The sequence below is a fragment of the Scophthalmus maximus genome, chromosome 18 (assembly GCF_022379125.1).
Source record: "Scophthalmus maximus strain ysfricsl-2021 chromosome 18, ASM2237912v1, whole genome shotgun sequence".
Lineage (NCBI taxonomy): Eukaryota > Metazoa > Chordata > Actinopteri > Pleuronectiformes > Scophthalmidae > Scophthalmus > Scophthalmus maximus.
In genome coordinates, this window is record NC_061532.1 from 14469569 (window position 1) to 14612303 (window position 142735).

General features: G+C 43.6%; 7 protein-coding genes and 1 long non-coding RNA gene across 13 annotated transcripts; 6 read left to right on the plus strand and 2 right to left on the minus strand.

Moving 5' to 3' along the window:
• The first annotated feature begins 817 nt into the window (after positions 1–817).
• On the plus strand, positions 818–5324 carry rsph3 (radial spoke head 3). Its single transcript, XM_035618365.1, has 8 exons — positions 818–1034; positions 1736–1817; positions 1926–2067; positions 2505–2650; positions 3050–3253; positions 3897–4059; positions 4227–4313; positions 4653–5324. Exons 1-8 carry the CDS (start codon positions 925–927, stop codon positions 4715–4717), a joined length of 999 nt encoding a protein of 332 aa, XP_035474258.1. The 5' UTR covers positions 818–924; the 3' UTR covers positions 4718–5324.
• A 1819-nt stretch (positions 5325–7143) lies between these two features.
• ezrb (ezrin b) lies at positions 7144–37858 on the plus strand. Of its 2 annotated transcripts, none has more exons than XM_035617674.2 (14): positions 7144–7252; positions 9244–9353; positions 15686–15769; positions 21676–21771; positions 24739–25013; positions 26069–26152; positions 26307–26453; positions 29975–30071; positions 30683–30846; positions 32444–32574; positions 33380–33540; positions 34905–34997; positions 35128–35367; positions 36227–37858. In XM_035617674.2, exons 1-14 carry the CDS (start codon positions 7189–7191, stop codon positions 36389–36391), a joined length of 1911 nt encoding a protein of 636 aa, XP_035473567.1. In that variant the 5' UTR covers positions 7144–7188; the 3' UTR covers positions 36392–37858. The 2 variants fall into 2 exon arrangements, with proteins under 2 accessions (XP_035473567.1, XP_035473568.1); XM_035617675.2 differs by lacking the exon at positions 7144–7252 and adding an exon at positions 8009–8042.
• Positions 37859–39858: 2000 nt separating this feature from the next.
• On the minus strand, positions 39859–46293 carry sytl3 (synaptotagmin-like 3). Its single transcript, XM_035618283.2, has 13 exons — positions 46075–46293; positions 45218–45433; positions 44006–44073; positions 43564–43615; positions 43405–43471; positions 43222–43294; positions 42742–42869; positions 42507–42629; positions 42132–42301; positions 41936–42032; positions 41661–41831; positions 40998–41079; positions 39859–40079 (listed from the first exon to the last, which is right to left on the minus strand). Exons 1-12 carry the CDS (start codon positions 46170–46172, stop codon positions 41041–41043), a joined length of 1302 nt encoding a protein of 433 aa, XP_035474176.1. The 5' UTR covers positions 46173–46293; the 3' UTR covers positions 39859–40079; positions 40998–41040.
• A 3023-nt stretch (positions 46294–49316) lies between these two features.
• Positions 49317–74618, minus strand: enpp1 (ectonucleotide pyrophosphatase/phosphodiesterase 1). 3 transcript variants are annotated; one of them, XM_047328553.1, is made up of 23 exons: positions 74214–74344; positions 70820–70892; positions 66566–66632; positions 65118–65215; positions 64953–65032; positions 63710–63829; positions 62911–63020; positions 62726–62791; positions 62567–62639; positions 61703–61811; positions 60837–60968; positions 60684–60715; positions 60415–60542; positions 59397–59466; positions 57849–57936; positions 57149–57330; positions 55614–55653; positions 55361–55521; positions 53737–53869; positions 53086–53160; positions 51835–51967; positions 50999–51143; positions 49317–50886 (listed from the first exon to the last, which is right to left on the minus strand). In XM_047328553.1, exons 1-23 carry the CDS (start codon positions 74334–74336, stop codon positions 50734–50736), a joined length of 2391 nt encoding a protein of 796 aa, XP_047184509.1. In that variant the 5' UTR covers positions 74337–74344; the 3' UTR covers positions 49317–50733. The 3 variants fall into 3 exon arrangements, with proteins under 3 accessions (XP_047184509.1, XP_047184508.1, XP_047184510.1); XM_047328552.1 differs by having other exon boundaries at positions 66566–66635; XM_047328554.1 differs by lacking the exons at positions 49317–50886; positions 50999–51143; positions 51835–51967; positions 53086–53160 and having other exon boundaries at positions 53824–53961; positions 66566–66635; positions 74214–74618.
• On the plus strand, positions 67665–74220 carry LOC118290160. Its single transcript, XR_004786349.2, has 3 exons — positions 67665–68082; positions 69042–71685; positions 72051–74220. It is a non-coding gene; the product is annotated as an uncharacterized LOC118290160 (long non-coding RNA).
• Positions 74619–83078: 8460 nt separating the features above from the next.
• kcnk3a (potassium channel, subfamily K, member 3a) lies at positions 83079–109851 on the plus strand. Its single transcript, XM_035618351.2, has 2 exons — positions 83079–83499; positions 107413–109851. Exons 1-2 carry the CDS (start codon positions 83217–83219, stop codon positions 108318–108320), a joined length of 1191 nt encoding a protein of 396 aa, XP_035474244.1. The 5' UTR covers positions 83079–83216; the 3' UTR covers positions 108321–109851.
• Positions 109852–120440: 10589 nt separating this feature from the next.
• Positions 120441–126719, plus strand: slc35f6 (solute carrier family 35 member F6). 2 transcript variants are annotated; one of them, XM_035618126.2, is made up of 6 exons: positions 120441–120774; positions 123230–123302; positions 123823–123994; positions 124383–124598; positions 124679–124789; positions 125111–126719. In XM_035618126.2, exons 1-6 carry the CDS (start codon positions 120698–120700, stop codon positions 125596–125598), a joined length of 1137 nt encoding a protein of 378 aa, XP_035474019.1. In that variant the 5' UTR covers positions 120441–120697; the 3' UTR covers positions 125599–126719. The 2 variants fall into 2 exon arrangements, with proteins under 2 accessions (XP_035474019.1, XP_035474020.1); XM_035618127.2 differs by lacking the exon at positions 120441–120774 and adding an exon at positions 120906–121381.
• An 8511-nt stretch (positions 126720–135230) lies between these two features.
• On the plus strand, positions 135231–139587 carry hlx1 (H2.0-like homeo box 1 (Drosophila)). 2 transcript variants are annotated; one of them, XM_035618347.2, is made up of 5 exons: positions 135233–136019; positions 136640–136822; positions 137009–137193; positions 138590–138928; positions 139011–139587. In XM_035618347.2, exons 1-5 carry the CDS (start codon positions 135539–135541, stop codon positions 139035–139037), a joined length of 1215 nt encoding a protein of 404 aa, XP_035474240.2. In that variant the 5' UTR covers positions 135233–135538; the 3' UTR covers positions 139038–139587. The 2 variants fall into 2 exon arrangements, with proteins under 2 accessions (XP_035474241.2, XP_035474240.2); XM_035618348.2 differs by lacking the exon at positions 136640–136822 and having other exon boundaries at positions 135231–136019.
• Positions 139588–142735: the final 3148 nt, after the last annotated feature.

Below are 142735 nucleotides of genomic sequence, written 5' to 3' on the forward strand. Positions count from 1 at the left end.
TGATTTTAGAAATTAGTCTAAGCCTTGTGAAACCCAGCGTGGGTTTCATTGAATTTGGTCCAAAATAGCTTTTGTTTTGTGGCAAAAATTGGCAAACAGCATCTTTCCTGGGCTTTTAAATTTTAGACAAAAGATTTTTTAGCTAGTGGGAGGGAGAGTGTGGCTTTCGTGAATAAAGTTTTCTATTCAGTGATTCCAGGTATACACTGTGTGGAGGAAGATGAGACAAGATGAGATGAGATGCGCAACTCACCAATCAAGTAATCAAGTATAGGAACATCAACAACAAAAACGAACACTCCACACATTGCTTGTTTTATTAATATTGAATGAAAAGATGTTTTGCTGAAAATAAGTCGTGAACAGTGCAGCAATTAAAAGGAATACGATGACAAAAGGATCGTCCTTGGTCCATGCCGCTTAAGCTACTTGCATTTGCTGTTACTTTTGGTGTATTTAGCAGACCTTTGGTTCCTTGACTTATAAAACATAAACATTCTATATAAATAACAGTGTTAACGAGGCATCAAATGATAATACAACAAGTGATCATGCCAAACTATCATCATGGAGTCTGAGCCTCTCACACACACAACATTAATAGGAAAATAAGTAATTTAATAATTGAATTTCCATCATGTGTTGAATTTGGCATGAACATATAGAGGATCTGCTTGTCACCACATGTATGAAAACAACAACAACAACAACAACAACAACAACTCCGCATCAAAGTGGAGTCACTTGTGAGCGCCTCTTTGATGTGTAGGTGACGTGTTTCCGGTCTGGTCGGAGCGCCACGCCCCCCTCCCCAGTAGGAGTCTGTCGCCGCCTCCTCCCGCCCGCACCGGTTGTCATCGCAACCGGACGTTAACGGTAACTCTCACAACAATCGGGGCGTCCGACCCGCACAGTTTGTGGTAGATGGCGTTTCACTCGCACATCCACAGGGATCCGAACGGAACCTACACGTTCTCCAGTCGGCCCCGACCCGTGGAGAACCGCTCCAAATACAGAGAGGCCCCGCCCGAACAGTACGTGCCGTCCGAACAAAACAAACACACACGTTGCTGTTATGGCTAGGCTAATAAAGAGCTAGCCAGCTGTAGAAACCTGGCTACATCACAGTATTAACGCTACTAAACACCGAGCTGCACTTGAACGCAACCCACCCGAGCCAGTGCAGTGTGTTCTACAAGCAGTGAGAATGAACAAAGCAGAACTTTAGATGTTGAAAATATCTTAAATAATCCTTCTTAAATGATCATATTATACAGACAATGGTATAAAGTAACCAAGTAGTATACTTGACTGCACTTTCAAAGTACTTGACTACATTTTAGAGGTAAATATTGCACCTTTTACTCCATTATATTTCTATATTTGACAGCTCTTAGTTAAACTAGCTGGAGTTTAAAGTAGTTGGTCAAAATTAGCTCCACCTCAACCAGCTACACTATTAATAATAAACAGAGTTGTAAGTAATAAAATAACAATGAAAGCACTCATCATAATCAGCACTTTGTTCCTTTAAGAACGTTTTGCTGACAATACTGATAATAGGTGAACATCCTCAGTCCTCAATCAGAAAACCCCATATCTCTATATAATATATCAAATACTGTCTCATTTAACTGTCGACAGCATTTCACCTTTGGGGATTAACAAGTGTCGGCTTCATCTGCTAATGAGCTGATTACATCTTATTTAATTTAATTCTTTTTTAACAACGCAGGACACAGGGCAACTATGGAAACATTATGTACGACCGCCGCGTTGTCCGAGGGAACACTTACGCTCAACAATTCATACCGACCGTGAGTATGAAACATCCATTCATGCTTTGCGTCTCGCTGACCAGTTTGCCCGCCTTTTTTTGGGCCACTTCTTCTTGCAAACTTTGTTCTTTCGCGCGCCGTCGACAGGCCGCCCAGCCGGACGCTGCTGAGATGGAAATGCAGCAGGAGATCCGGAGGAGAGCCATTGCTCGAAAACGGGCCAGAGAGCAGAGCGGACCAAAGACCCCTGAAGCCCTGCAGGGCAGACAACACATTGATGTACAAACAGGTACAAAATATTTCTCCTGACAACTTCAAGGCTGGGCTGCACGGTGGTGTAGTGGTTAGCACTTTCGCCTCACAGCAAGAAGGTCCTGGGTTCGAGTCCCGGTTCAAACCAACCAAACCTTTCTGTGTGGAGTGTGCACCCCACGTGTATGCATGGGGGTTCTCTCCGGGTTCTCCGGCTTCCTCCCACAGTCAAAAGACATGCAGAATGGGGTCAGGTTCATTGGAGACTCTAAATTGCCCGTAGGTGTGAATGTGAGAGTGAATGGTTGTCCGTCTCTGTATGTGGCCCTGTGATAGGCTAATTTGCCCAATGTCAGCTGGGATTGGCTCCGACCCTTAAATGGATAACTGGTAGACGATGGATGAACTTCAAAGCTTTTACCTAGTCTACAGTTTTGGAAACCAAAAGAAACAAACACTCTCCTTTATTTTCAGAACTTTATCTTGAAGAACTAAGTGAAGCCATAGTGGGTACAGATGTTGACTGCCAGACTGATGCTTTCCTGGACAGACCTGCAAGCCCGCTCTTCATACCTGCCAAATCTGGCACCGATGTTGAAACACAGATAGAGGACGGAGAGGTAGGTCATTCAAATTGGGGCTGTGGCTGCACTTAAGAGATTTAACAGTTCCAAAGAAAACATTCAACCTTGTACAATGTCTTCCGCTACTAACCGAAATTTCATTGCTACATCATCTGGGTTTTCGAAGCTCGGAAAACATCAAATTTACAGTAAACAGGAACCCAGTGTCACAAACTTGTGGTGAAGAGATGTCACTGGTTGAATTAAGGAGACGTCAGAAAATGTTTTGTTTATTATTATTCCGCTTGTGAGTCTCCCAGCTTTATGCAAATGAAATACTAAATTACTGGATATAGCTTGATCCTAATGTAACGTAAAATCTCTGCATGCTTGGTCAAATGAAACCTAATGTTTTACGCATGGCAACTCCACTTACTGCCCCATGTCCTCCTGCAGTTGTTTAACTTTGACAGCGAGGTGCAGCCGGTGCTGGAGGTCCTGGTGGGTAAGACGATAGAGCAGTCTCTGCTCGAGGTGCTGGAGGAGGAGGAGCTGGCCTGTCTCAGGGCCCAGCAGAGGGCCTACCAGGAGCTCCGGAATATCGAGCTGGCAGAAGTGCAGCGGCTTCAGGAGCAGGAGAGACGCCACAGCGAGGAGAGAGTATGTAAAAATCATAGAAACAAAGCCTTGGGTGCCCTGGTAGCACGCCTCAGAGCACGTACCACACAACGTGTCCAAAGCGGACTGGGTCCAAATCTGCTTCAAGCTCTTGCAAAAAGATAAAATCTCATTGTAAATTTAGATTTAAATAAGTGTGTGTGTGTGTGCATATATATATATATATATATATATATATATATATATGCATATATATATAGGCTGTTCTGGAGTCAGAATGTTGAAATAAAACGATTAGTCGATAGGTTTGTTTGCTTATGTTGCCAGGGAGACAACGGTGTCAATCATCAAGTTTGATCAAACTGTAACCTCACATTCCTGATGAAGAAGATAAGTTTCTTTTTTTAGAGCATTTAACTTTTAGAAATTTGTAACTTTGCCTTCCTTTCTGAATTTTAAAAATTCTGAAAACAGATATACTTAGTTAAACCAAACGTTCTGTCATAAAATGTCATTGTTTTTGTGCACGAGAGACAGTTTTTTCTCTCCGAAAAGAAGGAATCATTAACAGAACAGCAAATATAACAGCTTCAATAAAGGTCAAATGCGTACTATTGTGTCATATCAGATAAAAAAAAGATGCTGAAAAGATACCTGCAAATTTCTTTCTCCCCTCCGATCTCAGGTACATAGAATTGCTCAGCAGAAGGAGGTGCTGGAGAAAGAAAGAGAGGCTGCGGAGAAGATTGCTGCCCGTGCATACACCCAGCAGTACTTGGCTGACCTTGTACCCGCAGTCTTCAAGTCATTGTATAGCCACGGCTACTTTAATGATCCTGTTGAGAAAGGTCGGCCGCCCTCGCCACATTGCTTTCCTGCACCATTGTGTATACTCAGCTACACTCGCTCTCACACATGTGGGGTCTATTTCCCTGTTATTAATCCTCTGATATGTCTCGCAAAAAATACGAGCACATTCATACTCTTTCGTCATATTTGTGAATCTGTTTTCCAGATATCGAGACAAATTTCTTCCCATGGCTGATGGCTGAGGTCAACAACACGTTGGAGAGGAGATACACAGCAAGACAGCTCCTGGACAGTAAGGGGAATATAGTATAATATGTTTGAGCTAAGGGCACAAATGATCTCATTTTCTCACTGGAGCGGTACACAGATCTTGTGGCGTTCCGCTTTAAGATGTCACACCGGAACGAGAGATGTGTCTATATAACGATCCTCTTCATGTTCGAGAGGCTGATGTTATCAGACGACTGTAAATGGTATTCTGAACAAGTCCTCCTCCAGGAGTCCTCGGGTCATAGATACTGTTGGATCGCCCTCTGGTGGTTATTTGTAAAACACTGCAAAGGTCACTGCAGTGTTGTTCACAGAGCAGACGTTGACCGAATGCATCTTCATCCGATCTTGTCCGTTTCAGATATCATCCACGATGTCGCCAAGGAGAGACTGGAGGGCTTCAAGGAGGCCAAATCTGACGAGTAGCGCCCAGAGAGTGATAAAAGCACAATTCTCAGAGATGGAGTCAATGTCACCACAATGAATGTATTATGAAAAATAAATTTCTGCAGACAAAACTGTGGTTTGAGATCAAGCAACACCACTAACTCGATTGTTATTTAACAATGTTAAAATCAAAATGTAGCACTTTAAATCAACTTGATTATCCCCCATTAGCTGCAGTTAATGGATGAGACATTATGACAGATTTTTTCTGAGGTTTTCAGTCAGAAATTGTGGCCTACATTGGCGTTTGGTGATTTTTTCAAATCATTCAGTAGATATTTTATGGCTTTCGTCAAAACCACTATGGCCCAGAAATAATATGAAATGTGTCCATGTTTGTTATCCTGAGCCGCCCCAAGTTATACAACTCTTATCGTTTTCCTTTTTGTTTTGACAACCAGTCAAAACAGTGTTTATTTCTCTCAGGCATGCAATTTGTCTTTAGAAATTTAGCTCTCGCCAAATAAAATATGACCAAAAACATGGTTTTATCTCAAAAACTGTATCAGTCACATAGCAGGTGTACAGCAGGGTTTTTTTTTCTTTTTTTCTGTTGAGGAACTCTGTAAATAAATATTTAAAGGACCATTCACAGCACCTTCCTTTGTGACTTTTATCTATTTGCATCTGGCATTGCTCTGCAAACAGTTTCGTTCAGGTGCCCTAACAGGTAAATGATTCGTGAATGTTTTGCATTGCTCAAGACTCCTTCTTTCGCTTTTCTTATCAAAAGACCGAGCCCGGAAAAAAAAGAAGTAATTTCTATTTTTTATCTTTTTTAAACTTTTTGTATCATCTTCATTTTCTAAGCATTGTTAGGAAATCTTTGTAGAAAGAAATTACTAAAAATAAAACTTGAAAAAACAACAACATACTTTTATTTTCATGTAACTCAAAACGTATGTAGTGGAGGAAGTGACTGTGATGATGATGATGATGATGAAGGACACGCTTGTGTAGAACAAAGTGTCTTGTATCACTGTTCAGTTTCGCGTTATGGTGAGAAGTTGGTCTGACCTCGGATATATACGGCTCTATTTTAATCCCGTCACCTCATTGGTCAGCTCACCTATGACGCCTCCCCTCTTCCTCGGTTCAGTGCGGGGCGGATGACGCTTCACTTCCCCGATGAAATATTGTGCAAAAAAAAAAAAGAGGAAGAAAAAAAAAAGTTTGTGCTGTGACGCAACTGCCACCTGAGGCTTTACACAGCAGACAGATTGGGGGATTATATGTATTTATTCATACTTATGGATGGTATTAGCTGTTATTGCTCAGATAATTCACATGGATTTACTTTCCCCTGCGAAAGTGGCTTATACACAAACCCCCCCCCCTTTGAGCAAATAATATTTTCCCGGTACATTATGATCAAGTGGAGGATGTGCACATTGTACCGTATTGTGTTACTGTGCAAACTTTACACGCAAACGGTCATGTGAGATCACGGTTTGTCATTTTACTGTCTGTGAAATTGACTGAATTGCGAATCAAACAATGAAATCTTTAGACGAACGAGACAGTATCAAAATGAAGAGGGACAAATATAATATTGAGAAATAAATAAATGAATAATATGAGTTTATTCATGACACTCTGGGTTGAGATGTTTAAAATAATGATAATAATAATACTTCATTTATACAGCACCTATCTAAACACAGTTGCAAAGTGATTTATGGAATAAAACAGCACAGGACTCAACAAGACAAAACTAAAATTAGCAATATAAGATGAAAGAAAATGACAAAAACAAATGACAAAATCAACATGTCTAAACCATCGGACACATTATCAGGTAGTTCGTGGTCCCAGTGATTAGTCTTGACCTTTACTGGCTTGAAATATTGATATAATTCACAATTTATCCCTCATGAGTTTTATAAATCTCCTAATGGTGAATTCACTCTTTAAATGTTCTACTGTCGCTGGGGAAATCAACATTCCTACATTTTCATGTAAAAAAATAAAATAAAAATAACCCTAACCCTTTGCCCAGACATGTTTATGAAACTGTCTTTGGCCTTGTGGGTGCAGTCTAGACTTTCCACAGCTAATCGATTAGTATTCGACTACTAAATGAATCGCCATCTATTTTTGATAATCAAGTCATCGGTTCAGGTAGATTTTACACATCTTTTTCTCCTCTACGACAGTAAACCAAATAGATTTGGTGTGTATGTGTGTGAGCAAAGCAAAAATCTTCTTGAGGAGTTTTGGGGGAAACACATCGACATTTTTTTCCACCATGTTATGGACAGAACAGCTAATCGATCAATCGAGAAAAAAAATCATCGACAGATTAATCGATAATGAAAATAATCGTCCCTCCCGGTGCAGGTCCGCGGACCCGGGGTTGTGAACCCTACCGCCGCAGGAACATCTCGGATGGATGAGCGCCATGTTGACGGGAGAGGAGGAGGAGGAGGAGGAGGAGGACGAATCTGCGCATGCGCCTGCGAGCTCTCGGACCGCGGTTCTCTGTCGGCGACTCCCAACCACTCATCGGCACCGGTAAGACCCGAGCTGTCGGCGGACCGGCTGCGTGTCGCACCGACTGAAGAACAAAGGAAAACACCCCCCCCCCCCAAAAAAAATATCAATATATCTATATAAAAAGACTTATCGCACTTTTTTCCCTTCCCTTTCTGCCTCCGCGCTGCTCAAAGGAGACAAATCTCTCAACAGGTGTCAGTGGGATTACTGAGGAGGAGGCGGAGGACCTGACCTGTTTTATTCATACGGACCGAGTTCGAACCCCCCCCCCCCCCCCTTTTTTTTTAAAAAGCAACTTTTAAAAACGATTTGTTTCACTCTGAACTCTCCGTCCTCTGCTGTTTGCTCGTCGTCCCTGTAAAGTGGATTTTCTCGTTCGCTCGGCTCGAGTCGTTTCCCCGCCGCTTGTGGGTGTGAACCTTTTTTTTTTTTTTCATAGTAACATAGACGTAACCTCATCGACAAAATATTCACCGACGGATTGCGCTGTTAAAAGCCTCCACTGTTCGACAGTCGCACTTGACTCGTGGTGTTGTTGAATTTGAATGTTTATGTGTTTGTTTAAATCCGCTTTGTCAAGCGACGCGGACAAATGTGGGCGGACGCGGCTTCCGTAAATGTGACTGGAGGTGTGTGTGTTTGTGTGCGGGTTTGTCGTAGCAAAATGAACGCTTCAAAATAAAAGAGTCAAAAAGGAGAAGAAGAAAAGAAAAGAGCAGGGTGGGGACTATGTCCGTTTAGCACAGCCACTGGGTGAGGCATGTCGAGGACCATTTTTAACCTGCCTGGATGAGTCAAGATCGCCAAGGTGGAGTGGAAATCTAGCATTTGCGGTGTCAGGTTTCACAATAAAACTGTTCACGTCAAGTGTCACACAACCAAAGGGGTTAGTCTGCACAGATACATCATTAGTGTCAAAGTTGAACTAGTTATTAATTGGTCCCAGTGTTGTGCTATGTTTTTTTTTTTAGTCGTGGTTATGAGTACAAGAACCTTAGTACCCTATAACAAACTATGACATTATAATTGATTTAAGTTTGAGTATGAGAAGCAAAAACATTCAACAACCCGTGCATCTTATGGTTCTACTAGGATTTTATGTTATCCTCTGTTTTGTATAATTGTAAAGTATCTTTTAATTTTTGACTATTGGTCACAGCAAAGCAAATTGAGAACATGACCTTGGGAGAATTGTGGCACTGACTGTTTTGACAGTCACCATTTGTTTTCCCTACAATCTCATTGATTTATTAAAAATAAAACAATGAGTTTGGATTCTGAAAGTAACTGCTATAAATAAATAAATTAAGCAAAACTATCCAAACTTCTCCGGTTCCAGTTGCTTTTCTCTGTTTTATATGATTGTTAAATTTATGTTTTTGGGGTATACCTCTAGGCGACTCCCAACGTGCAGCTGACAAATCTGTAGATATTGTATTAGGTGATGTCAACATGGTCCAGACCCTAAAAGTGACGTGTCCAACATCAACTCGTGGAATCAAAGTGTTAGGAAGATTCGAGGCTGTTTTTGAAGCAAAGGGACGCCCTAGCCAGAATTAACCTGCTTTCAGACATGAACGTCCTGAAAATCGGGTCTGGACATTTAACAAGTTTGCCTTTCACATGTGACGAATGCAGCAGGAACATTTCTGGAACATTGTAACTATGGGTAGATCATTGCGGGAGGCAGCGTTTTTGTTTTCAACGTGCCCACTCTCTTACCGTGAATCTTCCAGAGATTTTCCTGCTGTATTCTAAACGGGCTCACTTGGGACATTTTCGTTTTCCTAATAAAGTCCATGAAAAAAAAAAAAAAAGACAACAAAGTATACTTGATAAAAAGCTCTTATTTTGAAGTCCAGTGCGCTGTTCCGGCTGCAGTGCTGCGAGCTTGTCGGTTGCTCGCGGTGATTCATCCCCCTGCAGGAGTGCCGAGCTGCTCTCCGCCGCTTTAAGTAACGCGCAAAGTGTGTGGAACTCGTTTCTCCTCTTTCTCTCTCCGATTCCAGAAAGACGCAGTGAGAAGCAGACGACGCACGGAGCACAGGTCTCTTCTCTGGAGAGAGAAAAAACACAAGCAGAAGAGAGCCAGGAAACGGACGGAAAAATGCCCAAAGCGGTAAGAAAAGCTCTTTGCTGTTTGATTCATTGATTCAATTTGTTTCACTTGTGTCACTGCTTATTCTGTGAAGCTTGAACACACCACGACCGAGGCACGTCCGTGGAGGATGTGTATTAATAATCCATTTCACCACAATCAAGTTAGGGACACTTTGGTTTGTTGGTGAACTGAATGGTAACTTCACTGTAACTCTCATTATGTCAGAATCTTTTCACTCAGTTATGACACTTAAGTTAAGTGTCATAACTGTGTCAGTCTTTTAAAAAACATTTAAAATGGACTTTAGTGGTGATATTTTATTGGCTATTAAATACTGTGATTTATTTGTTGCTTATTTGGAGAAGGATAAAACAAGTCCATTGATGACAGTGGCAGATTGCAACTGTTCAAACGGATGCTTCTCAGTTTCTTGACTTTCAAGTCGAGTGATCACTGTGAATCACTGTGAAACACCTTTAACCTTTTCCAGTTGATTCCTTTTTTTTTTGTCTTTCAAACTTTTTCTAAATGAATGGGCCAGAAACCAAAGATGGGCCATAGAAAAAAAGCAAAAAAAACTTACAGAGAAACGATTTATATAGTGTGTAATTATGTCATAGAAACTTCCAGTGTCAGAAGGCGCTCGCTGTTAAAGGGGGAATGCCACTCAAATCACATGCTCGCATCATATCCTGGGGGTGTGTCATATGTATGAGCAGCATATAGAGTCATGATGTCATTGGTGATTAATGATGTCGGCGGACACATAGTCACAGGATCCGCGATCGTTCAAACTGTCCTCTGTTGTTGTTCACTTGTGCGACGTCGCCCTCAAGGTGGGGGCTGGGAGAGCTCCTGTTTACAGATGCAGGAGTTTGTTTGTTGTTTTGTTTCTCGGTGTTTGGACGTTCATTTTCAAGGCTGCAATTTGGGATTGCTCTCCTCTTAATGTTGGGTTTCTTTAGTAAACGTGGAGACTTGTTATAGGATAATAAGAAGCAGTGATTTTCATCATCACAAAAGACAAAAAAGACCATGTTATTTTGAGTAAGTTGTCCTCCATACTTCAGCAGCTCTTGACTCATGATGCCCCACCCAGGCTGTTACATATGGTTCAGTTGCACATGGCACTCGTCCCTCCCCTCCCCTCCCGCCCTCCCCTCCCTCGTCTCAGTTTGGAAATTTCTGGTAGGCGTATGTATATTTTACAGTATGAAGGAAAATGTGAGGGAAATGAGTAAAACACATTTCCATTTTTTTTTCAGCACTGAGTGAGTTTATCCCCCCCCCATCCTCTGTTCTTTATTTAAAAAGTCAAATAGAAAACAAAACAGATGTGGCTGAATCATACAAAAAAAACAAACATCCCATTTTCATTTCAAAAACAGCGTCAGAAGTTGCTATCACAGGATCCTTATCGGATCGAGTCGTGTTGCTGTTGAGCAGAGCGGCGTGTTGTGATGACAATGACTGGAGCCCCGGTCAGCGTCATATAACGTGTGTTGTCGGTTTGTTTAGAGTCGCCTCGGGGTTGTCATGAGCGCCGCTGTGGAAATGACATCATGACCGTCTGATAGCAGCTGCCCAGTAGCCCACTAAACGGCTTTTATTTGTTTCTTTGAGACGACAATATCTCCACTGTTTTCTGTTCCATGATATCAGGAGCTTGAGAACCTTTGAAGCTTTGATTTTGTATTCGTCAGTGTCTTGCCCGGCTTTCATGATACAGTGTGAAAGATAATGAAGTGAACTTTTGATTCAGTTTGCACCAGAAAGCTTCCTACTCTCAAATAAACGCCGCACAGGCCAAGTCTCACTTTTGTGTGGATGAGATGTGTGGATGAGGGTTTATGGTTCGACTTCACATAAATGAGAAGTGGAAGTGGAGGGCAGGGGACGATGGGCTGTCAGGAAGTGATGATTATGTTCATAAATAATGAATTCCACAATGATGTCATCAGGTTGCTTATTTTCTCTGACTAAGAATTCTAAACCCCACGATAATCAAATAGACAATCAAAACTACAAATTCTCACATTTGAGAAGCTAAAACCAGTTCAATTATTGGACTTTTTTTTGTAAAATGGTTCTTAACAATTGATAGAACATCAAATAAGTTTCCTGTTGAATCATAATTTGAATAATTATTGCAGCTCTGGTTTTATTCCACACTGATTTGTATACTGTTGTACCACGTTTAAGCCTTATGAACAAATGGAATGGAGATATTCAACACATACATGTGAATTCAAGTTTTACCTTCTAAAACCAAATCATGATGATGTTAATTTTTCCACCACTGACCTAAAAAATAAAAAAAAATAATGCCAAAGACTCAAACAAAGGGAAACAAGACCACTATAGTCATAGAAACCCTAAAAATGTGTAGAATATGAAAGAAGCAAAAACTCAATTATCATTAAAACAGTTGAAGAATCTTGAAGTTAAGTTTTGAAGACACAAAAAAAAGTATGAATACATTATCTCCAGAGGAGTTCATTTTTGGGTTGTGAGATACGTAACATGTACATCAAAATGTTCAGGGTTTTAATCCAGCATCCTCTTCCTCTCTTCTCTCCTGACCGATTCCCTTATTGTTGAATGGCAACCCTTATCTAACGCACTGCAAAAAAAATGCCTAAAAACATCTTAACAGGTTGCCTTACATTAGACTTTTTAACGTGGAGTCATAGACAGGTATTTGTAAAGCAACCCTTCAAAAATCAAATAGGGTAAAAGTGCGAACCCGCCTAAGATTTGATTGTGACATGCACTCTTGAGTATTACAGCTCAGATACTTTGGCGCGAGACCAAACATTCCGTCGTGGTTTCGTTTGGAAAAGAGAAACTTGCTTTTATGACAGGCGACGAGCGAGATGCCCATGTGGCAGGAGGCCGGGGGCTCCTGCTGCCACCGCCGCCGCCGCCGCCGCCACTGCTGCCATGACTCAGGTTTCACTTATCTGAATGACACATTGTCAGAAGGAAGCGATAGTGCTCCTTGGCTCTCCCAGGAATCCTGTTTCCCCGCGGCTGCGGCCCAAACCACACAAGGCGCGGTCACGATCAACATGGATGGGTGTTTTCCTTTTCATGTCCAGCTCTATTGTTGGTGTTTGTTTGTTTAAATAATTGATCGGTCAGTCATGTTTGGAACGCCCCCGGTCCTGATTGATGACCGCCCCCCACCACCACCAAATGGTTTTCAAGTCAATTACATGTGTTTAGCAGAATCTGTGGAAAAACCACTCACAACAGGCAGCGTGTCACTTTCTAAAGGCTCAACCAAAGACACAGCGAGTCCTTTATCTCCATCCTTGTAGTGTCACCGCTCTACACTCAGTCATTTATGGCTATATTGCTCTCGGACCATTTTCAGTGGCGTCTCCACGGCAACTCCCTTTTTTTCCCTCAAGGCTCCTCGAAGGCCACGCAAACTATGCCGCGGGTTAAATATTGAACGGAGTTCACCGGAGAATGCAGTACGGCCTATTCACAGTTTAACCACCGAGGTGACGGCCGCCTCGTTTCTTTCACTTGACCCCCCGAGCAGCTCTTTAACCTCAACGCTGAAAAGGCTGACGGAAAAATATGCGGTCTATGATCGTCATCGTGTATGTTTGGCATTCTTGGCCCAAATGGCGCGACGGATTCATTTGCAGAGCAGAACACCCCTTTTTCTGTTAATAAATCAATGAGTCGTCTCGACTCTATAGCTATAGATTTTTAAATCTCTGTCGGCGTTCTCGGGGTTATCTCGTCTAAAAATGTAAAAATATTTGAGTTTTGTTCTGTCTGTCCGACAAAGAAGTAACCTTTGACTTTGGGATATTAATGTGTTCTATTTTTTCGGGACATGAAAACACAAAACCATCAATCACCTCCCAAAAAATGGTCCCCATAAACTTCTTTGTATGGAGTACAGTGGACTCGTACCTGCGCCTGGTTGGCTTGGCTTTAGTAATCTTTGGACAAATCTCTGCTAGCTGTTGTCCCTTGTCTCCAGACTTTATGCTAAGCTAACTGGCTGTAGCTCCATAGGCATCATACAGACAGAAGAGCTTCTAATCTAATTCCTTAGCAAGAAAGCAAATAAGCTTATGTACAGGTTGAATATGGAACTACTCATTTGAGTGTTGCGTTTTATTTAAAAGTTCAATAAAAAGTATCCCGGAGTGTTTCACTATTAAAGAACCGAAAAGTCCGATTTCGGACCAAGTGTGCGAAAACTGTCTTTATGTGTCATTACAGCCGGTCAGATCTGCGACCCGGCGCTCCTGCAGTTGAAATGACTGGGTTGCTTTCTGCAGTATGGTGACTTGTGAAGCGGGGATTCTTTTTTTATTTGGTTCATACGCACGCCTGCACTTTCCTCTTGACAGTTGCACATTGTGGAACCCTGGGTCTTTGCCCAGTATATTTTTAGCAAACGTGTCATGTTTTCTTTACCTCTGTGAATGGCCTCAGTTTATTGTGAGTAACCGTTGGAGGACTTTGCGTTCGAGATCAGATATCACTCACTCAGTGGTTTCTGCTCCACACATTCACATGTTCCATTCTCTGCCTGTTAGGGTGTGTTTCTTCCCCCCCCCCCCGCCTTTCTTTCTAGGTGCTCCATCTGTAGACTGCTGTAAATACAGGCTGTGAAGTTGAGAAGAGGCAACCCAGACCGTCAGGGCCGCTACTGTCAATTCACAAAATCTCTGTCAAACAAGACACGTCTCAAAATGAGAGTTTGTGATCACGCCTGCTGGGAGGTTTTTGGTAATCTGGCTCCTCGGGGATGTAGACGATGATAGCGAGGCGCTGCTGGGGCGCTGCAGCTGAAAGGGGAGCTTTGTTTTGCTGTGTAAGTGAATTCAGCGTCCCACCCCTCCTTCCCCTGCTTTCTAGCTGCCACTAGAAGCTGGTAGAAGTCGCTCTGGTGGTAGGTCGAATCCAAAAGTTTTAAATTGTTTGCACATGTGGCATTGTGGCAGAAGCGCAAACCTCTCCAAGGGGTACATTTATTTTCATTTTGTTGGGAAAAGCCAAAGATTTAATGCCACAGATCCTGGGTTTTAATCCCCCCAGTGACTCAAGTCTCCTAGGATTACTTGGTGGCAGCAGACACATGGATGAAAACATGGGACCTCCTTGAACATCCACTGTCTAGACTCACTGCAATATCCTGGACAGCGCAGTGGTGAGGCGCTTCTCGTCCAATGCTGTGATAGGATTTACCTTCTCTGCGGGATTTTTAGTCTCGTCAGTTAGTTGTGCAGCCTGTGTAGCTTCATGACAAGTCAATGGAGCTCTGACTCTCCAGACTGGTCCCCGTTGCAGGCCAGACATCCCCCTTTTGGAGTGGGCGTCAATGAAATGGTTTTTATTTTTTTTTCCACCGCTGAGGCTCGGCACTGCTCACAATGGGCTGGAGTTGAAAGATGTCAACTGGAGGGTTGTGTCAGCCCGGCTCTCTCTCTCGTCACCGTGTCCACCGACCTCTTTGTATCGTTTTCACTGGGCAGTAATAAGTTCAGTCAATTCTCTGAGAGTCTTTTGTCTTTTCATAACCCCGACCCAACCCCCGCGCAAATACCAGAGACATTTGACATTATGTGCACAGAAACGATATTCAGTGTGTCCGTTACCTCAAAGCAGTTATTGTAAATATTTGTGAATTGTCGCGAGGCCTTTTGTGTGACATTCAGATGCCATTTGCCGATTACTCACCAAACCTACAATGCAGAATATTGTTTGTCCCTGTTATGGGACACGCGCTTTGACGTCAGATCTCATTATTCTGTGGAGTGCACCAGTCACGGTTTTGTATTGGTTTTGAAGTTGTACAATTAGTCACCGGGGTGGATCCCTGTAGTTAGTGGACATTAAATCCTCTGCCCAATACAGTAAGGCGGGTTTCAGTCGGGTTTCAGTCACCTCTTTTTGTCAATCATTAAACACAGAACTATAAGATGGGCCTTTTTCTTCTTCTGTGAATGGGAGTGAATGACTGAAGGAGCCGCCTTATTCATCCTCCTCCGTTCAGCTCATCCGGCCAGAGTAACGTGTATGGTGCCTCTAAGCAACCTGTGAAAATAGTGTCAGACACGCCGCGTTGTTTTTTATTTACAGGGAAATTTGTGTCCAAGCACCGAAGAGTTCGAGTTCCCTTCAGTCAGCCTGTCTGTCTCTGAGAAAGCAGAGATAAAACACAGAGGCCTGTGTATTTGCTCTGCAAATACGAGACACACACACACACACACATACACCACAGCAGTGCCCTGCAGTACCACGAATCGGTGGTCCCTGTTGCTCTGGCCCAGCTTTTGAACTCCTGTTTTGTCTTTCTCCTGTTTTTTCCACAGGTCAATGTTCGCGTCACCACCATGGACGCTGAGCTGGAGTTTGCCATCCAGCCCAGCACCACCGGCAAACAGCTGTTTGACCAGGTAACAGTTGATATCAGTTCTCTATACGGGCGTGATGCAGACGTATAGAGAAATATGTATGCTGCTGACGTATAAAAATGATACGAATAGAGAGAAGTTCAGCTGATCAATGGTCTTGATGCATCGAAAGTGATTGGCCTCATTATCGACCCTCCAAAGCTCTTTCCACCCGTTAACTTATCTCCTGCAGATGAGATTACAGCAGCTTTCGGCTTCAAGAGTCCTTATCAGCCTCTGTTGCTGTGTCTCAAATCAGATACTTCACTTAGAGCACATACAGTGTTTTTTATACCTCATGAGATCATAAAAGCTCTTCAACACAGTGACAACGACAGACACACTTACACATATATAGGATCTAATTCTGTCGGAAACCCCGATGTAGTACACTGTAGAGAGTACACTCACTGGCAAAGTGCGGCGTGTCAAATTGTTGTGCACGATTGCAGTATTGAAATGCGATTGTCACCTGCCAAGATATTTACTACTTTGTTCACTCGACTCGAAGGTTTAACTTCCTTGTGAACGCCCTCACGTTTCATGCATTAGAAAATACACAGAAAGTTACACTTGCACATCGGCATCGGGGGCGTGTCCTTCCACCCTGGCCGCCATTTTCATAAGTCTGAATCTATGGTGATGATGGTTCCTTTCCTTACTGATACATAAACCCAGATGGCGACTGTTGAGGGTGAGAAGTGTCCTCAACTGTTTTGACTTCACCAATCTGGATGCTCAAATTCAAAATCCAAATCCAATGCAAATCCACAAACAGACGCCTCGGCGAGATTAAGACATTTTTAATTGTTTCTTGTGGTGAATAATATCAGCTCAACATAACTGAAGGGTACAAACTGAACCCGAGGACATATACAAATGAATGACAAGCTGATGATTGATGGCATTATCAATTAAGCCCAGAATGACGGCTGTGAGGAAGTTACAGAGTGAGGTGTGGCCACAATAAAGGAATTTTCCTCTCGTGGTTGTTCCTCTCTAGTAGCGTAGGAAACGTTTAGCCGTGTACTCAACTTGAGCTTACTTAGAATAATGTGTTGTCACGTTTATTGTTTATAGCAAAACAGTTATTTTGGAGCACGCGTGTTTTAATTTAGTAAGTTAGCGCTGCTATCACTCGACGTCAGATCGACTGTTCTTCACTCTTTCATCGGGTGCGTGTAGAATTTTTCAGTAGGTTCATTAATGTTTGCCTATTACAGCGGATGCAGTTATGTAATGTGTAGAAGTACGCTGCATGGTGTTTTATCATCAACCCTTACTTTTCCCCACTACTGGTCATTTGCAATATAGTAATAAGCAAGGACTTTTATTTAAATTTGCGCTGTTGTGCAATGCTGTTGTGAAGCTCGGCACCAAAACTCCTAATGTACTTGACATGTCATTAGCGTGAGCTCTCTCGAGGCGGCAAGACAGCAACTGAGGGAGGAAAGGCATTGTTTTTGCCACTTCCTGAATAACTCGTTTGTCAATTGCAAGTGTAGCAGACTTGTGTGCATTGTGGCTGCATGTCAGGGGATTCACTCTTCGTATGAGTGTTGCTGTAGAGAACAATTTGGCCCCAAAAAAGATTTGAATACAATCAGCATAATATCCCCAAAATAACCCTAAGTGGAATACCAGTCATATTTAGGTATTGTTATTTTTGTGTGATATCGTCACTGCTCCATGTCTTTTTGGAGGTTTCACGAGGTCAGCAGTTGTGACGAATAGCAGCGAGGGCGGCCGTTCTAAAGATCTTAACTTGTGGTTTTGTTAGAGGAAGGGAGCGCTATTCACCTTTGACATCTCTCTATTTCATAGGTGTTGCAGAATTCTCTGGCCTACTTGTCAGAATGGCGCTCAGTGAGGTGTGCTGCATATTATCACTCACTCCCTGCGATAGTGTCAGATGGTTTGCTGCTCTATTTTAGTGCAAAGATGCAATTTACTAATCTGAGCGTGGGAAACTGTCCACGATGCTTCGCAACTTAGTGTGAAGTCCGAGCAGCCGGCTACAGATTAACTCATCCGACTGGAGTGGCGAGGGAGCATAGAAGTCTGTCAGCAGCCTGATTTAGTTTGAAGCGTGTTGTCTCGACAGGAATCGGCTGCAAAGACTCATAGTCACGGTGTGTTAGACAGGTTTCATGGAAACGCTGACTAACAGCAGTGAACTCACCCTCAGAGCGAGTGTGAGCTCTGGTGTGGCCCGTGTGGTCAGCGCTGATCATAGCCTTAGTCCCTGTCATGCCACTCTTAAACAGAAACGCCTGCCACTCCCCTACACACCCTCACAAGGTTTCAGCCCTATATGACGCTGCTGCTGCTGCTGCTGCTCATTTAATTTTGCCTTGAGCTGCAATTAGAACAATCACAATTATCGAGGTTTACAATACTGGCTCCTCATATCTGCCTTCAGTGCGCTTGCCTTGTTCATAGCCTGTTAACACGTCTCTCTTTGTAATGTGGCTTTGACAAGTTTTCCCTTTTGGCGTTCGTTAAAAGCTGGAGGACGATTGATGTTAGGCAGCCGAAAAGAAATGGCAACATTTTAAAAACGCTCAGCTATGTCTTGAACTGTAGCCAAGTCCAAATAATCTGTCTGTCAGGTGCCAGCAGCAAAATTTGAAACTAGTTCTCAAAAGACGCCCAACCCACAGTTGTGTTCAAATCAATCTGCAGAGACGGCCGTTAGAGGGATCATCCTGAAGAATGAGTTTTCGTTGCTATTCGCAGCAGTTCAGCAGAACTATTCTTGGGTATTAAAACATACAATACTGGCTTTGTAACACTCCCTACACTGTTCACTTCAGTCACAATGAATATGTGGTCTGACAGTTATAGACCAGTTTCCTTTGGGCCAGTACCCCCCACCAACACCAGCGCTCCCCACCTCAAAACGCACTCCTTCATCTTTGTGCCGGTCGGTCCCTATTTGGGGCCCATCAGGGTGAACCCCTCCCTTCCCCTGCCAAGCCGCTGGAGGACCTGCGTTATTCAGCCCATGAGGACGCAGTGAGTAATGTCGTTTCAGGCCAGTGGCATTCCTCTGGCTCACCACAGGGCCCCGAGATCCCCCCGAAGACGAGGAGCTTTCACTCTCTGACAGACGTCTGTAAGATGAGGCAGCGGTCTTCAGTCATGCAGTCTGCTGACTGACTTTTGCTCCTTCAACCAGGGAAACACCGGATCTGTAACGGTTTAGCCTCTTCAACCTGACTGCAAATGTTTCACAGAGTTTACAGTTTTTTAATCATTGCCAGAATCGAGTAGACTCGTGCCTCTGCTCACAACAGCTCATAAAAAGTTGCTCTCTCACAAGACGTTTGGCCTCCAGATTTGATGAATTGATTTATTTATTGTCGCAACAATATCTTGTAATCAACCGCCCCTGGTTTAGGGGGTATCCACAGGTCTGGAGAAGTCTTAAAAGAATTGAAGTCTTTAGAAGGTATGTCTTGATAAATTAACTTTGGCCATATCGTCCCTACTGGTTTGCCATCAAACTTAATTCCTTTGGCTGATGTGACCATGGAACAGGTTAAATTACATTCTATGTAGTGTTAAAAATGTTGTACAAAGACTTAAATTTAAGTTGTTGAACCTGGCAAAACCTGGAGTTCTGCTTTCAGTAATCTTACTTAGAATATGTGAGGCGTTAATAGCTCTTGACGTACATTGGAGCAAACCAGGGACTCATTAAAGTGGAGGCAGCCTGCCAAACCAGCCCGCTGCGTTGTCAGTTTACTGAACCGGTGTTCCAAGATTCTGATTTAATCCTCCTCTAATGAACTGTATTATTTTCCAGAATTCTTTGTCAGCAGGCATTTAGAACATGTACATCATGTTATCAGAGGTAGTTTATCTATTTGTTAAGTAGGGTTAGGGTTAGTGCAATGGTTGTTGAAGGTCGGTAAGCTTTCCTAAGGAAGCGGTTTCTGGCAGTGCCAAAGTCAGACCAAGCCTCTCCACAGAAGCTTATCCCCCTGAGAAAAAACTATTTAGGTATCATTCTGTGCGGTGACTCACTCTGTTTCGCCTGCCTCTTGCCCTGCGCACCCCAAAGCAAAACCTCCATGAAAGGGCCAATTGTTTTCTAGAGGCCTTATGAGTTTTCGTTACCGGTGCAGATGCAGCAGGCCGAAGTGTTCTCTCATTTCAGGCCAGATTCTAATGCTTGTTGTTGTTGTTGCTGCTCTGAATACAATCCATCATGAGAGCCATTCATCTGTACTCCCACAGGTCAGCCTGCCCTACATTTTGTGTCGGCCACCAAGGGAGGAGGAGGAGGAGGGGAGGGGGGGGGTTGGATTTTAATTTTAACCTTGGCAGGAGCTTATCTTTGTGAGTGGGCCTCTCTGGAGTGCCAGCCTGCTGACTCAAAGCGCCTCCCTCACCTGGTGACTGGGTGGGGAATTTGGCAGGGATGCATTCAAATAGGGTCCAGCACAGAAGTTGTCGAACCTAAGGGCACACGCACACACATGTATACTCACACAAAAAAGCATGAATTCTTACACTGGTGCCGCCGTTGGAAAATTGCCCTGGCTCTCTGAAGGCCATAAAGAGCCTCTGGTTGTTGAGGTTTTTTTGCTCAGAAGCCAGTGGAAAACGGCAGTTCCTCCAGCAGCAGAAGTGATCATTCCAGATCTATAACTGGAATTTCACTTTTTGCCTCAGCGACACGGTCAAACTGGTTTTAAAAAGATCTAGAATTTGCTCATCTGAAGACATACCTCTTAAGGTTTGCCCTGAAGTGATTCCAGTGTGGTTGAAATTAAAGCCGTTTGGATAATCTCCGTTTTAGACGTTAGTAATAAAGAAGGACCTTTGGCTGTTGCAGATTTGCCAGAAAGAAACTGACCTTGTAAGCTGGACCAGACCCCCCCTCCCTTGCTCCAGTCTTCTCCGGCTTTTCCCTGAAGTCACAGACAGGATACTAGTCATTCAGCATTCAGTAGGACCAGTTCGGTTAAGACTTGTTTACAACAGAAATGTTTTTGTTGTTGTTTTAGCAACATGTTACTGTACTTTCCGAATAGCAAATGGAATTGCTCAGAATGAAATGTGATGGGTTAAATTTGTTGGCTTCCTCAATGGAGCCTATTTAGAGTCAAAGCCTTAAGTCTCAACACTAATGCAAAAGGAACTTACCAAGTCCCAGCTTCTCAGTTGTGAGGATTTACTGCTTTCTCTTTTCCAATATGATAGAAAACCAAATGTAATTGGGCTTTTGGGTTTTGGTCAGACACATCAAGCAATCTGAAGAACCCACGTGCTTTATGGACGAAACAATTAACTGATTAATCTAGAAAGGATTAGGGTTAGATTCATCAATAATGAAAATAATTGTTAGTAGCAGCTGTAGTGCAAATCTCAAGAATACAAGGATCAGTTGAGCCCCAGTGACTGTGGTAACCACCAGTGGGACCACAGAGTCGATTACCTTTTTTCTGAATTGCCACAGGCATCAAACATAAAGCATTTTGTAAGTGTGCTGTGTTTATCTCGGCGGTGGGTGACTGCAGTTCAAACCATTACCTTGCCAAGTCCATGCTCGGCCTGGGAATGAGTAATACGATGAGAGTTGCACACCACATTAACCCAAGTACCTGAGTATGTCACCTAAAGGTCAGATTCTTCAGGCCTTGCCAGCAAAGTCTTCAAAGGAACTTTATCCACAAGTCCTGCTGGAAGAAAACCATCAGTGATTCTTTCTCATTTATTGGAAAATTACCTCATTATTTTTTATATTTTGACATCATCGTTTTCTGATAGGTTTTGGCTCTTGATCATACAAAACAAGACATTAAAGACACCAACCGGGGCTTTAGGGTACAGTAGGGCGTCAATCTTTTCGTTGCAGCCCCAGACTAACCCAAAAACGTGCCTTTTTTTCTGTGCAGGTGGTGAAAACCGTCGGCTTACGCGAGGTCTGGTACTTCGGACTTCAGTACATGGATGCCAAAGGTTACTACACTTGGCTGAAACTTGACAAAAAGGTAAGATCCATTTGAAATAATAGATGTTTTGTTTGATTTTTGTCACGTAATAATCTTTCGATCCCATTTAACAGTTACTCAACAGTATACATTTGTTTTCAAAGTTAGGGATTTTTCCTTTTTTGATGGAATGGCAATATTGACACCTACTACTTACAAACCTTCATGGTCATTTCTTGTTTTTGTATTTGAAGTGGGGCTATATGAGGCACTTTATAACCTGCAGCAGATTTAGGTAGGAACACTTCCAGTTTGCAGAAGCAGAGCAATGAATTGCTGTGGAAGCAAAAACATGTTTTAGCCACCTACACAAACAATATCGGTTCAAGTGAATGCTATATTTTTGGCAAAGGTTCGTGTAAGGTAGGTAAGTGTAGAAATATGGAAGTTCAGTGGTTGAGAAAAAGGTGTGTCAGAGAAAAGAGCTGTCGGATGGCAAGAAATAAATTGTGAAATGTTTCGAAATATAGCGTACACTACAACTGATATTGTGTGTGCCAGGCCTCCTGCCTGCTTCTCAAAAGTGGGAGCTCGTCAACCCAAATCTACCGCAGGTTACAAACTGACTTTAGATAAGTTCCTCACACGACCCCAATTCAAATAATCCAAACTGTCCCTCTAAGTATGTTCCCAACTTCCCAGCTTTTGCATCACTGCTCCCTGTGGACTACTATGAAGTAATAGAGAAAGAATGCATTCTTTTGAGGGGGCGATGCAATCAGAGCTCCTGTGTTTGCCTTTTGGTCAATCAGTTGCCACCATATTGCAGTGTGTGTATATATATATATATATATATATATATATATATATACTTTTGTTTCCACATGGTGTATTGCAGTTCCACTTGACATGGCAGCTAATTTTGAATCCCTGCTCTGGTTCCTCTCTGTGCTGGGGGTTAGAGCACAGCGTCATATAATCAGCTGGAGATGGATTATGTGACAAGAGTGTGACCTCTTTTTGAACCATAACTGCCTCTGTCCTCTCGTGTTTTCCCTGAGTAAACAGGTTTTACCTGGACTTCATTAACTGCTGGTCCTGACTGAATCATTCATAAACAGATCCAAACAGTGACATAAAATAGCGTACAGTCTCTTCTGCGCTGATAATCTGCCTTTTAGACGTTAGTAATAAAGAAGGAGCTTTGGCTGTTGCAGATTTGCCAGAAAGAAACTGACCTTGTAAGCTAGACCAGACCCCCCCCTCCCTTGCTCCAGTCTTCTCCGGCTTTTCCCTGAAGTCACAGACAGGATACTAGTCATTCAGCATTCAGTAGGACCAGTTCGGTTAAGACTTGTTTACAACAGAAATGTTTTTGTTGTTGTTTTAGCAACATGTTACTGTACTTTCTGAACTGTACCAGCAATTGCTCAGAATGAAATGTGATGGGTTAAATTTGTTGGCTTCCTCAATGGAGCCTATTTAGATTCAAAGCTTTAAGTCTCAACACTAATGCAAAAGGAACTTACCAAGTCCCAGCCTCTCAGTTGTGAGGATTTACTGCTTTTCTCTCTTTTCCAATATGATAGAAAACCAAATGTATGTTGGCTTTTGGGTTTTGGTCAGACATATCAAGCAATCTGAAGAACCCACGTGCTTTATGGACGAAACATAAACTGATCAATCAAGAAAGGATTAGGGTTGAGGTGTGGAGACGGCCCCTTCTTCCATTCCCATCTTAGGGTACATTAACAGCCACTGGCAAAACGCACCTGAATCTCTGACCTACCAACTGTCAGTGGTAGGAATGCATTGTGGGTAATATAGGTGCAAGGTTTTGACATGGAAGCGGAATGTGGGGATTTACAAAGATTATATCTTTGGTTTTGCTGCACTGATTTTGATCTGGTTCTTTTTTTTACTGTTATGTTACTGTTTGACAAGCACTAAATCCGTGGAGTGCTTGTAATATATATACATACAGACGTTATGTGTATATGTGTATATATATAAACACCTGACAGTACTGGCTCTAATATTGCAGCATTGACCACCAATGATTGAGGCTGACATTTCCTGATGAATGTCCTTCTGATTGAAGGAAATGTAGTTAACCATGTCAAACCACATCTAGAGTCTAAATCTATGTAGAGAAACTTCCAAATTGTAATTTATGATGATAAACGAGTGTCTATCGCACACAGAGAGAAAAGCTCATGCTTGCCTCAGTCAGCAGCAGTGAACTGTACCCGGTGTGCTGACACTGCGCGGCAGCTCATCGGCACAAAGCTCAAACTGGAATATTCCCATGTTGTGTACGGAGCCATTCTCTCCATCAAGACCGCTCGGTTCCTGTTTTGAAATGACAGGAAGAGAGGCTCATTGTGTAAACTCATACAGTAGCTGCGAGTTATTGGAGTGTATTTCCACAGAATGAAAACGGTAGATCCCTTTTTGTAAATGACAGGGTGCCCTTTAAACTGCGGAGGCAGTAATACTTATATACTGACGGTGATTCTTCATTAGCCACTAATACAATGAACCGGTTCACATAGAGGACATGATGATACTCAATTAACGTCATTGTGACTCTCAGCTGGACTTTGGCTCTCAAACAAAGGAATAGTGTGAGAGCAGTTTTAGGAAATACACTTGTTGCATACATTTCCAAGAGTTAGATGAGAAGAGCGAGGCGACTGCCCCATGTCCCATCACTTGTGGAGCTTTGGAGCCAACACCTGGTTAGCTCAGCTGAGCATATATAGACTGGAAACGAGGGCAAACGGCTAGCCTGTCGCTGTCCGATGGGAACTCTTGCCAAACAGCCGTCTGATACTTCAAGAAGTCGTTGTTGCGTCTGGCCAAGAAATAGTTCAATGCTTGATACAGAAACTTGTTTTTGTACTGATTAAACAAACGAGACGTAATGTGTTATAATGCCAGGCTAGCCTTTTTCTCCTCACTTCATCCATTTAATGTCTATCTTTTCCTTCGATCATCTCAATTGTGCTTTCATTTCATCTCCAGGTGTCGTCCCAGGACGTGAAGAAGGAGAACCCGCTCCAGTTTAAGTTCCGGGCCAAGTTCTTCCCCGAGGACGTGTCGGAGGAGCTGATCCAGGACATCACGCAGAAGCTGTTCTTCCTGCAGGTGAAGGAGGGAATCCTGAGCGACGAGGTCTACTGCCCGCCAGAGACTGCCGTGCTGCTGGCCTCCTACTCTGTCCAGGCCAAGTTCGGAGACTACAACAAAGAAGTCCACCGGCCTGGATACCTGCTGTCGGAACGCCTGCTGCCACACAGGTTCAGGAACATGAATCAAACATTGCCCTTGTCACATCTAGATCAAAAGGCAAAGTGCCATGTAGCAATATACCTATCAGCCTGAAGCCACTGGGTTTGGCAGAAGATCATTTTGTTTTGTTGCGGTTGAATAAGTAAAATCTTACCGTCATCCCCACCCTGCAGAAAAACAAAATAGGGAATGACATTTGTGTCTGCCATGTATTTAGAGGATGTCCCTTTGTATTAAGTTGCTTATATAGTTTTTAAGGCATTCATACATATATTGAAATCTAGAGCATCGTGAGTGGGCCATGGTAAGATTTGAAAGAATTTGTACATAATATCTGAGTTTTGTCGAGGACTGGTATCCACTCCGTTCATCCCCAGTAGAGGAAGGGCTTTTCCCCACGGTGATGCTTTGAGTTTGTTGCGGAGAGTCTCGACCTGTATCTTTGGAGTGGAAAGGATTGTACCTGTAGGAACATGCACTTTAATGAGTTAATGTGTCTGAATTTATCAAAATGTGGACGGGACTGCTCCCATTTGGACTGTTGACAGTCCCGAGGGCGTCACCACCTCCAGCCTGACTGTTGATTGGCACTGCACAAATTGAAATCCTAAAGATGTAAGCTGATGTACTTAAGGCGACACGTAATTGCTTGTGGTTATTTGTTTAGATTGGCTGTCAGCGTTAAATCACTGTACATCAGCCAGGACAACCTTTGTACACCACTATGTGAGCTGTCGCTGACGAGATTAAGACATCTTAGTTTCGCTGTCTTGTTGGCATTATTGTCATTGTCTTGAGCACATTCCTGTGCATGTAGATTCAACAGGCACAAAAAACATGTTAATCTTAACACAATATTACAGTGCTCTGGTAGGTTTCCAGTGTCACACCCCTATTATACTCTTCCTTCCACTGTGGTGCACGAGAAGTAGCCAAAACACAAAACTAGTGCAGACAAGGAAAACACTGCAAACACACCAAAGCCAAAGATATCAGATTTGCAGATTGTTTTCTTTGTCATGGTCTAGCTGATCTTAGTTGTTTTTTTCTCTTCTCTGTGTAGAGTCATGGAGCAGCACAAGTTATCCAGAGAACAGTGGGAGGAGAGGATCCAGGTTTGGCACGAGGAGCACCGTGGGATGTTGAAGTAAGTGTGTGTGTTTTTTATCTTGTGTCACTCATTACGTTAGCCCGCTGTACAGTCACATTATCAAATATATCATGATAGTCTTTAATCCCGCAGTACGTGTAGGAGTTGAGTAGATTCACCGTGCCACTTGTCTCCTTTTGTGTCCGTGCAGGGAGGACGCGATGCTCGAGTACCTGAAGATCGCCCAGGACCTGGAAATGTACGGAGTCAACTACTTTGACATTAAGAATAAGAAGGGAACAGAGCTGTGGCTGGGGGTGGATGCCCTAGGACTCAACATTTACGAGAAGGAAGACAAGTAAGTGACACAGAACTGAACTGGCTGGGCCACGTCCCTGTCTGCACTCAATCACTGTTCCTGTGTCGCAGCCGATGGTCTGACAGGAAAAACAGTGAAGGACAAATGGATATAATCTTTCAGATCTCTGAAGACAGAATCAAATATTCAGACTCAGTAGTTTGCTTAAATCATTCAAACTAAAATCTATCTTGAGGTTTTTAAGTTTTTGCAAGTTAATTAATCGTGTAATATGGTTTATTATTTTTGGCACTGCTACATATTATTGTCATTATTTCTTAGGGCGTATTTTGTTCACACCTCTGCTTATATTATTGTGACAAACACAACTGCGAACAGTGCTGAATTTGAATAAACTACCTCATAAAGCACAATGCTATATGCTTGCATGCCATTCATACTAGAGATTGTTTACATAAAGTCCGTGCCATACATTTGAAAACATTCATTTAATTTTTTTTCGTGGTTTGTTTGCTTTGTTGGTTTCAGTTCCCCTTTTTTCTAATTTTAAGCCATTTCTACGAAACCAAGAAGCACTTGCTGAGGTCCACGTCTGTAGCTACTACTGTTTATTTAACAGAAGTTGTCAGAAAGAAACAAATATTCTTTTTTGTATTTGTTATCTTTTTTTTTATTTGTTTGGCCTTGCGGTCAAATCAAAACCTACTTTTTGAGACCAGGCCGGGTGTTTACGAGCATCCAGCCCAGTCTGGCTCTGTGTGATTGTGTACAGGACAACACAGTTTGGGAGGTAATCACCCTCTTTATATGGTGAAATGAGTTCTGACGTCTCCCGTGGCCGGTGGCCGGGTCTGTGGGGGGTTACTGGAGTGAAGTACACTGTGTCAAAGGAACATTAGCCCTTCAGTCAGTGACCCTGTGCCCTGGGTGCGTTCTGTCGTTCACAACCAGATTGCAACTCTTCCCACGTTCAAGTGGCTGCACTGTTTCTGCTTTCATGCCAACTTCTACTGAAAGCAGTTTGCTCCACTTTGTCTGCAGTAGTGGAAGAAATGAATGCGGCCAGTCGGTGGCCTGGGTAATGACGAGTCGGGGGTTTAGCGAATCAGTTGAGGCCTCTAATTTAACCTATACAGGAAGATTATATGTCCTACATAGGTTGTAAATCTAAATTATTTAATTACCCTAAGCGCTATTGTGTTAGAGTCAACGTAATCTATCGTGTGGCCTAACTCCACTGTGGCGTTAAACCCCCGAGACGAGTGAGAAACACACAAGGTTCCTCTGTCCCGGAGTGACTCTGTCTCTTTATGTGCTCCCTGGGATCAGCAAAGACGTGCCTCTCCTCCACGGTGCCCTCTGCAGTAACCATGACTACGCCAACTGGTTTTTCAAGCTGCGCAGCACTTAAGAATGCGAGGCTAACCTACAACACTGCCTCTCCAATGAGGGCAGCCGGCCCACAATGCAGCAGTGCAGCCGAGGCTTCACCAAGGCACAGTCTGCTGCTGGCTTTAACTCCTTACGCTCCTTATGCTGCTCCACTAAACCCGACGCCGTTCGTTCTATAGGACAGAGTTTCATAGAGAGAGTTTGCAAGAGACACATGCAAAATGCAGCATTTCCCACACCAGATTAACTTGTTCAAATGTTGAATACATGAAATGTATCTATTAAAATGGTGTATTTGCAAACTATATTTAGTTTGCAAATAGAAAAACTAACTAAATAGTTAGTTTTTCTATTTTACGCTGACTTGGTGAAACGATTAGTTGACTAATATTTTGGTAGAGTAAAAAAAAATAAAGAATAATTGCACAAGTAATTGAAATGATCATTAGTTTCAGGTCCAAAGTCATACATTGTCTGCTGGATTTGCTGCTTTTCTCGTTTAAAAAATAAATAAATATTGTAAAATGACTCATTTACAGTTGTTAGACTGTTAATCAACAATTGACAAAACAAGCAATTTGTCATATTGCCTCCTTGGAAATTTAAAACAACCTCCAATATTTTAGACATTTTGTAGAAGAAAATAATCAGCAGCTGAATCAATAATGGAAACAACTGTTTATTTTCAACCAAACAAAATGACAAGCAAATAGTTCATATTTTCAGGTACTGTGTTCACTGCAACAGTACCTGAATCTGAAACATACTTATTCTGCTTGGAGGTACAGTAAGAGCAATTTCTTTTTTTAATAACAGTAATTTTTATTGAACATGAATTTGAAACGCAGCTAAATAAACCACAAGACTCTTGACGGAAATATTCTTTGAATGAGATAGCATCCACATTGCTGCCTCAATTCCACAGGCGTGTGTCAGGATCGGTAATTGAGTGCAATTCCAGTTGGGCTTGTGCAGTTTCACAGTCGAGTTTCGCTGCAGATTACGACACTATCGGCTCGTCTGTGTTTGCAGTGCTAGTTTGCGTTGAGTTGAATGGGATTGGCATCCGCTCAGTTCGTGTGGCACAATAGAGCAGTGAGCCACACCCCAGATTCATCCATCGGACTTGGAATGGAGGATTTACAGAAAATCCATGTTCACCGTCGGTCTGACAGAAGTTTATTCTCTGCTGGTTGTGAATAGATAAAAGAATGTCTTGTGTGTAATTGTTTGGGGCTTGATTATGTCTACATAAAACATAAACTATCTTTATTACTACAATACTATAATCTAATGTGTATTTCTCGATAAATCCTTTTATAACATGCTAAAAAACAGTAAAATATATGCAATCAAAACATTTTTTGGGGCCCACAGTGATGTTTTCAGTGTAATTATTTTGTTTGATTAACAAACAAAGTAATAATAATAATAATGTATTGTTGTGTTCAACAAAGAAAAGCCGTAAAATCCCCTAAGTTTAGAAGTGAAACCAGATACTCTAATAATAGGTAAGAATATTAAGAACAAAGTTTATTTGGTATTGAACCTTTTCGATATACGATGCAGCTGGAAGTGTTTAACATCAAAGTGTATTAAAACAAAAAAAAATAAAAGCCAGCAAGCTGCATTTAAATAGAATAGAACAGGGAAGCATAATGGGGATAGCCTTTTAAATGAGAAAAAAAAAGATAGCGATATTAAATAGGTGAGCCCTCAGATATTTCGAAAGACTGACTTTATGATGTGTGTCTAAGTTTGGCTCTTCCTCATTCAAACCTGTCATGTTTTATGATCTCAGGCAGCGGAGGGAGAGTTCTGCTTAACACTTAGACTCATAAACCAGCAAAAAAAATCAAAATGAGATACAAAGCCGGGGTAAACATGCTAAAATGGGTGTAATACATTCTTTTACTTGCTTTCATCAGCTGCATTTCGTTCAAGCTGAAGTCTGCTCACTTATTGTTTTGGGTAATCTAATAAAAAGAGAATTTAATAGTTGAGTCATAAGAAAGAGCAAGATATGACCCAACTCATGCAATATTTCTCAAGCGAAAAAGTACTGGCACTATCACTGTGTTCACCAAGGTTTAAACATGAAACATGAATGTTTTGTAGATTATTGTGTCACAGATTAACGTTCATGTTCATGTGTTCACTTTCCTCAGATTGACCCCAAAGATTGGCTTCCCCTGGAGCGAGATCAGAAACATTTCCTTCAATGACAAGAAATTCATCATCAAGCCCATTGACAAAAAATCTCCGGTGAGTAAGAACTCAACGGGCATCAGATATTTACTTTGGCTGACATTTCTAAATCTGAAAACACCGCCCCGTCTTTTACAGTTTAGCAGTTCTTGTTCCTCTTTAGGTAGAATTACGCTTTTCAGAGCCGACCAAGTTGCAGTGAGTGTGTATTTTAAAGCTCTCTGCTTCCTCCTTAATGTGGGAATCGTGTTTCTTTGTCGTCGAGACAAGAACCGTTAAACATCTCCTGAGTCTGATCTGTCTTACAGAATAGCGAGGGCTAGTTTCCAGGTAGTTCTGTAAGTGATAGACCCCAAACACACGCACGCACGCACGCACGCACGCACACACGCACGCACACACACCCACACTAAAGTAAGTGGTATATACGTTATCTGGTTTCCTCTGGCAGCTTTACCTCTCAGGATAAGTGGAACAGTCTTGTGTTTTTTGCTGTAATCTGTACTGTATTAAAAATGATCCCCGCACCTGCCTAGAGTCACCACTTGAGTCTTTGTCCTTTATCTGCGAAGCACAATAGACCGGGCGCAGAGGGTGTACCGAGCCCGGTGTTCACCTTTATCGCTGTCCGTCTCACTCTCCTTCGTTTCTTCTCCAAATTTTTGCAGGACTTTGTGTTTTATGCCCCGAGACTGCGCATAAACAAGCGCATCCTGCAGCTGTGCATGGGCAACCACGAGCTGTACATGCGCCGCCGCAAGCCAGACACGATCGAGGTGCAGCAGATGAAGGCGCAGGCCCGGGAGGAGAAGCAACAGAAGCAGATGGAGAGGTACGCACAGTATCTGGAGAGAACACAAAATATGTCATGAAAAAAATATGATTTGAGTCACTTGCTGTTTTATCTTCCTCAAATTTGATAGGTTTTTGATGAGAGCCATGGCGATAAGTTTTGTGATTTTACCTAATTTAACTTTATTTCAGTCAAAATATGCATATAAATACACTTATAATGCCACAAAGTAACGAGTAAATTTCAAAATCAATAATATATCGGTATTGGAAAATGTATTAATATTGTGATGTGATTTTAACCATGTTGTCCAGCAGTGATTTAAGTATGATTTGGTGTACAGTTAATATAGGTCTCGACATGGGCAGCATATTTTTATTTCTGTAAATACACAGCTTTTTTGATGCAATGGTCCGATCCATTTAATAGAGTAAGTCCAGCAGAGCACTTGGTGAATACTTTGACCTCGTTCTTTTGACTGAAACAACGAGATTGTCAACTGCAGCAGCTCGACATGTAAAGTGAAACTACCGTTCATTGGCTAATAATGCTGCATTCCTGTTTTTCAAGTGTGTGAAATATACTTCCTGAATTGCCCGAACTGAAAGTGAATAGGTGTGAACCCTGGTCTCAGCCACAGCTGTCGGCCCCCACTGTCTGTCCCACACAGCTGTTCAAACACGGTGATGTAATGGCGAGCAGACGACACAGTAAATACCAGGGGGAGAGCCATTAGATCTCCAGGCCCCAGCGACAGAGTTCGGGATCACACACACAGGAGCTCTCAGTGGTTCAGTGTCTTTGAAAGAGACCGGAGCCGGTGTCCAGACACAGAAAGTCCCTCGTCCGAGTATAATTAAACTCTCGGGGAGATTTCAAGTTGTTGCTGCAGCACAAAGTGTTAAAATGAAACTGTGGAAAAACTGAAGCACAAACTTTTAGTCCAATACATGCAATGGATATAGTAATAATAAAAGGAATAATAAGGAGGTTTGTGAGGCAATGGGGCAAAGTGCTGTAAATAAAAAAGGGTCTAAGACGAGAGAAAAACAAAAGTGAAAATCATTGATGATTTTAAGCCTTGATTCAGAAGAACTCGGAGCAGGTCGGAGCAACAGAGGAGATATGGGAGATGTGTATTTTGCCGTGTGCATACTGTACAGTGTAGCGAAACAACCTGAGCAACGAATAATGACAAAACAAATCAACATTCAAACCCTCTCCACTTATCTCTATCCAAAGTAAATAGGAAGTGAGGATTTAAACACATGGGCATCATATTTTTATTGTAGTGTTCTTTATTTTTTTTTTGCAAGATTCCATCCAAGGGAGAATATTAGCGCTTTGATGGTTTTCTGATTGATGCAATATTCGACCCAATCAACAAAAAAATGGTTCAATTCAGCAAGTTGAGAAATCATTGACTAATCATTTACGCAAAGCGTCTTGATTGGCAGATGCAAAGTCAGTGGTACAGTGGTAACAGAGCAGCTCGAGCGTGTGCTGAATCTCACCGTGTGTGTGTGTGTGTGTGTGTGTGTGTGTGTGTGTGTGTGTGGAATCACTGACCATTGTCCGTCGGCGGTAACTGTACATCACCTCTTTGTGGGCTCACTCCGCGGTGTCTTATCTGCAGGGCCCAGCTGGAGAACGAGAAGAAGAAGCGGGAGGCCATCGAGAGAGAGAAGGAGCAGATGGAGCAAGAGAAGCAGGCTCTGGTGATGAGGCTCTACCAGTTTGAGGAGAAGACCAAGAAGGCGGAGAAAGGTGAGGCGGGGGGAAGGGGGACGCCGCACAAAAGGGACCATCGGAGGCTCATCCATCACTTTGACCTGAGATTAGAAAGTGTGTGTGTGTGTAAATGATTAGAACGTGTGTCATCATGTGGGAAGATGAATGCTATGGTCAGGACAGGTTGTGTATCCAGGCAGCTTGTTTTGTAAACAGTCTGGAGTTTAAATGTGAGATTAAATAATCCCACAACTGTTAATTTACTTCAGCACTGATGTAATCTTTGAAAAAGATGTAAAAGTTCTGATCAGTATTTTCAGTCATTTTCTTTTCTTATTTCGATTGCTTCAGTATTTTCTAGATTTCATAAGAGCGTTAAACATGAATGCTACTGTTAGCAATTATCACACAGTTTGTCGTTATTAATCAATCTATTGTAATTCAAAGTAAATATGCTAAATATGCATAAAACAGACGAGTCTGATAATACAAAAAAAGGAGGCAAGCATGTGGATTCCCAGAAAGTTAGACCGTTTATTAATTATATATGAATACAGTGGTTCAGTTGCATAAAGAAAATACGAACAAACCTAGATTTTGCTTCGGTATATTGTCTATAAAGACTAAGCAAGGATCTAGAACCAGTGCTAGATATACTATTATCTGAAATATGGTTCATTGTTGGTCAGATAAAACAATAATTTTTTGAAGACTTTGGGACAATTTTCCAAAATGTTTCCAACATTTTACATGATTAATTGAGATCATCGTTAGGATACCGGTGAATAAACATTAATCAGCTTAGTATCTGTCTCATGTATGTCTGCTTTCTGTGTCGTAGATCTGCAGGACCAGGTCCAGAGAGCCGGCATGCTGGAGCAGGAGCGGAGGAGAGCCGAGGAGGAGGCGGCTCGCCTGGAGACCGAGCGCCAGGCCGCCCTCCTGGCTAAAGAGGAGCTCGCCCGCCAGGCCGAGGACCAGAAGAAGAGTCAGGAGCAGCTGGTCAGTGGCTTTATCAACACACATCAATGCACACACTTCAACCAGTCACTTTGACTACTTCAATCTCCAGCTGGAGCTATAGGATAAAAAAACTTGCAGATTCATCTACAAAATGTAGGTGTCTCCGCACTCTGCAGGGTGGTGTGTTCAGCTGTGCCGGGCCACTGTAGCTCCAAAACCAGTTAGTGGCATCTAGCTGGACCCCCCCCCCCCCCTCCCCTCCATTACTTCAGTCTAACACCCCCCCTCCTCTTCACCCCGAGCTGCTCGGGTGTGGACCACCCACAGCAGTGTGTGCTTTCACTTTTAACAGTCGTGACAGTAAAGCCGGTTCCTTTGACACATTCAGACGCTGCCAGTCGAACACCAGCACCAGTTTTTTTGTTTTTTTTTTGTTGGACGGACACCTGCTGCGACGCCTTTTATACTTAAACCCCACTAAGAAGCTTGTGCAGTGGATTAACGTCCACTGATTGTGATAAAAATAAAATAGAATAAAAAAGATCAGGGAGTCAGTTTTATCAGCATGTTTTAAATGTTGGAAAGCACAGACAGTAACTGATTAACAATGGTGTCCCTGTATTTTCACTGGGAGACCAGTTCTGCAGCTGAACGCCAGAAAAGCATATTCCCATCGTTGTGCTTCGTCTGAGCGTATTAAAAGTCAATAATGCTTTTTAAAGCTAAGATCACCGTACTATAGAATCAACAATTATTTTAAGCAATCATTTTAAGCATTTGAAAATGATATTCACTGGAAACTTTTGACAGTGATAGTTTTGATCAGCCAAGAAATGTCTATAAACCTATTAGCTTTTTAGTCACAATCCTGAATGACAGAAATGTATTTTAAGATTGCAGTTAAAAAAAAAAAAAAACTACATCAACCACATGAAGCTTGCTGTTTTAAACATGGGTTTATGAATAATTTGAATACTTGTGCATCCATTTTAGCAACACCTGTAGATTTCAGCTCCTCATACTTCCTTTTTTTTTTAACATGATGACGTGTTTTCCTTATTTATAAGTTATTTTGCTGGGGGAATAAATTAATAAACTCTTGTCAGGATAAGAATAATCTTTAATGGCGAAACGTATTTATGAATGTAAGTAAATTCACTTTGGCTTTCTAGTATCTCTGTGATTACATGTAAGATGTGTTATCAGTTCAGGGTTTTTGTGAGGCATCTGAAAATGCATATCTGCCATAAACAGCTCATGCCAATAGAATATCTGTTCTTGTCTTGACACAGTAAAAACGCATTTTATTTTCTCTGTCATTATGAAGATGACGTCTTTATCCACGTGTGTGTATTAAAACTGAACTCTTTGATAAGCGTGTTCCCCTCGTTGTTCTGCATCAGGCCGCGGAGCTGGCAGAGCACACAGCCAAGATCACCATGCTGGAGGAGGCCAAGAGACGCAAGGAGGAGGAGGCCGACACATGGCAGCTCAAGGTGAGAGCTTGAACTGGGAACTTTGACCTAAATCGGTTCAGATTCTTTCTCTGCTCTCACAAGTTTCTGTCTGGAGGGGAGCTAGTGTCATTGTGGCCCAGAACATGTCTGACTTCCTCTGTCTCCCCAGGCCATGGAGGCCCAGGACGACCTGATCAAGACCAAAGAGGAGCTGCACATGGTGATGACGGTGCCGCCGCCGCCGCCCCCTCCTCCCGTGTACGACCACCTGGACGACAACAGCGACAGCGAGGAGAACGCCAGCATGAACAGCGCCGACCTGCAGATGGAAGGCATCAACGACCACCGCATGGAGGAGGATCGCCTGACCGAGGCGGAGAAGAACGAGCGCGTCCAGACGCAGCTGAAGGTGAGATATCCGAGAGAGAAAGACGGAGACAGTGTCTGTCCACCATTTTATTCATATTCTCACCATATTGTGAAAATAAAGTGTCCACGGCACTACTTTCTACTCATAATCCTACATTTTGTAAATGCAAATCTTGCATTGATTTGTGAAGATGCAAATTTATTTATGATCCACAAGTGTCCACAATCTCATTTCATTCCTGTCTTTGAGATGCTCCGATTGTGATACCTGGACTATCAGCCGATACCGAGTACCGATCCGATACCAGTGCAATTTTTAAAAAGAATCACAACTTATAAAACCTATTTTAACAACTGTATTCTGCCCTGTATGGAAGTGATGATCGCTATCGTTGTTGTTCGGCCTGTTTGAGGTTTAAACCCTTTGAGGAAAACAGATTTTTTTCAGAGGAATGAATGTCATAGAACTTGTTTTATTATCTAGTTTGACAGTCATAACTAAAAAAAAGAAGGGTTGAGGTGTATTTATACTGTCACTCACTTTTTCACAGTGAGAGTATAAATACTCTACATGACGCCCATTTTCCTTTTGGGACTTTCCAGCGTGAAATGTTAGTAGCTATCGCTACACTACCGGAAATCACTCTGCCACTCTACGAAAAGTATTTGTAGAAAGGTAGAAGAAGGGATTTCCGGGAAAAGAAAAATGTGGTTTTAGTGTAACTGTATCAGATCGGTACATTGGATTTGCGTACGCGCCGATGCCCGGCTGAGTTTTCGGAGGCGTTTTCATTACTGCTATCGGAATCTGCGAGAATGTTACAAGCAGTACTAGTATTGTTCTTGTTTTTTTTTCCGTCCCCTTATTCCATGCCACCTCTCTCCTCCTCTGCCCCCAGGCCCTGACCTCAGAGCTGGCTCAGGCACGTGACGAATCCAAGAACACCCAGAACGACCTGCTCCACAGCGAGAACGTGCGAGCCGGCCGAGACAAGTACAAAACCCTGCGACAGATCAGGTCGGGCAACACCAAGCAGAGGATCGACGAGTTCGAGGCCTTATAAGAAGCCCCCCACCCCCGGGCGCGTACCCTTTCTGAATGGTCACTACATCTTTTGCTCCTGGGTTGACACGTACATCGACACACACACGCTCATACGACTCACACACACATACACAGACACACACACACACACACACGCACACACACACGCGCACACACACACACACACACACACACACACACACACGACTCAACTGGAGCAGAAGCATCACTTGCAGAGAGAGATGAACTCCTGTTGTAACTTTGTCGGGCTTTGCGAATCCTTTGAAGACAACTTAGTGCCAAAAACCTCCTCTCTCCTTAGTGTCTCGTATCTTATTTGTGTATTTTGATTGTGTCGTTTGATCCGTTCAGACCAAATCATCATTGTTTTTAAGCAGACCTGTGTTGAAGTAGCGGGAAATAGCCAAATTTTATTATTATTAATAGTATTATTATTATTATTATTATCATTATTATTATTTCATAACGTGCACATAGGATATATGTAATCAAAGCCTGGCTTCTTCATTTTGTTGATGTCTGTCATCTGTTGTGTAGGAAGAAAAGGACAGTTTCATCCACCGCGACCACTCAGAAAGGGGAAAACAGTATAAGCAGAAAAAAAATTGTTTGTTTTTGTTTTCCATTATATTTGAACACTTCCATTTATGTTTAATATTGCTATACAGTAGTTTAAATCATGCCTAGTTTGATATTTATACTGTATATGGGACATTAAAAAGGGTATTTCATCTTGGTTTGTATATTTTTGCTATCTACTAATGATAAAGGAAACATTTAATGTGTTTCAAAGGTTTTATATATTGACCCAAAATAATAGCAGTCTTACGCTCCATATGTTTTTGTTTTTTCTTTAGATCACTAAATTAAAGAGATTTAATTGTAAATTATTATTTTTTACTGTAGGAAATATCAAGCTGCATGCCATGAAATCAGTCGAGGAGATCGCTGTGTGTCTCTCTAGGTACTTTTTGATTAAGTGATTAAGGGACACTTTTCATATAATATATTTTATTCCTGTCTGTTCTGTGTCGCGCCGCACATTTATTTTAACCCTCCAAAGTGGCCTTTCTCTCTGGCTGCCCCTCCTCGTCAGGGTCCGGTCCCAGACAGTTGGGCTTCACTTTCTTAGCCCAAGGTGCACACACTCACAAAAGAAATATAGATGTAACTTACACAAACTCCTTTCTTTTGTGTGTGTGTTAGACCTCAGACCGCTGAGGATTCAATGAGGGGTCGGGGTGAACGTTACAAAAAGATCTTTCATTCCGCAGCTTGGTCACAGAGGACGGACCCCGACAGTATGACACCGACATCTCCCGCTCTCTTCTCTCTGGACACAGAAGCACCGACTTACACTGTAATGCAAACACACGGCTCTGCTGGTTCTTTGTATACGAGCAGGATTTTATAATGAGGTGTTCAGCACATTGGCAATAAAATAAAATAAAAATCGATGATTCCACATCAGCGTGTATTTATTTTTGTACGATATAAAGTGTGTGGACAGTTTTTTGGTTTTTTTAATGGTTTGGGTTTGTCTTCTTTGTTCTAGTAATGTTTCTATGTTTCTCATAGCTGCATTAGATTAATTTTAGGATCACCGATGGGAAACCATGCTAATACATTATGTCATAATCTGCATCACTCTGCTTTGATACCTGTGGGCACCATGGATGTATTATATTTATATTATAATGTAATATGTGATAAATGATGTATTATAGGTTCTTATATTACATCCATGGTTACCAGAGAATTCCGGGTCAGTGACATCACCTCTCCTTCAAGAGGAACAGTCTTCTTCTTCTTTCATTTTCTTCGTGCAGGCGCTGTGAGAAACCAGAGACTGAACTCGTCTTTCACACGCTGCTCGGACAAGGAGACAAGAAAGGCTTCATTGTAAAGAAGGAAACGCTGAGGAGTCATTCATTCACTGAAATAAGTCAAACCACTTCCTGTGACTCATGGTTGTGGCGCCAAATTTTATTTGTCAAGAAATACTCTGTCTTTCCTGGTAATTCAGGAAAAGACACTCTGTGACCGTTTGACACATTTACAACTGATCAACAGTATATTCACGTTAAATAATTTTGATAACATCAGTCGTGAGAAGATGTACTGTAGAAGGACATTAAAGTATTTAATAAAATATTTCTCAACAGGTGTATGAACAGTTCAGAAGAGAAAGCCGTCCCTCCAACTGAAGTTTCCATGGTGACCCTGATGTGATGAAAATATAATTTTCCCCTTTTAGAGGTTATGACAAACCTTTTACATGAGTCATAAAGACAAAACAAACAAACACAAATGTTCTTCTATAGGGACCTGAGATTTTAATCATCCTTTTTTTTGTCTTAGTCAAATTATTATTTTCAGGGTTTTTTTCCCCAGTGTTTTGTTATATATTTAATTCCCACTGCCCAAATATTTAATTTCTGTCTTTTGTCTTTTGTTATAGTTTCACTCTGGCAACATGAATTATTAAATACCGGAAGCTAAAACGCTAACTTCATTATTGAATGGTGTTTGGCTGGCTGTCAATCTACGTTGGTTAACATTTTTCTCAGTGTTTTGCTACAACTGCCCCAAGAGGCCGGAAATTATTCATTGCAATTTAAAGAATATTTCTCAAGGGTCCACTTACTCGATTTCTTGCAGAGCTTTCAGCAGCATGTCACTCTATGATTGGATCAAATATTGCTCAGCTGTCATTGAGAGTCGGGGAGTGATTGTGAGTGAATCCTTTATCAATAAATATGAGTTGACAAAACAAATCATAACGAGAAATACAATAAATTAGATAAATACATTACATTTCATGTTCCTTGAAAACAGAAATTCGAACTTTCTTATTTTATATTGTAATAATTCATCCAGCTTTTACAAAATGCTCCACAGGACAAGTTGTTGATACATTGATAATCGCTTCTTTCAAAAAAAATTATATCTGCTTACAAATAAATTATAGTGTGTTGTAAACATTCATTATCTGTATTCACTGCTTTTAAGAGAGAAATTGATGGGGCTAGCAGAGGATTAGCTGAGGCAGGAGGGTCGGTCGGGGGCATGAGGGGCGGTCGGCGGTAGGAGGGGCGGTCGGGGGGCAGGAGGGGCGGTCGGGGGCAGGAGGGTCGGTCGGGGGGCAGGAGGGTGCAGGAGGGTCGGTCGGGGGGCAGGAGGGGCGGTCGGGGGCAGGAGGGGCAGTCGGGGGGCAGGAGGGTCGGTCGGGGACAGGAGGGTCGGTCGGGGGGCAGGAGGGGCAGTCGGGGGGCAGGAGGGGCGGTCGGGGGCAGGAGGGGCGGTCGGGGGGCAGGAGGGGCGGTCGGGGGCAGGAGGGGCGGTCGGGGGGCAGGAGGGTCGGTCGGGGGCAGGAGGGTCGGTCGGGGGGCAGGAGGGTGCAGGAGGGTCGGTCGGGGGGCAGGAGGGTCGGTCGGGGGGCAGGAGGGTCGGTCGGTGGCAGGAGGGTCGGTCGGGGGCAGGAGGGACGGTCGGGGGGCAGGAGGGGCGGTCGGGGGCAGGAGGGGCGGTCGGGGGGCAGGAGGGGCTTTGGTCCCACAGGTTCAGAGAGAGAGAGCGACGCCCGGGAGACTCTTTCCAGCAGCAGGAGGTGAGACGCCTGGTCTCACCTTCAAGAAATGGGCGTTGACCGGTCGAGCCCTCGGCCTTGTCCCACAGTCAGACACCTAAAACACACGCACACACACACACACACACTGAGCTATATAAACACACCCTCAAGCCTATTAAACACTTACACTCTTTAATGCATTCCCAGACACACACCAGAACACACACGACACACCTCGCAGGCCTGCAGAGACACACACACACACACACACACACACACACACACACACACAAAGAGACACGCAAAGACGCACACAATGGGGTGTGTTGACACTCTGACACAGGCAGGTTCTGACTCTGTGTTTGCACTATTGGGAAGGGGTTTGATAAGGACAGTGGGTTGATCAATGCCATGTGCCACAGCGTCCAGCTCCACGAGGAGCAACACAACATGACACGCCATGGAGGAAGTGTCCGTGAGAGATGTTCTGCTGACCTCTAGTGCCGCAAACTAGAGCAGACGCTGCTCAAACATGGTCTCTTTTTATTCCTTCGAAACAAATGTCCTACAAAAGCATAATTTATACCGTGGATTTTTTTTTTCTTGAAATATATGTATCTTTTTATCAGCGTTGATGAAACGTGTTGAGGAGTCGAGCGCAGACTCTTAAATTGTTAGTTATCACCTGTAGCAGCATCACCCATACGTACATAAATATTGAATAGACAATAAAGAGCAGCTTGTCGCTTAGCTGCTTCATATTTTTGGGGGAATTATGGTTCAAAATTGATAAAAGATAAATGAATAAAAAGTTAACTATAATATGTGTGTAGAGTTTGCAAGATTTGGTGCAAACTCAGGGATGACCGACAACATTTCCAATTGGCGAAAACGAAGATAAGATCTTAGAAGGACTTAAGATTAAAATTGAATTAAATTGACTTGAATTGAAATAAATTGAATTACAGTAATGCAATCTGGTGAACACAGACGTGTCCCTCTCTTTGCCTTTTCTTTGCGGTCGCTCACTCACCCTGGTTGTTGGAGCTGAACTTGAGTCTGACCAGCAGTTCCCCTCAGTCCTGCTCCGCTGCTCCTCCGTCTGGACCCTCAGCCTGAGCAACACAGAAGTTGAAAAAAAGAAAAGAGGAAGACGATGAACTCACGGGCAGTTTATGAACAAAGCAAAACAAAAAAAAGAAACAATCCCTCGGACAACTTCAGTATTAATGTTTGAAATGATCGAGACGCGCCATGTTTAAATAATCAAAATTATTAATGTGGATGGATAATTATAAACACATATTATAGTCAGCAAATGTAAAATCAAATATATTTGCAAGATAAAGCTCAATATTAATTCCTGAAAGTTTTATTGGAGGGGGATGTTTTTACTGATAACAATATTTTCTTTAGAACAAAACTGTAATACCCTCCCTCCAATATCCAATGACCCTGGTCATGAATCAAATTAATGAACAAATTCCCATTTTGACTTATGATAATGTGGGAGGAAAAGTGGGAGGTCACGAGGACATTAATAACAGGGAACAGAAATGTCTCTACAGAAGTTCATTGAAATCGATCTGATTCTATTGTCTCTATAGCATTAGGGTTCTATATGAGAGCATTTATTCCTCAGTGTGAAGTAAAAACTTGTTATCTGCATCATAACGCAGCGCAGCGCTGGTTTTACCTTTGGACACAGCGGGTACCAGTTGAAGCACTGGGAGGCTTTGTCCTCACATCTCCAGCCGTCCAGTGGGATAAGGATCTCACCGAGGAACACCTTCCTTCTCAGGGTTCCTGAATGCCACACGGAGGCGTGCAGTCTCTTCCCAAACAGCAGGTGGCGCTCTATTTGATACTATCAAAAAAACCAGACAGAGAAATACACATATATGTAAATATATTTCGTAGAAGTCAACACCAAACTGATCAGAGTACTTCTTTCTTTTCTTTTTTTTTCACCTTCAAAACCTCATTATAAACCGGATCAGTCGTGTTCTTCTTCACTGTCGTCTTCATTTTGCCGCTTTTTTCCGGCAGCACGTAGAATTTGACGTATCTACGCGCGGGGGACAGCACAGACAGGACGCAGACGTTTTTATAATATAGGGTGTCACACAGAATGCAGTGCGTGCAGTGCTCTACTTCTCGTCCTCACGGGTGACATCTCCTCCGTCTGGCGTCTCCGTGTGAGAGATTTCTGCAGGCGCCGACCGTGATCTCCAGGCAGGAGGCGTCGCCGCTGTAGGCCAGGGCCAGCTCCAGCTCTCCCGCCACGCCGATGCTCTCGAAGCGGCCGCCGTCGGTGCAGATGCTGCTGTTGCTGCCCTGAGGGGGGGGGGGGGCGAGCAGCACGGGCGGCGTTTAAAAAAAAGGGAAGAAAGACACAACAGGAAGGACTTCAATCCGATCAGAGGGATCGTATGCATGCGCTCGAGGGCTGAAATGATCACAATCTACAATTTGTTACTTCAACCACAGGATGTGGTCTGCGCGCGGGGGGGGGGGGGGTTTTCACGTCGCTTCTACTCACTCTCTTTCCTCCGGAGTACTCAGAACTGAAGGAAGTTTCCTCCTCGGCCCCGGTGGAGGAGCCTTCGTGGTCGCTGTCTTTGCTCCTCTTGAACAGGTTTGGAAGACTCGGGACTTTAAAGAGCTGCAGGGGGAGAGCGTGGACCCTGCTGTCATTGTGCGTACCCATACCACTCAACCCACACTTTCGCAGCCGCGCGCTTTTTGTGCTGCGCGGCGCGTTGCGGCGCACTCACGCGGGACGATTTGTTGATGTCGGTGTCGGACAGGCTCTTCTGGCTGCTGAAGGTGACGCACGACCCTTTGCGGCCGCCGTCGACGTACAGCAGGCCGCCCTGCACATCGCTCTGAGAAGTGGAAATCTCTGCAGTGGGGAAATGGGGAAGCGGGTGAGTGTTCACAACACGCCACTCCCTGGCTAAAAAAAACATTGAAACGTGTCGACAAGTCGCGTTATCACAGTGTGCTTTTCCGCCCTCAGTGCATCTCGTAACGAGCCGCGTCGATGCTTGGGGTTTCATGAGGTCACGTGCGCGTTCTTTCGGTCGCACCATGATTTTTCAGGCCTCGCTTCCTTTGTGGTTATCATGCGCATGTATCCGGCGCATTCTCACGAAAATTTGCACTCGGACGCTTCGCGGCACGCCGTGCCGTTGCACAAGAGGCTCCGGATGAACGCCGAGGCACTTTTAACTGATGCGCGGACGAAGACTCACTTCTCATGTGACTGGTGAACGAGACCATCAGATCTTCCACGGATTTGGTGAAAGGTATGGAGTTTTTCAAACTCTGCAGATTGAGACAAAACAACAACAACTGGTTGAGCACTCACTTCAGACATTTCATACTTTTAACAGGGGAAAGAGAGATTAAGTGCTGGAAACGTGTCAGTGTTTTACCCCAGATCTGCTCAGGAACTGTTGATCCAAATGTGGTGGAGGAGTTGGAGGCACGACTGATATATGACTATGAAATGAACAAAAACATACAAGCATTTAACTAAAGTAACCAAAAGCAGCTCCTCACACTTGTAGTGAACATGTAAGGATGCCTCATACCTCAGCACGTTGTAGGTCTTTAAAAGCGTCTCCCCGACTGTTTCATATTTGTCTGTAAAGAACATAACAACAAAAAGATATGAATGACATGTGACACTACGTGTCTGACAATTTATATCAATTCATAAGACAGTGGTGAGATCAAATATGACTTATTGACTTGACCCCATGACCTACTGACATGTTATCGGTGAAAGACCTCCACACGTATGATTAAATATTACCACTCTGTCTCTTATGAAAATACTTTACAACACTGTAAAATAGTACAACTAAATAATTCAGCAACTCAAACAAACATTACTTGGACCATCCATATATTTAGCATTCGGTTTTTCTTAACTGGATGATATAAAGGGAGAATTAATAAGAAATAACAATCAAAATAAAATAAAAAAACACAATTGTGAATACATGCAGTTTTAGTATTGTGAAAACACACTTTCGGTGACTGGAAATTTCTTGAATTTTTCCTCCAAGAACCACTCTCCAGACCGGATCTTCACGTCCCTGTGAAGAAGACAAACACTGTGATGAGTGCAGCACATATACAGTGATCACAATATTATAGCAAACTGTACTCACACTGCAAACTACATTATTTCTTGTCATTCTGGAGTCGGCATATTGGCAAAAAATGATGTTTTCAAAGAGAGTACAGTTGCCGCAGCTTTCAGCCACATCACAGAAAGTCCATCAGCCGAGCAAACCGTGACATGATCACGTCATTGCTCGAGATCACAACGTCCTTTTTGTGTGTTGTTTTTTTTTAAACTTGAATTTTTATCTATATCTTCTTCTATATCTTAAGTCTTATTTTGAGAGAAGTGACATGTTGCAATAGACTTGTGAGAACTGATGGGGGAACGGAAGCTGTCACTTTGTGAAGTCGACACGCTGAACTCTTCAGTTGCTTACCTCCCACATGCAGCTACAGAAATACGTTGATTTTCATTCGGAGTCGTGTTTCTTGCCGCGCGATGAATGGGAATCCGGTAATTAGCTCCGTTTTGGTCTCCACCAACCTGACTTTCTCGAACCGAGCCTGTCTGCCGTTCGGAGCAGAGCCGCTGCGGCAGGCTTGAGGTGTTTTTTTCCACTGAAAGACATCTGCTGTGACTACGAGATCCCTCAGAGTGGGGATGCACTTATGACTATTTAATGTATTTGATTATTCCGTTGATTAACTTGCTCGGCCTCTAAAATGTCAGGAAATCGTGGTCGTCACAGTTTTGTCCAAAGGCAAAGGTCGATGTCCTCGAATGTTCTGTTTTGTCTGACCAACGGGCCGTGACACATCCATATTCAGTGTTGTATGGAAACCACGAAATATCCACATTTTGTAAAGCTGAACACCAAATCCCTGTGAAGCAGAGCTTCTCCGGGTGACGATCCTATTCTTCTTTCACAATGTTGTCAAACTGTCATTCAATAACCTGTGATTATTGAACTGTTTCGAAGCCGCGTCAGTTGAAAGTTAAAAGTTAAAGTTTAGAGGGGACAACACGAGGACTCATTTTCACGCCCAATCGTCAAATCAAAACTCAGAACTCAGAGTCATTCGAGTATCACGGCCATGACTGGCAGTGACCTGGTCTGACTCTCCGCCGACACCCGCGCGTCATGCGGCACGGGCCCCCCTGGCTGACTGTACCTGTAGGCGTGGCAGACCGTGCACTTCCAGTCCGCCGCGCCGACGCCCACGCGGCACTTGCTGCAGATGCGGTGGCTGCAGCCGCGGCACACGTCGCCCGAGTTCCAGAACTTCCCCAGCGGCCTCTGGCAGCGGGCGCAGGTCCGCTCGCCGTACTGCCGGGCACAGCTCTTGGCGCCTCGCCTCCGGAGCTCCTGGAGCTCACACTTCATCCTCCTGCCATTGAGGGAACAGACGACTTTAAAGAGGAAACTGCAACTCTGCCGGCGCTTCGGGCGCTTTATTTGAAAAGGGGAATCACGTTGGAAGTCTTGGGTGTTATAGGTGCCAAGAATGACACGGCCCTCATTGGAGATGAGCTGGGAATACAGATGGGAGCCGGGGGGGGGGGGGGGGGGGGGAACAGCTCGCCTGCCTCTGTCCAAGAGCTAACAAAAACCCGGCACTTCTAAATCTCACTAGTTCAAACATTTGATCTTGTTTTCGCACAAGGACGCTGACTCAGGAGCAACTGCACTTGGTTGTAGCTTCTCGAAGACGCTTCAGTGAAACGTCTTCGAGAAACTGAAAGTCCAACTGCTCCTGGTTCAACACCCTCGTGGATACAACCATGACCTGTATGAATGAGAACCTCCACAGACCTCATGTCTCGTTTGACATAGGCACCGGACCGACACCGAGTTTGGCGACGGGAAAAACAGTGTTTCGTTCTTTGCGACATCATTGCTTTCCACTGTTCGCCCGCTTGCATCGCTCAGAGACAGCAGCTCAGCCTCCCCTCGGCGTCATTTGCGGGGAATTTCCCCGACGCAAACGTGTCACAGAATAACAACTGCAAGTGGCCCAAAGTGACTCACCTGATCCGGTCCTCCTCCATGAGACGCAGCTGCTTGTCTCTCTGAAGAACCTCCAGGACCCTCTCTCTCTCCAGAGACTGAAGAAAATCTAAATCCATCGTTGAGCAGCAGCCTCCCCTTCTGTCCTCCGCTCTGCTGCACTCTCTCCTTTTTGTTCCCCGCTGTCTCCTCCTCCCCTCTAACACCCTCCCCTTTCCTGGACCCTTGGCTTCAGACAGGCCTCCCCGTCAGTCTTCCGGAGCTGTAAGAGTCAAAGAGAGAAAAGGTTATTCTGCGTGCTGCCACGCAGCAACAACCCCCCCCCCCCCCCCCCCCCCCTTCTGCTGATTGTGATGCCCCGATGGGGGGTCTCCGTCCACGTCAGAGCAGGAAGTAGACCTCCCTGATACAGGGGGCTGAAGTGTTTCCACTTGGATGATGAAGCCTCGCCTCCACCAGGTGAGCTGCCCTCTTTTACGAATCCCTTTTTCTCCCCAAGGCAAGTGAGCGGCGACAGATCTGCAGATCACTTAGTCAACCAGAGAGACTGTGTGTCCGCTGGAGCACAGGATCTGATGACATCCCAAACATTTCAGGCTCTGTCCCCACAACTTTTGCCCTCACACTACCCCCGTGTCCTCATCTTCGCCCCCCCCCCCCCAGACAAACCACCACTGGCGGGAGAGGAGCAGTGATGCTTCACTGAAGGCCGCGCGGCAAAACAAACCAAATGCCAACCCTTGCATTATTGATGGCCGCCGTGCGTCTGTGTTCTACTTTCTTTCTTTTTTTTTTTCCTTTTGCAGGTCAACTGACTTGCTACGTTTATTTATTTATGAACAAATCTCCCTGCAGCGGCAGAAAGTTGTGACCCCGAGAGGCTCGCGGAGGAACAGGTCCGTTTCATGAAATGCATTATCTTGAAGGAAAAGTTCAAAAAAAAAAAATAATAATTCCGGGGAAATTAGCTTCCAATCTTCTTTCTTGCCACGAGTGGGATGTCTGCGTGGTAAATACAGTCCAGACACATGGACGGAACAGCAAAATCTGGCTCCGTCCAAAAGTACAGCCCAGCAAGATTAGCCGGACAACAGGAAAGCTTGCTGGTCAACGCGGTGGATCTTCGGGGGTCAAAGTGTCGAGACAGGATGAAAACAATCTCCACGTCGTGTCACATATATCCGCACTATTTTGTTGTTGTTGTTGGGAAATTCAGTCCCGTCTTTCGCTTGGAAAACGTCTTTTGTGCCAAACTCCCATGTCTGCTCAATGTGCAGACATGGGCGCGGCGTCAATCAATCTTCTCATCTCAGTCTCTGCCAGAAAGCGAGATATATATTTATATATATATATATATATTTCCCCAAAATGTCTGACTCTTCCTCTGACCTCCTCGGTCATCGCACAAGTGGGTCATGTTTCTAAATAGTGCAAATTTGTATCAATCATTTTCCTCTTCAATGAAGCGGGGGTGGGTTCAGAGAGGAGAACGGGCCTGTTGAATAGCTGAATACCAGCCTGTGCTGGTAGATAAGAACCTGTCCTTGTTACTATCCAGAGCTGCCGGAGGGGCCGGGGAAAACAATCAGCGTCGGCCGTGATTAGGCCTCACGGCTCACAGAGGGACACGCGCCGCCGCTATCTGCCCTCCGCTGACGTGGCCCCATGCCTGAAGGGATTCGCCCGGGTTGTAAATATCAAATGAGGCGAGGAAGGTTGTGATGTAGGGGGCCGTATTTGTACCCGTGCCCGTCTGGATCCGTCATTTGGGGGCCGATCGGGCCTCAAGTTGACAGTTTGATTGTCACCTTCCTCAGTGCAAGTCACAGTCATTACACACTCGCCTGTTCTATGGAAAGGGCCTCAATGATTCACGCCGTCCGTGGTTATAGCGGCGACGTGTGAGTTGACATCCGAGAAGTCGCGGGCGGGAGCCCACATCAGCCCACCACAGCAGTGACAGTAAAGGACACCTGACTGGTGATCACACCGGGACCCCAATAAGGCGTCTGCATGTCGTGGGAAAGACCAAAAACGGTCACAGGGGTCTCGTGTCATGTTCCCCCCTCTCGGAGCAGGGCTTCCTGGAAGACCCGTGTGGGCCACTGCATACCTCGCGTCCGCTCTGGCCGCACGTCAGCGCCTACAGCCAGACTGATCACCACAAGCAGATTCCAAATATAAGACCTATAGCTGCGACTGACACGGCCACGAACACACACACGCACACGCACACACACACACACACAGCCACTGTGGGTCTGTCATTTTTCCCAAAATGCTTTGCTGGTGTTTATCTGGTGTTGCTCTTCGCAACACATGCGGCCTGCACAAGTAAACCTGCCGCAAAGGTAAACAATGAGTCGATGAGTGCGTGACGCTCGAAACAAATGAACAATCACTTGCTTCTTCACGAATACGCTGGTCGACGTGTGACACCTCATGCATCCAGCACATCACCAGTAAGGCTGTAAATGAGAATTGCAAAGAGAAAGAAGGCAATTTCCACTCATACAGTGTATTCATTTAAAAAACGACCTCCTTTAGATTTTCCCCTTGAGCTGTGATTACAAAACTTTGACTCAACACCGTCCCTTTTTTTTTTTGTTGCTTCATCTCAACGGACACGTCCAGAAAATTGTGACCATCGAGACGTTTTTTTTACAGCAGCAACAAAAACAAAGCAAGCTCAGGTATGAGGCATGAGAACTAGGTCGCTGCAAAGTTAAAAAAAAAAAGAAAAGAGAGAGATGCTGAGCAAAGAGCTGCAAGATCTTACCTTCAGGCTCACTGCACCGGCAGTTGGGTCAGCCAGAGGAAGTGGCAGGTTTTATGGGCTGAAGCAAACACAGATACACACACACACACACACACACACACACACACACCCCTTGGTTTCCTTACTTGTTATGTTTTCACACACACACACACACACACACACACACACACACACACACACACACACACACACACACACACACACACACACACACACACACACACACACACACACACACACACACACACACACACACACACACACACACACACACACACACACACACACACACACACACACACACCTTGGTTTCCTTCCTTGTTATGTTCTCTCTCACACACACACACACACTGTTGCAATCTGGTGGAGGCCAACAGTGCAACTGCCGGTTTGTCATGTCTCATATTGTGCGTTATGTTCATTGTTGTGTGGCAGAAAGTGTTTCGGGTGTGAGAGCTGTAAACAAAGGATTCAAGCCAACGGGTCAGTATAGAAGGGTCTTTATGTGAAATTGTGTTTGTCCAAGGCTACTTTTTCCTGACAATATTGAAAAAAAGAAAAAGACATGATCAAGGAAATCTATTGAATTTCCATTTCCCACAAATGATTTGCCAACGTCGACTTCCAAACAGATACAGTGAAGTAGAAAAATCAAACACGGGACAAAAAGTGTGTTGATGCCAAAAAAGATGATACCCACAAACACGTTTGCACACAGTCATGGACAGATTTCTGAACACAGGCCCAGGAGACACAGACGACCTCCCCCATCTCCAGAAGTACTTTAGTGCAGCTGCAGGTTTTGCAACCAACGGCACAGAGTTCTGCTGCGCCTGCACAACGTCGCCGAAAGTGATGGAAACATGTCTAAAGATACACAAAGCAACTGTAAAGAGGCGACCAATGAAGAGATGCAGGTGAAAATGCAGCATGACGACAAAAGAATCGCAAAGGGATTCGAATAACCACAGAGGGGAAAATGAGAAGAGACAGACGAGAGACCAAATCACTACAAACAGCCGCGAAAGCAAAAAAAACAAAAACTGACAATAACATTGTGTGAAATGACCACACACACAAAAAAATAATAACGCACAACAGCCGACAAAAAAAACAAAACAAAAAATGCCTACAAACAATCCCAAACTTATGAAGGCAGATGTTTGTACCCAAGGGCAATTTATCTTGTAATCCATCCATAAATATAGTACACACACACACACAACTGAACAATTATCTCTTCATGAAAATGTCATTGACCAAACCACAAATTTACAAACAAAAAACCGACATTGATGCAGTATAAAGAAAACACAAAAGTAACAACCAGGGAAATACAGTGATAACACCCGGACGTTTTACTCCAGCTGCTGACGCCAGTTCTCCAGATGTGTGGCAGGACTCCCTCGACAACCAGCAGACACGAGCGTTTCCAGATCCGTCCTGGTGTTTCCCCTCTTCCCGATGAAAAGCGTATGAAAAAACGTCTTCCATCGACGAATGCTTCTGTTTCCCTTTTGCCTTAGTCCCACCTGAGGAAGTGCAGCAGCTGCGATGGCGTCTTTGGTTCAAAGCTTTGGAGCCTCATTTTCCCCCCAAAAATACCCTTTTCTCCATCTAATCATCTTTAAGAACATAATCAGAAACAAACACATGGCTTTCACACGTTGACTACTTGTAAATTTTGATTTGGAATCACACATTTAAAAAATATATGTATATATATATATATAAAAAAATGGATGGATGGAACTCTTTAGGAACTCTTTAGGAAGTGAGGCACCTGTTAAACCCACCGAGTGTGGGTGAAACTGTGTGTCCACGTGGACAGAGGCCTGTTGCGCAGACCAATATGTCTTCCCTCGGAAATTAAAACACCGATTTGATAACGTCTTGGATTTTTAAGCCGTCTGTAGAAACGTCTTGAGCTGTAGCGTCTCTTCCACCGATAACCTGTCGTGGTAGAAGCTCAGTCCGGTCAAGAGCTCAATGTCCCTGACCCGAGCCGTGTGAAAGTGTAGCCAGTCCTCCGCCCACGTCATGTCCGACCCGTTCTGCAGAGAAAGGGAAAATGAAGAGATCTATAAATGGGCGATCTATTTTTAAATAAATTATCATTTTCTTTCCACCGTGGGAGTACGCTGACGTCGCGGTGGTGTTACTCACGGCACAGCTCTCTGTGTGGTCAGGTCTGTGGGGCAGGACGAAGGACTTGGCCTGCAGCGGGCCCCGACAGTTAACAGGGCTGAAGGTCGCGTTGCCACAGCTCGTCAGCATCACGAAGAAATGTGTCGGGACGGGAGCCTGCTTCCTGGAAGGACGAGAGATCGCAGGGATTCACCAACTGCCGCCGCCTTAGCTTCTCGCTTTAACTGCTGATTTGTGGGTTTGAGCAGCTAGAAAAAGTATTTTTCTATTACATGAATTGTTTCTTGAGCAGCAATCAAACACGGGAGTCCGACCCACTTCAAACACCAGAGAAGAATTCAGAAAAATTTAATAATTATATGGAGATCTCTCAAGCGAAATAAGCAAAATTTTTGCAACTTTTGCAGAAATTTGTGGGTTCATGTAGGAACTCAGTGTTAAAAAACGTAAGAAATTGATTCAATAATTAGTGTTAGTGTGGGGTGTGTGAATGTAGCACAAATACAAATACAGTATCACGGCCCAGATTATCTTTATTTCTCATAATAGTGAAACGTTTTGGGAACTTCTGAAGAAAATCTTGAAAAATTAAGGCCTTAAAAAAATATATCGTACTGTATATCTTGACAAAGCCTCAGATTTAAGTCTTTACATCTGCAGTTTTAAACATTTGTGTGAGACTGAAAACAGAAATGAGTTTCATTATCCACCACAATATGAACAAAATTGAACTAAGCAGTTTTAAATTATTATTATTATCATAATGGAACGCAACTAAAAATGAATCTTTTATCAACTATTTAAAAAGAAAGAAGAAGCTAAAAGACCAGATATTCTTTCTTCTGCAGTCTCACCCTGAGGTCGCTTTGAACGTGTCGACGTTTCCGTCAAAGTCTTGGTCAAATATCGGCCCGCTCACGACGTTGACTCCGTTCAGCCGTTGCGAATACTGCGGAAGCAGGACTTCATGGAAGTGGGTCCAAACGTCTGTGGTCAGAAAGAATACACACCGAAAAAACTACGTTCAGTTCGCCAAACAACTCACCACAACCGATGATGATGTGGTCTGCGTCCCACAGGGAGCAGCCGGGGATTTAAATTTGGACATAAAAGAAAAGAAAAAACACATTTCCTCCAGAGAGGGTCACACACAGTGTACAGATAGTGATGTGCCACTAGGGGGCAGCAATCAGCCAGATGATCATTTGAAGTTTCCAACACACACCACAGTGTTCGGAGGTTTTTTTCTTTTACCTCACACAAGTGAGAAAGAGTTTCCAGATGTGTGGCACCAGCAGGAACGTGACCAGAGCTGTGCGGACACTTCTCGACAAAATTCGCCAAGCACAACGGACAAGTTTCGACGAAGGCGCGTCTCCTTTGTGCGGCCCACAGCATTGTGAAATCATGTTGACCCCACGCATACCTTCGCATATGACACAGGTGATTTTGTAAGGCCACGGAGTTACTGAGAATACAGATACAGACACAATCTTCGTGGGATGTACAGCGGGATTAAGCAACGCAGCTGTATGAGACAAAAGGACACAAAAGGAGGGAGTGGACCAACATTGAGCCCGGGCAGACCCACGAATGAAACCTTCGGTAAAAGGTACGAGTTCATCTACTGTGGGGGCGAATCAACTCGGTCACATTAAAGAAGTAATCCCCTCTTCGGCTGACTCTTATTGCTTAGAGAAAACTGTGGCTTCTGCAGGAGGAAGAACTCCAGAAAAGATCCTCCGACTAAACCTTAAATTGTACTCTACGGAAAAACGCTTGACCAAATGAAAGTACAGTAGTCCCATACAGTATAATCACAGCGGTTAGATCTTTTGGACTCCTGCTATGTATATTTAGGAAGAAACTTAGAAAGTTTTTTTCCCATAAAAAATCAGCTTTGAATATACTGAGCAATAAACACGGCTCACGAGAGCAGGCCAACCACAATACCTGCTCTCGGAAAAGCTCATTTCACTACACAGAGCGCGTCCAGTTTCACTGGCTAATTAAATTGTTCAGCTGGAGAAGGCCTGTCATTCCGTTGGCCTCGTGCATGATACACCGTGATTCCCAAACCAGCGGCAGATAAGTGTCTGACTCACCTTTAAATGCAGGGAACATTGGTGCCATGTTGCTGGTGATCAGAGAGTCGGCCACAGGTCCGTCGGCGCTCAGACCTACGTGGACGAGAGGCGGGGTGAAAGAGAAGGTGTGTGCCACTTGGCTGATGATAAAAGCAAATGGCATGTTGTAAAAATGTCTGGCCGTTTACTGTGAAAATAAGGAATAAGGAAGAGACCTAGTACAAATGAAGGCCAATTAGGGCTGCACCTGCTGTTTATTTTCATGATACAATCAAGCTGCTCATCATTTTCTTGGATTAATCAATTATTTCGTATTCGTTTGTCTAAAAATGTTACAGGCGTTATAGTGATTGACTAACTGTTTAATCGACAGAGCCACGTGCAAAGGATAGAATGTCTAATTTTTGGTGAGGCCAACTTTATCACACAGCTGCAGGGGAGCTTTTACTTCCCTCTTTCAGTCTGCCACTTCCTTTATGTGGAGGTACTGTACCTGACAGCGGAATTTCGTTATAAAGACAGTGAATCCGCAGCGTGTCACTGTCTGACGCTGCCTTAGAATAGAACGGCTGCGTTTTTACATGAGAATGTGGCTCTGAGACACGTCAACTTGAATTACACACACACACACACACACACACACACACACACACACACACACACACTCACTTGGGGGATGCAGCAGGCCTAAGGACAGATTTGTGAAGTTATAGCGGTGACACAGCTGGCTGGCGGCCGGTGGGACGCGCACGTCAGCACGAACGCACGCCTCCAACTCCGGGCTCAGGGGTCGGACTGCGGTCTGAGAGAGAGGATCGGTCAGGGGCAGACAGTGTTGCAGCGGGACCTCGGGCCAGCGCTCGTGGTGTTGTGTAAGGCTTGATTTTGCTTGGCCTGTGTATGTGGGTCAACAAGGGCACTGCACTGTTTCTGTTTGCAGAAGGCCTCAAACAATAATAACCTCATCTCACTCCCCCTCATGGGAGAAAATGTGAAAAAATAATGTGCCAGGATCATGTAACAAGGTACCAATTATAGGGTAAATATTTTTATATATATATATATATAAAATACAGTTTCCAATAGAGAGGAAAAAGGGGGAAACTTCTTTAAACAAACCTAATAACAAAACAAATCCAGCCCTGGAACGGTATCACTAGTTCACATTACTAGATAATTATGGTCTTAAAAAACAATCTACCGTGTTGTTGTTTATTCAATATTTTCTGATTTTGGAAGATTTTAACGAGCAGATTTCAACCTAAGCCCTTAAACACTCACAGACGCAGCAGGACAGAATGATGTGGATGTCTGCAGACAGCAAAGATTACAGGCTCGCATTCTGGAAAAGTGACTTTAGAAGTTGAGCGTTGGGTGAAATTTTATGGAAGAAACCAAAGCGACAGCGATGAAAGTATCAGCGCTGCCCTGCTGGTAAGTTTTCATTGGAGCCGTAGCTTTTTTTTTATACTAGAACTTTATTAAGATTAAAATCATTAAGGTTTTTAATTTCCCAAAAGCTAAGACTGAAGTGGATGCTGATGTGAAGAAGAAGAAGCTGAATGAGAAAATGCATTTCGGTTACTTTTGGAAAAGCAGCTGGCCTGGATGTGAAGCCATAACTTGATATAATAGATAAAAATACAATGTTACCATATTTTCTATGCAAATGTTAAACATCCTGGATGTACGAGAATAGAAAGGCAAGCTCGTTCTGAGGGGCATATGAGCAGCGAGGCCTCGCGCTTTTCATGGACCAAATCGATTTTGCAGTAGGCAAACTGCCGTGAAGCGAGCTTCACGTGGAGCCGTTCAATTTGACGAGCTGTGAAATTGGAAGTTTTCTGTGGGCGAACAAGTGGGTTGAGTGTAAAAATCATATCTAACCACGTGTAACCACGTGATTCTTTTCAGGGGCCAAATGAACACAGTACAATGCATATTCAGCCTGTGCTGTATTTGAACTGCGCTCGAATGGGAAAACAAATCTACATCCTCCCTCGCTCCATCATTCAGACAGCGGACTTTAAACAAGTGTGAAACTCTCCTCAGGATCTATCACTCCCCGCCTGAGCTCATGATTTACACTAAAGTTCGACCTCGTGATGAGACGAGACAAGAGCCGCCCGAGCCAATACGAGCAGGAGGAGGAGGAGTAACAGCTGCTCAGAGCTCAAAACAACCTCATCCCATCTGCAGCCAAAACCCAAACCACTGAAGAAATACAACACCACGCCGAACAGGCGAATGATTGAGGAAAAGAAAAAAGACGGCTCACGAGCGGCGGACTCACCGCGGGCCGGACGGTGTACGACACCCAGAGGGGCATGAGGCGGTCTCTGCTGTAGCCCGTGAGGTAGTCGGAGTTGTACAGCAGACAGAAGGTGGCGTCCGGCTGGACGACCCGAGGGGTCCCGAAAGGGTGGTGGAGGCGACGCAGGGCGACTTTGGCGCCTAAAAGTCAAAATTGCATAGGGTGAGGGTTAACATACAATAAAACAAAAGACAAGATTATAAATGCAAAGTAAAAATAAAATGATGCTCACTGGAATTAGTTGTTGTGAGATGCCTGTTCAAATCGGTCTCCTGAAAAGGCGCGCACACACACACACACACACGCACACACACACACACACACACACACACACACACACACACACACACACACACACACACACACACACACACACACACACACACACACACACACACACACACACACACACACACACACACACACACCCTTCTTGTTAATGCAGTTTCTTGGGCAAAATCCTTATTGTGTTGACTTTTGGAAAGAAGAAGTGAATATAAACTCCTGCGAACAACAGAACATCCAAAATGAGCCTCTCTTTATATGTTGATGTACATGTTCTCTTCTTATTTCCGATATCACAGCCTTTTCTGTTATTCCTTCAAGGAATTTCACCCACTCTTCCACTTCAAGTTCTGAGATATTTTCAGGCTGCTGGGCGCACACAGCGCGACCCACCCTCAGATTTCCCCACGATGTTCAAGTCGGCCGACTGTGCGGGATGCAAAAGCTTGAGCGTGCGCGTGTTTCCTTCGAGGTGGTTCACGGTGGATGTTTGAGGCTCTGCTTGTCGTCTCGCAGACGCCAGACTCTTCTCAGATACACCATCTTAACCATCTGCAGGACATGTCCTGATATTTAATCAAATCCATTTCTTCCCTTCCATCTGTGCGAATTTTTTCCACGCCACCTGCTGCCAGACAACCGGAAAGCGGAATGTTTCCCAGCTCCGTGCTCAACAGTTGGCAAGGTGAATGCTTCTTTTCCTCAACAACAAAAAAAAGAAAAAAAAGAAAAAGCGACAGAGGCCAAAGAGCTCTACTTGTCCGTCCACAGCGCTTGTTTCCTAAATGACTCTGGCTCACCCAGACGTTGCTTTTGCCACGAGGTAAGGTTTCCTCCTGGTGACCTTCCCTGCTCATTCAGCCTCAATACAGACCTTTCTATCAACAGCCATTTGGACATGAAATAGTAGGTAAACACAGGTGTGACTCCTCACATTGCTGGAGGCTTATTAATGTGATCGCGAACACCAGTATCTACCGACTATTCCGTGACTGAGCCCATGGATGTTGAGTGTCACCGTAAGGGCTGAAGTAACATGTTGGTGTTCGGAGGGAATATCTAGATTAGCGACGGGCACGATGACGTTCCTTAAACAGCACTAAACACAAAAGAAGTTTTCCAGGAATTCGTTCATAAAGAAACTTATTGGGCAAGTTCAGGGCTTCGGCCAGATGCTGGCGCCAGAGGAAGTGTTTATGAATCACACTCAAGTTCTAACAGATTTCATGTCAATCCGTTCAAAAGTAGTTACTCCGCTTCGCGTCGGGCCGAACAGCGGCCCTTAACCGCGGTATAAAGAGCGTATACCGCGGCCTGTCGTGAGCTATTGCTTAAGTCATCTTAATGTATCGATCAAAGTACCACATTTTAATGGTGCGCCACACAACGGGGGTCGGGATTTTTCCGTCTGCGCCGAGGCGCTGGACCGACGTCCCTGGACCGGCGGCGCGCGCATGACCTCGGCGACTTGTCGTCACGTACCGGCGTCTTGGTCCGGGGTGTACAGACGCACTGGTCGTCAGCGGGCACAGGGGCCCGGGCCTCGCAGGGGGAGTCGTGGGAGAGCTGCGCCGGGTGAACCGGGAGGTGGAACGGATGCCGCAGCAGGTGGTTCAGGCTGCCGTGGGTCCCGTTGTTCGGAGCCGGTCGGATGCCGAGGAGATCTGGAGGGATACATTCGAGACATTGGGAGAGACCGTAACGCAGCCTGGCAATGCGTTTGTTGTAAACGGGGAACATTTGACAACCTTTTATTGTATATTTCTGTCAGTTAGAACAATATTTTCTGCACAGATACAGGGATGCAGCGACAGCTTTACAGCGTAGTCAGTCGAGGCGTCTCTCAAGTTTCAAACTATTCAAGAAGAGGAGGAGAAGGAACTGGCTCGACCGGCTGCCTTTATATCAAGTCTCTTAAAATCCCTCAGGGTCTCTTTAGTCCATTGAATTTACTTATAACAAGCACTCATTCATTTCCTCCTCATGTTTTTTTTTTCATTAAACCATTAGCAACAGTCCAAGGTACACACACACACACACACGTTTCAGCCTAGGGCACGGCTTGCTCAGTGTGTGTGCATGTGTGCGTATGTATATGTGCATTCACGTGCCTTAGTGTGGATTGTTTTGTTCAGAAATATTGTGCGGCAAACTTCTGGTGAGCTGTAACAAAGCAACTCACCACACATGACGTTATACAGTTCGATGTTTTCAAAAGGTGGCACGACAGCGTTGGTTTTAAATCCGGGACCGTAGCCAATGAAGATCGCCTGTACAAAAAATAAAACGCAGATTAATACACGGACGTACATTCATTTGTTTGGAGAGAACCTTTAATCCTTCATTTTAATATTCACAAATGCGGAAACGGGATAGATGTCCTTTCTATGACTAACCAACAGTCACTTCAACACCATGATTAGACCAAGTGTAAATATTTGCAATGAGCTAAAGTTGTAGAATGACCTCACCTGACCTCGTGAGTTAGTGATTTAATTTAATTTCCAGGACAGACGGACAGATGTTGGTATGTGGGCATTGGAGATATTTACAGGTGAGTAAACTATGAGTCTATTCCAAGCACACGTGCCCCTTTTCCCTCTGACTTTTCTTGACTCAGTCTATAATTATAGTGTGAAACACAAACACGCAGGTTCACAAAGAGAAACGTGCGTTCAAATATATAACTACTAAATAACTGAACCCAATCTAAAACTTCACAAGTGTAAATACTGGGCTTGGAAAAGAGTTTTAAGATCTACGCGGTATTTTTGTTTCTCATGTGCATGTAAGATGTATTTGCTCATGTGGTTTCATGTGTAGAAATTAAACAGAGATGTATTGCACTTGGACTCGATCATTAATTCCTAAATCTAGTGGCTGACTGGTCAATCAAATTATCTTGACATGGATTAGAGTCCTGTAAGATGTTTGAAAGATAATATGCACATAAGTTAATATCTTGTTCCCACAAGATAATCATCTTGCACACAAGATAAAAGAGTGTCAACTTTCAAGTACACTTTGCTTGCCCCAAAAATTGGGAATAACTCCTTTACAAACTTAAGCATCTAATGCGTCTGTTGTTTTAAGTTTCATTCCGAACATGTTTTTTCAAGAAAACGTAACAGGATGTCTGTTCTTTAATATGAGAGGACTGAAAGCTGTAAGATTCTCGCTCTCTGTTCAGTTCCGCAGCAGCCACACAGCTCAGCCAATCAGCGGATAAAAGGAGGTGGTTAAGATGAAAAACGTCAACTCCTCCAGTTGCTTACGAAAAAACTACTAGAACTCCTACTGAGAAGTTCTACTCAGCCTGAGCCTGGAAGGGAAAACTGTAATTATTGACTTGAGTAGTAGTTAATAAATCATTTAACAAGGTATCATAGATCAGTTACAGGCCCTCAACAGTACAATAAGTCCCTCAACTGGACTGTTTGACCGTGTATGGAAGAAGGCGTCGGGGTGGCACAATGTATGTACAAGCAGCTCATTCACATTTATTCTTTTCATAGCGGTTCGAGACCACCATGACGCTTTATTAACGACTGCAGACCTAACGACTTATCAGTGAGCGGATGGCTGTTGATCTCTGTCAGACTATAAATACACGCACTCAACGGGTCAGTGAGTTATCACACTTCTCGTTATTTTGCACCCAAACAGGATATCGTCGAAAAACATTTTTTATCGTGGCAGACAAAACACACACTTCCGTCCTTCCTCTGACCTGCATGTTGGTGAAGAGATTATCAGAGCCGTGGAATCCGCCGGTGCAGTACTTGACTTCCTTGTGGTTACTGAGGCGATAGAATGTTTCATCAAAAATAAACACAGAGACATAATGATGTAGGGGGAAAGTCAATGAAATGCCACCATGATATTTATTGACTCGATACCATTGTGAATACCGAATAATGTTAATGTCAAATTGCACTGTAAAATGATAAGTCATTTTGCAGCAGCTACATTCTGTTGTTTATTGTTTCTGTTAAACTGACGGATTCAGCCTTTTTCCACTGGGAATGTTTCTGTGTGGCTGCAGATTTTTTTAATTGTTTAGATCAGATATATGTGACGATTTCTATAATTCACAACTGCTGAATACTTACTGTTTAGCTGTATCGTAATGTAAATGTGATGTATATCAGGACAATCAAGCATTTTCAAGAAGATTGAAAGTTAAGCTAATTGCATTCTAGCTGTTGCTTTGAATAGCAAATAAATGTTTAAATTCCTTACAAAATATAATACAAAATAATTTTTTGTTTACTAAAAAGACTATATGACACCTACAGCAATTATGTCTGCCGAGTTCATTTTGAACTTTGTTTGTGGCATCAGCTCTCAGCTCACTGACGCTCACTTTTTGATTCTATTGGCTGACTTTTAAGTTAACATATTTAAATTAGAGAATAAATAGAGGACTTTTTAAAGACTACATGTTTTGTCTGGTGGCTCTAAAAACTCAAAAATGCACTGTGGAAAGAGATTTGGATCATTTTCAAACTGTGGTATGACAAATGAGACAATGGCGTGACCGCCACAGTCTAGGAAATGAATGGATAACACTGCAGCAGGCAGGCCGACCTCGGCTTGACACCGGAGATACCTCATAAATAATAATCCTACCAAGTTGGGTGAAAATCCTTTCATGCCTCAAGTTATTTTGTACACGCACGGACGGGTGGAAACAATGCCCCGCTCCCAGCACGTAGGGAAACCAGTATGTAAGTGTGGACACTTACAGTGCCGCCTGCCAGCCCTGCTTCATGTACAGATGTCCTCTCTCTATGCGCTTGTTGTTGGCGAAGTGCATCCTTTTTGGGAGGTTTTCTTTGAGGTACGGCCTCATCGGCTGGTCAGGGGCCCTGCACTTCAGACCAGACACAGAGGAGGAGAATCAACACGCTGCCGGCGCGAACAATGGGTTTGTGTGGCGTGAAGCTAAGCAGGCGGATCATTTTTCATCCTCCCTATCGATACAAGAGTCACACGTTTGGAATACTTCGCATACCGACAGGTTCTTCACCAGGCCGTCGTAGTCGACTGAGGAGAGAGAGAACACGGGGACAAGGTCGGTCACAAGTGGTTACAAACAAACTGTCGCCGAGTGATGCTGCGGGGCGAAGGAAAGGAGGGAGGTTGGCCATTATTTACAGGAACTCACAGGAAAAGTAATCCTCCGGAAGGCGGGCGGGTCTGATACGAGCAGCCGGGCCTTGGATGACATTAAAGCCGTCAGTGTTTTCCTGGTAGGTCGACACCAACGCTGCCTTTTCACAGGAGGCCTCCTCCATGCCTGTTTGAAAAGGAAAACATTCGGTTGTCCCTCAAATTTGTCATAAATGGTGACGACTTGTAATATGTATTTTTCCAGAACGTGGCCGTGGTAGCGTGGAAAATTTAGATGGCTGTTTTTGTCCGACGCTGAGGTTTTTTTTCTTTTCTACCGTCCAAAAATAGATGCGAGGCATTTGTACATTTATATTGAGTATGACATTTGTCAGCATGACGTGAACCCTGATTAAGCGTTTTTTTCATATTGTTGATGACTAGCTGCAGACTAATAACTACCACAGTTCACCAAAAGGAATATATCTTCTCGTGGAAATTATGTCTCTGAGGAGGACAAATGCCGGTTTACTTCCCCGCATTGATCCTTATTATAGCAAATTACAAGCCCACACATATGGTCACCAGATGTCCACTGTAACCTCTCCTCACAAAATATCCTCCTAACACACTACTGACAACAGTTTTTCCCCCCCCGTTTACTTCCAGGTACCAGACTCATTTTTCACCAGATTGCTCTCTGGCATGGTCCTGAAGTTTCCCCCCCCCGCAACAGGTGCAGTGACTCACCTCAGTCAAACATTTGAAGATGACACTAAACCTCCAAAGTCGCCCTCCGTGGCACACGGGCTCCGGAACGACGACGTCACAGTCTCGCTACCGTGAAACCGCAGATTTGGGAAGGATGCGCCGAGTTTGTTTGTCAGAATATGAACAGACTTTACCGAGAGCTAGTCTCACCGTGGTCAGACACGATCATCAAGTTGACACAGTGGTGCAGGTTTTTCTCTGTCAGGCCGTCCATCAGCATGCCCATGATCCTGTCCACCTCCTCCAAGGCCTGAATGACCTGAAGAAACAGCCGTTAACGCGTAAACAGAGTCAATGTTTCAATGTAGCAACAGAACAATGGTCAGAAATACCCTTTGTCTCTCATACAAGAACTTCTTGTTTCAGCAAATTAGTCATTTGGAAATACTATGAACTGCAATGGCTTCAGCCCTGCTCAAAAATAATGAAGTTATTAAATGAGGTTTGAAGATGCTACATGAAAAAAACAACAACTAATCCTCATTACATTAGGAGGATTTTCAGTTAGTTTCTTTGAACGGTTGCATTGGAATTTAGAGCTGGAACATTAAGTCCATGAGCTCATCAGCTGATCAGCAGAAAGTAAATTGGGAACCGTTTTGATAACTGATTAATCATTTAACGAGTCGATAATTTAAAAACATTTTTAGCTGCAGCCCTATAGACATAAATCACTGAGCGCCGTGAGCAGAATAAAATAATAATAAAAATAATCTCAACTCAATCATCTTAACTAGATTTTTCCAGGTTTTTTGAGATGCCGTCTCACAGGTCATCGACGCTGGATGGATTTTTTTGACACGTAACCATCTGTTATGACATGACCAAAGGTTCCTTTATGTGTTAACAAAGCAAACTGCCGAAAAAAGCTGGTAAGAAGATCTTCCGCTGAGATTATTTTGACAAACATCCACGTCAAAGGTCAGGAACTTGCTCATTCATTTTTTTCCGTCTCGACTGTTGTTCTTTTTGCTAATGAGCGATCGGCTCGCAGTTGCGGGTTTAATGACTAACCTCTTTGCTTCCTGGCCCATAACGATGTCCTGACGCGTCAGGTTCCTCCAGGTACAAAGTGTAGAAGTCGGGTCTAAAATCAAACAGGCATTTTAAACGGTTAAGTGTCGTGTTCAGTGCTTTTTGATGGTGTAATGGTAATAAAAATCTGAGTAATACCTTTCTCCCTGAGGTAAACTGAGCCACTCGAACAGCTTCGACACTCTTCTCTCAAACGAAATGCTCCTGTGCCACAAAAAGGCCCATCACGTGAATTGAGAGCACGTCAATGCACCACTGTATTACGCCATCGCATTACTCGTCGTTGCATCTGAACGTGTCTAAGATAGCGGCGTCGTTCTCACTTGTCGTAGAGGTTGTAGAAATCTGGGAAGCTGCCATTTATGGCAACATCTGAGCCCGGCCAGAAAAAGGTTCCGGTTTTCAGCTTTTGACGCATGGCCGTGATCCAGACCTGAGGAGAGGGGAGGAAACAAAGGGAGAAGTAATGAGGAGATGAAATTAAATGAGAGAAAAGTCTCATGATTAATTCAGTCGGACTGAACTCTTGCAGACTAATAGCGCATTTGTCGCAGGGAAAGAGTCCATTAGGATGAAAGTGTAGTCCCTCGCGGCCCGGTCGAGTCTAATGGAAATCCAACTGCATATCTTTACGCTAAATCAATACCTAGTCGACAGATCAGACGTGATTTATTCATGCAGCAGGTTTATACAAATATTTTTGGCTGACGCACTTAAGTCGCATCGGATCAAGAATGCATTTCTGCAGAATAAATCACTCAACGGGGGTCGTCTATTTCTCCTTCCTCCGGGGAAGCAATGCAGCCCGCTGCACGGTGGATTTTCCCGGCGTTGAGAGAGTTGTCACACAGTTGAGGAATGAGATTTAAGAGGCCTCCCATTCAAATTGGAAAACCCCAAAGTGTCTAAACAAGCACAACTCGCAGCCCTCACAAGCCGTCATTTCGCACGGCCAGAATCCGTAATTATATCAAGAAGGTCATTGTGGGGAAGAGATGATTCTAAGTTGTGGACCTCGATCCCTGTCAAAAAAACAACAACAACAAACAAACGTATCTCGTGCCGTTCATGGACAATTCGTGGACTGGTCGCAACACAAAACCTCCTGACAGATTCGCTCACTGGCTCTCCTTGGTACCACTTGGGGCTGAACTTCTCCTGAGATTTCAGGCTGAAGAAGGCGTTCCGGGTCACGTCGTACATCTTGTTGTCCACGATCCCGTGAGACTCGGGATAAAGACCCTGCAGGAACCAGAGGTAAACACAAACACACAGTCAGATTGAGCCGCTTCGATACAGTGACTACCTCTCCTCTCCAAACGTCCTTAAACTAAATACTACTGGGAACCACTGCAGTTTATTTTAATTGAAGGGGCTGTTCTCAACCAACAGAGGTGAACTCCACTTTGTTGTTTCCCAGAGCCCCTTTAGTTTTTGCTGTGGTTCATTTCACAAGCACATGTAAGCGATTAAGCCTCAACAGCCACTTTCTGTACTGTCACGGAGAGAAACTGGCTTTACAATCACATGGAAACTACTAACAACAATGTACAGTTGCTCACGTTTAGTAGAAGTTTGAGGCATTTTTTAGAAAACACTGTACTTATTACTCCAAGGTATATGTTATTTACAGCTTTAGTTACTAGTTACATTTTGGTTAGATTTGAAGAAAACATGAGATACCATTAGAATAAAAATTGTTTCACAGAACTTTCATTTCTTCTTCTTTGTTAAATCATCTAATGTCCCCTTAACATTATTTTCAGATCCTTTCGGAGGGAGTCTGAGCCCGAGGTTGGAGAAGTGGAATGGCCTAATTTCCAATGTCGAGTCGTTGGCAGCTCCACAAGGGAGTCGATCTTCGGATGGCTCCATTTAAAGGACCGTCCAAACTGGTCAACGATGTCACTATTTCTTCAAAGTCAGAATAGAAGTAAAATATTTGTAAGGCAGTACCCCTCTCATCTTCCACTTATGGTCTCATCACCACTCTTGTGACCCTTTGAAGCCACCCAAACGCCCAAGACAGGAACTGTGCTTAACTGTATAATAATACTTAAAAGTTAAACACCCCACTTCATCCGGCTACAACAGTTAACTGTCTGTGTATGTGGAGATTCTCATTCATCCAGGTCATAATTAATATCCTCAAGAGTGTTGAATCAGGAGCATCTGGACTTGGTCGTAGTTTCCTTCTTTCAAGAAAGATAAACTGATTGTACATAGTCTTTTTTAAATCATTCTTGTGGTACCAGTGCGACGAGTTGTCCTCCCACCACTGACGAAACAAGTCAAGCAGTCTAGCCATTTGTTTCCGATTTCCTATCCGACCTCTGGCTCTGTAAATGGACCGGAAATAACTTACGGTCACAATGCTGTAGTGGTTCGGAAAGGTCTTTGTGGGGTAAACGGGCCTCAAGTACGGCGTTGTTGTGCCAGCATTTCCTGCAACACAGTAACGCTCAGTCACACCAGGATGCCAGGGAAACCTTGGAAGAGCCGAGGAGTCAACACGGGGAGCGTGACTTACGCAGCCGGCCGATGATGGGAAGGTGGCTGCCGTGATCGTTCAGATACCCCGATCGGAAACCGTCCAAGGACACCAGGATGAGGGGGGGCCTGGCGAAACTGGGCGGGAAAGGCAGAGAGGGAGAGTGACGGGGGGGACACTGCTGTGGATTTGTGAATGGACAATCACACAGCGGGAGACACGACTATCTCCGGCACCAGCAGCGTAGAGGTGGTTTGGTACAGTAGGTCTGTTTGTCAGGGAATACAAAGCAGCTCTTTGACGGAGGCTCACAAGAGGAGAAAATGAAGTCGAAAAGCAGAGACCACACAGTCACACAAAGAGGAAGAGAGGCACAGAAGTGTGCGACCGCTGATGATGAATCACAGTGACTCAGAAACTTACGCTGCTATCAGCAGATTTCTTTGTCCCATGAAGGGAAATATAACTATTGGAAGTATTAGTCATTTTGGTTTCCCACCCTTTTTCCAGGTAACGCAATATTAAATTGTCAAATAACACCCAGCCATATAGCTAAATCACACAATGACGTATGTTAGGATTAATTTGGAGTCATCTTTCTGGCCAATATTGACACTCTTTAACATAACGTTACATTCATTTTGCTGACATTTTAATCCAACGCGACTTACAAAAATATAATAATTTAAAAAAAAGGTGTTTTAGAGGTTTTGCTTGTAGCGGCCAAATCAACAAATCAAAAATCAAAGTGTGGTTTACCAGCATTAACAATATAAACAAACCCAAGGGGAATGAGTGACAGTGATTTACAAATGCAGACAAACCGAAAATAGCTTCATTTTGGAGTCACAGGTTTTCTTTTCCACAGTCTGATGAGTGTGTCTGGGGTTCCTCCCTCACCAAAGCAGAAACACACACACACACACACACACACACAACACACACACACACACACAACACACACACACACACACACACACACACACACACACACACACACACACACACACACACACACACACACACACACACACACACACACACACACACACACACACACACACACACACACACACACACGTGACCACACTCACCAACACACGCATGATTACTCAGAGTCATTAGCCCAGTTTCCATAGAGACGGATACTTGTTTCCACTAAAACACCATTGTAAAAAAAAAAAAAGAAGAAGAAGAAAGAGACATGTGTTTGGGTTATTTATGCACTTAACGTAACTGTTTTCATTTGTTTGTGTCACAGTCTATTTTCCACTGAGAACGGCCAACTGGCAACAGTGTCTCAACTGAGGATAACTTTGTGGGCGAGGACTAACAGATGGATAGTTTCATCTTAGAGAATTAAAAACATGCTGAATGATTTCACACAAAGACAGAGGACAAGACCTGGTGTGATCCACACATGGTCAGCTGAGATGGGAGCTATTTTGTTTGTCGCGTTAGAACATTAAACAAGAGTGTTGTATTACCCAGGTGGACAATGTAGCTGCGGAGTTTCCTCAGAGAACGCCTGCAGCCAGAACGCTCCGTCTGCGTCTGCTGGAAGAGGAGAGAGTTGTCAGAGGGAATTTAGTGTGAATTAATGTTTCTCAGCAATAATAGGTCTAATATGTCAATACCAATGCCAACAAACACCAAATAACGTGAGAAACATCAAGGAACCAGGCTTTGTTTTGGAAGATAAAGGGTAGAAAAGGTGCTAGGCACCTTTTAAAGTTGCTTTTATTGATATGTCGTAGTGTGTAAATGTGAAAATAATGTGACAACAATATAAGGATGTTTGCTCAATAACAAAATACTGTCACAGGGCTCTGCGTCACTTTTTTTTTTTAAGGTGCGTCCAGACCAAATGCGAAGCAAATTATCTCTTGCAAAATCAGATAACACATAGACAAGGGACCAACACAGAGATAAAAGAAACTGAAATATTGGAAGAACATTCATCAGGTGTCCAGAGACAAAACTCCAAATGAATGATAATAATGTTGCCCTGTAACCTGCATGTGTAAAGCTGGCAACTTTATCATTTCAATTGAAAAAAGCCAGAGGCCAAAACAGTAGTGTGAGTACTCGGTTTCCATTCTTAAATATGTCTTTATAACATTGAATATTCATGAATAAATAACTAAAGAACAATAAATGTTCAGTTAATTCTCAAGAACGAATTCATAATAACCATATTCATTTTGGAATGCTGATTTTAATTGTCCCTGATTTGTATGTTTTTTTTGAAAGCACTTTGTGAAGCTACCTCAAAAAGGTGCTATATAAATAAAATAATAATAATACTTATTATTATTATTATTATAATGTATCATCAGGATTGTGTTGGTTGTAGCCAGACAATGTTTGAGAGAGAGAGAGAGAGAGAGAGAGAGAGAGAGAGAGAGAGAGAGAGAGAACGCGCTGGCACCACAATCTCTCTCCCTCTGTTTGAAGTCAACTTAAATGGGATTGTTGGATTATTTGACTGGCACGAAGCAGGATGTGGAAGTCCAAAAATCCGCAATATTCATGAGATGACTAAAGACAGAAAGATGATGGGAGTTTCCGGCGTTGCCATGAGCACAAGTCTTTCAGCCACGTAAACAGAAAATACTCAACCGTCAGTTGTTTTACATCTGAACACGTGTGCCGGACAACGCGTGTTCACAGTGTATTCGTTGGCGCACCGTCGCGGTGCGGACGTTACGGTTCGGTGCAGGCACGAAGATCGACGACGGTAATGCGGAACCAAAGATTTACGCGCGCGAATTCTTTCCGGACGCCTTAAACTGTAAGCCACCTTAAACTGTGAGCTGATTGGCCCAGTCGGTCACACGTGACAGGGCCTACGGGAGCCGCAGGATCCGCCTCCGACATTTTAAATCAGCGGCGCGGGAAAACGATTGATTCCCAGTGAGCTACAAACAGCAACGGAGAGCGAGTGGTGGATCGGACGAGGACCACGGTGCGTCGGCGGTGTTCGGCAGTTATCAGTTATCAGGTACGTGAGTGGAAACACAACTGTTGGCAGAAGTTTACCTGGCTGCACCTGCTAGCTCGCTCAGGTGTTTTGAGCTATGGTTGCATGTCTCCCTGTTTTGCTTTGTCTTTTTTGGGGGTTGGGCTTCAGTGCTGAATGTTTAAATATAGCCTTGAGTTTTATTTATTTTTATTATTCTATTCATCTTGTTCTTTTATAACATAACATAACATACAAGATTTTTTTTTCAGTTTTGCAGCCCATTATGACTTATTTGTTTACATTATATTCATTTATATTATTTATTTAAAGTCTGACCAATGGAGAGTGTACTGTATGTTCACTGTTGACATTTTATGACTCGATACAATACTTTTTTTGTTGCTATTTTTCACTATTGCACCGAACTTGTACCGAATCGTGATGTACAAACCGTGGTGTGTACGGAACTTTATACCCTAGTTCACATACAATAGAAACCATCTGGACTTTGTTCTCATGGAAACAAAACAGGGAATGCATGTACTTTAAGCGGGGAGACATCATTCCCATTAATAGATAAGAGACGAGGAAGCGAACCACGCAAATGTTTAAACTTAAAGAAATTGGTAAACACAGGGTAAATGCAACAAGCTGTACATGCAACAATGACATACTACACTTTATGGTGAATGTCTTAGCAAACAGTTGCCTATTCACACATCGAGCAGACATGGAGTAACATTAAAATAATCTTGATTGTGTTTCTGATTACTTTCTGAAAAATGTGGGTCCAGTATTTACTTTACTTTGAGCTCTGTTTTTGTCTCCACCAACTCGTGAGGGACATATCTATATAATATTGTTTAGCAGCCTAATCCCAAGTTATCTTTGCAACAGTCAGTGGCAGAAACATTAAAGTACTGTAAAAGTGCAAAGTTGACAAATAATCTGAAATAAATAGAACATATCCTCTCCGGACCTTTTGGACTTTCCCACAGACGAGGTGACTCCCAACAGGGACGCTTTGAGCCTCCTCTTTCACCTTTCAAGCAACTGCTGTCCCAACACATCTGTCAAGTCCCGCTGCTGACTGAGCACACAACAGAGGGGGAGTCTTAGCATGTGGCTGAGAAAGCCCCTCCTCACCGCCTCTCGAGGCCAGCAGTGTGGTTTGGACCCGAACACGGGGATGCTCTGTCTCAGGAGACAAGTTGCTGCGGTCTGTAATCCCCAGGAAAACCCTCTCTCAGCATTCTACACGACCTCGCTGTCAGCCTCTAGGAAGAGCTCGCGCCTCCGGGTTATTTTTATTTCTTTTAATCTGTCTCCAACGGCCGTAACCGAGAAAGGCAGCATTATGAAAGACGTGGAAGTTCCAACAAAGCTGCATAGATCGTGTGAGTAACTCAAAATTGATTCTTCCCATATGGGTGTCGTGTAAGCAAGCGAGGAACTTCTATAAGTTAAAGGGGGGAATTGCCGCAGCCGAGAGAGAGAGAGAGAGAGAGCACCCCACCCAAACTGGAGACAGCTGCCCACAGTCACCACGGCTGCCCGAGAGGAGGCGTGTTCTGGCACCGCGGTTCGCAACAAAGAACATACTGATGCCACTGCCCACATCCAACCAGAGGGAATCTATAGCGGCAGAAAACATGCCAACCCCGGGGTGAACATTCCTGTCTAACTAATGTGTGTGTGCTGAATGATGACGTGTTTTGCAACGGTGGTTGACAAAAGTCTGGGAGAAACATGTCTGGTGAGCAAATCATATACTGTCACAAAGTTAACATTTTGACTCACTTCTTACTATAGTGGCTGGTTGGTGACGTGTCCCTGCTCTCAATTCTCTTCACTTAAAGAGATTGGGAAGGAGCTGCAGTGGGACATATACACTGGCGGCATATAGATGTTCTGGCGGCCTATAAACAGCAGGTTTGTGGCCTCAGAGTTGACAGATGTGGGCTCGTCTGTCCCTTGACCCACTGAAAATGTAAAGTATGCATTTTCACCAGCCTTTACTGAATATGTAGCTCTTTAAAATGTAACGCGAGTGGGGTTATTTCTGTCCGTCTCCCGCCGCCGGAGCCAAAGGATCTTTACTCTCTTGTCAACAGCATGTTGAGGAGGGAAAACCACGCCCTCGCAGAAAACCATAAATCAAAACGGGGTATTGCCTAAAAGTGTGTGTGTGTACGGGGAGAACTGGGGTTTCCCTCTTCTAGCACTGTATTTTCCAACTTAAAAGTGTCTGTTTGTATGTTTTTATGTGTTTATCTTTCAAGATAGCGTGAGGACATTCGTTCAGTAGAAAAATACAATGAAATTGTACAGTATGTGTAATATCCCTTAACCCATTCATTCTAGTATTGGCAGATTGGCAGCAGTGGGCAACAAAATCAGAAATGATCAAATACTATTATGAGTTGTCTGCACATATAAAATAGTATCCTGGTACCCTGAGTAGTATTTTCACCACTCGTGGTGCTATGGAGCACTGCATTGGAGATTGGGTCACCACAAGTATCTTGAGCACGTCAAAGAGGACACAAGTGTGAGCTGATGACATGATACACGATACTTGTCTCCCTAACCCAGAGAGTAGTTGGAACAGTTTGTTTACAAAATTCTCTGCACGGCACCTTTTTAATGAATAAGTTCATATCAGAGCGGTGACAGGAAACAAAGGCAGATGACATGTAACCAAAGGGCCTCCAGTCGGGCCTGAGCGGATTACATCAAGACAAAAGAAGAAGAAGAAGAAGAAGAAGAAGCTCACCTGTCTCATCACCGCGGCTCCTCAGAGAGAGCGCCAAGGCCAGGATGGCCCCCAGTAGGCACACCAGCAGAACCTAAAGTCCAGAGAACACGTGTCAGGATATCATTTTTTTTTCATTACTAAAAGGTAAATTTCAAATACAAACATGACTAACATGTTTACTGTGGATCGTTAAAGGTTAAAGCAACAAGAGGTAAGAAACTCCGCCAGCTACAAGAGTCAATTTATGATTGTCATAAATCATCACATTCAAATCAGGTGCTACTGCTGCGAAACGCCGATAGCATTTTTACTACATGATTACACTGCGGCGAAAATGTCTTTTTTTTAATTTGAAAGATATTTTACTGGCACTCCAGACGCGCTCCAGTGTCGGCTAGACGCCTTTCTGGCCATAATATAAACACAGTGCAATAGACTTTTGGCTCTTCCAGCGAAGCCATGTAACAGGAAAGACCTGCTTCGATACATCAGAATGTTTGTACAAACAGACTTTGACTCGGGGGGTCGGGGGAAATGTCTGCAGCCCCATTTGTGGACATTTGCGTCCTCACAAACGGCACCTCTGGGGAAAGTTCAGGAAGGTGTTCTGTCTGAAAGCAGCAGTGAAGGTCAGAAAGTCCTTCTGTTCATCCAGTGTTTAGGCAGTCATGATATTTTAATCTTAATTCAAAATGGCTTCAAGTTATTTATTCCTTGAACGCAACTCTAGTAATCTCTGCCTTCCCTCATACACCATCTTGGCAGTGGTCCAGATGTCGACCCCGGTCCTCGGTAATGGAAAAGTTAAACGAGGACAGAGCTTCCTCTTCATCTGCTGCTCGTACTGGATCTGCTCAGAGACGCCTGCCGACTGGGGGCAAACGGTTTGTAATGAGAGGGGCGCTAGAGCCTGGGGGGTTGTTAAGCAGTCCTATCATTGCCGCTTATTTTGAAGCCCCCACTGAGCCCACACTAGACCCGCAGTGGTTATGATGGTTGTTTAATTATCATGGCGTTGGAGAGCTGGTTCGAAAACCTTGATTTAAAGTGCGCTGCCATTTTTAAACCTGTTGTGCTGTCAGCGGAAACGTATGTTCTTTGTCGTCTGACACCTTAAATTGTCATCAAACATTGATTCTTTATCAAACCATATTGTGGGCTAGGGTTCTTGGGACCATTTGCTGTTGGGAAATAACTGTGTGAAGTGCAAATGCATTCATAACTGAAAGCATTACTTATTTTTCTCCAGCTATAGGTGAAGGCAGGGCAGAACGAGAGAGAGAGAGAGAGAGAGAGACCTGGCTTCTTCGACGTGGTATTCGTGGGCTGTGAAAGCAAACAGCCCGTCTGGTGGAAACCTACTCGTCTGACACCGAAGACACACTCCACGACTATGGTCTGCACAGTAAAGATCGGAACAGAAGTCTGTACCAACTGTCCGGTACAAACTGGACTTTAAATCTCTGAAGCCTGAAGAACTAATGATTAAACCTCATGTTGGGAGTTTAAAAAAACAACAACAAAAAAACCAGCCCCCTGCTTTATATCTTCACTCCTACGGTGTCTGCAGGTCCTTGAGTAACACTGCGGTGTGAGAACTACTGGCAGACGTATGGAGGCTGAAATGACGGGAGAGAACAGATTGTTGACTAGACTTTGCCTCATGCGTGTCTAATCAGTGCCAGGCAGACAGACAGACAGACGTTAGTTCCTGTGGGTTTCTGGCTGGACTCTGTTCATAAACTCTCTCTCTGTGTGTGTGTGTGTGTGTGTGTGTGTGTGTGTGTGTGTGTGTGTGTGTGTGTGTGTGTGTGTGTGTGTGTGTGTGTGTGTGTGTGTGTGTGTGTGTGTGTGTGTGTGTGTGTGTGTGTGTGTGTGTGTGTGTGTGTGTGTGTGTGTGTGTGTGTGTGTGTGTGTGTGTGTGTGTGTGTGTGTGTGTGTGTGTCATAGTGAGGACGCAGGTGAAGGAGGCAGATCCCCGACCAATCTGAACTTGTCACTCACGATTGGGGCCAAATACGTCAATTAGTTTTACTGTAACATGCCTCGGAACTTTTCTTTTTGTCCTTCCTTATTTCGCCAATGACCACAGCTGCATATTGAAAACATATAATCACTTTTTGTGTGTGTGCGTGCGTGCAATTCTTCCAATTATGGTTTCAGTCTTTATATGTAAATCCCCCAAAATGTGTCCCAGATTTAGCCTGCATGCAGAATATGTGTGGTTAGTCTTGGTTCCCTTTAGGAACTGCGAACAATAAAAGTGTCTTGTCAGCTGAGGCTTTCCGGGGGGGGGGGGGGGTTATATATATTTATATGAAGACAACTGGCATTCAAATGTCCAAACAGATTCTCCTCCAGGTCATAATGTGAACCCCCCCCTCAACTCCACACTACAACAGTGACATACATACAGCATGTGTCATTGGAACCGTTCCTTGAAAAACAAAATGAGTTGATTTGTCAAATGTTATTATAATAATAAGCATTTAATTGCTGTCAATTAATGTAATTTTTCCGACAAAAACATCAAATATTTAATGGTCCAGGTTCTAAAATGTGACAATTTCTCACTTTCGCACAAAAAAAACAACCATATGTGAAGATTGTGCTCCTGGATAATGTGATCAGGATTGTGTCAGTCACATTCAATCCTCCGCCACCTGAGGAGACACTTCTGACCTCTGTGTCTTTGCACTGGAGTGAAAACATGTAGTTTCCACTTCCACACCGTCAGTCTGGTCTGTGTGGGTGTAAAGAGAGTCGCACTGTACACTGGCACGTCATCAGTATGTTCCCATTTGAATAATCTGATCACACTCCAGATTACTTCATGAATCATGTAGTCTCGTGGAGGTGAAGACGCCGTCATCGAAACCTTTAAAAAAGGTCTCGGAAGATCCCAGGACTCGGTGAAATTCAGTTTTCAGTCACACTTGTGAGAGAAAAGCAGCAAAAATTCTCACTGGAGGAGCTGGAACAAACTCCAAGTTTTCATTTTTTCCTCCCCACATATTTAGCTTGAGGAGCAACTTGGTCTACTGGTCGGATGTAAAGAATATTTGCAGATTGTCTTCCTGTTGTTTGACTAATCAATCGAACGCTCTAACGGCCACTGTATACACTTGAGATTGAAGAGTTAAAGGTCCTGCAGGAACATTATAGATGCTAAAGATGCAGGAGATGGAAGGTGATTTTTTTTTTTTTTAAGTCTATAAACTAACAGGCAGATAATTCCACAGGATTATTTCATCATATATGATTATGTGGTTAAAAGTGCAGCAAGATCCCTTTTAGTTCCAGATGAACATGTGGATGAAAAGGCACATATGAATGTAACAGTAAAGAACACAGAGTGGCCTGTGAAGACTCTTCTGCCGGGACAGGGACAGGTGAAGTGAAGTCAACGTACCACAATGATGATTTTACTCCTCTTGCTCCGTCCGGCGTCTCTCCTCTGACTCTCCAGCTCCGACGTCCCGAACGCAGACGGACCCTGTTCATCCGACCAATCCTCTCCCTTGGTTACTTCCATGCTGCCTTGTGCAGGGGGGGGGAGATAAAAGAAATGAAGAAAGAAAAAGATAGAAAAAAACTCCTGCCAGTGTTTTTCCTCTCCGGCAGGATAAAGGAGTGAGGAGACCAGGAGCGTCTCCGCTGAGGGACACGGTGTGAGTGGGACACCGAGTGAAGCACCGCCTCGTTTCTTGACGTGCACCGAGTTTTTTTGCAAAGTGACGAGGCTGCTCCAAGAAACCGGAGCTGAGCTCTGCAGAAGTTTGGCCCGTTTTTGTTTTACAAGGTACAATACCATCATGTGCGTGTTTTACAAGGTACAATACACAAAACTCCCCCCGGATCTTTGCCCCGCTGCCTTAGAAGTGTTTTTAAAATCCCCATCTGTAACAAGTCAAGCGCGAACAGCTGTTGAGGAACTTCTATAATTCCACCGTGTGCCTGAGCGCTGCCGCCCCCGTGTGGCGCGAAGGCAGCGGTGCAGCGAGGTAGCGCGTCAGCAGCTGTTACTCGACCATCCACGGGGTGGCGATGTTGCGATGCGTTCAGATTTTGAAGTCACAAAAAAGAAGATGTATTCATATGATATGATATAATATTGCTCCTCGTCCCTGACGAGCTTAAATAAGCTCTGTGAGGTCCAGGTCTCCTTCAGAGTCGGTGTGGTCCCCGCAGTGCGACAATGGAGATCACATGTGGCTGGGACGCCTGACCTTTGACCTCTGCCTTGCGCAAATAAACAGCCCGGGGTTAACAGTTCTCACTGCTAATTCAGCGCTGTCTCCAGCAGTGTGTGTGTGTGTGTGTGTGTGTCCTGCTCAGTGACTTGCATGTCTTTCAGCAGAGTGCCCCCCCCTACAGCTGTCCCCGTCCCAGCTGGACATATCAATATGACCTTCAGCGTTTGACCTGCACATGTAGCACTTACTGTCCATAATTTCCTGCCCTGTTTCCTTTTTGGTCAGCTCAAGGCACACGATGCTCGACTGGCAAAATCTTCCAAATCCCCTTTTTTGTTTCTGTCACCTTTCATCACAGTAGAAGCATATTGAGGCGTGATATTCACAAAAAAATCCTCCATTCTGCTCTTCTAAGATTGAAATATGTAAATCTGAATATCTGTATATGGTTTATATTTTTTAGCTTCAAAGAGGAAAATGCTTTATTACTCACTCCACTACAAATACCATAATGCTTTGTAATGTGGTGCAGAAGAAAAACTAATGTTTTATTATTCTTCCAGGCTTCTGCATTTCAAGTACAAACCCACTCCCTCTTCACTTTCCTCCGAGGGGCTTCAAGAAAAAGCACCATATTTTTTTTTTCATCCGCTTTATACAGTATACTGTATATTCTGCCTATTCCAGCACTTCACTGTAAATTGTAAATAGCGCTAACATCCAGTGGACATATTCAAATGTGCAGTGTTTATAGTTGCACGTCGTATGAGGTATGAATCTGAGCTGTGTAGATTTCCTCGGAGAATCTGTTGGGGTTGAAAAAGGTGAAGCAAACATTTGTTGGAACAACTGAGAACACTGGTGCTTGAATTAAATATTGTAGAAGCATGTTTTAAAAGAGTGGCAGCATTCCTATTGTGTATGGCATTATTTATTTACAGTATACATCTACATCTAAGTCTTTCTATGCATCTGCAACCACGTGACAGCAACAAGTGCCGCGGCCATTTTTCAGGGGGGGTTTTTCCTCCGCCGTCTAATTCTTGTGCTTTAAAATCAATTAGACGTCACCGCTGGAACAATTCCCGGCCCCCGGCGACACTTGAAGCGCAGTGGAGTGGCTTGAACCCAGACTGAGCCGCGGCTTATGTATAATACATCAGGGGGGGAGCAGCGGGTACGTGCGCTTGAAGAATTCATCGGCATCGACAGTTGTGGGCACGTCTTCCCCATGAGGTTCACTGTAGGCGCTGGTAAAAATCTGCAATGAATTATTCCCCTTAACACGACACAACCTCCTCAGCGCACTGCATCGAAAGCATCTGTCTCCTCCGTGCGGACGGCAACTGTCCCCGTACCTGTCAGCCGGGATTTACGGTTCAGAGAGCCGGATGGCTTTTGTGTGTTTGCTTTGTTGTTGTCCTGAAATAATGAGCACCCTTCAAAGCTTTTGATCTACGCTCACCCACAACTGGAACATAAAAAAGTGCAGCCAACCCACTGACTTTCTATATATATATATATATATATATATATATATATATGTAGATTTTTTTCCCCCACCTTTATTTTGAGCTTTTGACAGCATGTGACAGGGACATGTGTTTGACTCTCACATGTCACGTGCTTTCTTTGTGAAGATCAGAGCCAATCTGAGCTGATTCTTTTATAAATATTAGTTACTGGACTGTATTAGAGGCAGAAAGGCCCAAAACAACCAATCTATTTATGCCGAGGAGTGAGTGCTGGTGCTCACGGTCACAGGTCTGTGTCGAAACGTCTGTGAGCTTCCTTTCTCGCTAATGATGTGAATATGCTGAGGTGGCCTGGTGCTTTTTTAAAAAAAAGGAGAGAAAGCTGTGGAGATGCTGTCAGAGCCATTTTTTTGGGACTATGAGAGCTGAACCATCCTCCACTGACAGAGAGAGAGAGAGAGAGAGAGAGAGAGAGTGTGTGACTGTAGCAAGAGTCTTCTGTCACTGCACAGGGTGTGTTTTTTTGGAAATTGTACCTCACCGCAGAGAAAACCGCAGGGCAACCCCTCCGATCGGTGCAGTGTCAGCGTGGGGCCCCTGCACACAGACAGCGGCGAGCCCAAAAAAACCTCTCTGCTCGTAGACGTATCTGTGGAGAAGTTAAGGTCAGTGTCTGCAGCTGCACAGGAGGAGATTCTGTCATGCGGCCTGCCAACCCTGCTCAGGAGCAACACGCTTCACACCAGTCGTCATCCTCAAGGTTCTCCTTCTTTTGCAAAGCGTCTTCAGTCCTTTGGACCTTTGGGGCAATTTTCTTCTTCGCCAGCAGTGATGATGGTTTGGTATATCAACTCAATTAGTTTAGAGATGTCTGAGCAGGCACCGAAGAGGATGGACGGGACGAGACGAGACCGACAGGCAGGCAGACAGGCAGACAGGCAGGCAGACAGACAGACAGACAGACAGACAGGCAGACAGGCAGACAGGCAGACTCATGTCTAGTCCATGGGAAACCTACAGTAGCTGGAAATCTAAGGAGCTGTTGAGTTGCCTCATTACCATGTGTCAGATGTGTCGTCCTGCGGGACGTCGAGCTGCAGCAGGAAACCTCAATCATGGCTCAATCATCAGCATCCATCAATGTTACTGTGACCTCCGAAAAAGGCGACGTTTGGTGCCACTTATTATTATTCATGTACGATTTTTGCATTGATTTCTCTCTCCGATTGAACTGAGCCATATTAGAGTTGAATTCTGGATGGAGAAAATATTGACAGTAATCTTTTGAAAATAAGATTCATCTGTTCTGTGGACATTATGGAAAGATCAAGGGCTGATTGTACGTTCCATGACATTGTAAACAATCATTTGGCAAAGTAAAAAAAAGCTGCTGTAACTTTTTTCTAATTGCATAACAAGCAAAGTTATATTTTTTTCATTTTCTTTTTCAACCGTGCAGGTCACTTTTTTCCTCCCCCTTGGCTCCCGTTGCTCATCATTCATAATCCCTGGTATCTAGTGAGCCATCGCTAAATTCGCCTATAATCAATAACACGTGACCTTTCCCCCTGCAGCTTTAATGAGGGTCCATGCTGTCAATGTTGATCGTGGCTGTTTACCGGGAAGGAAAAGGCTGTCGACACGGCGAGGCAATCACAGCTGAAATACTCACATTCAGAGAGACAGGCGTTACGCAATAGCACAACAGACGTGTGACGGGGTTCGTCAGAGTGGACGGCGGCAACGCAGGCAGCGGGGGCGACTGGAAGGACGGGGAATGAGTGAGACGGACGGTGGCCTGACAGGTCAGGGTTCATGTCAAAGTAGAAGAGAAATTACTTTGATAATCGATCAATAGTTTATCAAAAATGTCAGGAAGTAAATAGCTTTCTCTGTGCGATAGTAAACTCAATATCTTTTGGTTTTGGAGTGTTGGTTGTACAAAGTCAGCAATCTGAAGATGTGACCGGGGGCAGTCGGGGAGTTTTATTTCATGTTATAACTAAATGGTCAGCAGATGAATCAATAAAAACAAACAATGAATCTGTCCTATTCCCCCCCAGTTATAAATAATCCCAAATAGCCACGTCACGGTGGGTCACCTGCCGTCCTGTCGCCCTGCAGAGGCACAGGAGTGTAATCGCACGCGCAAGGCCGCGCGCAGGCCAATAAACAGCATCACCTCTGAATGCAGGGAATGTTTTGGAATAATTATCAAATGACGGCGGGAGCAGCAGCGGAGTCACGGAGGCGGAGCGAATGACGGGAAAATGCAAGACTTTAATTGAATGTCAGCGGGAAGCTGCGGGGCCACGTTGAACCTCTTGTAATGAGATGTGGGCAGCCGAAGGGCACCCCTCCCAGGATGCTTTGCTGGTAGGGAGGAGGAGGAGGAGGAGGAGGAGAGGCTGATCCTGTCTCCCTGGCATCGCCTTAATGATGTGCTCGAATCACAGCATTATGTAATGTGCGCTCCAGTAATGTTTAGTCAGCCTTACACACTCTGAGCCCTGCCAGCGAGTGCCACTGTTAACATGGAGCCGTGCGCGTCTGTGCGGATGTGCACATATGGTGCTGAGAGAGTTGGAGAGGTTTTTTTCTTTTTCTCTTTTGCCTGGGTGGCCCTTTAGAAATCAATGTGCATTATTTCTGCAGGAGGTTTGTCAGATCGTCATCTGACAGCTCTCACTGTCTGTCCCGTACAACAAACTAAAATGTTGAGAACCACTAAATCAGAATATGAACTGAAACCTCAAGTCGAGCCTTGGACACACACTCCAAGTCTAGTTTTATGTATCACCGGGGCTGCGGCTAATGGCTTTTTCATTATCCATTAATCTGTTAATGAATAAATAAACAGTTTATTCTCTGAATTACCCAGAAGATCTACGAACCTAAAAATGCACCTTACATTATTTCTCAGAGCCAGAGATGAGATCAGACCTGCAGTTCAAAACTCAAATACGCTGAATTTGCAAACAGAAAAAATGAGGGTCTTGACATCTTGACACCGTGGAATATTGGGCAATTATCAGAAGAGACGCCATTTAATGTTCTATTGATGAACCTGTGCAATAGACACATAGACACCTGACAGTCATGCTCCATAATGCACATTGTAGTGTGTGAGTCCCTTTTTGCATTTTTAAAGATCTCATCTGATCGCTGTCAAAAATCCGGAGGGATTTGTTGTGTACTGTGAAGACGTGGTTTGCCTGTTCCTGTGCGCAGGGGGTGAATCACGTCGAAATCACAGTTTAAAGATGCACAGCGAAAACAGTACGACACATTAAAAAGGCTACACTTAAAAAGATAAAGCGACAGCTTCATAAATGGTTTAAGTCAATATTGCAAGGGGGTTTACTTTAGCAATCTGTGAATGCCACTTAGCAGCATCGCAACACATTTACTGAGCACGGCCTGGAGAGATTCCCCTCCATGGCCCAGTCATTAAAAATTGACGTCTAGTTTCTCAGATACCTAATTTAAAGTACCGCAACCTAAATAACCCAGAAGAAGAAAATAAATCCATTTAACTCACTTATTCATTCTTTTTTTCTCAATGGAGAAAATTGCTATTGGCACCTTTAGTTGGGCAGCAGTGCACTTTTTGAAGGTTGCCATTCTGGACACCCACGGCGAGGTTTAAAGCACGTCAAAGCGCTGCCTCCTGGCGGGGACTTTGCAGCCTCTCCAAAATTGCAGTAATGAGGGTCCAGGCCTCGATCGCCTGCATCAAACAGCCTCGGGTCAGAACCTGCCACAGGAACATTTAGTCTGATGGGTCAGTGGCTGCAGGGAGTGGTCGGGCTCATGAGGATGTATTCGTTGTTTACGCAGTGGATGATATGGGGAGCGCCGGCCGGCCTGCAGCAGAATGCCCTGCAAGACTCCGCTGCCGAGGCTGATTCTCTTATTGCGGGCCGGGACCCAGGGCCAACCTCAGAATTAGATAGCGCGACGCAAAATTGATAATCATAGTGAAAATATTGTTTGTGTCTCTGGCAAAATTGCAATGCTTTCTCTTTTCTTTTTGATCCCCCTGGGTGGTGCAGAAAGCTTGACTCTTCTGACATTAAAGGGGCAGTAAGCGATTTTGTAAGAATGATTTTGCTGTTGTTTTTCCGACCGCCGTGGTCGGGTCTCGAACCCGCAGCCGCGGGGAAGGCAGGACGGACGCGTCAACCGCAGGGACGCTAGTGCGTCTCTTAACGCGTCCGGGAGTGATGTTTACACACTGCGCACATAGTTCTGTGCGGTGTGGTCGGCGCCGTTGCTTGCGGGTAACGTTGCAACTCGGGGCTTTTGGCCTAGTGGCTAGCGAGCCGGTCTCCCATACCTGAGGTCGAGGGTTCGCGGCCCCATTCGCGAGCAGTGAAATCACAGCAACAATAAAGAGAGAAGCAAGCTTTCTCCAAAATCGCTAACTGCCCCTTTAATGTCTTTGGACTGTGGGAGGAAGCCCGAGTGTTTGAAATCTTGAAAATGCCCTGTCATAAGGCAACATTTTCTTAAACTATACTGCATAATTGGAAAAGTCTTTGCGGTCAGGTGAGAAGGGGCACAGATGCTCTCGCTAACGTGTCTTTATTCTCCACCTTCCAAAGGCCACCTTTTCCTTTTCGAAAGGCCACCTTTTTGATCAAAGTGTCATTGATTAATTGACGTATTGACCGGGCCGCGGCTTGCAGCACTCCAGTTTGGATTAATGCAGGCTCAGTCACGGTTGACTTGACTGACCTGGTTATTGAAGCCAGAGCTATTTCTGTCGTGGCTCACAGCGTGGAACTTAAGATTGGCCCGGGATCCATGAGTCGATAATAGAGCCAGTGAGGTGCAGTGTGGATGTCGCTGTCTGTCGCAGGTTGGTAGAAGTATCGTTATAGAAAAGATGATGTGTGTAATTTCTTTTCATCGCACTGACTGCGCTCATATCCAGGTGGCTATATACCTTTCATCACTCAAAATTAGAGCATATAAGTATTTCATTGCTGCTCAAACAGGACCACGGATGTGGTGACAACAAAAAAGAAACTGTGTTTATTTGAGGAAAAGAAAGCGTGTTAAAAAAAAAGGAAGAAAGAAAAAACTTAAAGCAGTGAAAGCTCATCAGGATTGCCATGCCCTCTTCACAGTTTCCTCCCCAGACAGTGTCTCCATCTCCTGCTGACGTACAAACACATCGGGGGGAACCACCGACTGGAAAACAGCGACACTGGAGGTCGTCCAATTTGGCTGCAGTTCGACTTTCACTTGACATTTTGTCTCTCTGCGTCAAATCCTCCTCGGCGTCATCACCGGGTTTCTTTTTCTTCTTCTTCTTCTTCTTCTTCCAGCTCAACCACACCACAGCTTTTCTCTCCTCACCGGTAAACCACCAGCGTCAGTGTCATCAAACAATGTTTTAACAAAGTTGGAAGCGTTCACATGAGGTTTATTTACCCCTCAGGTTCAGAAGAAGAAAAAAAACCCCCAGACTTCTGATATCGCCTTGCGGGAAAGTCGAAGAGTGGAAACTGGGGTTTTCCTTTGGGCCAAAGTAACAGCTGGATACTTTAAATATTTTCTGGTGAGACATGTTGAGGGCATCACTCGTAGATGGAGAAGTTTTTTTTTGTTTTTTTAAGCAGTAAAAGTGAATAAATAATGGAACTTTTTCTTTTTTACCACCTGCTGCTCTGCTGAAAGTGGCTCAGCGGTCACACAAAAGCAGGCTGCTCTTGTCCACACGTAGTCACACAGATGTAACTATTTCATCCACTGACAAATGACCATCCCACTACTTCAGCTAGTCAAAAGTCCTAAACTCAATGTGAGTTTGTGAGTGTGAGTATGTAAAATGGAGACAAGGAGCAAATCGTTACACGGAAAATTGAACAGGAAAATATTTGGCATAAAAATTACTTAAATGACTAGTTGATTATCAAAACAGTTTCCTGTGGGAAGCTTTATTTGAGATTCTCAAGTCATGAAACTGAGGGTAGAGTATCAGAGTATTATAATAACTGTTGTTTATTCAAACATACAGTTGGTGTTCCAAATGTACAGATGTAAAAAAATATATATATATATATTTTATACCCCATATAAAATATATGCCCCATACAGTATATGTATAAAGTTTACAGTATACAATACAGACTATACAATTCAATTGATAAGTAATTTTGTCATGATGACATGAGATGATATTTCATAAATTGTTATTCTTCCGTTATTGTTAGTTTTGCATGCATGGCTTTCGGCTTGACTTTCACTAAAAGGTGTGAACCACTTCGACACTTTTCAACACATGACGTATGTTTGCTATGCAAATGCACCAGTGGGAAAAGTTTCAAACATTTCGTTGTACAGTTTTACATGTGCAACGGCAATAAGAGGCTTTCTATTCTATCCCACTGTATTCTAACTGTGACAAACAGAAAAAAAAACCCTGCTCCTCTGCAGAATAAAACCTTTCAGAAAAAGACGGAGATGGATGGATGGATGGATGGAGGGGGAGGATTCCTGTTGGGAGGGAGGGGAGGGGAGGGGGGGTGAAGGTGGGAGGGGTGGTGCTGAATGAACAGCTCCCCCGCTCATAAAGTCATCAGAGAGGCTCCTCTGCTCCGCCAGAGCAGCACAGCCATGAGCCAGCCGAGCTCCCCGTCCTCCAGACCCGCGCCCGCACTCCGCCCGTGCGCCTGACGCGCGCGCTGCGCCGCGCTGCGCCGCGCCGCGACGCGCCGCGACTGACGCGCCGCCATGAAGAGGCAGAACGTGCGGACGCTCGCGCTCATCGTCTGCACCTTCACCTACCTGATCGTGGGCGCCGCGATCTTCGACGCGCTCGAGTCCCAGAAGGAGACGAGCCAGTGGCGGGAGCTGGGCCTGCGCAAGGCGGAGCTGCTCCGGACCTTCAACCTGTCCGCGGGCGACTTCGACGAGCTGGAGAGGGTGGTGCTGCAGCTCAAGCCGCACAAAGCCGGCGTGCAGTGGAAGTTCGCCGGCTCCTTTTACTTCGCCATCACTGTGATCACGACCATAGGTGAGAGAGAGAGAGAGAGAGAGAACTTTGTTCTTGCAACAGCACAAAGTTGATGTGATGTTGTACGGTGAACATCTATGAAATGAATGGTAGAGGACATCACCGGAGAGATGCCTCGCAACTTTTGCCCATGCTGTAGGAGCATGGTGAGGACTGCAGCGATAGAACAGATGGAGGCAGACGTCGCAGCAGGTTATGCAGGTGAACCGTCAGTCCCCGGGATGTGCAGTTGTGGAGGAAGAGCTCAGATCTATTTAGAAACCCACTGAACTCCTCTTTCGAACACTTTCCTCAACTTGCCTGCTGCATGCAGCTCTGTCTTCTCGTTATTATGATACAAAACAGGTTGTTGTTGTTGTTTGCATTTAAATTGTCAATACAAATAATCTGCTCTTACACAAGCGCGATATTGAAAATGCAGGCACCAGAGGACTATGACTTTTGTTTTTACATGGCAGCTGGAGGTGTCCGCGGCAGGTCGATGCATGTGTTTACAGTCGGAGCAGAGAGTGGACGTTTATGAAGATATGGACACATAAATCAACAATTTATGTTGATGCCTTGCTTGTGGTTTTTTGTGTCTTGCATGCGACGTGTCCTTTGGTGCTTTGAAAGACGCCCATTAATACAACGCATTGTTATTTTTGACTACAAACAGCACTAAGGGGAATTATCCAATAAACAAAGCCCTTCCGTACTGGGGGCGTTTCATTCACAGGGTTGCCACAAAGTCAAATTTTCTTTAAAGCAGCCAAGCGAAGGACAGGCGTCTCTCCAAGGATACGAATTTCCTGCGTGCTCATAACTCAAGGTTGCCGCTGGTGACGATGCTCCGGGAAAGTGGAGTTATGAGACAGCCATTTGCCTCTTCTCTTGTGCCCTTGTTCATTAGTCTTGCTTCAATAAGGCCCCCCCCCCCGCAAAAAACACCACATGGCCCCTAGCTCCCCGCTCGTTTGATTACACAACCCTTCGAAATCCGCCCGTTCGGTTTGAGCGAATCGGCTTCACTGCGCTCTTTGCATAACACTGCTAGTGACTGCAGAGCTCAAGTTCAAGACTGACACTTTAAAAGAGAAGATGCACCGCTTACCCTTTGTCTTATTGAGGTCTGTGGGCCTTTCCTTTTCGTCCTGGCCACGTCACGATGAGTCTCGCGGCATCTCGGCTAAGTTTGCCCACTTTATTAGCCAACCGCATCAAGTAAAGCTGGTGGTGAAACCGAGAATGAGTATTTCATGGAGGAATTGTGCGTTTTAATCGACTTTCTTTAATTAGTAACTGGGAGATTGTGTCAATTCCTCATACGGACGCCACATGGTCTTTGTTTTTACATCTCTTCATCCATTCGGAAGCAGCCTTCATCACCATCTCCTATCCGAGCCTCCCTCCGTGTATTTAGTGACCGGGCCCGTTGTCACTCGTGACCTGTGACTCTGAAACCCTATCAGATGCAGGCGACTAATTGCACACTAACCCAACCCCGGGGTGTCTGTAACCGCATTCTGTAATTGTGAGCCCAGAGGCTGCGGCGAACACAGTGATTGGCGTTCCAGCCTGCCATTAAGTATTAATGACAACACCAGAGCCTCGCTGTTCCATTGGCCTCCTGGCACACGACATTAACTCTGTAGATACTGTACTGTGCACTCGATATCACGTTGCCGTGACTTACAGTATCGTCCACATGCATTGAGCCACAACAATGGAAGGGGGGGGGGGGGGGGATATCAAATTTATTAGGTTATTTCATGAAGCCACACTTAAGCTGTGATTGACTTTTTTTATATAAAACTTTTTGTGTCACCAACCGATGCATAAAAATAGCCATTAGCCTCTTATTTCCTGTCACAATCTTCGCAATTATAATTAAATTCATTTTAGAAAATGAGGCCTCGGGACATTCAGATCCAACACGGGACACCCGCCAAGGACCAGAGTTTTTCCGCGTTGACGTGAAAACAGTTTTCCTCTCGGAGTTTGTAACACGAGTACACATGGGCTGGTGGGCTCCATGAAAAACAAATAGTATCCTGGAAAGCAGTGAATATATATAAACTTAATTTTGCTTTTTTTTAAATTTTAAACGGTCCCAACTGTCAGTGGGGAGGAAGCGATCACAGGACAAGATCTGGCCCTGGCAGGCTCTACTAATAATTTAACATAAGTGAAGAAGGGAGGAGATGCCGCAATCCGTAATCAGTCATCAGTCATCACTTTCCACAGGAAAGGGAGGGGGGGGCGGGGGCCGGGTGTCCACTTACCCACCAACTGCTTGGGGAGAGATTGAAGCGATGTGACAAACACCACAAGGGGAGGAGGGGGGAAAAAACAAGAGCTTTGAGCGAGGCCTCGCTCTCAAGATGGCGAGATACTGGGGGAGATCCTCCTCATGGTCGTGCGACGAAAGGTCTTGGGCTCCGGGATCTCTCCTGGTGGGTGGGACCCCCCCCCCCGCTTCTGCCCTCACCCACTTCCTGGGGTGAACATCCGACCACGTTCAGCGCTTGTGACCACAGCAGGCACTCACTGTCCACGCTTTGCAGTTCAAGTTCATCCGGAACTTGATGATGTCTGATAACCGGCACAGACCTGCGATCCTAGCACATGCGCAGCAGCCGTGTTGTCGACGGCTTGTGTTGGGTTTTTTTAACGCATGCTGACAAATAGTACAGTAATCTTTGTGTAACGTGCCGTATGACACAACAGCATGATCGCACAAGCTAAATTGAAGGACCAGCTCACCCAGTCTTTTTTTTTCACTCACGATACCATGGATGTAGGAGTGTAATTAGAGTCAGGCTTTTAAAGTTTAACAAGCCAATAGTTTGGTTTGATTTATCCGAGTGTTGAAATACCTGTCTTTCTCCAACACTTTGAAAACGAGTGGATTTCTTTATGGGTGCCGAAAGCGCTGCGCCGACAAACTTCAAATTCAACAGCGACGTGTCTTGATAATCCACAGACCCTCACCGTCGAGTTTTTATTGGAACTGCTTCCTACTGAAAAAGCACTCGGCTCGTCATGGGGATCATTCATATTCAAGACACACCTGTTTCTGGTTTTTTTCCTGTTTTTTTTTTTAGCTCCGTGACCAACAGAAAATGCCCAAATGTATTGGGCTACAGAGGAAGAATGAGAGCAGAGGAAAGAGAAATATGTCTTGTTTCTTATCTGGGTGAACCGACCTTTTAAGCAAATGAATCTTGCAGAGATATCTAATGTCCAAGTCATTAACCTTCCTCTTAGACTCATAAACAAAACTTCCATTTTGAGTAGGACTCATAAAGGTCACCATATGGTTGTGGTTAGACAAAACATTCCTTCAAAATCACATGCTTTGCTTGGATTTTTTTAACTATTGTGAATCACCTCTTGTTAAATAGTTATTGTTCGGAGATCATTTGGCCGGCTGCCTCGTGCCGGTTGAGACGCCGCAGCAGCAGCAGCAGACGTGAGCTCAGTGTTTTTGGACAGAGGGGTTCGTCGTCTGTAGTCTGTGAATGTGCAACTTTGGGTAGAGAGAAGAAATGAATACAAATGCATCCGGATGAGTCACTATCACCCCGAAAGATAGCATCCAGTGAGAGTTAGAGACTGTGGAGCGGTGAGGGGAGTCTGCTGGATGCTTTAGCAGAACTCCTCCATCACAGTAAAAGTGGCTTGGATCGGGGAGCTGAAGCCCTTCCAGGCCGGGTTGAGTTGCTCTGTCACCACCAGTACATTAGTTGTTGATGCACTGGGCAGCTACCAAGTGTGGAAGCACATTAGCGAAGCAGGCTGTCGCTGAAGACGAGCAGGCATGCTCAGTAAATCCTCTCCGGGTCGGTGGCCCCGATGTCTCTATATGTGGCCGGACGATGAATAAATGATCCGATCATTTTTGTATTTTTCGTCGACTTTGATTCGGCACAAGCCGCGAAATCCATTTACAGCTGTTGCGCAATTAGAGGGCACGTCCTGAATTATTAATGGTAATTACTTACATTAGTATCATCATTATTATTCAGTCGGCTTAGGAGGTTAGTGCGGTAAGTGGTTGAGTGCACAAAGAACATAACTCTCATGGGCTGTTTCACGCGGGCACCTGTCGTCATCATCATCATCATCATCATCATCGCCAGACCGAGGCAGACGTGTCACTTCCCGGAGGAGGGCCGGCAATAAATCAATGAAAAATAATTGACAACGCCGAGAAATGCACGACTGAAATAGGAATGTGTTTCGCGAGGGAAAGGCCACAGGCTGTGATGTATTTACAACATATGAAGTGGATGGGGATGTTTGTACGGTGAAAGTGCTTTCTGGTTTGGAGTCCTTGCTGACTGACAAAGGAAGGAATAGTAAATAGTCAAATGAAGTCATTTTATCACAGCAGCTCCCCCAAAGTCAAGCCAAATCGTCTAGATTGCCCCCTGGTGGCTGGCTGCGGTATAGGTCGTTACCCCCCCCCCCCCCCCCCCCCCCCCGTCTCCTCCACCTCAGTAGACGGGACGGTTTCTGTCATTTTGTAAATTTCTTCCTGTCATTTTGGTTTTAAATTAGTTTGTTAGCGGTTCCACACCACGATCGATACTGCTCAGACAGCGGCTGTGAATGACGTCAAAAGCGCAAGATGGCTGCTGCACCCGTGTCTGAGGTATTTAGGCTTCATTTTTTTTGGAGCAAGTGGAGACGCGTCCTCCATCCTTTAAATGGTGTGTATGCTTAGCACCAGTAACAGTGGTCCACGTAGGGTGAACATGCGATGACAACATGGGCCCCCATGGCTCACTGACGTGTGTGTGTGGGGGGGGGGGGCAAAGGCTGGCACCAGTTGTGGTCCTATCCTATCATATGTGAAAAATATTTTCCCTTTCATCAAAAATAAGCCCATTAAAAAGCACGGCGGTATCTCTATTTATTTGCTTTTCCGGTCATTTGAAGTTCTGTGGCTTGATTTTTTTTGTTGTTGCTGTTGCATAAAAAAAAAGATGAAGAAATGTGACGCGCAGCCTGTGTACAAGGAATCAGTCGACAGTGCACGGTTTCTAATCAACAAGAGCATGTTTCAGTTTACAGTTTAATTGAATTGGGAGGGGTGCACTGATCCCGACCCTGCAGAGGAGCTGCTGCTGCTGCTCCCGCTGGATAGAGTAACTCTAACTCTCCCTGGTGTTTGCATAAAAGGGCCCAAAACGGAGTAAATCACCTTGTGTAACCCGGCGTCGGGCTCTGCAGTGAGGCACTGCCCTCCGCACTCGCTCACCACGCAGACGGACGGAGATGTACCGTGACCTTGACTCGTTTGCAGACAAAGGAAAGATGTATTTCTCGACGGGTTTGAGGTCCTGAATGTCCCGGGGGACAAACTGTGTATGACAAATACTGTTTATTCACGTCAACAGCGTTAATCAAGAAAGACGACTGGACTCGGCGCCTTTGAGTCAGTCCTGCCACGGGGCTGTCACTGAGCACTTATTCAAGATGCTGAAAGGACGGCCGAGCTCTCTGTGTTTGATTTATCCTGCCCGATGTTCATAGGGTTGCAAGGAGATTCCAAATTTTCAAATCATAGGCAGCTCTAAGTCCGCAGTGTTTATTCTGCTATACCCGCTGAAGGGTTACCAGGTGACCTCTTACTGGCACAAAGATCAATTTCGGTGCCTGTCCTCTCATCAGGTATGGATTCATCTTACAAACTGTGTCGAATCGCAAAAGACTGGGGGTCGTTTTCTACATTAACACCTGTATTAAGCTTTTAGTTGGACCAAAAGCTTTTAGGCATGCCAAAAAAAAAAAATATGTTGATGCTGAAGTTGTTTCTATGACGGAAAAATTCCCTGCATTTTATGTTACGTGCACTTGAGACGCAACTTGTTAAGTCAGCTCTTGCTAGGTCCTCCGGACACGAAGTTGACTTAACGACGTACAAATGGACACAATGGGAGGAGAAGCTCTTATCTGCTGTCGCATGTTTTCACATAATTATAAAGGAAATTCTCTGCGAGACTGGGCTCCTCCGCTCGAATGAAGGAAGCTCGGTGGGTTCGTTTCCTGAAAGTTCACTAAGAGGACCCCGATGAGCAGCTGCGCTCCGCCAAAGTGAATCTCAATAGGTTCTTTGTTTTGTAATCATGGTTACTGTATTTAAATCGAGTAAATATTACAGAACCACCGAGGGAAAGCTGAATGCACCGACGCCTTCGGATATATAATGAGGCACAAAGCGAAACAACGTTTTCCATTTCGTACAAGGTAACCAGATTTTGCACCTCGTTTCCAACACTCAACATTTAGGCGCTTCGTTTGAAAGCACATTAATGTACAATAACGCGTGCAGTTCAGCCTAGATTGCGCAAACACAGTCTTCTCGTGGGAGAGACGTTCTACTGGGCCGTTACTGGCAGACAGAGCTGGTTGCTGCTCTGGATCTGAAGGCAGAACGTGTGAGAGAGTTGATAGGGGCGACTCTCATTGCTGCTCCCGCTCCGTTCACATGACCAGCGAATGTTTACCTCTGCGTACGTCTGCTTTATGCTCCGCTGACTCGATGGAAAGTTGAGTGCCTGCCTGACTCACTAAACAAAACATGACTTTGTATTTGTTAGACTTCTTAATCCGGCGGGGGCGTGCTGGAGTTTAACCAAATAAAATAGTACACAGTAGTGAGATCTGAATCCTGTCACTCCAAGTTTCCTACCGATTCCGTTTCAGGGTGTAAATATAGGCGGCGACACTACGCGACGGATCACGTGTCGGGCGCTCCCGTGGCAAACGAGCTCCCGTGAGGTTTATTTGATCGGAAGTGAGAAATCTGTTCTCCATTTTTTTTTTTTTTTTTGTTCCCCGCTGAATGGAAAAATTCCTATAATCCCATGTCCTGCTTCTATATTGAATTATGTGCCTCTTGTACAACCCAGAGCTTTTAGTGAGGGCTGGATACAGCCGCTCGATTAATAATCATAATCCTTCCAGTGGAAATTTGAGATTAACTGAGATGTGTCCCAGCGTTCCGGACAGTAAATATGTGTTACAACACCACCGCCGCCGTGAATGTCTAAAGGAATTGCAGTATACTGCCGCAGTTACTGTCACTGTTAAAAGATAAGTGTAGCATTATTCTTCATCTTTCTTACACTCAACAAATTCTATGTGAGGACCAAGGCTTCTCCACCCTGTTTTCCTACCGATGATGTAAATCTTAAATTACAATATCCAGTAGAGTTACATTAAAAAAAGGTCCCTGTCATATACTAAAACAGCTGTGCACTGTAATTTGAAACATCAAACTGTAGAAAATAATGCATTTGTTTGGGACCACACTTTTCCGCGGCTGATTTGTACACGTTCGGTATTCATGGCAACAAGACGGTGAGTGTGGGATTCATTTAAAATACACTTCAGCGCTCGTGTTCATCATAATAAAGGAACATGTCATCTCGAGTAATGATGTGTTTCAATGGCTTTTGGAAAACAGCAGAGCTCAGCACTGATGAATATGTTAGTCACACACATTAACTGTTGGTTTTGGTGTTTTCCTGGGATTTGTTGATAATAATTTAAGTATAGAATATTACCAGACCTCTGATTTATATTCATTTCGAACTTTCATCATGACGTCTAACCCTTGATCGGTAACTGAGATCATTAGCACCGAGCGACTGAGACGCAAAGGAAAATGAAATATGTAAAGTGTGTTGAAGAGAATACAGATGAGGCTGTCTCTTAAATAAGGCTCCGTCAGTGTGTTTCTCTGCTCTTGTGACCTGAAAAGGAAAGGTATCTGAAATGTATTCAGGGTGCAGACAGTCGGTCGATGGGATTCCTGGAACAATGCTGGTAAAAAAAAAAGGTTGTGGCAATCGCGCCTCTTTGGTTTTTGCAGTGGATTATGCCGAGTGCAGCTTTGCGGGGAAAGTTCAGGATGTATTGAAAACTTTCATAAAGGTGTTAAAAAGTGTTGCCAGATTGGGCAGTTTTTCTTTGTTCAGTTGGGCTCATTTTTATTGGATTACGCTGGATGAAATTGTTTTTGAGCAGGTTGTAATAAAAAACATAATTAAAAAAACGGAGTGATGATGTAACATCTGGGCAAGCGTCTGATCCTCCAGCTCCTGTACCTCATGACCAATCTCTCATTTCATTCTTTCATCAGTCGTTGCGAGGAAAAATGAAGCATGTTCCTGGGTTTTGTTTTCCATACATCTGAGACAAATTTGCATCCAGCAATAACTTTTGTGAGCACAGAAAGAAACCTTCAAAAGATCTTCATAACGCACTATTTGCTTTTTTACATTCTGCTATCCACTTCATTGCTGTAACACCCACATGTCCCCACTGTGGGCCGAATATAGGATTATCTCACTGTATCTAATCTTACCTTGGAGTAAAGGGAAGAACTGATAAAGCATAATATGTCTCCTTTGACAAACTTCGATCATCGTCCATTGCACATTTGCATATACAAAAAAGGTCTACTTTTATGGCAGGTTCATTCATCCACTTTGTGTCATTCAAATCTGGAACAAAATATACCAATAGGTGAAACCCACACTTGTGCCCTTCAGCAATATGTCCACTCAGAGATTTAGTCACTCAAAAAATTATAATGCAGCTGTTGTCTGTTGCGGTTTCGTACAATACGGGATCATTAATCTCGAAAATCTTTACGAGCAATGTCATGCAAATTACCCGAAAGGACTTATGTTTTGCAAATCAATGCTGAAACACAAAAGCATCAAGTCATTTCCCTCCCTGATGCGACACAACATTATAGCCCAGGCGGAGCTGCAAATTGTCTGCGTTTTATTTCTTGGACAAATGCCTGAACGCCGAGAGGAAAATCTGCACGAGGAAGCTCATTACGTGTGCGCTAGTATGTGTGCGGTGTGTGTGTGTGTGTGTGTGCATCTGTGTGTCCTTGTATGTTCAGCAGTTTGAACTCTCTTTACCCCTTTTGGATAAACATTAGAGCGGCGCAGAACCGCTGCAGCGGGACGCCTTATTCATGTATGTAGTCGACAGCGCACAAACGGCCGCGTGCACCAAAGTCAGTAAAAGTGTATTGACTGACTTTCATACTGATGCATGGGGGGAAAAAAGTGTCACCCAAAATAGATTCATCCTAAACTATAGTATAGTATTATACACTACAAGTCTTTCTCCAAATCTCAAAACAGAATATTAATTTCCCAGTCGAGGCTCAATGCAGGGTGCATTCCAGGGCCCCCAAAACCAAAAAATGTCAACTAGCCCTCTGTTGCTATAAAAAGCCGAAACACACAGTCACATGGCCATGCCAGAGAAATCCTCCCCGAGGAACACACAATGTCATGAAACGCAGCTCGCACGCACGCGCACGCGCACGCACACCCACACACACACACACACACACACACACACACACACACACACTCTCCTGTCAGACGGGAGGGGGTGTTGTACCGACCAGCTGAGTGTTGATTATGTGCCCAAAGCATCGAGCCGTCTCCCCAGTGCCCAGAGAAGATGGTGGAGCGCCGGCAGCCCTTTCGCTTCTTCTGCCTCGGTGTACGTACGTGTCACAAAAGCAAATCTTTACACATCAAGCATTGTAGGCTCCCTCAGCAGTGTGGTGAGCGTCTAAACACCGAGGTGAGAGGTGAGGAGCCATTACTGTACGTTTGCGGTTCACAGAGAGACAGAAAAAAAGAAAAGAAGCGCTTTCATTGCCGTCCTTATCATAACAACCTGAAGTGATTTTCTCACAACTCATTGGCTCTTTGACGGCTCCAACCTTCCCCCCAGTCCAGTGAGCGGGCTGGTGTCTGAATGCTTTGGTTACTGGGGTGTTGTATTAGCTCAACGCTACTCCAACTGGCTCCGAGCGCTGGAATGATTCGGTCCGACAGCGCGCCAAGAGACTGTAGCTCGCCTGGCTTATGCACCGTCTCCCAGGGGAATTTGTTTTCCAATTTGTTTCCAGCATCTGCTTAATCTCTCAACAAGCCAACCTGGATGAAGTGGACTGTCACACACTGGGGCGTAATGATAATAACAATAACAGTGATAGGTGAGTTGTGTTTACGCCCGAGGGCTGCGATCTGAACGCAAGCTTTTGAGTACACATTTAATATCCGTACCAAAAAAATAAAAGGGCCTTGTGACAACCTTGGGCTAAAACAACAGGCTGCTAACCTATTTTCTCTGGAGTAATCCCAACATCACTGCTGTCAGAGACGATGTGTCTGCTCGCGATTTACATGCTGATGTGTGATGGTGGAAAACAGGTCCAGGGTGTTGACACGAATGGGTACAAAGAAGCAATCTGATATGTCAAAGAAGCCTCTAGAGCAATCCAGCTTGGTCGACGGCATCAAAATGACACTGGAAGATGGTTGTTTCTTGCTTTTTAGATATATATATATATATATATATATATATATATATACACGTACCACAATCGAGAAGAGTTTTCAGACACAACCAGCGCAGAATCCCCATAACGTAGGTCCACGTCAGGCGCCTGGGATCCTCAGGCTTTAGGGTAAACCTCCATCACGCAGTGCCACGTTAAGAATGTCCCGCGTTGTTGCCGTTGTGTTGCTGCAGGAACCTGCAGATCGGATCATGAATTGCAATCAATACAACATTCGTCTCGCAAAGAAAATCCATACGTATGTGTGCTCATGTGCTTAATTGGTTGGTTGTTGTCATCGCATTATGTTGCAGTATAAGTTTTTTTTTTGCCGAAACCATCGGCACTTGGCAGGCCCACTGGATATTCAAATTCAAACGAATCGGGGCCCAGTGGGCTGCAACGGAAATGGTTATCGGATCGCCAAATGGGTCCATCACCTCATTTAGAGAACCACTTCTGTCACTTTTCTATAAAAAGGTTCGATCATATTGTTGCTGTTGTTGAATGAAAACTGGGGTTTTGCAGATGTCAGTGTTCTCGTGCGGTGACCGGGAGTGGACACAAACATTGCATAAAAGGATGGTTGTCATTCCCATCGTCGTCTTGGGTATAATGAATTTGAATAATCTGTGCCCAACTTTGGTTCACTCTGCCTTCCTTGTAAATCGCAGATGGTTTTATGGATACAAGGTGATGACAGGGCTTCTTGCTGTGAAAAACTGTTGTGAGGTTACAGGATATGTTTTTACTCTGTCCAATTTTGGTCACATAAAATTGATACCGTAAAGCCTCTGAGTGATCGTACACTAATGAGGCAGTGCCTCCCACTTTTATCATCCAAATACAACGCAGAACGCTTCTCGAACTCCTTCTTTGGTGCTGGAACAATAAGACGTCACCAAAAAGACATTTACACTAGCCTGCCAGTAAACCTACTAGCTATCATTACAACATAAAACGAATCATGGCCTGTGACATTTATGGTCCTTGGTTACTGTGCTCGGCATCAGCCTTTACAACAATAACACGTAAGATTCAGTGCGAGGTTTTGCTTCATAGACGTGTACAGATACAGACAGGAAACGTGGCGAGGGAGAGAAAATGAATCATTGCTAATTCATGTGGAATCTAACACAGGGTTGGATTTACGTTGCCTAAAGAAGAGTTTCAATACACTCAAAAAAAATTGAATTATACACTTGACACCACTGTACATACCAGATTCGTACCAGATTTGTACAAAATGACCCAACAGCTTGATAAATGAATGCAAAGTAAAATATATCAAAACCACGATAGTGCCGATGCAATAAACCACAATCCATCCCACTTTTCCAAGTAGGTTAAAACAAACGCTACGGATGGATGTGCAGCTACTGTGCGACACAGGTTTGGTAAGGTGAACCTGCAGACCGAGCGGAGGTGGAGCCGATGCTCCGTTCCCAGTCTGTCTGCTGCCGCCATATGGGCAGCCCGAGGCAGTGGTTACCTCACCAAGGTGACGAGGAGACCTGACACACGGGTAGAACTGGGTGCTCATTCAGTCGTAGTTTGGACAAAGTTACAGCGCCGTGTGTGATTGGATTAGGAGTGTGTCCACACTTGGCACTGTCACAACGGCGAAGCAGCAGCCGCCGCAGCTTTCAAGGTCATCCCAACTGACAGTGAATTGTTGTTACACGTGAAGAGTTCATACAACTTTAAAGAAATGCAGCAAAGAAAATGCGCTAAATATGTTCAATTTGAAAAGATTATCCGTTGCTATTTGAGACCTTTTGGTCTTTTGTCATTTAAATGCAGCCATCTAGCGTGAATGCGGGTCAAGGCTCAAAACATCATTAAGCCAAATCGCTTTTCGGCTAGCCAAATGGCCAGGCAGCGTGGCTAGGGGGTTCATGTAACACCTAAATAAGATCCATTACTTGATTTAATTGCCTCTGGTCATTAAGTCAGGTACTAGTATTAGTCTCATGCATCAAATAACATGACACATGATAGTTTTTTCACGGCGGTAACATGCCCCAGTCTGGCAACTCAGCCGGGACGTTGATGGGCACTCGTGTCTCGAGTAGAGAGCCATTGTCAGAGGACCACACACACACACACACACACACACACACACACACACACACACACGCACACTCTTTGTCTGTGTGGGAGTATGAGCATGCCCATGTGTGTTCTGTATGTTGCGAGGCAGTCACACATCTCCTCATATGGGCCTGTTTTGACCGTCTCATTGGGTTAGACGTTGGCCCGCGTCTGTGCAATTTTACGTAAAATTACGTGAGAATATTTGACTCCGCTTGACTCGATTTTGTTTAGCTCTGGAGTTCAAACAAAGCATGAAATTGTTTGAGCTGATCCAGTGATTTGAAGGTCATTGTTCTTCCCATAAACTCCTCACCCGCCCAAGAAGTTTCCATCCATCGTGCCATCGACAGTCGGGGGTGTTGATAATCGAGCAGGGAGCGCTTGAACCATTGCAGGAGAAGAGGGTATAACAAGGTGGCAGGATTAAAGCAGCCCCCGACATACCTCAAACAAACAGAAATAATGTGGAAAATGCATCGAGGAAAAACAGTCTTTGTTTTTGTTTTGGGCATAAACGGGGAGGAAAATTACAGTCTCTGTACGATGCTCTGCGATGAACTTGCAAAGTCTGGTTCGTTTGCATGTTGTCAACTTTTCCCTCCTCATCTCAGCATGAAAACATTTTGGTGATATTTTAATTTCTTCCTTTCCGCTCAGATAAACAAATTTAAAACGCATCAAACAGGTAGACAGACACATGCTGACTTTGTTGAAGCTGCTGTAGATGAATCTCGTGGCTGTTTCTTGGTGTTGCGCTGTCATCACTGTGAACTGAACACATTCACGCTGACAGTGGACGGCAAAGATGTTTGAATAAAATCACTGTTGGCAGTTGCTCCCTCCGACAGAAGAATGAGTGAATGTGGACGTCGTTCGGTCCAGAATACTTGAGTCTGAAATTGGTTGTGGTAGAAAAAGTTAAGAATCTAGAGTCATTTGTTGTCGATCACACTCCCTGATTTCTTTGATTGTAACCACAACAAATGATAGATCAAATAAAAATCACCAACACATAACACTTTTTTATATTATACAACAGACACAGGGTGTAATTTGTGGTTGCATTTTTTAAAAATAAAATTCTTTGTGCAACCAGGCATGAATGTTTATCATTGTACATCTGTGTGTTTCCTCATTAAATCCTGTGGGTTTCTTATTATTTTTTTCCACGTTGTCTCTCCTCTATGCGTGCATGTGCCTGACCACAGTGGCCTCCCCTTCAGCAGAGCGTCCAGTTTAGGAGAGCATCTGCTCCCCGAGCGCGGCTGAATGAGCTGAACAGTGGCCAGGACATGTACGAATATATCTGTGGAATCAGGTGACAGAGGCAGGTGACGGTGCTGCACAGGGCTGCAATACATCCCTTTGAATTAGATGCTGAGGGGCACAGAGCAACACTGAGAGAGGAGGGAAGAGCGAGTGCGAACTGGCAAAAAAGAAAAGCAACAAAATGTGAGTGAGGGAAGAGAGATAGTCAGAGGAGCGAGATAGCAAGACAAGCTATTTTTGAAAGAGCATTCGACTGAATAAAACATTACCCTGCTGCAGTCCAAATTACCAGAAATCACAAGGCGGGCGTGAAATAACCATGTCAAATTATAGCAGGCTTGTCACATATGTTTTGTTTTTTAACGATGCGGATCTGGACTATATTTACATGCAATTTCCCATATGCTGGACCAGAGAGAGACCCCCATCCGGTGTATCAGGTTTAACAAGCACAACATGTTGTATTGTTGTGCAGTACCAGCTGCCTCTTCGCCGTCACGTGCGACAAAACCCCCCCCAAAAAACGCCGTTTGGAGCGAGAATGCATCAAAGGCCGTTAATAGTGTGTGAATTTCAGCAATCACCCACTGATCCAGACTTGGCCCAGTTCCTCGGCCGCGTAAGTGTGTCTCTGCTCTTAATATATTCCACAGAAAATGGCCCTCGTCATCCTCACCACCGTCATCGGCGGTGACATCTGTGTCTAATTATGTTCACCAAAGTCGAGGCTAGTGCTTCCTGACACTTTTTTGGTCTGACAGCGTTGTCAGGGGGACTCATCGTGTTCCTAATTCATTCTTTTTTTAAAACGGTTTATTCAAAACTATCAAATATATTAATCAAAGTGGATATTGTTACAAAATGAGTTGGTCAAGTTTGCATTCGGACCACCGCTTCGAACCCGGACGTTTCAACCATTTATCCATCGGACTAAGTTTTCCTTTTCAACACTTTTTTTATTACACTTTTAGCTATTCTAAAATGTTTAGCTATTTGCTACTTTTGACCTTTAGCTATGTTAAATTATTCATCTACAATAGCAACAGTTCATCTATCAATGTTGGCAAACCATTTCACCTGTCCATTATCTAGACATACTTTTAGCTCTTTTAATTGCTACCTTGGTTGTTTAAGGCCCCAGCGTATAATTCCCCCTAATTCCTTTTCCGGTTTCCGGCACGTTGAAAATTCAACGCGAAAACTAGTTTTCAAATACTTTTAACTGACTAATCATTTATCCAATAATTCTAGCCACATTTTACATTTCCATTAGTTCTATTTGTATACATAATCTTTAAATAGCTATTGGAACAGTTTCCATTCTTTTAGCTAACTATCAACTTTGTGTTTCTGTTGTTTTTTTTAAAACTTTTGACTGTATATAAAGATGGACAATGCATTTCCACTTCTAACCATTCTACAAAAATGAAGCGCAATATCTCAGATAAGGGGATGGACATCTTGCATTTTTGATGACATTTGGAGCCAGCAGTTATTGTAGTGTGGAGCCACGGTACTGAGGTCTGTTTTTATTTCATCAGATACCTAATTTAAACCAAACTTAGCAGAAATATTAACACTCAAATATACACCAGCGTGATTAAAAACTACCTAAGATGATAGAACCAATCTTTGGGTAAAATGTATTTACTTTGACTTTTTAGGTCGGTCCATCTGCTAACATGGAGGAGGCGGGGTTTATGACCTATACTGTAGCCAGCCACCAGGGGGCGATCCAGATGATTTGGCTTCACCTAGATGTCGTCCATCTTAATAGTCCATAGTTTACGGTCTATGGTTTTGACTCAATGTGTCATCATCCTTGGCATTGATAAGATGGTATATGGTTACATCTATCCCCAACACAAAATATCACAACATATTATTATATTATATTATATTACACAACAGGTTCTCTCTTTCTCTGCACTCTTGCTGTGGTCCATGCCAAGACAGGCACACTTCAAAAGCAGATAACCCAAATGGAGCACTTGAAACAGATACATCTGTTATTTGAGTTGACCTCTTAAAAGCCTGGAAAGAAATCCCAAGTCGGAGTTCCTACATAAGCAATGACTACAAATTAAAGACTTCCTACCATCTAAATTAAGCTTTAAAGCTTTAAAAGTCTCACGCCTTTTTCACTTTTATAAATTGGCCTGTTTTCATATTTGAATTTAGTACAGTGCAGGAAGAGAGTGAGTGATTTTCCTTCAGTTTTAGTTCTTAACCTTATCTTGCTTTACTCCCCTTAATATGTAATCTTGCGTCCTCTTCTCCTCCGCCTACCTCTGCTCCCCTTCTGTGTGCAGCAACTGTGTATGTGAACCCCCCTTGTGCCCAGGTTCCAGCTGTGTTGTGAGTCCTAAAACAAATCCATATCAACTGTGTATCAGGTGCATAAATCACGTGATTTATTTAATTAGGTAACCCTCCCAGAGATCTCACACACCACATGGAATGCCTCGCTGACTGACCTCATGGAAAACTGCGGCCTGCCAAGGTTCCCTCTCATATCCCCTAAAAAGGAACCTAAGGAGTACGTTTGGAAATAGACCCTGATAGGGATTTTGTTTTTTCACAGTGAAAGCCAAACATTGGCCTCGGATGGTCGGACACACACAGGCACAGATTGTTGCTCTTTCATCAGCAGGTGTGTAGTAGGTGTGAATGTTGTGAGTGTAACGCGTGTCGGTGACAGGGTTGTATTACGAGACAGGTACATGTGGGGCACGCGGCGGCCAAGTCACAGCTCTCTGATCCAACCCCTTGTCGCTTTGGTCTGTGGGCTTGTGATGCTTCAGTGTTTTGGGGCCTCAGCTGTGCCTCGGATGAGAGTGCATGCTCCCAGGCCCGATTTGGAGCCCGCACAGGGGGTAACCAAGTTAAAGTGAACCCAGACAGACGCTTTGCCAATGTGCTGTCTCCTCTAGCATTACACGAGATTGCCTGTGATGAATGCGGCCAGTGTCCCGCACTTGCTCGCTCTCTCTTGTGCCGGCCGGACATGCTCCCTTTTCACTGTCACTGCATATAATGAAAGTTTGATTAGACCGATTATTTTTCCCCTATTTTACCGTCTGCCGACAGTGTAATGTAGACGCTGACATACCTGCCGTGAATATAAGTAATGAATATAATAAAGTGCATCCGTCAAAAAACGATCTAAGCTGAAAGCCCAATACAAGTAGTGTCACAATTAGTGATATCCAGCATCATTTAGCTACCAGTCAAATTTAAACATACTAATTTGGTATATGGTGGAAGGATCTTTCATCCATTCACACACACGTTCACACACTGATGAAAGTGAGCTATACCGAACACTGGTTTCTTTTACGAATGGCAACAATATTTTTCTAACTGAACCACCTCCCCGCTCAACTAAAGCGTGAAGATGTCATTTCATGGATTTATGTTGAAGGACCTTGATTAATCGATGGCATTTACACATTCCATATCTTGCTCCTCACTGTGTACCTCTGGTTCACTACTGTCTCACTGATTAATACTGCGCTCAAGTCATTAAAACAGCAGAGAGGCCTTTCTCCCCAATCCATAACTCATTGAAAACTCAATGAACTCTAACTCATTGAAACTAAAAGAAGCAGCTCCGCTACAGGGTTGCACTCATTGACTCTTAATATTGATATTCTTTTTCCCAATATAAAGTATTCCCCCAGAAGTCTTTGCTTTTCGGGGCTCATTACAGGGACATTACAAAGCATCTGTCAGCGAGGCCTTGCGGGTCAAAAGCCGGACGGAGCAATGGAGGGAGGTGGGAGAGCCAGAGCTGTGTTTGAGTCCTGAATAAACAGTCGTGGGGTCGTCTGGAGTTTGAGGTGTCTGTGATTGAGAATGGATCGGGGTCTGCGGGTTCCCGTTTCAGATAGAGGTAGGACATAAGTCGTGGGAAATCCAGAATCGCTATCAGCCCTTGACTCCAACATCTTTGGGTGTCATCATGTGGAAATGCTCGCTGCTTACAAGTGGACGAGATTTACAGTTGTGTAAAGGCATCTCTGGCCAGACGCAGCTGGAGATGAAAGCGAGCTGTGGCGCAGGCGTGCTGGGAAGCATGAGTGGGCTGCCGCTCAGAGACACTCTGTGCCAAACGGATGACATGGTCAGTGTTTATTTGCACATTTGTACAGAACATTCTCCAATCTGCGCAGTCTTCTGGGGATGGCGTAAGCGCAGATATGAGTGACGTCTCGCAGGCATGGCCGCTCGGGCCACCTGCGCGCCGGGGAGCTGGACGAGCCATATACGGCCGAATGTTGTGATTGTGCGCAACACCTCCGCAGCACACTGTGCTGTGGCTTTGCGAAAGGAATTTGTTTACTGACCACTACAGTCACATCCTCTCGGGGGAGCTGTAAATTATTGCTCCAGTTGCTCCGCTTCAGATACAGTTACATCTGCTGATGTGAGGACTTTCAAAAGTTTCTGTTTTTTAATTCAAAAAAAGGGTTTTTGCTAATAACATGATGTGCATTCCTTTTACATTGAAATGTCAGTCTCTCTCTGAAGACTAATCTGTCATAACCCCCTCCAGTGTTTATTCTATATTGCTTTTTTAAAAATCTATTTAACATCAGTCACACATCACTCTGGGGATGTGGATGATGCCCCCCCCCCCCCCCCCTCCCCCCAACTCCCTTTTTTAAAATCCTACTTTTTTAACCCCTTACTTTCATGCTTTTAGTTTTTTTTATCCACACTCAACTCTCTTTAACCTCGTCACAGTATATAACTGCCATGATCCAGATGAAAGAATTAAATTGATCACATTTGTGACAACCAAAAGCGCAGGAAACAATTTTATCTGATTTGTTATTTGCTAGATTGTGGTAAATGTATCCAAACACAGGAAGTATCACATGACACACGACGTTTAGTTTGTCAAAGGTTTGACTAACTTTTTTATTCTGTCCTTTTTGATTGAGTTGTTTTTGTTAATTCTAGTGTCTAATGAATGGATTTCTTATCGTCTGAAGGATCTAACTGTGTTTGTATCCACACTATCACCTTCTCCCGACATATATTGTAAATTTGTGTGAACGAGTTGAGGGCGAGTTTATCTAGCGAGCACAATTTTGACACTTGGGATTTAGAATCTATTGAAATTCCAAATTCCGTTTTTTAGGGTTTGAATAGGGTTAAGGTGGTCAGGAACAGTTTTTAATGGAATAAAAGCACAAGAACAAAAGAAAATTTTACACAAGAGGACTCGAAAAGTCTGACATACAATAAAATGTTTGTTTTGCTGCCATAACACTTAGAAGCCCTTAAAAAAACCTAAACCATGTCTCCTTCATGCATGGCACTAAAATCACTCCTGAGAGTATAATCAACAGAATCCAGTAGTCTACTGTTTTCACCTTTGGCTCTTAGTCTTGAGTGAAATCCTGCACCACGCACTCCCACGAGTGCATTATTCAGCGTGGCACTGGCTGTTCTCCAGGAGGAGAGATGTCCTTGGACATCATCAGTCACCGCTGAGCCCCAGACAGAGCATCGCTGCCACCAGCGTTTCTGTGACTGCGGGTCCTCAAGTGTCCTCTCCCGAGACTCTGTGGAGACTCTGCATCTCGTTCAACGTATGATGTGTATTTGACATGCCACGTTTCACAACATGATCCAGTTCCACTTGAGTGCCCATCACTTTATTGTATTTCATTTCATCTGTGACGGCGCGTTTTCCCTTTTTTGTGGTCCCTCGAGTCACAAAAACATTCCTGTTAAATTGGCCGCCGGTAAATGCACCACCTCACTGAGAATCCTTCCCCATTAGGGTGAGGTGATGTGCTTGATGAAGAGGTTGTCGTCCTGATGTGTTCGACGAGAACAAATTGTGCCCGGTAATCAATGAAAATTTAATTGAGTGACGGAGGACTGCAGCCCTAATAGCCACATTATGCCATTCTTTGATGTATTTCAAAGCCTGCCCCCCCCCCCCCCCCCCCCCCGCCCCCTCCCCAATTAATCAGGCTAATGAAGAATTTAGATGCAGTGGTTGATGTCGGTGTTTTAGACACCACAGGGAAAGGAGCTGTATTCACTGAGCTGCCATCTTTGCAGACAAACTAGCAATCAGGACCACAAGGTGAAATGGCAGCGGGCGTCAATGATTTGATTTGCATTGCCACGGAGGAGCGGGGTTTCAGTACATGTCAGACATTTCATTTAGAGAATCTGAGTGAGGGGTATTACGGCGCAGCACCGAGTAAGGCTGTGAGCGTGCCCATCTGCTAAAATGAATATGGGAGGATTAAAAAAATTGCGAAATGAATTAGAGGGCAAGAAATGTGTTACAGGCCAAGACTGAAGAGCTGAAATCAAATCTTCGAATGAAAAAGTAATCTTGGGCAGCGTTTAGGAACGGGAGAGATATCGCGGGGGAATATTCGTTTGCTCTCTCTGTGAAATGATTTGTTTTGAAGCATGTAAATTAGGACCAGCCTGTTGCTGGAGGCATCAGCTGAAACGATTGGCTGTGAATTATGATTCGGTAATGAGAGGCAGCGGTGAGGAGGGAAGGAGAGTGTCGAGTGCGGTGCACCTGTGTCGAGCTGACGTTCATACGCCTCCCCTGCTTGTTAGTCTTTTCAAGGCTCTTGTCGCCTTTCAGTGTTGTGCAATTTTCATATTTTCTCTTACATGATAATTACAGAAATTAGGTCATGAGACAATCAGTCCGGGTCTGCGGCAGAGTCTTTGATACTGCTTTTGTACGCTGCAACCATCCGTACACAAATTGACGATCTGCACTAATTTGAGAGGAATTACCGTTTGCTTGGAAAAGGAAAAACATGATAGAGAGTCATTTTCCAGATGGCTCCTCTCTGTTTTTCCCTCGTCTACCCGTGGAATACGTGCAAATAGTTGGAGCCACACATAATCGCATCACTATTTTGAGACCGAATGTGTTTAATATTAAGGCTTTCAGCCTCAGACCGCTCACACGAGCGTCTGGGGTTCTTCGGATGTCGATCAAACCTTTATGCGGTTCAGGGTTTGTTTTTGTCTCACCTTTCAGGCTGCACTTTTCCTCTGCCAGTGGCAATGACGGTAATTCATGTAAACAGAGCAAGTGGCCCTGGTGGCTCTCCCCTGCGTGCCGCGCGGGGCAGGCCGTGGAGACGTGCTGTCTCATGAAAACTCTGTCATTGTTGAGTTGAGCGAGAGGTTTGCAGGGGGAGAGGGCGGGGATGATGTCACGCGGCGGCAGGACGGCCGGCCTTGTCGCCCCCAGCCACTGTGTCTGCTGTTGACGAGCGCCGCTGTCACTCCGCTCGTCCCCACGTCTCGACAAGCCGCTGCCTGCTGCTGACAGCTCCTGACAGGCGTCCGCCTCGGCCTCCGTGCTCACCTGAACACGCTGTCCCAGTCACTCCACGACGAATAGTTAATAGGTGCAGTTACCTTTTTTTTCCACTTAAAGGTGTAGCCGTGCTAAGGGTGGGAACACTCGGGTGATTCCTGGATCATCCTGAAATTTCTTTGAGACTGAGTGTTTTGAGAGGCAAATGACAAAGAACAACACGAGATGCTGATCATTTGTTTTCGTATCACAAAAGCCTTGGGATTTCACCAGGAGTATAGTCAAAAGCAATTACTTGAAGCAAATGCAATTTAAATTTTGGATATTTTCTGAAGCAGCGCTCGAGGGGAATGTAATGAATGATTTAGAAAGTGGCAGTGAACCAGAATAAATTGTACCTTCTCAAGTGCATGTACAGTCATTTTCCTGAGAAAGCTATGATTTCAATTATGTTCACATTGGCTGAATAGAACACATTGTTATTCACGGACCCATGCCGAAATGTGGCGGAAGAGACCGACCAGTCCGTTGATAGCCAGAATCCACGGGAGAAAAGGCAAGGTGGTAGTCAGTCATGATTAAGGTCAACAGCAACGTGACTAGCTAATAAAAACAAGTTGAAACAGTTAGCTTATGTCGAATCGAAGGGATAAAATATGGATAAAATAGGAAGTAGTAGTGGATATGCTGTTGGAATAAAGCTTAGCTATGAATTGCATAAATGTAATTGTGCTAATTTTGCACAACCATTTGTGATTTTTAGCTAGCCAAAAGTACAGGGTTGAGAGTTAGCTTATGATAAATGTTTAAAATAGATTGCCTCAACTCAATAATAATCAGTTAACAACAAGTAGGCGATGGAAAAACAGTTGAAGTTGCCAAAGGCAATGGATATATAGTAAAAAATTGTTTGGTTGCATAATGGATAATTGATGAAATAGGAAGCTAAGAGTAGTAAACATTCACAACAGTTAATGATAAATGATAGGTAATACTAAAATACTAAAAGTAAAATAAATGGACAGAAGTAGCTGATAAATTGTGAAACATAAGTATTAGATAATCAGCAGAAAAAGTTACGTAAAAATTGTTTAATTTAGATTATAGACATTTAGAATATTAGAATAATGAATAAACAGGTGAATTAACGATGACTTGATGGATAAAAAGCTAAAATAGCTTAAAGAGAACTCTTTTAGCTATACCAGTTTAGAGTATTAGATTACCAGTTGAAATGCCCAGGTTAAGCAGACCAGGCTATAATGGAATATACACAAATTTGCTCAAACAGAGAGTTCAGATTCATAAGATAATCTTTTGCATTTAACATATGTGGTAATATAACGCAGCTCATAATTCATTCAAGTTAACTTTTTAGGAACATGACTGGGAAGCTTAATTCCATCTGTCGGAGCTGCGCGGGCTACTGTACATAAGACAGAAAAAGTTGAGAAGCACTTGATACCATTTCTCAGTGGGGAGAATGAATCTCTCTGTGAAAGTGGACGCTATGTAATAAATCAACCTCTAACCACAAAAGAGAACTCATTAATCATATCTCATTAGTTTCCTTAGAATATGGGACAGCATTCTGTTTGGGGATGAAGCAACAAGGCTACCAAAAAAGCAAAATGTCTTTGTTTGCATGGTGAACAGGTAATTTATTCTGTCCACAAACGGATAGTAATGACTCTCATATTGGCAGCACAACTGGGAAGGCTTTAAACAGATTTGGCACCAGACAGACAGATGGCTCCACCGCACGGATCAGTGTGACAATAAAACCAGACCCCATAGAATTAAATCAACCCCTCGAGTAATTACATTCTAACTATTGTTCAACCTTTTTCCATTTGCTTATCCCTTTGTGATCGGGGACATCGTCTCTCAGCTCCTGTGTGCAACAGGTCCACTTGTGGGGAATTCATTTCAGGCTGTAATGATGTTGCATGCGAGGGCCTCGTATCCCGTGCGACAATGGGAGCGAGAGGGGGACGTTATGAGACAAAACGGTGACGCTTAACCTAAAATGCACCGGAAGGAAGATCAAATCCAGCCTGAAATTCATGAGCTCTCTACTGTGAGTGCATACAGAATTACTACGCGAGTCATGCCATATCTGAAATTGGCTGGTGTTTAGCACTTGCTGGAGTTATCCAACTGGCCACTTCAGTGAATGCACATGTCATTGACAATATGTCCAGTTGTTTATGACGTATTCTGTTCAGGTTGCTAAGGAAAGTTCCACCGCCGAACTTTGACACCACATGCTCTTTACCACGAAGTTGCTCAATCGTCTAGTTCGTATTGTTCAAAATATTTTACTCTTTTTCTATATTGTTTTTTTTGGGACTCTTTCCATGACTCAGTGGAACACACACAAACTGCCCCGCCGACTTGAGCGACTATGTTGTAAGGGTCTTATAATCTGAAGATTCAAAGGACTGCAGGACACCCTGCGGTGTCCGGTTTATGTGATCTGGAAAAAATGTAGAGGACTAATTAGTTGCAAATGTACTCATTAGCCGAAGCCACTGCACAGAGACAAATCGTCAATGAATTATTCAAAGTCTCTCTCCCATACACGACATCAGTACTTCGCCACGCCTGCCACACTGCTGTGCATTCTCATTTCCAATTGCATTCTGCCGCCGTGAAATGAAGAGTCTTTGAATTCATCAGAAGTGCTGCTCAAAGAATACAAATCATGTGTATCTGTCCGCTCCAGGTTTGACAATCTTCCCAGCCTGCAGCCTCCTCCTCCCAGACCGCTGTCCTCTGCACTGTAGATTTAATTAGTTCTGCCCCAGTAAACCCGCTCCTTTCTCCTTCCTTCCCCCAGGATATGGCCATGCAGCCCCCAGCACGGACGGAGGCAAGGTGTTCTGTATGCTCTACGCCCTCCTGGGCATCCCTCTCACCTTGGTCATGTTTCAGAGCGTGGGTGAGCGGATCAACACCTTTGTCAGGTACCTGCTCCACCGCCTGAAGAAGTGCCTTGGCATGAGGCATACTGAGGTCTCCATGGTCAACATGGTGACAATCGGTTTCATATCCTGCATGAGCACATTGTGCGTAGGGGCACTGGCCTTCTCCCACTTTGAGGGATGGAGCTTCTTTCATGCCTACTACTACTGCTTCATCACGCTCACCACCATTGGCTTCGGGGACTATGTGGCGCTGCAGAACGAGCATGCTTTGCAGACCAAGCCAGAGTATGTGGCCTTCAGCTTCATCTACATCCTGACTGGTCTGGCTGTGATCGGCGCCTTCCTCAACTTAGCAGTGCTGCGCTTCATGACGATGAACGCCGAGGACGAGAAGAGGGACGCGGAGCAGAGGGCTCTCCTGGCTCACAACGGTCAGGCAGGCGGACACATCCACTGCTCCGTGGATCCGGCCTCGACCTCCTCCACACCGTCCGGATGTGGTGGAGGAAGCGCAGTGGGAGGCAGCGGGGGACGAGGTCTACGCAACGTTTACGCCGAGGTGCTCCACTTCCAGTCCATGTGCTCCTGCCTTTGGTACAAGAGTAGGGAAAAACTGCAATACTCTATTCCCATGATCATCTCACGTGACCTCTCCACCTCGGACACCTACATGGAGCAGGGAGAGGCTTTTTCCAACCCCCTCCACTCTAATGGCTGTGTGTGCAGCATGCAGCCTCACTCGGGCATCAGCTCGGTTTCCACTGGTCTGCACAGCATCAATACCTACAGAAGACTCAATAAACGCAGAAGCTCCATCTAAAACACGAGGTGTTCATGCTTTAAGGTCAAGTCCCACTTGTCTACCATGTGGAGAGGAAGGGCCCTCGTACTGTGGTACCAGATTAGCTGTGGGCATCAGGGCACACAAGTCCAGTCCTAAAGACGTGCAGTACTCTTGATGTTTGCTTCTTCCTGGCACTGGAGAGCCCGGCGCTGCAGTTTCCAGACTCCAGCCATGTATTTAACTTCCATTAGCGAAACACAAACCATTATAGGTCTAACATTGTTCCTGAGAAACAATGCTGATGGCTGTTTAAGTTTAAGTTTAATTGGTTTCGCAAACTCTGTTGCAGTTCTGTTTGAAAGACGTGCAGTTCTCTCTGCACCTCTGAATTCTGATCTCAAGAAAAAAACGTGATATTGAACTCAGTTCTGTCTATGTTCATAAGACAAAATTCAACGTTCTAATATGGAATGGGACAAAATGCACTGTGAGACATGTTTTAAAGAAGGATCGGGTGGCGTCTTAACTGTATATAATGTCCCACTAAGAAATATTTTATTGAGTAACCCAAAATCAACTTTTTTCAAAAGGACTTCCAAAAGGAATGTTAGGCAGTAAGCATGATACTCACTTCAAAATATGTATATATTTGGACACTTCACTTGCAGGTGTTATTGAGGGAAAAGCCTATTTTTTCAGTGAAAGTTTTCAAAAAAATGTATCCCAGTGTCTTCTCCTGTGTGTCTGTAACTTAATAAGTCCAGGTTAAAGCCAAATTTTCTCATCAGCTTTAGGTTCTTTCCTTCAGAATAAATCCCATCCCCTGCTGCTCCTTCTCCGACCTTTCTGTGTTTTGTACAACTTACTACGAATTTTTATTCATAGTTTTTTCTTCTTGTTACTTGTGTTTCTTGTTGCTTGCCATTTGTTTTCATATAGCACAACTATATTCCGATCTGTAACTTAGAATGTGAGCTCACGTTGTGCATAGGTCATATCTTATCACTGCTGCACCTTAGGAGACTGTTGTATATGCTTTAGGACACTGGAAATCAGTGCACTATTCTACTTTTTTTATGTTATTACTTTATGTTTTGTCATGGAAATTATATGCCCAAATGAATTCATTATTCTATTATTATTCTAAGATATTTGAATTATTACTCTGTTGTGGATGATTCCGAATAGCAGTTCACCTGACTAACTGATGGCCAGAGTTTGCACCTCATGCACTTATAGGGGGGGTATTTTCTCCCAACCTAAATAACACACTTTATTCAGCCAACTGAGGTCTTTATGCAGTGTTTATCATGTTTATGTTTTAGTCCTCTGAAGGTGTAATGTTACATAATCATTATTTCCGTTTGTATGTTTTACTTTACAATGTCAGTTATACCCCATTTTCTTTTCTTTTTTCTACTGGAACATTCTTATTAACTGCAATATGCTTGTTAATGTTGTCCAGCATTTCTAAATAACCAATTGAGGGACTTTGGTTGGTGTGGCTATACATGCAAAGTATGTTTTGTTTTTTTCCGACAATAATAAAATATGATTTAAAACAATAGTTTTTTCCTTTGAGCATTGACTGGAATATTACATTTCTTGTTATTTTCAGCCAATTTTCCACAGCTAGTTTTAATGTCATGTTTCTGTAAACCATGATAAAACTGCTTTGTAATTAAAACGAAAAAAATGCATATTGTATAAATCAAATTACATCTGTTGCAACAAATCTTTAAATTCAAATTTGTCACCACTGTTTTCATCACAGCTGACTTTTTAGCCAGGCCTCAATGCCTTGTTACGTAACCAAAGCAAGGATGAGGTGACTCTAAGTTTGAGTACCCTATTGTGACATTTATTATATAACTGTCATAACTGTGAAGTCTTCCGCTCCACTTCCAAGGAGAAAAATCCCAGACGATCAGCTCAGACATCTCACTGTCTGTGTCATCATTCACCCTGCGAGGCTTGACCTGTCGCAGTGTTCCTCCACAGCTCGTCTTTATCTTCACATCACCTGTCGCGCCGATATACAGTATATGACCACCACATGCACATATAACCACACACAGATTCATGTGTGTGAGGTGGAATCTTTGGATTTTATAGGATTTTTTTCTCAAGGCTAGTCATGCAAGAAGTATACATTAATTAAATGACCGATGCCATCCATCGGAGTGTACTGTAAGAACACGTACTGTAACTGAGCCAGTGATTGGTCTTCTGAGATGGGAAATCGATATTTCCGTGGTAAGGAGCTCGATTAGATTTTTTTTAATGTCTTGCAGGGAATATATATGTTTTTTTTCCAAGGCTGGGTTATTTTGAGGTTTGCAGAATACTGACGATGGAGTTCCTCATGGAAGCCTTCTTGGCCCTTTGCTTTTTTTGGCTTTTCTTAAAAGTGTATTCTCCGTTGTTTAAGCAATATCATGCTTGAGATTTTCCCCTGGATGACCAACAATGAAATTCTTTGTTTTGGTTTCATTTGACAACTGTGTTTTAATTAAGTGTTCATATTTCTAAATGAGGAAGTGATGATGAAATGAGGGTGTGCACATTCTGTCCGAAGTCCAACACGAAGTGTGAACGTATGACCAAATAAGACACTACAGAGTCCACGATAACATGCCTATATTTATTTTGAAATACAAACAAAAATGTTTTTTTTGTCTCCCACAACATCACAGTACGCCTCCAATGTTATGCTCTAAATTGTAACAGCATGGGTACCGCTGGTACTGAGAACATCCTGTTGCCTGTGTCCTTTAGTCCTGTTTAATATCTGTCGGAAGCTTCTAAAATGTCGTTCTCAGCACTGTTTAAAATAAACACTGACAAGCACGTTTTTGGGACTGTGAATGTAATCTGAATAAGCGACAGTAAATGACAGCAAAACTGCAAGGACTTGTGGGTTTTAGGACACAAATGACATCTGACAGGCTGCAGTTCTTCATGCTTGAACGGCCAAGCATTACAAAATGAGCGGAAATCTGTAGGGATTCCAGTTTTTGCTGTTTTTGTTGATGAAATACAAATTTAAATTTAGAGAAAAAAGACAAACTGGCTGTTTTGTTATATAAGACTCCCCACTACAGATAAACCTAAAGATTTTTTAAGGTGACAGATAAGCAACCAAAAACAGTTAAAGGGGGACTCCATGATAACGAGAGAGTCAAAGTATATGGACTTCTCTCTGCTTTGTGTACATGACGCACAAGAAGAACCATCAGGTAGAAACCAGCTGGAAATGGTAATCTTCACCTTATCTTGTTAAAGTGGAAAATCCATATGATACACGGGAATCAGCATGCTGTCAAATCAAGCCATCGATTTTGAGAGAAGAAGCACCGTAAGTGTTTGTAAGTTAACAAGAGGGCTACAAGCAGCTGGCAGGAGAAGAAACACTACACGCCCCATAAACTGAGGCCGTTTTTCAAAACATCTCCTCGGCACTTGTGCTTGAAAATGTGCGAATTCTGAGTATTTCCTCTCGCCCAATTTTCTCCTTGAGGAAAATTATGCAAAAGCCAACATTTACAGACGCATGTCTTCCATTTGCTCAATGCTTTTTCCCCTGTTGGCAACTTGTCAAATACACTGCCATTATTCCACAGAATAATCGCGGCGATGAGACCCTTTCAGAGGTAGCAGAGCATATTCACAGGAATAAGTGGATGGGGATGATGGTTGTTTAGTGGGTGATGGGTTTCTAATCTTCCCTGAGCCTCCGCCACTGAACGTCCAGTATTCAGTTTCTTCCCGCTTCACAATCCCACTGCAACACGACACTGGAAAATGCGGCCCCTTTCTGCACAGGACCTTTATCTCACGAGGCGAGAATGCCATTAACAGGCTGCTCGACTCGCCACCCTTAATCACATGAGGGAGGAAAATTTCTTTTCATGTGCTGAAATCCATCTCTCCAGAAGAAGGCAGCGAGATGTTGTGGTGTGTTCCAACTGACATGTCAAGAGTACAAATTGCTCACTTTGCTGGCTTGTTTTTTTTGCCCCCCTTGTCAATCAGCATGCACTATTTGATTTGTCAAGCACTTAGCCACTTTATCTTTTGCTTCCTTGGGATTGACAGCAAAGAAACACATCCATGATTGCCACACAGGGAAAAAAAAAAGAGGAACAAACAAGACGACAGCCATCAAATACACCCGCACATCTCAATCCTCATCTTTGAAATGGGAATTTCTGCATTTTTATTATCTCTCAATGACATGATATTTTTAAATGTTCTAGTCTTTTTCATATAGATGCGTAAGCTTTGCAGTTAGCATTAGGCTGTTTGTTTATATAAATAAATACACATATATATATGTATATATATATAAATATATATAAACTCAGACTTCCTCATTCTCGCTCCTTCTCTCTTATTTCAACGCCAGTTTCCTGTCAACGTTGAAATGTGAAAGGAATCAGCGGGAAGCTGCGTGCAGACGCTTCATGTGATTATTTTAACTGATGGAAAGAGAAAATGGCATCCAGCAACAGGGATGCCGTGGAGGGCCTCATCTTACGTGATGGTCTGACATTAGCCGTGTTACACAACCATCACCTCCAGCTCGGTTGCCACTGACTCTCTGCTACACACTTCCCCGCTCTCCCACCACCCCAATATCCCATATCCTCTGGAATCATTCTGCATGCATGGATTCAGACACAAGCCCAGCTTTGTGGCCAAACAAGCTGCTGGCACCTGCCGAGATGTTCTTCTGATCAGCTGATGCCGTCAGCTGAGGCGAGAACAAGCGGGGACACTGAAGTGCGATAAGTGAAAATATAAACATGGGTGAACTGTGCTTTAACATAAAGCTGCTTTTATGTTGTCCGAGTCAAGCCTGAAGGCTCTGGTTGGAATCTTAATACTCCAATACTTTCTGGATTATTTTAATGCATTCAATAAAAAGGGATAAACTATACTGTGGCAAACTAACGCATAGACTTAATCTCAATAAATAAACAAACATATTCAAATTTAATAAAAAAAACAGTTGGTGTCACGCACTGGTCCTCATACTGTAGCCTTATCCAGACTTGTTATTTATGATGACCTTTTTATTTCTATGATTATTTGAGTTTGTGTTACACACTGACTAAATCACCCCTCAGTCAGTCTGTCCTGAAAAGGAAATCTGTGCCACTGCGAATTATTTAGACCTCTCTAAAGTCTAAAAATGTGTACACTCCAGAGAACAACCAAATAAACTGTTAAAGAAGTGTGTGTGTGTGTGTGTGTGTCCGTGCGTGCGCATGCTGCCCTTCTGCTGTCTCTTTCCCTCCATCCCATGCGCTCTCTTCTCCTTGTTCAATAATCTTTTATTTATACTAAACCGTGTTATTTCTCTCTCTGTAAATGTGCTGCTGTCGTCTCGGCCAAGTAAGACATCCTTTGTCTAAACAGACCAAACCTGGCAGAGAAAAATTGAATAAACAGTGGAAAAATATCTATATATATAGAGAGAGCGAGAGGCCTACATGTGGAGCCTGGTGTGAAGTATCTGGTGTTAGATCAGACGGTCGGTCTTTAGTCGGAACAAATGACTAATGGGGTTTTTGCCAGGTTGATTTGATAGAGCAGCACTGCAGCGGTGCAATCAAAAGAGATTTACAGGCATCAAACGTGAAAAAAAAAAAAACGAGAAACATAACGCTGCTGCATTAACACAATCTCAGAGTAGAGTCTGGACCCCTAATGTTCATTTTAACCAAAGGACATCAATCACCATCTCCATCCGGAACCCACCGTACCCAACCTCAGCTCTTAGCTCTTCGGTCGCTGCTCTTTTTTTTCTGTCTTCATCGTCACGGTGCATTGAGGGCAAAACTGGAAAAAGCAACACCCTCTTTTTCAGAGTAGACAGAGCTTCAGGGGGGCTCTCTCACATGTCAACCTTGGAACCTCCACTGCTTTGACAGACCACAAAAATTGTTCATTGTTTTGTTTTTCGTTTGCGGTTTATTTTTTTCGTCCTAACCACATCCTAAAATTATTATGATGTTTAAAGATAGATTTTTCAAGATAGACAGGGAAAAGGACAAAATTTGAATCCTGTGGACACCTGGACGGGATACTCATTATACAAGGACAACAAAACCATAATTAATGCCAAGCATAGCAGCGCATGCCAGAACAACAGGGAAACCCTGTACAGATGCAATCTGCTGTGTGTCCTTTCAAAGCTTGACAGTGCAATACATGAATAGCCACAGTACAGTGTTCACTCCTCGCCCGTGGTGAGTGCGAATGATTGAAATTGGTACTGTATCCCATCGCGGCCTGCGTGGCACAATCCCAATTGTGCCCTTTCTATCTGGGAAGAAGTGCTGAGACCCTTGGAAATGTTTCTGACTTCAGCATGGATCAACGTCAATTCTGCCGCGCTGCTCCCGTGTCACTTGTGATTAGGTGTCCTCCAAGAAGATCGGCGGGAAAAATTTGCCGGGGCCCCTCCCGTACCCCGCACACAACACCCCACCCCCCCGCCCCCGCCATGTGGCGAGGCCCCTCCGACGGTTAGATAATCCGCCGAGACGTGAGCCGAAGAGATTGTTGTGAAATCCATACACGCATGCATGTGCGAGATTCAACAACGAGGAATGCGGCGTGGATTCTGGACAGCGAAACGTAGAGGTCTTTCAGGTTGTGTTAATCATATTGTACCTGTACTCAATACTAGAATCATCATGCCAACACTGTATCTCACAGAATAAGCACCTTTTGTGATATCCAATGATAATATATCATATACTATTGAATTTGAATTCGGAGCATACCTCTCAACCCATGAAACAAAACAAGGAACAAAAATAGATTCTATAAAAACAAGGTTTATTCTCTTCTGAGTGTGAATTAACTTGCAGTATAAATGTGCTGGGATGAGCTCACTAAGCTCGTCGCGATTAAAAGAAGAAGAAGAAAATATTGTAGTCTGCAAACAATAACAAATCAAGGCACTTTTTCCTGACAATCTTTAGCAAATAATACAATCAAACTCGTCTAAATCGCTGTAGAATCAAGTGAGATTGTTCGTGAAAATGCTTCACGTGTGAATCAAACCTAAGTTTGAGATGATCTATGTACCGTATTTCCACAGACCACATTTCCACAAGCACAGGATTGCAGTGATTTGCTGCCCTCGGTACAGATTAGTTAAATTCACTAATACCACTTTTCTTGGTTCTCGCAATGAATATCACCGGGGCTCAGTGTGACAATAAAATGAATAATAAACAAAGAAAGTGCAATCCCATGGTGGTGATCTGGAGGGTGGATTTTCTCTGGAGCCACGTGTTTGACGGCCACTTCAGGGCCCCGTGGGGACTCGGAGCACCGGCTCCATGCTACCAGCACAGTGAGCACCACTGGAGAGCGATTGCGTAAGCGACGACAGCCCTCAGCGGCCGACGCCCAATCACGACAACTGTCCTGGTGTGTGGCTGATACAGTAGACAATAGTTGGAGGGAAGACGAGCGGACGAGGGACACGGTGGGTGTCACAGGCCAGCAACGCCTGCGTCAGAGCTTTTGTCGTATTTTTAAAATGCACGCCATCACACGGCATTTCATTGACATCTTTGCCAAGCCAGCAACAAAGTCACTGAATGGAATACAAAGGTCACAGCCTGTGTCACGTGTGAAAAAGCACACGATTAGTCGAGATTTTGTGATTTTTATTTCCACGCCACGGAGACTCACTTCATTTGATATGATTTCGGTTTTTTTATTTCATTTTACACTGAACACAGTGGTTCCTTCTCTGAGATCGGACCGTTATCTGTCATTGCTCGTCCACGAAAACGCCGCTACAATCTAATCGGTTCGGATTTTTTTTCGGAAGCCGCCAAACGCTTCAGCTGCTGTGGCAGATTCACAGTCCAGAGAATTATGACGATTTCACCCTCACACAAAGAGGAGCTGTCCTCGGTTTCTGTGGCCAAATATGGGCTCAGTTGTTCTGCGGCAGGCCCCCTGCTCCGTCATGGAACAATGACGGATAGCATCACAATCATTTGGATTTCAAACTCCCCAAAAGTGAGTGAGCGAGTGATTGAGTTTTCTTTACAGAGTTGGGCTACAGATTATTTTTGCAAATCCAATTTGGCCCTCATTCCAGATTTAACTCAACTAACCTTTTAATCCGACTCTTAGTCACGCGTAAGATTTACAAAATGGAAAAGATTAATATTTGTAGCAGCTTCTAGTTGTTATATTCTGGTCGTAAAAGCTTGTGCAATACATGTCAGTCCAGTAAATCTATATTTATAAACAGTGTCAGTAATTGGGAGCTACTTTTTCAACAGGGAAGGCCATGTCTCCTTTATGAGTTCGTTAAAAACAATAAATCCAGCCTCTGCCACTTCAAGGTATTAATGCAAACATGAAGAAGCCAAAACATTGAGAATTGAGCTAAATGTTACATCGTTAAATGTACATGTAATGCCAAAGGAGGGGGATTTCAGCACAGAGACACGTCAGGATACCACTGCCAAAGAAGACGACTGCTACAACCAACACTGCCGATGACAAAAACCAATTAGTCGCTCCGTCTCTACTTACAGTATTTTGACACGTTTAATGTTAAAAGAGACAAAGAGGTCTGACCTTCAGACAAAGTGTGTCATAACCTTTTCATGGGTTAAGTCTCCTCACATGTCGTCCACATTAGCGGTGGCTGTCTCCAGCTCGTGTTCTTCTCGGCTCCCTTGAGAACATGCAGTGTGGCCAGTCGGTGAGAAGGGGCTTCCGGGAATATGCTTCATGGTCTCGCATCGGAAATAACAGCAATGATTCACATCGACCGTTGACATGTTTTCCAGAGGTGGAGAAGAGTTTTTTCGGTGCCATTGCATCCTGCACATTTTCAGCCAGTCAGTGAGGACTGTACACAGACGAGTCTCGCTGGCTCGTGTTTACACTCCACTCCCGTAGGTGAGCTTTGTTTGAAGGCTATAAAATTAATTCCAGCAGCGGCAGCGCCATTAATCCTCCGCATCCACTTCATAGCGCATGAAAACAGGTCTATTTCTTTGACATGGCGTTGTCTTATTTTTCCATTACTTCTATTTGTTTGATTGCCACGTTCCCGTTAGTGAAGTTGCTTGGAGATCTCATCACATGTTTCAACCATTGGTCCAACAATGGCTTAAATGTTGGGTTTTTCATTTGTATTTTTATTCAATCCTGAGATATTATCTCAAATTTCTGTCTGCGCCACGTTATTGTACTTTTGCCCATTCCCAATAATTGGTATTCGGTCAAACAAGAAAACAGACAATACTATCCAGCAAAACATATTTGTGTCTCCATTCTTTATCGTATCTCGGTTTCATTAGACATCGAGGTGCTTTGCTCCTTTCGGGTCACATTGCACAACCGCTGTTCCAGCTGATCCTCGCGGTAAATTAACTTATTTGTTCTCAATCAATATGGCTGCAGCTCTCCGGTGACCTCTCGGGTAATCCCCTGAAAAGCGAGGGCATGGGTGAGATGAACATTCACATTACATAAGCACATCAAGATTCACGCTTAATTAATGTACATTATGTGCATGTATGCAAAGCCTCGAGGTGCCTTTTAGTGCCATTGTGTGGTGACAAGGACCATTATTGCCGAAAGGAGCTGGTCATTCTGTCTTTGTGATACAAAAAAAGAAATCTTACCATTTGTCTTAATAATTGAAATTTTTAAATTTACACAAAGCGATTGCTACTGCTGCTTAGTGTCTCCATCAGGCAGCAATCCACATTATCTGTTGCTATTGGTTTCCACTAAAAACTCTTAATATTTTAAAAGATTTCAACGCTGTAACCCAACTCTACCCTGAAGCTATGCTGTCATCATCAACCACAAACCTTCATTTGCTCTGCATGGTGATTATTAAGCCTTTTGAAATTGACCTGAATAGGGTTTGTTGGCTTTTGCTTGCTCGGTCGATTCTGACCGCAGAAGACACTTTCAGTATTGCTGCTGTGGAAAGCGTTCATGTTTACGTGACCATTTAAGAAAAGGGAAAAAAAAGAATAGACCTCAAAGTAAATAAAAAGCAGAAAACCAATTACATTGATTGCAGAGGCGAAAAAAGTCACCAAACAGGTCTGGTTAGATGTACAGTAGCTTAGCAACAGAGGTGATTAGGTTAAAGCCACTAACTGCCACCTGCCTTAACCCTTATCTGAACAGACACACTTAATATGATTTATCAATGCCGGGCACAACACACGAGGCACATGAGGCAACTGTGGCAGTTTATTTCTAACAATTTAGTAAACTCTTTACGAGCCAATCAGGTCTCTGCTTCCCCAGTGAGCCGGTACAGCTTCATTTATAATATCAATAACCAGGCTGATCATACGTACATCATTATATAGAAGTGCGGCTATGTTATTCTGTGTAAATGTAAAATTTGTATAGATTAAATACTTTTATATGAAATGTGTTGATGATTCATATGAGGAGTTGTAGTTGCGGATAAATAGAATAATAATCAGTAAAAAGTCCTCTTACAGCTCAATTCTAGCGTGTTATCGTGTCTATTAAAGGTATACACATTTTGATAGACAAATAAATTTATAATCTAATATTTGAACTGGCATCTTTATGATGGCAAGAATGTCATACACATAATATATACATTTCTTCAGTCACATAACATTTTTACAATAAATAGATATGATTGGAAAACAGATCTGAGCATTTTGAATTTAAAATAACAAATGAAAAATAATCAGATTATGTGGAGATGTCAAGCCTCCCAGTGAGTTGAATTACTAATCACATTTGTCAGCAGATGATTTTTTTTACCTGACCTGTCCTGTACGTGTGCTGCACAGCGCAAATGCATATGTTATGCAACAGCTCTGAGTCACGGGGTCACCAGTGATTTATATATTTAGTATGCAAAGGTGAGCATTGCTGAGCTGTGGTCATGAATAATTCGGCTGCTGGTGGACAGCATCAAGCTTTTCAATAAGCCCTCAAACATACAGTACCTCAGTCTGCTGAGCTGACACTGCCGTGTGTGACATTTCAGTGGCCTCGGATGAGATTTGTGTACATTAAATGTCACTTTTCCCTCCCTTCAGGTCCAGTGCCACACCACTGTACTGTAGGTTGGCTGTCAATCACATGTTTCCAGGTTATTCAGCGTGAAATGATAAAGCTCCTGGGTGCTCAGATGTTGGTCAACATCAAGATACCTTCACAGCTGCAGGCCAGAAATATCTAAATCAGCTCCAGAGAGTAATCGTCCTGAGATATCCTCTCAAGTAATAGTCCCACCAGGTTTGGTGAAAATCCATCCTTGTTAATGTTTTGTCCACACACACATGCACACGTACATACACACATTGCGTGCTGGGGAACTAATGGACAGCATCATGTGCATGTTGTAATTTTGAGCAATGTGAGGCCACAGAGGGGGAAACTTACTGTGGTCCCACTTTCAAATGTTGATGCTTTATATCTGGTGTTTGACTCCCCCTGTTGTTCATCCATGAGGCCTACTGCGTTACCTTCACTTGCCCTCGAAAACGGCTTCTTTGTATTTCTGCAGGCATAATGACAAGTTGAATTTCAGTGCTCTGGGTGTGAAATGATGGCAAATAGACCACGTGACATATTGTGTTTATGCTGGGTGTGAAATGATGGCAAATAGACCACGTGACATATTGTGTTTATGCTTCTGTTTAAGGATCTGGTGGGGACTTTCAGAAAAATCACAGGAATCAATTGAACTGAATGGAGATTTGAACATCAACAATCCCATTGAAAAACATCTATTACAACATTGTACTATATCATAGTATTCATGAAGATTATGAAATACTGAACTGATCTACTGTTTCCAAGGTCAAGAATTAAACGTTTTAACATCTTTTTTTATTACAGTTTCTTATTATTTAAAAAGAGAATTATTATGTTACATTCCACAACACTATGTACAACATAGCCAGGGACTAAGAACCATAGAGTAAATGGAGCATTAAAAATATACATTAACACGGAGTTTTAAAGAAAATATTTTGTCAGCAAAAGGGGACTGGGTTTAATGAAACTTGCATAGATTTAATTAAACGTTGTAATCGTCCTCCTTTTTAAAAATAAATATTTTCTGTCTTCAGTGACTCAAACCCTGTTTCGGTGCGTTCCTTCAATTTCCGACGGCACGTGAAGGCAGCGCAGCGTGTTTTGCCCAGCGGTCAGCTGACTCTGGTGTCGTCATGTGACGTTTACAGGCCGAGGAGATCCCACGGAGAAAAGAGAGAGAGAGCAGACGGAGCCAATAACAACCAGAGTTTAAACACCCAAACAACAGCCCGGTGGTCGTCGCCTGTGCCTGGGTCGTCTCCTCGTCTCTCTCGCCCTTCGCCCCTCGCCCCTCGCGGTCCAGCATGACTTGGACCAAATACCAGCTGTTCCTTGCGGGACTTATGCTCACAACTGGCTCCATCAACACATTATCCGCAAAGTGAGTACATTTAATTATGTTTCTTCTTGTTCTTCTTCGTCTTCTTCTTGTTCTTCGTCTTCTTGTTCTTCTTCTTCGTCGTCGTCTTCTTCTTCTTCTTCTTCGTCTAATTCTTCTTCTTCTTCTTCGTCTAATTCTTCTTCTTCTTCTTCGTCTAATTCTTCTTCTTCTTCGTCTCCTCCAATCTTCCTTCCACTGGTGTCATGTGTTTGTAGTTAAAGTAAATTGGACAGTAGCGTGTTGGCGGACAAAATGCCAATGGTCATTTCCTGGTCAATGGAGGTGGTTTGTTACTAAGTCATACGTTAGCGTGTAGAAGTCCATTCATTTGTAGCTCAGTTGGCGTTAATGTAGCCGTTAGCAGCTAACGTTAGCATGCATCGCATCAAGCTAACGCCTCGCCGGGTCGTCATCTCTGCTGTAAGCAGCCTCAGCACAGTGACCTGTCCTCTGGGTCAGGATCTGACTCGAGCCCGAGCACAGACATTTCAGTGCTAATCGCCCTGTGAGATTGTGGCCCCGGAAGCAGCAGTTAACGAGCCAGTGATCGTGTTTATCTGAGGCCGAATGTTGCAGTGACGACCAGTTCTCTGATAACATAACTCAGGTATTCATAACCTGTCAGAGGCGACGTGATGATAACTGGATGACACTGCAACTGAACATCGCTTTCATTATCGTTTTCCTTTGAAACCTGACACAGTAAAAGCAAAATAGCCAATTGCATTTCCCCAGACCACAAAGAAACATCATTCACATGTCTACTTTTATATCCAAAGATAGTTGTGGACAAGGTTAAAGTGACATGATCTTTAACAGAAACGCAGCAAATGCTCGATCCAGCAAATCCTGGAAGCAGTTGGTTGTTTGATTATCAAAAACCAATGTTTACCCATTGAATAATATATATAATTTTTATCAGAAGATTCTCAGAAATTCTCATCACAGCTCCTCAGAACACAAAGGGAAGTCTTCAGATTGCAATTTTTGTTAATGAGCTCAAACATATTCACTTCACAATGATGTAAAAGAGAGGCGAGGAGAAAATCTCCCCATTTCAAAACACACACATATATATATATATGTGTGTGTGTGTGTGTATATGGAATTCATAGTTAAATTGTTGACTAATTCTGTTCAACCGCTAACTTTTTCATTCACAAAATTGTAAGCAGTAAGTCGCCATATGTTTCATGACGTTAATCTCCCTCCTGATAAGTGAGTTCCTTTTTGTGAAAATGAATTGTGTTATAATGAGATAGAAAAATCACAAATGTCTTCAGAGTCCTCTCCCATTGCTGTCACAAGGTTTTGCACTTTTTTCGTGACTCAAGAAATTAATTTTCTCTTACTTCTCTAATAATCTGTGATGTCAGCTCTCTGTCGCTCATGTGTCACAAACTTCTCTTCCCTTTTTTGGGGGGGGGTGGTGTCAGGTCAGCTAAAAAAAAAAACAACAACTCCAAACTGTGACGAACCCCAGTTTGAACGCTTTGACAGTGTGTCAGACAATAACTACAACCAGCTGTGTCATGTTGCTCACAGAAGAGAGCGCACCAGCGACTAAACAGGTGAGGTTTCACGGCGGCAGCCACCTGAAACCAGCCTCGTCACAGCGCCGCCTCACTGGCTTTAAAAGCTCTTCACCTCAGATCCGTCACAACACGTAGGTTCGATACTTTTGGTGCAAGTTTCCCTCTTTCGTTTCACGCGGCCGTGCGTCGCCATGTCAAGATATTTGAACCCAGACCACATTAGATTTGGATCAGTCAGCAACAGGCCCACTCAAGTTTTTCCTCAGAGTATTGATGAGCTCAGTCAGAAGTTGTCGCATTCACAGACAGTGCTGCCTCAGCAGCTCCAACGTTCCCGTGTCACGCATATTGAAGCAGACAGGAAGCTCACATGCCGGTCACGCTACCTCACATTGTCTTGACCATAAAAGTCAACGGGTTAGGCATTAACTCAAATTAGATCATCTGACTGTATACGGTGTTTTATGTGTCCACTGTGACCTCAATGAGAGAGGAGGACATTCTTCACACAGCTGTATTTAAAGAAAAAAAAGCTCAACTCTTCTATAGACCCAATGATTTACTTGTTTCTGAAATGTCAGATAGCTTAGCAAAATGCCTGTTTTAATTTCCAATGTCTTTTTTGTGTGACCGACACACCCAAACATTTGCAGTTTGCTTTTCAAATATGACATGAGAAAGGCATTCAATCTTCACATTTGACCTACTGTCAAAAGCAAAAGATCATTAATTAATGATCAAAATAGTTTCAGATTCAATTTTTTCTCTCATTTCACTAATCAATTAATGTTCTAATGTTTGCAGCACTAGCTTTGTGGCAAACCCCCTGTTTCATCCCAGTGCCTTCGGTGTGTTTGACTTAAAAAATCACAGTTATAATATCCTTAATTAAACCGTGAAAACGTCTTCTTGTCCAACAGATGGGCTGATTTGTTCTCAGCGAAGGGTTGCCGCGACGACCCTGAACATGGATTCTCCCACCCATTTGTGCAGGTACAGTATAAGGGGCATAGTGTTTCACTCTTAACATCAATTTAACCGTAACTCTAATTTGTTTAAACTTAAATCTCGACAAAAAAGTTTCTGTAGCACAATTATCAAAGATGGTAAAAAAAAATTTTAAAAACTGGCATCAAATTCCCGCTTAGAATTTCTAATTTATTCTTTGATGGGAATGTCCCTGATTTAAATCAAATTTATAAAGTTTTGAGAATTTACTTTTTAAGTAAAGTTTTGACAGCTGTTTGTATGAGAAGTTTGTCTTGTTTTATTAAATGGGAAAAAGGATTTTATAAAGAAAATAACTTGTTTATGTTTATATGTCTCAAAATAATGTAAAGTGAAAAAATAAATTTCAGCACACTTATCAGGCTCGGTACTGAACATTTTCGAATGATACCCATCCCTATTAAACAGAGGCCACAGATACAGTATGCACGTTTATGTCTTTGTACTAGTAGATTACATAGATAAGTAAACTCTGTCTGTCCGTCTCTTGTTTCTGCGTGTCCAGGCCGTGGGGATGTTTCTGGGCGAGTTCAGCTGTCTCGCAGTCTTCTACATCCTTCTCTGCCACGACAGACGTAGTCCAGAGCCCAAGATGAACCCGGGCCGGAGCTTCAACCCGCTCCTCTTCTTTGCCCCCGCCATGTGCGACATGACAGCCACCTCCATCATGTATGTTGGTAAGTGACCACAGCCTTCATCTGCTTGATGTTCAGTTCTTCAGTAGGTGGAAAAGGTTTGGCCAAAAGCATATTAAAATTGCTTATGCTGTACGTATAGGTAAAACATTAGCTTTTGAAAACGTACGTCCTGATCTGTGGCCCTCAAAGGTCAAATGTAATGACTCTCATGTCCCATTGATAGCGCCAGAGAGTTAAAGATAATCTGCTTGTTTGAAGAGGCTGTCAGGAAGAAAGATGATTAGGTCAGAGATAACAAAGTTGTTCTCACAAATTTCTAGATCACAAATTTACTAAATGCTGGAGGATTACAGTAGCTGCCCTCGTCAAACGTCTCCGTCGTCCCTCGTGTATCTGCCCCCATTAAAACCTGATTTTCCGCCTCCAGCACTCAACATGACGAGCGCCTCCAGCTTCCAGATGCTGCGCGGAGCAGTCATCATCTTCACTGGTCTGCTCTCCGTGGCCTTTCTGGGCCGTCGCCTGGCAGCCAGCCAGTGGCTCGGCATCCTCATCACCATCCTGGGCCTGGTGGTGGTGGGCCTCGCCGACTTCGTCACCGGCAACAGAGACGACACGCACAAACTCAGCGAGGTCATCACAGGTATGGTGTTTTTAGTACTACCTTACTTAAACACGCAACGTGTCATTCGGGCTGAAACAAACTCTCTTTCTCTCCAACAGGAGACCTTCTGATCATCATGGCTCAGATCATTGTTTCGGTGCAGATGGTCCTGGAAGAAAAGTTTGTCTACAAACACGACGTCCACCCTCTCCGTGCCGTCGGTACTGAAGGTACAGCAGCTGTTCGTCTGCAGTCACATGAAACATTTAGTTCCGACAAGGGCAAAGGGACTTCACCCTAAAACTGTTGAGGGGGAGAGTGAATCAAAGTCCTGAATTGTCAATGTAAAAGAAGTCAATAATGTAGTTCCTGTAAACAGGAAAAAGCAACAACAACAACAGATAAACAAGATCAATTTTACATTAAATAAATATCCTCTGACTGGTAACGGACTCTGAGGAAGAATTGCAAGTTATCTTGATTTTAATGTGTTGCAGTTTAAACGGTTTGGGAACAATGTGTCAGATTAACTTGGTTCTCTCCATCTCCAGGTTTCTTCGGTTTCTTCGTCCTGTCGCTGCTGCTCATCCCCATGTACTTCATTCCCGCGGGTGACTTCGGCGGCAACCCCCGAGGGGTGCTGGAGGACGCGCTGGACGCCTTCTGTCAGATCGGACACCAGCCCCTCATCGTGTTGGCGCTGCTGGGCAACACGGTCAGCATCGCCTTCTTCAACTTCGCCGGGATCAGCGTCACCAAGGAGATCAGCGCCACCACGCGCATGGTGCTGGACAGCCTGCGCACGCTGGTCATCTGGGTGGTGAGCCTGGCCCTGGGATGGGAGCATTTCCAGGGCCTCCAGGTGCTCGGCTTCCTGGTTCTGCTGCTGGGCACGGGGCTCTACAATGGACTGCACCGCCCCCTGCTGGCCAGGATACCTTGCTGCGCCCGGTTCGTGGACGAGGCGGTGGAGAGCAGCCCGGGAGAGAGAGAGAGACTGGTGAACGACGGCAGTGGGCCGACCGGGGACGAGAGCTAAGACTGACGCGCTCAGCACAGACGGCGTCCGAGCGGACTGGACTGGACTTGTCTTTCTAAAGACACTGCACCTTTCATGAGCTCTGTCAGATTAAGTCTCTTTTTAAATACTTTTATTTTTGTTCGCACCTCAAATTTCAACTGATGTCACACAATGCTGTAATATGTGAGAGTTTAGAAGGTTTTTTAAAAATATATATATAGATATATATATTTGGGGGGAATATGAAATGCTGAGGATTGATAATCACTATCATGAACCTGGGAAAAAAATGACAGTTAGCTTAGTTTAGCACTAGCCTGGCTCTGGACAGGACAGGCTAGCTATTTCCTTCTGTATCCAGTGTTCATGCTAAGCTAAGATAACTCCTTCTTACTGCACAGACAAAACAATGGTATCAAGTTGTATCAGCAAAAAACAAAACAAAGAAGGCATTTTCCTAAATGCCAAATAGATGATTGAGAGGGACGGTCTGAAGACACTTTTATATTACAATTTTACAAATGTTAGTTTAGAGATTCTTTTTTTTTTTTTTTTTAAATATGATTCAAAGCCTTTATCAAAATTTGCTCCCCAACCCGATCCCCCCCCTTTTTTTTTTGACATTTGAACTGACTGCTGAATTTTTGTTTGTGTTTTTAGATCTAAATCACTTAAGGCACAGGTTTATAAAAAATGACTGACAAATGACAGATTTTAATGATGACATCGTTTAAAATGTTTGTTTTTTTCAGATTTCAATAACGTCACGTCGTTTCTGATGTTGATTTAATATCTCCCCATATTGTCCTGTATATGCAAATGATTGTTTTATTATCAGTTTTATTTGTTCGGGGGTTTTTTTTTAATGATGCTGACGCCGTTGCAATATGAGTTTGCCAAAAAGAGTCTCGTGTGGAGGTTGTACACTGAATGCCAACTCAATGCAGAGGCACTTTCTTAATCTCCGATAAGACGATACAGAATCTAACGTGTGCAGAAAAGTGTCTGTGCATTTGGATCCACAGAATCTGCACTTGTTCTTGTACATCCTGCTTCTCTCCTCTCAGCTGTCTAAGGTTGTAATGTACAATAAGAACACAAAAAGGGAACTGTCATTAAATTACACTTGTTGAATGGTACAGTGGCATTTTTACACTTTATGCCTGTAGTACTGAAAAGTACTGGACAAAGTAACATGTCTGAAACATCTTCCAAAGTCTTAAAACCATTTTTTTGGCAGGTTTAGACAGATACAGTGTTGTGCTTATATTCCTAAAGCTTATATTTCTGTCTTACTAAACTATTACTACATGACAACAGTCAATATATTTACAAATAATGAAAATAATAATTCAGCTTTGGTCTTCGGGTGGAAAAGGACAAGAATGACGGTGATGTATGAAAACAACAAGCAATTGTGAATATTGGATTTAAAATGCATATAGGTTGAATATACACTGACTCTAATAACTGTTTCTAATTGTCATATTAGCTCATAGTAAGTGAATATTCAGACACATTTGTAGTGAAAATGTGACAAACGTCTGACAAGAAAGTTGAGGAGAAAGGGGGGAAAAAAAAAAGTGAATGGTCAGTCGACGGGTCCAATGTCACCAACACCAGCAGCTGACACCTGCCTTCACTTCCTGAGTCAAGCCGACATCCTCCCCGGAGACCGTTCTCACACTTAAATGGAGGTCAGAGGTCAAAGCCAGGAGTCCCCTGAGAGCTGTACGCACGACCCCGTCGAACTCCAGGAACAGGATGAAGGAAAATGTGTGAGTACACACACACACACACACATACACACACACAAACAGGTTTATGTTTATTAACTGAAATTATGACATTGATCAAGGGCAAAAAATACAATCACTGCTGATTTATTGTTATTAATCAGCAGTTTTTAATCAATAACAAAAACACATTTTTACAATATTCATATTTTTGGATTGACCTGTGCAAAACACTTCATTTCACATATATGTACAGTATATGAATCTTTAACAAATTAATAAATGCTCTATATTGTATTCAGTATTATAAGATTATGTTGCATTTGATTGTATCTTCGTCCCCTTTTTAGTTCCGGTAGATCATTTTTAAATGTTCACTGTGGATTGTAACAACAAAACATTGCATGTAGTCAGAAAATATAGCAGTGCCACATAGACAAGGATATAGAAACGTATATGTACAAAGACATTAAGCTTGAAATACAAATTATTTTGTGTTTTGATTTATTACAAATTTTGAGCATGAGAAATAGCCACAGAAAATACAACAATCTGCACGTATTCATTTTTTTTCCTTCACTTCTATGACTCTGTTCACAGAGTAAGTCTCCGTGTTGCCGCTAGATGGCAGCGTTTTGTTAAGAAAAAGAAAAAGAAAGAAAGAAAAGAGTCCTTTTTTCATTGTGTGAGGCTGGTTCTGGTTATGGGCTGCTACTCTGTCAATGTACTGAGGGGGAAAAAAAGAAGACATCACATGATGTTGACCACAGTACAGTAACAATAAGGTCATATATACATTTAAATATTTAAAAACAACAAGAAATGAGCTCTGCATAATGAGTAATATGAACCTGCACTGTGGGAAAAAATAGGCAACATTAAATAAAACAACATATTAGAAATATCTGATTGATGGAATGTGTTAATATAGGGCCTATACAATATCTTTGAGGTATATAAATAACACATGATATCAAAGTCTAGCCTCGAACTACATATAATTAATGTGTCATGTATTTGTATTTTCGATTTGTTTTTTATTTATTTAATGAAGCGATTTTTTTTCACCAAATTTAAACTTTACGCAACAAATTTGCATCAAAGATTAAAGATTTGTCAAACTATTTTACCTTAAGGGACTTCTTCTTGATATGGATGAAAATCTACAGCCTCTCGCTGTTCAAACTGGAATAAATAAATGAGATTTTTTTTTTTTTTTAAAGCAGAAGACACGCTTGGGACAGCGTGGAAAAACATTTCCAGTAGCTGTTTTCTCGACAAAATGGTCCCGACGGGACATTATTTTCCCCCTTCCCATGAGACAAACTGATCTAAAACCCACAGCAAAAAATAAGCCTGTGAATGAGACAGACAGACAAAGACAGACAGGCAGACAGACAGAGAGACACAGACAGACAGACAGACACAGACAGACAGACACAGACAGACAGACAGACAGACAGAGAGACACAGACACAGACAGACAGAGAGACACAGACAGACAGAGAGAGAGACACAGACAGACAGACAGACAGAGAGAGAGACACAGACAGACAGACAGACAGACAGACAGACAGAGAGACAGACACAGACAGACAGAGAGACACAGACAGACAGACAGAGAGACACAGACACAGACAGACAGAGAGACACAGACAGACAGACAGAGAGACACAGACAGACAGACAGACAGACAGAGAGACACAGGCAGACAGACAGACAGACACAGACAGGCAGACAGACAGAGAGACACAGACAGACAGACAGACACAGACAGACAGACAGATCTACTGAACTTCATTTCATGTTCCAACACTGTACGTCCACATATCAGCTGATTTATTAAAACAGACTTCGCCTCTCTGCGCCCTCAGACCTGCCGCTGCCTCCTCCTCGGCCGATGGATCCTGTTTTCTCCTCCGTCTTTTCATTTTTCCACCGCAGCATTGGAAAGGCCCTCTGGTCGATCTCGAAGCCGCGATGTGAGCTGAATTCAAAGCTGCGGGCTCTGAGATGCGACCCGTCCTCCGCGCGTCTCCACGAACGGAGTCAACGAGTCATTTTAATATATTTGGCTTGAAAAAAGGAGCCGGTGCCAAAACGCACGGTTTTACGCGTCGCTATTTCTTTACGTGCCCTTGATTGCAAACTCTTACAATTCAATAATGAATAAGTGCAGTTAGAGACTGACTCCCTGCTTTAGACTTTCACTTAAGAAAACATAGATATTTTTGTTTTAAATGTTTAATTTATGTTTTGATGTGTGCGTGTTTTTGTCCGACAGTGGTTTACGCTCCGCAGTTAGGCCCGAACGCTTTGTTATGATGACCTTTTGTGTTTCCATTAAGTCTCCTGCACTTATTTACATGTAGCTCCAGAGCTTCCAGTGCTCTGTACTGTACGTGTGGTTTAACCGTGTGTACAGTTTGCACAGCGGTGCCGCAGAGGGACAGGAACACGCCGCACAAGAGGCGGCTTGGAAAAACTGTAAACGCATTGGTCTTTACGCATGTTGCACCGAGTCGACCATCATATTTAAAACGTTTCCATGGAAGCAGCCCCCCTCAGGCTGTTTACAGCAGAGGGCAGCCTGGGCTGAGTGTGATTAGTCTACCACTCCAATGTCCAGCTGATGACCACTTCAGAGTTTAAACTCTCTGACTGTGCAGAGCAAAGAGCAACAAAAAGAAAAGGCCCACTGCCACAAAAGGAAGCAAAGGGAATCTAATGGGATTTTTATTCTCCTCAGTCATTCACTGGTATGATCTGAGTCTGTTGAATCATCCTGACATGTGTAGCTGAGATTCTGAACCTTTGAGATGGAGTTTAATTGATGGAATTTTCACTCAGCTCAATGCCATTTGATCACAGAATACAAAAGATAAGACATTTAAGGCAAGAAATTAAAGAAAATGACTTAAAGATGAATTGATTTGGTCCTGTCTTTCAAAAAATCCACACAAATTCACCTTGAAAATACAAACATTACAAACATCCATTCAAAATATCATAAAACCTGGCCGTGCAGAACCAGAAAACAATGATAGAACCAACTATAAAAGACAAAGTGCATATGACACAAGATAAAAACTCCTGTGGTCCTGAACCAGAATCGTCATAACATCATCTGTGTGTCAGCTACTTTATTACAAATAGCAAAGTATTGCCCCAATCTTTCCTCTTAAAAATTGTATTAAATCAATTTTACACCTGCAAAATAGTGGTCTGTTCTTTGGAAAAAATGAGAGAATGAAAGGGGGAAAGTTTCAGTCACTGGGGGGAGCCGCTTGTACATTAAGTGCCTTCACATGCTTGTTAAAGTTTAACATTATATCTGTGGGAATAATCGATATTCTTTCGACAGACTCCATCTACAGCCTGGTGATATGGAACAAGTCGGCATTTTGATCGTGCGCGCGGGGGCCTGTAAGGAGCAGACTGTAAGTATATACACTGACATTTAATGATCGTTTTATATTTTGTGCATTGTGGCAAGATCAGTGGTTTTAATTCACTCTAGTTTTCGTGATTCACCAGAAAATGTGAGAGCCGATCAAACTATTTGTCCAGAATTGTGGTGGAAATTTACTCATGTACAGTAACTGTGTATTTGAACTTAACTTGAGTATTTCCATTATACACTTTATATGCTTTATGCTTCATTTATCATTTACTACTACATTTATTTACATATTTAGCAACTAATGGCTTTGTATAGTCAGATTTTGTACAAATGCTTGCATAATTCACTTATGTAGTCTAAGGACTTGTAATGTTTTGAATTGATTTTATCTTATCATATGTTATGTTATGTCGTGCTATCTTATCTTATACCTATAAAAACATAAAATATGACACATTAGCTTAAATATAACAGTTAAAATTAGCTCCACCTTGGACGAGTACAGCAATAAAATGACACTCACATATTAATCTCCCATTAATGATGCTTAAATGATAAAATATATAATAATACAACACTTAGAGGGGCCAATTCTCTTTTACTGTTGATAGTCAAAGTACATTTCGCTGACCATACTTTTGTACGTTTACATTTTAATTTTTAATGTAACCAAACTATCAATCACAGAAACAGAAAGATGTTTGTCATGTTTCATTTTTCTTAAACACAACGAGATGGATCAAAGAACCCGAGAGTCACCGTGCGACGTTCAACCTCCTACTGTACATGCAAATTAAATATCATCCGAGTTCATCTCAACCTCAGAGAGGGTTCACTGTTTGAAATATATTGGATGTGTTCAGGGTCACATAAACGGTGCAGCCTTGTTTTGGATTGACTTTAGACACATCCCTCACTTCTTCTCCACCCCCCTCGTCTCTCTGTGGAAATGATGGCACCGTGCCATACAGAAGGCTGTGTACAATGGCCCAGGTCCCATTAAATCTGCGAAAGTTCCTTCCTGCAGGCAAACATTGCCAGAAATAGTAATTCTGGCCCGAGCGGGAGCCGTAACAGAGGGGAGCAATCACTCCCGGCGTAATAATGGAAATCATTTGATTCTGTCCGTGCAGCCTCCAGATCCAGCGGGGGGCTGCAAGTTTGAGGGGGCTCGTTCAGTCTTCCTCCGCCTGATAAGGCTTCCTGAAAAACACACAGCGAGCAATCAGGCGACAACAATGGGCCCCCGTCCGTCAGACGCGTCGAACCTCAGGTAGTCAACAGTGCACCCAGCAGCTCTCCCCTGTCTTCATCCACAGTGGGCATGAGACCCGTCAGTGCTCTGACTCTCTGTTTGGAGTGTGGACTCTTCTGGCAGGTTCGAGCAGCCAATAGGATTTGATAATGGAATGATAATCTCCTTTTTTTTTCCCCTGTTCTTCTGTTCATAGGTTTTGTAAAAGCTAGATTTTAAGATTGTATAATATTGTGATGGTGGGGGTGGTGCTCAGATTATTTATTTGATTAAAATACTATGCAAACAATATAGAATGGTTGTTGCATTCAAAATCTAGTTCAAATGTGTTAAAGAGCTAAAAGAAAATTAAAAACAACCTCTACAGAAAATGACCCAAGCACTTGTCCCTCCAAAGGGTCAAAAAAATCAATCATAAGATAATTAATGGGGAAGTTAAAAAGAAAGTTCTACTTTACTCATTTGAATTAATCTTTTTTTTGTGCTAGACATTGGTTGATTTGACCTCATTAGGCCTCAAACAGTTCGGCCTATTGAAATGAAACCACAGTCCAAGTTTGGTGGAACTGCTGCAGACTCCTCTTTTTTGTAAGAAGCCAAAACCATTTGGAAAAAAACCTGCTTCAGTATTCAACAACCACGCACAACATTTTATAAGCTCACCATGGGTTGTTTTTTTCATGTCAAATTTGAATCTGTGAAGTGAAGTGGTAACTGTCTGTCAAATAAAGTTTAAAAAATTTGAGATGGAGCAGAAGTATAAAATAACATTCAAAAGTATACCTCAAAAATGTAACCATGAAATCCCACAACAACAGCCCCCTATAACACCATAATATTCTGTTTTCAAACTGTATCAGAGACGGAGCATCTCAGTACTTTCAGGATTGATATTGACTGTGTGTTTTCAGGTTCAGGTCTGCAACAATTCCAGTGGCTTCACCAGAGGCAGGAGTCACTTGGCACTGGCAGGAATCCCACTCGCCATCATTTATACGGCTCCGCAGAGGACCGGACTGGAAAAGGGAAATAAAGGTGAATAATAGTATCCAGCAGCACTGAGGCTGCAAAAGTCATTTTTTTCCCCCTCCCCAAGTTTTTACAGGTGATTAGTGCATCAAAATGTGGTCTTTTTTTTAACAATATTCAATTTTCAGACCCCGAGCCTTTAAAACAGCTGCAATAGTTTGATGCAAGAAGGAAGGTGCGGATTTATTCTTGTGTGTGTTTAACAGCAAGACGTGTGCTGCAGGTTTCATCGGTGCAGTGAAAGGTTTATGCTTTATGGCTTAAGAAGATACATTTAAGAAAGCTGCTGGTTGCATTAAAAAACCCCTGTATTAAAAGATGTAAATGACAGGAAGGAAACATTGGATTAAAATAATATTTGGAAGAATGATAAAACAATGACGGGGGAAATCCAACTGGCAGGATCCCTGCATGGCTACTATTGAGAACGGTTTCGTGTTCGCATGTGCATAATAACTTTTTGCTTCCTCCACATGTCTGCAGAGAAATTTTCCAGAACTCTTTTCTTGTTCAGAAGGGAAATGTTCGCTGCACGAAAGGTCCAGTCACTCTGTAATTATTTGAACTCTAATTATAAATTAGAGTTAAAAGAAAATGTCACCTTTAAGAGCAGGAAACAACACTTCATATTTACTTATGTATTTGTCAGTGGCTTATCAAGGCGACAGGAAGTGCACTGGTGAAACCATTTGTGTTGTATATCATTTAGATATTGTGTGCATGGCAAAGGATACTGGAAGACCCAAATAAAGCCTCAAATAATTGCTGCAAATTGTTATTGTGTGTGTGTGTGTGTGTGTGTGTGTGTGTGTGTGTGTGTGTGTGTGTGTGTGTGTGTGTGTGTGTGTGTGACTTGTGTTAAAACTGCACTATTCACTTTGGGCAACTGCTTATTAATGTGTAGGCAAGACTGTATTAATGCATTCAACAGCTGATGGACTTCTTCATTTAGAGTTGAAGAAGTAAATATATCACTAAACATACCTTTGTGTTTAACAGTTGCTTTTTTTGGTCTTTTTTTCTTTTCCCTTCTAAACGCTTCCCTCTGAAAAGCTCATCAGCACCTGAAATAACCACGAGGCGTGCACGCTGCGTCTGCTACATCCTCTTCCCTGGATTGTTTTGACTGCATGATGGAGGGCAAACGTTAAGAAGAAGAAAAAAAGAGAAAGAAAAATCATTTCTAATTTTAACCCCCGGAAAAGTGTCACTCGAAAACAGCATGATAGGACCCTCCAAAGATAGGAGGCAGTCAGGGTCATCGGCCCCTTCCGCCCGCATGAATCAAGACGAAATGGATGTGAACTTCAGAGGCCATTGTTTCAACACGGGCAGGAGAAAACATGCGATCCGTCTGTGTGTGTGTGTGTGTGTGTGTGTGTGTGTTCTTATTGACAGTTAAGATGAATAGAAAGTAGCCTATATGTTTAAAGCTGCTGTTATTATTGCGCACATTAAACCTCGCGTTGTTTTGGCCAAATCCAGCCACACATGCGTAAAAGTGGAATTTTCACTATTTCAATCCTCGATTCTTCTTCTTCTTCTCATTGGCCCGGACCCAGCGTGTGAGTCTTGAGTTGCCTTGCGGATGAAGTATCGCCTCTGAAGTTAATTGTGTTTTCGTTTTGAAGGGAGAATAGATTTCCTCTGTTTATTATGAGCGCGGGGACGGATTTGCGTCACCGTGCGACTTGCGGGCTCGAGATAAAGTTGCGCAAATATTGAAAGAGGGAAGTTCTAACAGTCATTATAAAGTCTGCCCCCTCCCGCGCCGGAAGAAATAAGGATTCCCGCTGCATCCTAAAAATACTAAAACAAGTTTCTATTTTTGGGGGAGGGGGGGGGCACATCCGCTCATTTAACACGAATCACGGCCCATCGACAACAGGATGAGGTGCGAGCTAATAGACGCTCCCCTGAGCTCGGGTCGCGTTATTGCACGTCGGATTTTATTCGGTTCATAATTTCATATGTATAACTTTTTTTTTTTTTTTACTATACTTTACAGACGTGTGTGACCTGTTTATTATCGTTTTTTTTCGGTTGTGCAAAGTGACGGATGAAATACTGGTTTCAAAATGTGTAGGAAAGTAGAAAAAACTTGGAAATTAAAATGAGAGCTCATGCGCATTAGGACTGTTGGGTAAAAAAAGGGGGGGGGGGTATCTTTAAGTGATCAATCCATCATCTCGGGATCAAAATTGTTTCGTGTGTGTGTGTGTGTGTGTGTTGGAGGGGAGTTGCACATCATCCCAATTTGCGGAGGGTGTGATGTGAGCGAGCGCACACATCCATTGGCTCAGAGAGCGACCAATCAGTGTCAGCGGAGGAACTTCAGAGTTGGAACAGCAGGGTCAGGATTGCAGAGTTGGGAGAGCGTTTTTGGCACTCGCACAAAGAGGACGACCATCCACCCTGCTAGAACGCAACCCTTGCCTTTTATTTTGTTTTTTCTGATTTTACATGCCTGCGCTTCCCTTTGACACTCTCCCCTTTCTCTCTGACAGACAGTGAGCCGCGCTAGAGACTGCGGGGATGTACACGGCCGGGCTCAACCCGTTTTACGCGTCAAACTTCAGCCTCTGGTCCGCGTACTGCGCGGGGGGCTTCGCTGTGGATACGATAAAGAAGCCCTCGTTTTGCATCGCAGACATTCTGCAGGCCGGTGATGCGGAGAACCTGCCGGGATCGTCCGCACTCGTGGTGCACATGGGGCAGCAGCAGCAGCAGCAGCAGCAGCAGCACCACCACCACCACCACCGCGCGCAGCAGGGCCACGCCGGCGGCTCGCCGCTGCGTCCCTCCCCGGTCGCCCCGGAGCCGTCCGTGTACGGCGCGCGGATGAGCGCGGCGTCTCCGTACCACCGACACGGACTACACTTGACCTCCGTGTCCAGAACTGCCTTTAACTCCCAGCAGGCTCCGCCGCCGTCGAGCAAAGACCTCAAATTCGGAATTGATCGGATATTGTCGACAGACTTTGACCCAAAAGGAAACGAAAAGTCGTCGCTAAGAGGTGAGCAGAGACACATTTTCGTATACTCAAACTTTCCCCCCCCCCCAAAAAAAAACCCAACAACAAACAAAAACAAAACAACCTCATGTGGTGTTTCAGGAGAGACTTTCCTGTCATGTCATCCACAGAAAGCGACAGAGAATAGAATGAACAGGAATGTATTTATACCCTTGAATCATTTTTTTTTAACAATATCATTAAGTACAAGACAAGACAGAAATGTCCAAAGTTTAGAGTTCTGAAAGAAGCAAAGCAGATTGCACATGTGTCCGTTTCCAGTTTACAACACTGACACACTTGTTCACGCAGCAGTTAGAGCGCAAATAGCCTCATAAGCTGCACTTTGAGGAGCCCTGTGCCCCCCACCACCGAGAGGTCAGAGGTCAGGAGCAGCTACAAACAGCAGCAGTTGCAGCCGAAGTTTGCTCAAAAGCATCCACAGCCAGGGAACCCATGCAGGCTATGAATTCAGAAACACAGTCTCCCTTTTCAAAATCTTAACTTGAGAAGACCATGTCGCCCCACTCAAGAGCCGAGGTCAGTGGTATGGTCTGCCTGTGTGTCACTGCGATTAACTCTCTGTCATTGACTGAAGCCCACCATCTCTCGCTCTGTGACAGATCTCACGTCCATCGTTAGCTCGCACCGTCAGTCAGGAATCCACATCCCCGTTCAGCCACCGGCCGGCCAGTACTTCTCCGCCATAGACCCCGGGATGAGCGACGCGTCCTCCCTGATGAGTTCGCTAGGCAGCAGCAGCAGCAGACACTCAGGCCAGCATCAGTTTCAGGACACCTTCCCAGGTAGCCAACCCGACCTGTATAGGACTGTTAACAGACAGGAAACCCACCTGTCCCTCTTCTCTCTGCTGGAGGTGTGAGACACCTGCAGTGAATGAATGTCCCCCCCCCCCCCCCCCCCCCTCCCCCCCATGGGTTTTCTGGGGACTCCTTTGTTTTGACCCGGTGTGTGCTCCTCGTGTCTTGCAGGTCCGTACGCCGTCCTCACAAAAGACACGATGCCACAGACGTACAAGAGGAAGAGGTCCTGGTCGAGGGCAGTGTTCTCGAACCTGCAGAGAAAGGGACTGGAGAAGAGATTTGAAATACAGAAGTACGTCACCAAGCCCGACAGAAAGCAGCTGGCCGCGATGCTCGGCCTGACAGACGCTCAGGTAAGAAGTCGTGTCCACCCCGTGTGTGTTTTCGATGCAAAGGCCTCGGTCGTGTTGCAGGATGACTCAAGGATTGACGAGACGGAAATATCGCTGTTGGTTTTTTGGCACAAACTCTAACAAGCCTGCAGAAAAGGTTGTTGAGAGGCACCTAAAGATGTTATTCCTGCAAAATGATCTAGCAAAGATATTTAATATCTGTTTTTGATGCCTTTTTTTTTTCCTTTTTTTTTCGGAGGGGTTTGCAGTGTTTATGTTGTAACTATATTGTTTATAGGCTGGGCTATATTGGCTACAGGCCAAACAAACAATAAAACAATAAAACCACAGGGCTGTAGCCAGGATTTTAGAAATACTACCCCCCCCCCCCCCCCTCCCTAATTCTGTTTTTTACCAGACATCAAAAAAATGTATTTGTCTCTGATTAATTTGTAATAACTCCATTTTTTTAAATGATATTTTCAACAAATCTTTATTTCCTTATTTGGTATATCTTCTAAAAATACAAGTCGTACACAGGCTGCTCAAACTCCCACATTCCCAGAAAAATGGAGGGGGACATGACCTCAGTAATGGGAGCTACACCCCTGACGAGTGAGACGAGGCGACAGCAGTGGAGGCGAAATGAAATGTGTGCATCTGATACATCTTACTGGCTACACAGACCCAAAGTATCAATTTTTATCAACTCAGGGACACAAAGTTTTGAATCTAAATTGATTTCATCAAGAATTGAAAAAAAGATCCACAAGCCATTGAACCAGGCCTTTAAAGGCATGGGGGGGCATCTTAATCGTACGGGGCAACTTGATTGGCCCGAGGAGCCAGTGTCAACTCACCAACTCTTGTTTACATTTTTAAAACATTGTACACTGACACCAATAAAGCACTAACTGAAATGTATTCTCTTATTTTATTATTATTGTTATAATTTTATATCATAATTCATTATACACTCACTGTCTATAAGTGAGTTTGGACAATATTTGCAGTTTTTATGCCACTGTCCTGGCCAAGTTTTCCATGCATAAGAGTTTTCACATCTCTTTTGGTTAAATAAAGTAAAAAAATTAAATATTCATGGCCACGGTTTAGCGTCTGGTTAAAGTATGTTACTTTTTTTCATCATTTCATTACAATGGAAAATAAATTACTGTTGGGGCAGGGAAAGTTTTCATCATTTTAGATTGTTATGCACCAAGTTTCATATTATAAGGCACATTATTCATATTAATTTGCCTGGAAAATTAAGGGGAAATTTGAGGATTGGAATTCAGTGACTTTGCTCTAAGGCTGCTAATGTATTAGTGGTTATATATGCACAGAAAAAAAGGTCTGATCTAGTGTTGTGTGTGTGTGTGTGTGTGTGTGTGTGTGTGTGTGTGTGGATGTGCAGGTGAAGGTGTGGTTCCAGAACAGGCGGATGAAGTGGAGACACTCCAAAGAGGCGCAGGCTCAGAAGGACAAGGAGAAGGACGAGAAGCCGGACAAGGGCGCGTCGGAGGCCGGCGGCAGGGAGCCCAAAGAGCCCACGGAGTCCGAGTGCGAGAGCGAGGGCAGGAGCGAGTGTGACTCCGACGAGGCCCCGGAGGAGGAGACCTCCGACGGACACTTGGACATTTCTGAGCACAATAAAACCAGCGTGATCATGAGCGGGGGCGCGCCGGCGAGCAGCGCGCCACCGGCGGCGGCACCGGCGGCGGCCACGGGCGCGGACACAGCAGCGGCCCCACAGGTGCTAATATGAAGACAGCGTGTTGTTGGTTTTGTGTTATGAACAATGAGAACGAGTTTTTTTTTTTTTGATATTTCGGCAGAAGAACGCATCTGGAACGGCAGAGTGACGCATTGACAAGTCCCATGTTGGTGCAAGCGCAACCGGGCCTGTTGGGTTGAACTAGAGGAGCGGCCAGGCAGTATTATCAGTTCATGTGTGACACAGTATTTTATTCCACACACGAGGAATATTGTCCAAATTAATTTGTGAATTTTATTAGAAACTTGTCTCCCTCTCCCCCTACATATTCTCTGTAAGGTTGAAACCACAGGCTACTTTAGTTGAACAGTCGGACTTGCGGACACTCCGGTGTCTCTGTCGTTTTCCTCTCAGGAGCTTCTGTGTGTGTGTGTGTGTGTGTGTGTGTGTGTGTGTGTGTGTGGCACGTTTTCCTCATCTGAAGGAAATGTGACGTTTGTGAATTTTTTTTTTTTCTTTAGGTTATGAACCACTCGTTTCACGTAATGATGAATGAAATCTCAGAACATCACGCAGTGTTCATGTACCCTATATATATATTTTTTCTCCTGGTCTAAATATACAGTTTATTGTGTTATTTTGTTAATAATAATTTGCACTGAGAATATTGTAAATAAAAATGTTTCTTACTTTGAAAATTGTTATTATCATCCCGATCATATCATCATTATCATCATCATCATCATCATCATCATCATCATCATCATCATTAGGCTTATTCTATTACATTCTCTAAATTTGTCTCATGATGATTCCGTCATTTTATTTATTGACGAATTAAAATACACATTTTGAATGTGTTTTATTAATGACGTTGTTTCTATTTGTTATTTTCATTTGAAATTGAAAAAAAGGCCTCGGCTACAATTAAAAAAGGGCCCAGAAAGGAAAATGAACACGTTGCATATAAATATGAAACTAAACAAAAAACTCAATGACGGCAGCCCATCGCCAAAATGGATGGTTTCATCCACGAAAGTAAATCATTTGCGTACAATAAACAAATTATTCATAGAATTATAAATTGCATGGTTTTCGTGCAGGTTTTTTTTTTGGTTTTTTTTAATACCAAATAAAATAGATTGTTTTCTTGATTCCTAGTGATAACTTAAAACCAAAAAAAAAATAGAGTTTTGCATCGTCCCAAACCCTTCCACCATAATAAATATTGATATTTATTAGATACACATCTGATAAATGTATATGCACCATATTAATTTATCCTGAAGACGGGACGGCTGTGACACAGAAAGCCAGATAGGAAGAAGAAGAAGCAGAAGAAGAAAGTAGTTTATAGTTTGTATACATTTGCTGGCTCCAAATAGCAGCGACGACCCGGATGAGTATAATTTATGTATCCAGACACAGATACAATCAACATCTCCGTTTATAGCGCAGCTCAGAACCTCCCTCTGCAGTCTCTTTTTCCAAGGTCTGATATTCCACATCAGCTCTGGACTATAACGACAATCTGATGCCTCCTCAAGATATGATGCTGCTAGTGTTGAAATGTCATTTTATCCATCAGCCTTATCTGGATGATTATGAATTGATGCTGCAGTAAACATCCCAACTCACACGTGCAGCACAATAGAAACCTGCTCAAAGACACTCCCTCCCTTTCCATTAAGCATATTTGTCTGTAATAATATATTATCTGTTCTCCATAAATATGGAACGACGCTCACATTCTCTTCAAGACCAACATTTTCACTATTAATTTCAAAACTATGCTGGAGTTTTTACCTTTCCGTCAACAGATCAATATTGATTCTCATGTAGTCACCATTACTGCGAGTGTGTTATGTTCCCCAATTTAAATTATTTATCTAAAAAATTCTCCTAAGGATGTGTTTCCCCAGCACAGCGTCAGATACCTTTGAGACAGTCATATATGTGAAAGTGTTTACATATGTTTATTTAAGAGCTTTCGATGACCTGTGGAGAATTTGATAAATCATTTTTTTTTTTTTTTAAAGTTAATCTGTGGCCCCCGAGCTTTTATCCACGAGCCTGCCTCGGCCATTAAGAGGTTTGTTGATGGAAAAATAAGCCCTGGTGGAAAACAAGCTGAGTGCAGCTTTCACTTCAGTATGCAGATCATTTGCTCAAGTAAAAGTAGAAACACCACAAGATGCTCCCAGTCCATTCAGCATAATGAACAGAAGTACTGGTAGTGAAAATACTTCATGTGTCACAAGTAAAGGTCGTCAGGGACAGAGGCAGGATTTTACAAAATCCGTTGTTCCCCTGAATAATTTTAACTAAACACAAGTACTGTACTTAAGTTGTCCTACAGTTTTGAGTTCATTGTACTTTATATGACTAATTCCATTTAATGATACTACTGCTTCAGGACATTGAAGAGGTACATTTTGTACTTGTGACCACATTTATCTGTCGATTTGCATACCTTGCAAAATGTCAACAGCCAAATACATTATGATATAAAAAAACTACTTTTATTGAAGTAAAAACATTTGAGTGCTTTATCCACAAATGGTGAGGCATTCACTTAAGTTCCATAGGAGCTCGACAAAGGGGAGGGAGTTCAAAGATATATTTGCAAACATAAAAGTAGCAATATCACATTGTACCGCAAAAAAATACATCATTACACATAAACATGTGTAAATGTATTGGCATCTTGCGGAACTGGTCATTTCAGTCCTGCGTTATTATTTAATTTGATTATTATTGATGCATTGATATTTAAGCTAAATGTTGTGACTGTTATATATATATCCTTTGGTATTTTGATTATAAAATTGGATCATATATTGACGTACATCTACATGTGTTTTACAGTGCATCAATATATGATGCACTGTACAACACATGTAGATGTGAATAAAGCAAAGTACATATTAATGGTAGTGCTTGATTATAATGTACTTGGTTAATTTCCACCACTGCTATGCTCTTCACTGCTATGAAATAATGTAATCTTTCATATTAGTCCTGGTCTTCAGAGTGGTCTCACTTAGGAAACTTAAAGCCTTCAGGTATTTGTTGTGATGTTAACAGCAACATCATAGTGAGTGACCCAAAAAACCTGGACCACCACAAACTCTCTCGACTACGGGGTCCACTTTCCTTTAACTCCGGAAAGAGGACTGACCCCCAGAGAGCGGCAGTTTTTCCGTTTTAGCTTAGCATCTTGAATTTCACTTTTCATTTTCCCCTCTCTGGCCAGGCTTTACAGTATATACCTGCTGCCTTTTGTTCCCCTTCCCTGCTGGCGATATTTTACCCCCAAGCTCCAGCACAGCCGCTTCTCGTAAACCGACTCGGCTTGTGGCGGTTACGAAGTCGATGGCGCTCATCTTATTCTTCACTCTCTAATTCTGGCTGGATGAAAAGTTGTCAGAGTTATGATAGCCAGTTTCCATGGAAGGCAGTAAAAGCCCCAGGCACTTTGTCAACTTAATATTAACTGTTAAACGCTTACATATTAAATGTCTGGGTGGGTTAAGTCTCGAATTATGCCCGAAAAAGCTATAAATTACGTTAGTATTTGCAAATGTACAATAACAATAACAATCCGAACGCTTAACAAAATACTGAGAGGCCTTGATTTGTGAACTGTCCTAGGAACTTTTATGAGCAGGACAGGAGAAAGTCCATCTGGCCAGTATTTAATGTCAGCCTTTCCGCCTCCGTTAAAAGCTGTCCTATATGTCCCCCCTGGCAACCCAGGACAGGGTAACCCATAAAACAATCCCGCCTCGCAGATTTCACCAATATTTAACACTTTGAAAAAGTAACTGTGTAAAACAAATGACC

What these genes read in the sequence shown, in the direction of transcription:
- ezrb (XM_035617674.2), top strand. Translation starts at nt 7,189, where the DNA reads ATGCGCCTGCGAGCTCTCGGACCGCGGTTCTCTGTCGGCGACTCCCAA. An exon ending in ACGGAAAAATGCCCAAAGCG is followed by an intron (nt 9,354 to 15,685) that starts GTAAGAAAAGCT and finishes TTTTTTCCACAG; the next exon opens with GTCAATGTTCGCGTCACCAC. An exon ending in GCGTCCAGACGCAGCTGAAG is followed by an intron (nt 35,368 to 36,226) that starts GTGAGATATCCG and finishes CTCTGCCCCCAG; the next exon opens with GCCCTGACCTCAGAGCTGGC.
- slc35f6 (XM_035618126.2), top strand. Translation starts at nt 120,698, where the DNA reads ATGACTTGGACCAAATACCAGCTGTTCCTTGCGGGACTTATGCTCACA. An exon ending in ACTCAGCGAGGTCATCACAG is followed by an intron (nt 124,599 to 124,678) that starts GTATGGTGTTTT and finishes TCTCTCCAACAG; the next exon opens with GAGACCTTCTGATCATCATG. An exon ending in CCGTGCCGTCGGTACTGAAG is followed by an intron (nt 124,790 to 125,110) that starts GTACAGCAGCTG and finishes CTCCATCTCCAG; the next exon opens with GTTTCTTCGGTTTCTTCGTC.
- kcnk3a (XM_035618351.2), top strand. Translation starts at nt 83,217, where the DNA reads ATGAAGAGGCAGAACGTGCGGACGCTCGCGCTCATCGTCTGCACCTTC. An exon ending in CACTGTGATCACGACCATAG is followed by an intron (nt 83,500 to 107,412) that starts GTGAGAGAGAGA and finishes TCCTTCCCCCAG; the next exon opens with GATATGGCCATGCAGCCCCC.
- sytl3 (XM_035618283.2), bottom strand. Translation starts at nt 46,172, where the DNA reads ATGGATTTAGATTTTCTTCAGTCTCTGGAGAGAGAGAGGGTCCTGGAG. An exon ending in ACGGTCTGCCACGCCTACAG is followed by an intron (nt 44,074 to 45,217) that starts GTACAGTCAGCC and finishes TCTTCTTCACAG; the next exon opens with GGACGTGAAGATCCGGTCTG. An exon ending in AGTTCCTGAGCAGATCTGGG is followed by an intron (nt 43,295 to 43,404) that starts GTAAAACACTGA and finishes CTCAATCTGCAG; the next exon opens with AGTTTGAAAAACTCCATACC.
- enpp1 (XM_047328552.1), bottom strand. Translation starts at nt 74,336, where the DNA reads ATGGAAGTAACCAAGGGAGAGGATTGGTCGGATGAACAGGGTCCGTCT. An exon ending in GATGATCGTGTCTGACCACG is followed by an intron (nt 60,969 to 61,702) that starts GTGAGACTAGCT and finishes CTTTTCAAACAG; the next exon opens with GCATGGAGGAGGCCTCCTGT. An exon ending in ACCACACAGAGAGCTGTGCC is followed by an intron (nt 50,887 to 50,998) that starts GTGAGTAACACC and finishes CTTTCTCTGCAG; the next exon opens with AACGGGTCGGACATGACGTG.
- rsph3 (XM_035618365.1), top strand. Translation starts at nt 925, where the DNA reads ATGGCGTTTCACTCGCACATCCACAGGGATCCGAACGGAACCTACACG. An exon ending in AGAGAGGCCCCGCCCGAACA is followed by an intron (nt 1,035 to 1,735) that starts GTACGTGCCGTC and finishes TTAACAACGCAG; the next exon opens with GACACAGGGCAACTATGGAA. An exon ending in ACACATTGATGTACAAACAG is followed by an intron (nt 2,068 to 2,504) that starts GTACAAAATATT and finishes CTTTATTTTCAG; the next exon opens with AACTTTATCTTGAAGAACTA.
- hlx1 (XM_035618347.2), top strand. Translation starts at nt 135,539, where the DNA reads ATGTACACGGCCGGGCTCAACCCGTTTTACGCGTCAAACTTCAGCCTC. An exon ending in GTTTCAGGACACCTTCCCAG is followed by an intron (nt 136,823 to 137,008) that starts GTAGCCAACCCG and finishes CGTGTCTTGCAG; the next exon opens with GTCCGTACGCCGTCCTCACA. An exon ending in ACACAGCAGCGGCCCCACAG is followed by an intron (nt 138,929 to 139,010) that starts GTGCTAATATGA and finishes ATATTTCGGCAG; the next exon opens with AAGAACGCATCTGGAACGGC.